The sequence below is a fragment of the Syzygium oleosum genome, unplaced genomic scaffold, assembly GCF_021117445.2.
Source record: "Syzygium oleosum isolate NSW1041296 unplaced genomic scaffold, Sole_v2.1 Sole_v2.06, whole genome shotgun sequence".
Lineage (NCBI taxonomy): Eukaryota > Viridiplantae > Streptophyta > Magnoliopsida > Myrtales > Myrtaceae > Syzygium > Syzygium oleosum.
In genome coordinates this window covers 2,149,891-2,294,069 of record NW_026607490.1, presented here as the reverse complement: position 1 = coordinate 2,294,069, position 144,179 = coordinate 2,149,891, and the positions used below count along the sequence as shown (strand labels likewise).

General features: G+C 41.3%; 7 protein-coding genes and 2 pseudogenes across 14 annotated transcripts; 2 read left to right on the top strand and 7 right to left on the bottom strand.

Annotated features, from left to right (window-relative positions):
* Window positions 1-11,062: 11,062 nt before the first annotated feature.
* On the bottom strand, window positions 11,063-12,398 carry LOC115688794 (G-type lectin S-receptor-like serine/threonine-protein kinase RLK1). The gene has a single exon (XM_030614716.2). The coding sequence runs from the start codon at window positions 12,077-12,079 to the stop codon at window positions 11,258-11,260; it is 822 nt and encodes a 273-aa protein (XP_030470576.2). The 5' UTR covers window positions 12,080-12,398; the 3' UTR covers window positions 11,063-11,257.
* LOC130138407 (uncharacterized) lies at window positions 12,336-25,669 on the bottom strand (annotated as a pseudogene).
* A 5,189-nt stretch (window positions 25,670-30,858) lies between these two features.
* Window positions 30,859-33,272, bottom strand: LOC115688792 (G-type lectin S-receptor-like serine/threonine-protein kinase LECRK3). The gene has a single exon (XM_056312801.1). It carries the CDS (start codon window positions 33,267-33,269, stop codon window positions 30,882-30,884), a length of 2,388 nt encoding a protein of 795 aa, XP_056168776.1. The 5' UTR covers window positions 33,270-33,272; the 3' UTR covers window positions 30,859-30,881.
* Window positions 33,273-41,724: 8,452 nt separating this feature from the next.
* Window positions 41,725-44,163, bottom strand: LOC115688791 (G-type lectin S-receptor-like serine/threonine-protein kinase LECRK3; annotated as a pseudogene).
* A 14,340-nt stretch (window positions 44,164-58,503) lies between these two features.
* LOC115688775 (G-type lectin S-receptor-like serine/threonine-protein kinase LECRK1) lies at window positions 58,504-61,128 on the bottom strand. Its single transcript, XM_030614701.2, has one exon. It carries the CDS (start codon window positions 61,061-61,063, stop codon window positions 58,727-58,729), a length of 2,337 nt encoding a protein of 778 aa, XP_030470561.2. The 5' UTR covers window positions 61,064-61,128; the 3' UTR covers window positions 58,504-58,726.
* A 9,805-nt stretch (window positions 61,129-70,933) lies between these two features.
* LOC115688788 (uncharacterized) lies at window positions 70,934-75,059 on the bottom strand. The gene is made up of 3 exons (XM_030614713.2): window positions 74,973-75,059; window positions 72,156-74,066; window positions 70,934-71,173 (listed from the first exon to the last, which is right to left on the bottom strand). The coding sequence occupies exons 1-3, from the start codon at window positions 75,057-75,059 to the stop codon at window positions 70,934-70,936; spliced, it is 2,238 nt and encodes a 745-aa protein (XP_030470573.2).
* Window positions 75,060-80,411: 5,352 nt separating this feature from the next.
* Window positions 80,412-84,501, top strand: LOC115688776 (probable serine/threonine-protein kinase WNK7). 5 transcript variants are annotated; one of them, XM_056312576.1, is made up of 8 exons: window positions 80,412-80,607; window positions 80,991-81,216; window positions 81,484-81,521; window positions 81,927-82,154; window positions 82,251-82,471; window positions 82,712-82,869; window positions 82,964-83,396; window positions 83,488-84,501. In XM_056312576.1, the coding sequence occupies exons 2-8, from the start codon at window positions 81,121-81,123 to the stop codon at window positions 84,144-84,146; spliced, it is 1,833 nt and encodes a 610-aa protein (XP_056168551.1). In that variant the 5' UTR covers window positions 80,412-80,607; window positions 80,991-81,120; the 3' UTR covers window positions 84,147-84,501. The 5 variants fall into 5 exon arrangements, with proteins under 5 accessions (XP_056168551.1, XP_030470563.1, XP_056168552.1 ...); XM_030614703.2 differs by having other exon boundaries at window positions 80,413-80,607; window positions 81,092-81,216; XM_056312577.1 differs by lacking the exons at window positions 80,412-80,607; window positions 80,991-81,216; window positions 81,484-81,521 and having other exon boundaries at window positions 82,003-82,141.
* A 1,297-nt stretch (window positions 84,502-85,798) lies between these two features.
* On the top strand, window positions 85,799-96,392 carry LOC115688827 (protein TONSOKU). Of its 4 annotated transcripts, none has more exons than XM_030614747.2 (20): window positions 85,799-86,145; window positions 86,380-87,177; window positions 88,306-88,482; window positions 89,507-89,598; window positions 90,110-90,208; window positions 90,380-90,852; window positions 90,934-90,971; window positions 91,071-91,328; window positions 91,644-91,791; window positions 92,029-92,145; window positions 92,568-92,668; window positions 92,781-92,904; window positions 93,048-93,160; window positions 93,423-93,534; window positions 93,711-93,815; window positions 93,896-93,962; window positions 94,061-94,181; window positions 94,278-94,448; window positions 95,174-95,291; window positions 95,377-96,392. In XM_030614747.2, exons 1-20 carry the CDS (start codon window positions 85,873-85,875, stop codon window positions 95,886-95,888), a joined length of 4,017 nt encoding a protein of 1,338 aa, XP_030470607.2. In that variant the 5' UTR covers window positions 85,799-85,872; the 3' UTR covers window positions 95,889-96,392. The 4 variants fall into 4 exon arrangements, with proteins under 4 accessions (XP_030470607.2, XP_056168051.1, XP_056168053.1 ...); XM_056312076.1 differs by having other exon boundaries at window positions 90,931-90,971; XM_056312078.1 differs by lacking the exon at window positions 91,071-91,328.
* Window positions 96,393-121,677: 25,285 nt separating this feature from the next.
* LOC115688824 (laccase-14-like) lies at window positions 121,678-126,358 on the bottom strand. Its single transcript, XM_030614745.2, has 7 exons — window positions 126,151-126,358; window positions 125,812-125,963; window positions 123,826-124,070; window positions 123,620-123,745; window positions 122,868-123,453; window positions 122,332-122,693; window positions 121,678-122,148 (listed from the first exon to the last, which is right to left on the bottom strand). The coding sequence occupies exons 1-7, from the start codon at window positions 126,262-126,264 to the stop codon at window positions 121,949-121,951; spliced, it is 1,785 nt and encodes a 594-aa protein (XP_030470605.2). The 5' UTR covers window positions 126,265-126,358; the 3' UTR covers window positions 121,678-121,948.
* Between the last annotated feature and the right edge of the window lie 17,821 nt (window positions 126,359-144,179).

Sequence of the window (144,179 nt, the reverse complement as noted above, 5' to 3'; positions counted from 1 at the left end):
TATATAGGCAGACTTTACATCATGGATCGTCTATCTCCCCCTACAACGAGTCACAGATATTGCCGCCATCATATCAGCCAAACCTAGCACTCATAGTGTCTAAGAAAACCAGCAATCATTAGCGGTAAATTGTCCATTCCTACACGTCCAAAAAATAAAAGAATGAACTGATGTCTACTAAATGAAATCTCTAGTTTTAAGTTAGAAAAATCATCTTACCATTTCACCTAGCATCAACAAACAACATGAGTTCAAGACAAATACAAAGTACTCATATAAGACAATGCGGGAGTAATTATTTTATCTTTTCATATCGCTGGAAATCAATGACAGAGCTTTAGATCATCCACTCAAGGACAAGCAAATGAGATATTCTCTCATGACGTACACATGATATCATAGTGACTCACCACTATACACAGGGATATTTATGCCCTACTAGTCATGAAGCTTAACCATAAACATAGATTAGTTCATATTTATCATGAAAATCACCAACACACACAAGTGACTTCATACCGGTAATGAAGCTCACTGATAGATATAGATGAGTTCATACTGGTCATGAAGGTTACCAACTTCATACGAGTTATGAATCTAACCAATATACACAGGTAGCTTCATATGGGTCATGAAGCTCATTGATATACACAAATGAGTTCATACTTATCATAAAGATCATCAATACGCACAGGTGACTTCACACTAGTCATGAAGCTTACCAACACACACAGGTAACTTCATACGGGTCATGAAGATCATTGATAAACCCAAACGAGTTCATATTTATCATGAAAATCATCAACACACATATGTGACTTCATACTGATCATGACAATAAGTAATCACAAGTATTTTAATACATATACTCACCTTCTTGATCCAAAACGTATTCCTCAAAGAAATAATATCTTAGTTAAACAAACAAGTAAGAAGTAATATGTGATAAGACTCATTAGATAAATACATTTAGAAACTCGATATATTTCAAAAGTGGTTCCGAGCAACCCAATGGTTATATTCTGAACGTAAATCTGGACATCCAAATGAGTATTTCTGGGTTTGGATAATCAAATGAGTATTTTTTAAGACAAGTGAATATTTTCAGATTCAGAAAATAAATATTATCAAGTAAAATCTACTCAGGTTTAGATTCAGATAGTAATATCTGCTTGAGTTTAAATTCAGAGAGTAAAATCTAATCGGGTTCAAAAGTGAACAGATTTAGATTCAGAGAGTAAAATCTATTCAAGTTCAGAAATAAATATGTCCAGATTCTGAGAGTAAAATATATTCGATTATAACTATAAATATGTCCGGATTCTGAGAGTAAAATCTGTTCATGTTTAGAAATAAATATATCCAGTTTATGAGAGTAAAATGTGTTCGGTTCCAGCAATAAATATGTCTTGATGTTGCGAGTAAGATCTGTTCGGGTTCAGAAATAAATATGTCCAGTTTCTGAGAGTAAAATCTGTTCGGATTTAAAAATAGATATATACATATTTTGAGAGTAAAATCTACTCAGTTCAGAAAATATACATATCTAGATTTTGAGAGTAAAGTATACTTGGTTCAGAAAATACATATCTCCATATTTAAAGAGTAAAGTTTACTCGAGTTTAGAATTACACATATCCAAATTTAAAGAGTAAAGTCTACTCGAGTTCAGAAATTCATATATCCAGATTTAAAAATAAAGTCTACTCAGTTCAGAAATACATTGATTTTACGAACGACAGTTAAGTCTGAACTTACAAATATGACTTTTCCAAGTTCAAATTCATTAATTTCACTCACCAAATGTACTCCACTTTAAGTAAAATGATTAACTACCCTATAAACATTCATAAGACCAGCAAGACGAATTCAACAATCACCTTAAGGATAATATTTTGAAGTTCAGATTTAACAATTTCACTTGCCAATAATACCACACTTTAAGAAAACAATTCACACATATTTTGAACATATACAGAGCCAGCAAAACAAATCTACAACCACCAAATCCATAATATTACAGCACATTAAGATAGCATATCACAACCATCCAAGTTAAAGTGTCAAGTAGATTAAACTAACTTAACATCTAGAGTATTCACATACCTTGTGCAAAATCTGAACACCCAAAGTTACAACCACCTTGTAGATCATGGATTGGGTAGCGGTGAAAGTAGATTATCTTTAAGAGTTCAAGGTGCAGAAGGGAGTTACAACCAAGATGAAAAACTCTCTTCTATGTTATCAAGATGAAAATAAAACGTAGGAGTAGATTTTAGGTGTAAGAATGCATGAAGTTACAAGTGGCAAATCTCCACTTAATCTACGGCCAAGTGTGAGAAGTCAAGACTTATTAGGGATGATTAATAGCCAAAGTAATGTTGGCTTATGGCTATGTGTCAAGTTAGTGCAAGAGGCTTAGCTCAAGAAAGGCATGTGGTCATGCATTTAGTCTCCAAATGTGGCATGTGGCCATCCATGAATTCCCCAATTACCACGTGAGTTCTTGGTGTCATAAGAGGAGTTTTAGTGAGGAATTAAAAATAAAAACAGAATTTCCTCCCTTTATAACACCAATTAGAAACTAATTAACTAAAGTTTAAACTAATAATATCACTCATCACTACTAATACGATGGTAAATTAATTAACACCACTCTACTATTAACATAGACATCAACGTTTAGAAATTTATCAATGGAACTCGGAATGATTATGTTTCCAAAAATCATCATCAACGTTTAGAAATTTATAAATTTTCAATACGTCGAACTCGGAACGATTATGTTCCCAAAAATCATCCTCCGCGCCTCACAAATTTACAGTCTAACAAAGATTTCTACGCGTCTCCACGAATATTAAACTAAATAATACTTAGCTTTATAATCTAAGTATCAATATTGAATAAGGAAAATTACCAATGTCATCTACATATTATATATGAAGTTTTCAGATGTCACATTATTTGTACGGTAAAGGAGTACTCAAAGTGTAATCGCACTTGGTGGGACATTTTATTTATGAATAACTCAAGAAAGTGTCTCTCATTTGATGTGGTACTTGAAGTGTTACAAGTAGACTTAATATATGCAATAATTGTTTCCAATGTCACGACATCAATTCGGTGCTCGTGGTAAAATTTCAACCAAATTTTCACCACCGGCAATGGATACACATAGTATAACTTTTAGCATCATTTCCCTATTGTTCATGGGAAAGAGAAACAAAATAAACATATGCAATGATACACAGGACTTCTTACCCACAATTTATTTTAGAGCATATATCATCGGTCTAATGAAGATTTTCTATAGGCTGCCCGATTAACTGTTGATTTGAGGATTTTAATCGCCCACTCTCCCAATAATCATCAAAGTTAGGGTGAATAAGATCGCTTATCAATAAGGACGTACTACTTTTTATCGGATTGGTTTATATGTCTATCATTTTCATTCGTCGATGATATTTAATTTTCATACCAAGTCGTCCCTTTTTTTTCTCTTCTTTTTCACAAGTCCCTCCAATGCTTTTATCAATAGGCGAGGGTGCTTCTTCTACGGTTGGCCCGTTCAACGAGTGTGGGGAAGCACTAGAAGTTTTTATGTCCTTGGTTATCTTCTGCACGAAGCATGAGAAAGTCATGGTCTTTTTGCGAGAACTTCTTGCCGAAATTTCATGCTCCAACGCCTCTTATTTTCCAATTTCCCACAAGTTTAACTATCCACAATTTTATTTATCAATGAAAATAACGCGAATTGTTAGTCATCATTATTATCTTTAACTATACTAAAGCGGTGTATGTGTGACTTACTATCATTGTTACTTTTATCTTTAACTACATCAAAGTAGCGTATTGGGCCTTTATTGGGCAACACATGTCACTCCACAAAAAGCTCCCGTACAGGACTTTTACTAATCCCCATTTCTAAATCTTTTACTACTTCTTTAATTTCTATCTTATTGTTTTATTTTTCTATTCTCATTATATACTTTCCTATGTTATACTTGTCCTATTAAGGTTACCTAAATTTCTTCTTTTACATTGTTAAAGCTGAATTCAAATTTAGAAGTACATTAATGATGAGCTAAGATTGTCAATTTTTTAGGATAGTAAAACAATGTAATGACAGCACGATTAACAAAGACAATTATAAAGCATATTACAATATTAATTCTTTTTTTATCTATTAAAAGGGTGAGGAGGGAGACCAATTCTAGCTAGAAAACCTCTCTACACGAGGGATGTCGCAATTAGGCAATGCAGCATGAGCCATTTAGAGATTCACTCCCGAGGTGAATCGAACTCGTGACCTATAAAAAAAGGGTGAACCCTTTATTACTAATCCAATCACCATGTCATGATTAGAATACTAATACAACAAGTGATAACCGTTCCTCTTTTCCCCTTGAATTAAAGATATGATCACATAAGTGTTCCACATGATTTTGTTAGGGCATCATAACATTAAATAGTGTTCTGCCGCAACATTCGGGCACTTCACTGGTACTTATAATTATTACATACTACTTCTCTTCCCAATATGTTAATTTGCCTCTCAAGTTTGAATTCGATATACGACAATGTAGTTGGGGCTTGATATTCCTGTTTATCTTTGTTCGTATTGATCAACAATAGTGCATGTTCTCATTTTGTGTAAATGGGGAAATCAATATTTGATGTCATGTTATCTTTTATGATCTATGTAGAAAACTATATAGATAAAGTCTGTCGAAAAGTGTCGACAAAGCACCTTACGAAATGTGGATCAATATAAAAATCGACAAAGGATGTGAAGGGTCCTTTGTTAATTCTTGGACAGGAAATGTGGATTGAAGAGGAAATTAAAGGTACGAAAAATGGAGACAATTACGGCCTGCCATGTAAAAGGATATTAAAATGTAAAGATAACATAAAGATTAAACTAAACAACTGGTGTTCATTGATTGATTGATGGTCCTTTACTCGAATGACAATACTAATATTTATAGCTACTAGCGGCGGTTAACAACAATTATAAAGAAAGAAAATAACATTTTATGTGAATGGTTACCAAAAGTCCCACTACTCGACGATCATGGCCTCATCACTTGCCCCATGTCAATTGTTTTTTTTACAGCTTGCAACCCCTCTTCTTGAAGGTTATACCTGATGAGCAGAGATGTTTTTCTCTCTTCAAAATATTTTTTGAATGAATACAAAAACATATATAGTTGTGCAGAGATAAAACTACAAAAAAAAAAAAACTATTCTAGGCTATGCACTATCTTAGGTGAAGAATCTAGTTGATCCTCAAAATAAGGACATTATACAATACAAATTAATCAACCAATCAGCCCTACAATTTCTCCAATAAGTCTTAATTGACAACTCATGCCGACAATAACAACCCATATTTCTTGGCCATTATCATTAATGGCTTTGGAGATTCACGACTCTAAAAATTGGTGATCGTGCTAGCTGAAATTGTTGGCCTCATGCCTTGAACACTTATCTCGCTCTTAATTCGTCGATCTTCACTTCAACTTCGGTTTCTTCCTCGACTGAACCAAATTTCACTTACTGATATTTCCTGGCTCAACACTTAGTAAGAAGATCAATCTGGTATAAAAAAAATTAGAGCCCCACCCACTGCAAGAACTTGAAAAATCTTAGACAAGGAATGGTAGAGTTTCTAATGAGAATTTTGAGTTGAAGAAAGATCTAATTTCTCTATATAAAGTACATATGTGGATTATTCTTCGTCTGGTTTCCATGCAAGAAGAAATTTTTTAGCGCGGGTCAATGTCCACATTCCAAATATATCAGATAATTCATGCAAACAGGTGGATCAATTAAGCCCACAAAATGGTCGGCTAGTAATTTTCTAATGTAGTTGGTAATTTCCCAATTGTATAACATAGTTAGAGATGTCAAAATGGGTCTTAAACCCATATATGACCCATTTAAAAATAAATGGGTCATATATGGGTCACTTTAATTTTAAAGAGTCAACCTTAAATGGGTTTTATATTTTAAAGCTTAAAGATAAATGGGTCTAAATGGGTTGAGTTTGGAACCCATGTCCCACCCACCCACTAGACTCATCCACACACTCTCTCCCTCTTTATAAAAATGTTTTAAAAAAATTGAAATTTAATTATTTTTATTTTTTCTCTTTTTCTTTTATTTTTTCTTTTTTCTTTTCTCTTCTTTCTTTTTCTTTTTTTTTTTTATTTCAGCCAGTGGTTGGCCACGGCGACCGGCCACCGGGGCAGGACAACCCCGCCGGAGGCCAGCGAAGCTCGAGCTTGCCGGCCTCAAGCGAGACTCAAGCCTCGCCGATCTGGCCGGATTCCGGCGACCTCGAGGCTCGCCCGATCCCCGACGAGGCCGAGGCCTCGCCAATCTGGTGAGACTCGAGCTCGCCGGCCCTAGGCGAGCTCGACCTCGCCTGATCTGGCGAGGTAGAGCCTCGCCCGAGGCTGGCAATGCTCGGCTCGCCGAAATCGGGCAAGCTGGAGCCTCACCTGAGGCTGGCGAGGCCTCGGCCTCGCCAGATCGGCGAGAATGAGCTTCGCCGGCCTCTGGCGAGCTCGTCTTCGCCTGTGGTCGATCGCCGACCACGGCGGCCGGCGATTGGCCAAAAATAAAGGAAAAAGAAAAAAATAAAAATAATTAAAAATTCGATTTAAAAAATAAAAATATATTAATATTATTAAATGAATGCACAAAGTAAAATCAAATCAAATTTTATATACCAAATATCGAAAAAAAATTTTTTGTTTATTTTCAGGTTTCAGCAAAACGTCCAAAAAAATTTTATTTTCTCGGATAATGACTTTATGGAAAATATTTTTTAGAAATGTCACATTTTTCGCAAAACAAACATAATCTCAATTTTAAAAAAATTATAAAATTTTTTCACTAGCTTTGTATTGCATAAAATGTTTTAGCAGTATAATTTTAAAAAAAATCATAAGAAACAAGTATTCCTAGATTAGGTTAAATATAAAAGTGTTTTAGCAATATGGGTCGGATCGGGTCGTGTAACATCCCGAATTTCGACCCATTTCCGGGATCAATAAAGTGATTATTGTTTATCATTTCATTTTGAAAAGTCTCGCCCGGAATTGATCACTCTCGGGATACTAACCAAAAGGGAATGGCTAATTAGGAAACAGTACGTGGACCAGGGACCCGACCGTGAATAGGGCACCGATTTCGAGAAGCGGCGAGGAAATATTTTGGGCCAATATGGGCCGATCCTAGGAAAGTGAAGGATATGATTTGGCCAACAATGTACAATCAGATCGCGGGTGATTTCGCACAACCGAAAGTACACGTGGCGATCAAATCCCGAACTTAAACCGACCAATCACGACCTCCGGCACTAGTGATAAACTCTCGCGTTTTCCCGGTAATTGAGGCCGTCACGACTCGAGTACCCCTAGGTCGATACGCAGAACCCTTAAACAGCCGCCCGTTAGTTAGAGACTTTAAAATTTGAAAGTGAGCGATTTTGATCGCGGAAAATTGACCCTAACTTGGGCGTCGATTTTCGAGATCGTATGCGACTATTTTTCGTAGCCAATGTTGTTTTGGAGTGGCCACATTTATTTGGGGCTGGTACAGCCGAAAATTGGAATTTTGGCCGAAATTGGAAAAATTACGATTTTACCCTCTGGACTCCAACGTTGATTTTCGAGGCCGTATGAGGTTATTTTTCGTGGCCGATGCCTTTTTAGGGTGGCCACGCATATTTGGAGTGTGTACGGTCGAAAAATGGAAATTCGATCCGGAAGTGAAAAATTACCATTTTGTCCCTCAAGACTTTGAAGCCGATTTTCGAGGGAGTAAGTGACTATTTTGCGTGGCCGACACCATTTCTGAGTGGCCGCGTATATTTGGGATTGGTATGGACAAAAATTGAAATTTCAACCCGGGACCGGAAAATTACCAAAATGCCCTTGGACCCATTTTGAGTAATTCCGAATTTTGGTTGAATTTTGGAGTTTTAATTAAGGAAAATATTAAAGAATGATATCAGCCCAATAATTAAGGGCTAATGACCAAAAAGCCCTTGTATTATTGGTGGGAAATGTACATGAGCCCTTGGATGAGGGGTATTATGGTCCCAACCCCTTAAATGTTTGACACTTGGACTCCACTTACTTGTTTTGACCAACATTTGACCCTTCTCTCTCTCCCTCCTTCCCTCATTCGGCCGAGCCCTCATTTTCCTCTCCCTTCATCGCCGACTTCCCTTGTGCGACCAGCCACCGCCGGAGCTCCGCCCGTCGCCGCCGTGCGCCACCGTCGGTGCCACCGTCCCCGCCTCACCTCACCGTCATCATCCTCAGTCGACCGTCCCGTTCGCTCTCTTCTTTTGGGCTGTACTGATGTCCCCGTCGCCATACACCGCCGGGAGGCCGAGTGCGCCGGAGCGCCGCCGCACGCCGTCCCGCCGTGCCGCCGCGCCAGACCACCCCAGCTCGTCACCCTCACCCGACCGATCTCTCTCTCTCTCCTCCTTTTTCCCTTTTCTTTCACCGCCTTGGCCGCCGTCCGCCGGTTGAAGACCGCCGCCGGACCGCCGTCCCGTCGGAACGCCGCCGTCGATCCTACCGTCCATCGGCGATTGACCGCTCGTTCCCGTCGACTCGATTTGGATTAGGCGAGAATTAAATTCCTAAACCCTAATTAGTCTAAATTGCATTTTGATAGGTGTATTAGAGTTTAATTAGATTAGATTATAATCTAATTATGGGTGGATGTGTATTAGATGATTGTGAGGCATAATTGGGACTTAATAGGCTCAATTGGATGTGGTTCAATGCCCAAATGTGGGCTGTTTGGGTACTGTTCACCCTAGATCTGAATTTGGAATAATTTGCCTAAGTAAGAATTATTTGGATTTTTGCCTTAGTTGTCTAGATTGGGTGATTTACTGGTTGATCGGGACTTAATCCTACTCAATTGTGTGATGCCTTGTTGTTGGTTTAGTGGCCGAGATTGATTGGTTAATGGCGGATTTTAAGCATATGAAATGGTATCGTGTTTAACGTGTTTAAACCATGAATTGGATGCCGGGTCTAGATGGGCTAAAAAGGAATGATTTGGACGTGCTAGTATAATATTGGATTGGTCCAGTTGTGACAAATTTTACTTGGGCACATATTGGCATCGTTGACTCGTACGTTCGTGATTGGTTTGGGTGCCTATTACGCACGAATTCGCATACTGCATTTTTTTGATGTGAGTCGGATTTGTGAGTACGAAAATACATATACCTGAGGTGAATAATTGTTGGCCTTCAGGTCGTGGCCTTCGGGTCGGTTTAACATTGTTGCCCTTCGGGTCGGAATAATTGTTGGCCTTCGGGTCGTGGCCTTCGGGTCGGATTAACATTGTTGGCCTTCGGGTCGGAATAATTGTTGGCCTTCGGGTCGTGGCCTTCGGGTCGATTTAATATTGTTGGCCTTCGGGTCGTGGCCTTCGGGTCGGATTAACATTGTTGGCCTTCGGGTCGGAATAATTATTGGCCTTCGGGTCGATTTAATATTGTTGGCCTTCGGGTCGTGGCCTTCGGGTCAATTTAATATTGTTGGACTTCGGGTCGTGGCCTTCGGGTCGATTTATCTGTGGGCTTACGGGTCGGTTTATACTTGTAAACGAACCGCATGCCGGAGTGCATTGCTTGAGACGATTCATGAGCATGGCAATTATTTGCCGGAGTGTGTTAGCCGTGGTGCGCATTCGGTGAATTGCATGACAGTCTGACATTAATGAGCATGAACGTGCGTATGGCGTACGCGTGACGAGTGTGTGTGCGTATGTGCCATGAACCTTATTATGAAATGTCTAACCTGCAGGGTCATTATATGAGTGATCTAGGCCATGGACCTAGGTCAATTATTGTGATGTTTCGGTACACAGTTATGTGTGTTTTATTCGCCTGTCAGGAGGTGCATGTTAGTCTAGTTTAGGTTTAGGTGTTATTACTTGCTGAGATTCGTCTCACAGTTGTTGGAAACCGACTTTTCAGATCCCCGGCAGTGAGGATGGCAGAGGCGCCAATCCGTTTTGGGATTTCCCAGTTCATCGAGAAGACTATGTCTATACATGTCGCACCTTTTTTACCAAGCCCCGCCTTAGTTTAGTATCCCCGGGCCACCATCCTTTTTGTTCGATGGCCGCTGCTCAGTTTGTCTTCTAGTTGCTTTTCTTATAATAGATATTGTATAAGATTCTGCAGTAATGTAAAATGTTTTTTTTATTCATGCTAAATTCCAGTGCTGTGCTATCCTTGGTTGTCTTGTTTATTGTACGGGTGTATATATATATATACGTTGCTTCCGCATGTGCAATGTTCTCTGTGAGTTGGATGCTGGGTCGGTGACGTAACCTGGGGACGTCGCACCAATTCGACCTGTGGTGGGATGCTCGCGCTTCGTGGGGTACGGGGCGTGACAGGTAGGGTCGGGTATGGGTTGGGTATGGGTCGGGATATTTACACTACGAATAAATTGGTCATAAACAGGTTAATGGGTCAATTTGGGTTGGACTATTTATGACCCGACCCAAACCCGACCCGAACCACCCGTTTAACAGGTCTAAATGTAGTTGGTAAAAGTCGTCTATTCATTAACGTTCCCTAACAAGCATTCCGTGCCCTTGATAACTCAGGTGATTATGTGTTTAAACCCTAAAGAAGTTCACCAACTTTGTTTGCTTTCCTAAATTATATGCAAAAGAGACTGAGAGCTGAAAATCTATTTGGTACACTCTCAACGTGTATTGGGAAGGTGGATCCAACCTCTGCTACGCGTAGCCAACATTGACCGTCCTGCTAAAATGAGCCTGCTAATACTTTATTATAATTCCATTAAGCAACTGGAATTGCATCAAGCAACCTGCAATTAAAGCATCAAGAAAACGAAAACAGACCAAGCACAGTTGCATGCTTCAGCTCAAGTCACTCACATTATTGACAAATTTCAGCAGGGAGGGAAGTGGAAGACATGAAGAAGAAAGTCACATGGAACTGAGGAAGGAAGTCCGAGAAGGCGGTATGGGGATGTCACATGGAACTGAGGAAGGAAGTCCGAGAAGGCGGTATGGGGATGTCCACGGTGCCTTCGAGCATCAGCAACACCTTCCTCATGGACGGACGAAGCGATGGCCCTTCCAGGACGCACCACAGTCCTACTTTAACCACCCTCCCCAGTTGCTTTGTTTCGACCTCCTCGGAGTCCACTAGCTTTGCCAGCCCACCGGCCTAAAAGCATCCATAAACCCATTCTTCGAGAATCGCTTCATCCTCAGAGCGGTGCCAATCCAGGCTCCTCCAGTTGCAAATTATCTCCAGTAACACAATCCTGAAGCTGTAGATGTCGGCTTTCACTGTCAATTGTAATTTCTTGTGCCACTCCAGCGCAATGTACCCTCTGGTTACCCGCATTCCAGTCATGGTCTTGGTCTGATACGGCTTCAACATCTTCGACAGTCCGAAATCAGATATTTTCACCCTTCCATTCTCGTCGAGTAGTATGTTGTGAAGCTTTATATTGCAGTGGATGATTTGCGTCTCACACTCCTTGTGGAGGTAAAGGAGGCCTCCGGCTATATAGCGAGCAATGCCCATTTTTTCTTCCCAATGAAGCTGTCTTTCGGGCGTAAAGAGCAGATCCGCGAGTGAGCCATTGGTCATATATTCATACACCAAAAGCCTGTTGTATCCATCCTCACAATAACCAAGCAGGCAGAACAAATTCCGGTGATGACTCCTCCCGATGATTTTCACCTCGGTTCGGAATTCAATGTTCCCATCAGAAGAGATGTTCTCAAGCCTCTTGATGGCTGCCGCTTTTCGACGATTCAGCAGCGTGCCTTTGTAAACTGTTCCAAATGCCCCGTTACCGATCTCGTCCTTGAAATCCTTGGTCACTTCCTTGAGCTCCTCATAAGTGAAGCGTCTCGGTCCAACATCCTCTATCCATCCAATGCTTACTCCATGCTCTGGATACATTTGATGTCCCGGGAGCCTGTTCCGGTAAACGAGGACCCGAAGAGTGACTAGAATTATCAACGCCAAAGCCATCAACGAGACACTCACAACCAAAATGTCAATCCTGATCAGTTTTTTAATTCACTTCGGTGCATTTGCATCCGACGTAGCTGTACTCAGCTTGATGGAAACTATGTTCGAATTGGCGAGGTCTCTCCTGCCGAATCTCAGAGGGAGGCCTTGCTTTTTGCACTCGCCGATGTTGTATATCACTTCAACGCAATTGCAGTCGAGCAAACATGTGGCTCGACATTCCTCGATGGTTGGTAATTACTGGACAGAGTACGAATCATCTTCCCACACAGTGTTTGCGACCGGCTAGATGGTGTAGTCTGCATTTTTGCTCGTTCTTTTGCAACTCTCTTGTGTGAAGTTCCTTTCGCAACCTGATGTCCAATTTCCCTCTTGAACCGTTGCAAATCCCGGAAGGCACACGCAGTACATGTTGAGCCCGCATATCCCTTCAAGCTGCGTAGGTCATTCGAGGACGACCATATAATAGACCAATTTGCTTTCTTAATCGTGTCGTATGAGTATAATCTGAAATACCATCCGCATCGATCCTCGCGAGATACATTGTGTTGTTCTTTGGGAGTCCTTTCCAGGTGATATTGCTCACATATTGACCGGTAGGGCCCATGAGGTAGAGAAAGCCATCATCGTCCATATGGAGCGTGATTGATATGAATCTGTGCGGAAGATGATCGTTTTACGAAAATCCGTGAGTTACGAATTGCTGACCTCGACCCTCAATCGAACCTGTGATTGGTAATCTCGATATGAACGCGACCTGTTGACGAACCTGTGTCAACCAATCCACGCTACAACGCCACGAACAAGAGAATTTGCGATCTTGCTCGATAAGTTGAATTCGATCGCCACAAGGGGAGCCTTAATTAGATCTAGTCCTCAAGAGAACTCAAGAAGAAAACTTCTCTATATAAAATTCTGCCTCTTCCAATTAGAAATCTATAAGCAACCTTATATAGGGTACTAACCCTAATCCTAACCCTACTAGGATTAAAATTACAAAAATAACCTTAATTACTAAAAATTCGTCCAAAAATGGAAAAAGGCCTAAAAATTTATCTAAACGACTCCAAATCGCTAAAAAACATCATCATTCACTACTAAAGTAGTGTGTATTGATCAGAGGCCCGTTTCCAAGTGTCCATCCAAATTTGAGCCAATTCGGAGTTCGTCGATTCTAAGTTCCTTCGGAATTCGCTGGACTAAGAGTAATCATGTTACGCCAAGGAGCTTTAAAATCTTCAAGTCTCGAATCCAGATTGTCTCCATTCCAAATATCTTGAACCATGATGCCGACAGCTTGTTTGAATTCCTTCGCTCTCGCTCGAGTGATCGGGCCTAGCAGATAGAACAACGGGTCCCTAGCACCTCCTCCTCGATAGGGTTCGATGTCCACATCATTCCCTCCCCCGTGTAAAGGATTTGCCCTCAAATCAGCATCTGCATCAAAAAGAGTCAAATCAGAAACATTGAAAGTAGCACTAATACCATACTCACTTGGAAGGTCAAGCTTGTAAGCATTATTGTTGACTCTCTCCAATACCATAAATGGTCCATCCTCTTGCGGTAGCAATTTAGAGTGTCGCAGTTTGGGGAAACGCTTTGTGCGCATATGAACCCAAACCCAATCGCCGGGTTCAAACACTACTTTCTTGCGCCCTTTGTTAGCTTGCTTTGCATACTGCTCTGTCTTAAGCTCAATATTCAGCCGCGTCTTTTCATGTAAAGTCTTCACGAATTCAGCTTTCTTAGCACCATCTAAATCCACACACTCAGCAACAGACAAAGGGGTTAAATCTAATAGAGTTAAGGGATTAAAACCATAGACGACCTCAAACAGTGTGAATTTAGTAGCAAAATGCACGCTCCTATTATAAGCAAACTCAACATGCGATAAACAATCTTCTCAAGATTTAATGTTCTTTTTAATGATAGCACGCAATAATGTCCCTAAAGTCCTGTTAACTACTTCAATTTGACCATCAGTTTGTGGATGACAAGTAGTAGAGAATAAAAGTTGTGTACCTAACTTCTTCCACAATGTCTTCCAAAAGTAGCTCAGAAATTTAGTATCTCGATCAGAAACAATGGACCTAGGCATGCCATGCAAACGCACAACCTCACGAAAGAACAATTCAGCAACATTCGATGCATCATCAGATTTATGACAAGGTATAAAATGAGCCATCTTGGAAAATCGATCAACAATCACAAAAATAGAATCATTGCCATGCTTAGACCTAGGCAATCCTAACACAAAATCCATAGAGATATCAACCCAAGGATGCGTCGGGATAGGCAAAGGTGTATACAAACCATGTGATTTAATCATAGACTTAGCCTGCTTACATGCGATACATCTCTCGCAAACTCGTGTGACATCTTGTTTCATATGTGACAAAAAAAAATGTTCATGCAGCACTTCATAAGTCTTATTGATTCCAAAATGCCCCATTAAACCACTACTATGTGCCTCTCGCACTAACAACTCGCGCAAAGAGCATCTAGGCAAACACAACTTATTTTCACGAAAGAGATATCCATCATGCCTATAAAACTTTTCAAATGCAGCATGCTCACAAGCTTCAAATACTCTTCCAAAATCATTATCGTCAGCGTATAAACCTTTGATATGCTCAAAACCTAGACACTTTGCTCCTAGAGTAGTTAGAATTGCGTACCTTCGAGAAAGTGCATCGGCTACCACATTTTCCTTACCTTTTTTGTACTTGATTACATATGGAAAAGTCTCAATGAACTCCATCTATTTGGCATGTCTTTTGTTCAACTTTTGCTGCCCCCTCAAGTACTTTAAGGTCTCGTGGTCGGTGTAGATCACAAACTCCTTTGGCCACAAGTAATGTTGCCAAGTCTCCAAAGCGCGCACCAAAGTATACATCTCCTTATCGTAAGTCGAATAATTCAATGTCGTTCCGCTTAACTTCTCACTGAAATACGCTATGGGACGTCCTCCTTGCATCAACACAGCTCCAATTCATGTACCAGAAGCATCGCATTCTATCTCAAAAATAGTATTGAAATTCGGTAAAGATAACAAAGGAGCATCAGCCAACTTATCCTTTAACAGATTGAATGCTCTCTCTTGCTCTTCTCCCCATGTGAAACCCACGTGCTTCTTGATAACCTCGATTAAAAGGTACGGCGATGGTGCTAAAATCTTTTACAAATCTACAATAGAAACTGGCTAAACCATGAAAGCTGCGCAGCTCTCCTACTGTCTTAGGTGTCGGCCATTCACGGATTGCTTTCACCTTTTCTTCATCAACCTATATTCCATCAGCACCAACAACAAAGCCTAGAAATACTAACTTGTCAATTACAAAACAACACTTCTTTAGGTTAGCATATAATTGCTCAGCCCTTAAAACCTGCAAAACAGCTCGCACATGCTCAATATGATCATCAAGGCTTCGACTATATATCAGGATATCATCAAAATAGACAACTATAAATCGATCAATAAAAGCACGCAGAACATGATTCATAAGTCGCATGAAAGTACTAGGTACATTAGTTAAACCGAATGGCATGATTAACCACTCATATAACCCGTACTTGGTCTTAAATGCAGTTTTCCATTTATCCCCCTCTTTCATCCTAATTTAATGATAACCACTTTTCAGATCAATTTTAGTAAATATGCAAGCTCCATGCAATTTATCCAACATGTTATCTAGCCTAGGAATAGGATGTCGATACTTTACCGTTATGTTATTGATTGCTCGACAATCAACACACATTCGCCAAGACCCATCCTTCTTTGGTACCAACAAAACAGGAACAACACATGGGCTAAGAAACTCTCTCACATATCCTTGCTTTAGTAATTCGCTAACTTGCTGCTGAAGTTCCTTTGTCTCTTCAGGATTGCTTTGATATGCGGGTCGATTAGGCAATGGTGCACCGAGAATCAAATCGATTTGATGCTCTATGCCTCAAATCGGTGGTAAACCTCCGGGAATCTCATCAGGAAAGACATCTTCAAATTCCTACAACAGAGACACGACAGAACTTGACAAATTCGGGTCAAGTTCGTTAGTAGTAAACAGTGCCTCCTTGTACAAAAGTACAAGTATTGGTCTGTCCAGAATCAAAGCTCTCCTCACTTCGCTCGATTTTACATAGAAATTATCTTCTCTCTTTTCTTTTCGCTTTCCTTTTCTCTCGATTTTTACCACTCTACTTTTATCTTCCTCTCCTTTTACTTGCGTCTCAGAGTTTCCACGCAGGCCCTCGGTTTTATCACTTTTTTCTCTCTCTCTCAGTTTCACATTGTAGTTTCAATTGATCTTCATACACCTCAGTAGGTGTTATTGGCACCAATGCGTATGTCTTCTGATTCATCACCAATGAATATCGGTTAGTGTACCCGTCATGATGTACCTTTCGATCATACTGCCATGGTCTACCAAGTAAAAGATGCCCTGCTGGCATAGGTATAACATCACACATCACCTCATCCTCATATCGCCCTATCTCAAATGGAACTCGGACTTGCTTCGATACTTTTACTTCACCACTATCATTCAACCACTGCAATCTATATGGTCTTGGATACTTTGCAGTCTTCAATCCCAACTTCTCCACCATGGTACAACTTGCTACATTTGTACAACTAGCTCCATCAACAATCAAGCTACAAATCTTACCATTCACCAAGCATCTTGTATGGAACAAGTTATCGCGTTGCTAGTGATGCTCCTCCTCTTTGACTTGAACACTAAGAGAACGCCTAACCACCATCAATTCACCATTTGTTAGTATCTCAACATCACTACAATCCTCCAATGGTAGCATATCATCATCATCTTCCTTCCTCTCACTTTTCGATTCAACATCATTATATCCAGTCATGATCATCACCCTCCTATTAGGGCACTGATTTGCCATATGACCCCTGCCCAAACACTTGAAACATTTAATATCACAAGTTTTAGTGTTAGGGTTTTCAGTTTTACCTGAAGTCGGATTCGAACCAACTTTGCCATCCTTCTCTTTTTCCTTCAAAGTTTAGGCCTTGGGATTGTTTCCCTTCCAATTCGGCTTCTCATCTCTCTTCCAATGGGACTTCCAATTCGAGCTTGAACCTCCACTACTCTTGTAATTTCGGTCCAACTTCAATTGCCTCTCAACTTTGATGGCCTTATCCACCAATTCCTCCAACTCAACATAATGTTGCAGCTCTACCACCCTTGCTATATCTCAGCTCAAACCACACAAAAATCGTGACATTATAGCCTCACGGTCTTCCACCACATTAGCACGAATCATAGCAATCTTCATCTCTTTATGGTATTCATCCACACTCTTATTGCCTTGTGTGAGATTTTGCAGCTTATGGAACAAGTCTCTGTGGTAATGATTAGGTATAAAGCACCTCCTCATCACTGCTTTCATCTCATCCCACGTTTCTAGTGGTCTTTCACCATTGCGTCTCCTGCTAGTCACAAGTTGATCCCACCAAATTATAGCGTAATCAGTGAATTCAACAGCTGAAATTTTTACCTTTTTGAGCTCAGAATATCGCTGGCAATCAAATACCATCTCCAACCGTTTCTCCCATTCTAGATACGCATCAAGATCATTCTTTCCTTGAAAAGATGGAATCTTCATCTTGATGTTGCCAAGCTCATCATCTTCTCGATGTCTAAATCCTCGGCATCCGTTTCACCTCTCAAACCTGCCATCTCGATCATCTTCTATATCGGACACATATGCATCATCAAATTGCCGCTGCCATCTAGGTTGTGCCCTAGGCTCCTCTCGCTAATTTTGTGGCCTCCCTCGTGGTGGCTCTCGATCATCTTCAAGTCTCGTCTCACATCTTGCAACTCGGTTGCTAAGTGCTTCAATTTGTAAACTCAATTGCTGGATGCCTGCTAGAATCGCATCATCCCTTGGATGAGTGCGATCCTTCCTTTGATTCACACTTCCCTGGCCTAAGCTTGACATTTTTTTTTAAACCTGCAAGAAAATGTTAGAGATAAAAGAAATCTCACTAGTCACTCCCTCACGCTTTCCGCTCGAAGTGTTTGTCACTCCTCTCGTGTTTAACTCATTTCGGCTTTTTCTTCTCTCAATTAAACTCACACACTCTTGCCTTTTACCTCTCGTTTCCTTCTAGCAAGCTCTTTTTTTTCAGACTTGAATCCAATTTCACAAGCTCCTCACAATAATCGATAAACCACCAAGCAAGATCAAATTCAGCAATATACCGCTCAACTCAGCAATTCAGCAAATTTTTCCTAGATTCGGATTTATATTCAATTTCTGCTACTGAAAAAAAAAAATTTATTCGGTCCAACTATCAATGATAAAAAAAATGAGTCGTCCTCTTGAATTTTTTTTTCTTTGCTTTTTTTTGGCTTTTTTTTTTTACGAACTCAAGTACAATATTAAAAAAAACAACTAGGACCGAAAACCCTAAATCAAAATTGAAATCACAGCAAGAACAAATTCAGAACCCTAATTCGATTAATAAGGAAACCCTAATTCTGTAAACCCTAGTTTTTGTAAACCCTAGTTTCTATAAACCCTAGATTGATGAATGAAAAGCAGTAAAAGTAGGATAACTAGACCTTGTAGATACAGCTCTGATACCAGATGATATGAATCTGTGTAGAAGATGATCGTTCTACGAAGATCTGTGAGTTACGAATTGCTGACCTCGACCCCCAATCGAACCTGTGATTAGTAATCTCGGTATGAATGCGACCTATTGACGAACCTGTGTCAACCAATCCACGCTATAACACCACGAACAAGAGAATTCACGATCTTGCTCGATAAGTTGAATTCGATCGTCACAAAGGAAGCCTTGATAAGATCTAGTCCTCAAGAGAACTCAAGAAGAAAACTTCTCTATATAAAATTCTGCCTCTTCCAATTAGAAATCTATAAGCAACCTTATATAGGGTACTAACCCTAATCCTAACCCTACTAGGATTAAAATTACAAAAATAACCTTAATTACTAAAAATTCGTCCAAAAATGGAAAAAGGCCTAAAAGTTCATCTAAACGACTCCAAATCGCTAAAAAAACGTCATATTATTGATCAACGGCCCGTTTCCAAGCGTCCATCCAAATTTGAGCCAATTCGGAGTTCATCAATTCTAAGTTCCTTCGGAATTTGCTGGACCAAGAGTAATCATGTTGCGCCAAGGAGCTTCAGAATCTACAAGTCTCGAATCCAGATTGTCTCCATTCCAAATATCTTGAATCATGATGCCGACAGCTTGTTTGAATTCATTCGCTTTCGCTCGAGTGATTGGGCCTAGCGGATAGAACAACGGGTCACTAGCACCTCCTCCTCGATAGGGTTCGATGTCCACATCAGTGATGTTGTCTCCTATACCGCCGGTCTGAATCGCCCAGTATGCGTAGGCTGGTCCATCTATCGAGTTCACCGGGTAGTGCACGAGATTACCGTCATGTTGCATCTTGATACGGAACACACCTGATGACTGATCGGTCTCCGAAGTGCTCGAAACCAACCAATTGCCCGCAGGGAGATTCTGGCCTGGCAAGAGGCTATCAGTGGGGGAGTCAAAGGTTTGCCAGATTATGCCCTGTTTCGAATTATAAAGAACGAAATTGCCTGAGTCGAGTATCGAAGCCGAAATGACGGGTTCGTTGGGAACAGCAACTTCGGCGAATTGTCCCGGCATCCATGACTCTAGTATCAGCCTTCCGTCAGTGGTGAATTGCAGGGTGGCATTGCCCGGCAATGGAAGGTTGTCTCGGTCGATAGTCTAGACCACGGTCTGCGGTGGGATTCTGGCTAGGAAAACTCCCAGGCCATAGCCATTGCCTCTCTGATAGAAACCAAAAGCATAGAGACCTGAAGCCGAGAGCCAGGACAAGTCGGCTTTGGGCGTCAGAGAGGAGCCTCGGCTTATGTTCATCTGTTGCTGCGAAGCTGAAGATGCGAACATCAACACAAGGACGAGGAAAAACAAGGGAAGAGCCATAAATGAGCAGGGGATGGCTATGTGACTGATGTTCCTGATCTCAGTCGCTCTTATCAGTACTCAAACTGATGATTTAGATTAGAACTCTTCCCTGTGTTTTATAGGCCGGATATTCGAACTGAATCTGACTCGAGGTTACTAAGTCCAAATTTGACTAAGGACCGGGATGATCTATATACAATGACCAGTGTAAAATTAATTATACGGAGAATCTTAGTTTGGTCTGACTTGGGCAGAGTATCGATGTAATGTACAATGAATATGTTTTGTTGCTGGTCATCTCTAGATTTAAATTATAGTCCAAGTTGCGAATTCAGTAAGGCCACTAGGTCAGTAGATATTTCACTTTCATGACTGGACATAGGTTCTCTCTCTCTCTCTCTCTCTCTCTCTCTCTCTCTCTCTCTCTCTCTCTCTCTCTCTCTGGTCATTCGTTAGGTTGAAATAATCGCCAAATCGCTAATTCAATCAGGCCTCTAGTTCAGTAGTTGGGCTGGCTCTCAAGTATGAATAGAGGAATACCTCCGTTTTATTTTCAAAGTTTAAGATTCAAGCACTAGGAATGGGGGGCAAAAGCAAAATAAGTCTCGTAATCGGTAATTCAATTTATTGCAATTAGCGGCTGTCATATTCATTTCATCTTAATTGAATAATATTGGATATTAAGACTTGTTTTTTTATAAAATGAATACATTAAGAAAATAGCAATCTCTCGCTAGCTGTCAAATATGACGGCCCGATTTATTTAAATGTCAAGCCTGGAAAGTCATTTACTTTTTTTGTTGTCAGAGTCTATAGCATCATTTAGAACGTTCATTTTGTAAACCGGAGCCCCCCAAATTCATGAAGCTACATCATTAATTTATTTGGTTTAATTATATTACGTGTACTGACATTTGATAGCTAAATCTTGCGATAATAGTGCTTCTAACTACGAAGTATAGATGATTAAGTGAGTAATAGTTTCCCACTTGAGAAATAACATACTTTTGTGCTTATTGAAATGTTATACTTACTAAAAAAAAAGTAAAAGAAATGTTATACTTACTATTCGGACCGTTGTAGTTTTGGCGACATCGAGTAACCTTTAAAAGGTTGCATCTATTGGATTTTCGAAGAAATTTGAGGAAAGAATTCTATTTTTATGGAAAGGATTTTATTGTGTTAATAATCATAAAAAGCCAAGAGCTCTTGTAAAAATCTACTAAAACGGTTAAATATCTTGTACTATTTATTTCATAAAATAAGACATCTTTGGTTATAGCAAAAAAAATTACATCTTTGTTGATAAAAAAAATTTAATCGTAAAAATAAATATATCTTTATTTTTGCGTAAGATTCTCTATCATACATTCACTTAAAAACTACCTAAAAATCAATATTCGATATTGCATAGATCCATTCACTCTAAAAAAAATGGTTAACTAGTCAAATGTACGTGTCGACGTGGCTCTCCCAGCATGCTTATTCTAAATTCGTTCCTGAATACGAGTTCTTCTTTATTGAGTATTACGAGCGGTTACTTTATTCAAAGATCCATGCAAAGTTCTCACGCAAGTCTTCAAGTCAAGTCAAGGTGCGAAAATATTCATGGTTCATGCACGCCACGTCACGTGTCTACGTGGCGTGCATAAACTCACGTGAATTCACTAGTAAGGCGATACGTGGCTCTGATCTGGAATAAAAAGAAAAATTATATTTTCAGACTCTCGCTCCTTGGCACCCTAGGAGGACTGACATCTCTGTTCTGGCGTCTCTGGATGGACTGTGCAAGCAACCTAGCATTGAATGCTCTCATATATTGCTCGGTTCTCTCTCTCCCTCTCTCTCTCTCTCTCTCTTTCTCCTCTTTCACGTATGAATTCCTCTTTTCTTTTCACTTTGGACTCTTTCTTCTTCCCCAGAGAGCATCCCTCTCCCTCTCACTCCTCGTCGGGCTCTACAAACTGCCGGCGAGCTTTGGGGTTCCGGCGAAAAGCGAAAGGCCGGTCGCAGCAGCTGGGTCCCGAGCCTCCGCCGCCTACGCCTCGTCGCCTCCGCATTGGGACTCTCTCTCTCTCTCTCATTGGCATGTTCTTCCTTGGGGTCCGGCAACGGCCGCGAGGGAGGGTCGTCTTCCACCTCCCCTCCTCCTCTTCCTCCCCCCGCGAAAAGAAGAGACTTTGGATGAGCCACCCAAAAATCCAAGCGTAGACATTTCAATTCGTCAGTTTTGGTTTAATCCGGCAAAAGAAAGTTTCGGTTTTGGCCAAGTTTTTCCTTGTTAAAAGCATGTCGCTGTTGTGTAAGAATACCCAGAAGCCAATACGAGCCTTCCACCTCTCTCTCTCTCATGTTTTCTTTGAATTTTGCTGTTCTAACAGAATCGAGACTTCACCATTTGAGAGCTGATTCAGACCTGGAATTAGAGAGAGAGATAGAACAGGCCAATAAACGAGAGCATTAAATGCTAGGTTGCTTGCGCAGTCCATCTAGAGGCGTTCGAAGAGAGATGTCAGTCCTCCTAGGGCGCCAAGGAGAGAGAGTCTGAAAATATAATTTTTCTTCTTATTTCAGCTCAGAGCCACATGCTGACCTATTAGTGAATTCACGTGAGTTTATGCACACCATGTAAGCACGTGATGTGATGTGGCGTGTATAAATCACTGAATATTTTCCCAAATTCAATATATATATATATAAAAGAACTTTGGAGAGGCCAACTTCTGGAAGGTCTATAGTATCATCAAAGGGAATTTGTTCTGGTCAAGTATATAGCTTGGCAATTTATTGACATGTTAAGTTGTACTAAATACAACATTTTAAAAAATGATAAGAACCAAAGTAAACTTCAATTTAGACCTGTCAAAATATATCATAAATCAATTTCTTAACCCATATATGATGGGTTAAGTTATTATATAAATTAATTATATTCAATAAATGAGTCATAAATGGATTTACAACTTACTTAGATCCATCTCATTTCTATGCTCTTTTTTCATTCTCTTTAGCTTTTACTCGATCTCACGCTTACTCACTGCGCACTCTCATCTCGGTTTGAATATGAGTTTTCCTAGATTAGGTTAAATACAAAAGCGTTTTAGCAATATGGGTCGGGCTAAGTATAGGTCGCTAAATTTGCATTACATGAAAATTGGTCTATTTGAGTCAGATCATTTTTCAATTTGACCCAAATCCGACCCGACCCACCCGTTTGACGAGTCTACTTCAGTCTAGTCTTGAACATATATATTAAAAAGTTCTATGAACTAATTGAATCATGGGATGATCGTACCAAGGGTGGTTTGATAGTGTTAATTAACTTGTTTAGTTAATTAATACTATTATAAATATGGAATAAAAAAAAGTCTCCTACTTTTAACAAATTTCAACCATTTTTTCTTACCTTGAGTATTTTCTTAATGACTTATTTTTTACAAATATTATGTCTTGGCACACTAGGTATTATTTTATTTTATCTCTCAAATATTTCAGTATCAAAATTTGGAGATTTCGATCATGCACTAACCTTTCTTTAAAAGATATCGGATCTTGAAAATTATTATCTTTTTGCATGCATTAATAATAACTTCTTTATGTTGTGAATATGTATCAATAATAAGCTTCCATTTTTTTATGATTTAAATATATTGAAGAAAAGTCATTTCGCCTAATATTTCAAATGCCAACTTTTCATATACACACAACGCTTGTGAACATTTGGTAGTGTATATATATATATTTGTCGAGCGATCATGTTGGTCTGAATCAGCTTTCTATTCGACTGGTCCATCTCCTCGAGTGATTTTAAAGGGCGCACTCACCCACATCAACCTGGTGCATTCGGGATCCTATTCCTAAAGTGTGCACAACAAGACTTGAATCTAAGACCATAATTAGAAGACCAAACTCTCCATTTCCATCTAAATGAACATCTTGTTGATAGTATTAGTATATGAGAGCACACATACGCAAGTATGAGTAAGGAAATTAATAGAGATAGAGCTGATTTGAGAAAGAGAGAGTAAAACTAGTCTCTTTCCATTATGAAGCAAATCCAAACATCTTTAAGCCTCAAGTTTTCACATTAAAATTTCATTTATAGCCCAGGTCTATAATAAGATTATGGGTATCGATATATGACTAAACAATGGATTAAATAACAATTTTTAAATGAGATTTCATAAATCTCATAATATTCTTAAATCTCTCATTAATTCTAAGTTAAAATAGATATTTCAAATCATATTATAAGTCAAATTCACGTTGGAAAGAATACACAAATCAAACAAAAAGTTTGCTCTTTGCTAGTGGACTTTTGAGACTAGAGAGAACGGGGAAGTGAGAAGAGAGCGGTGCAATACCATAATAAACTTCACTTATGCTCTTAACTTCTCATGTAGGGACATTATAATTGGGCTGCAGACTGCAGGACGAGTCTCCCACCGCCAGTGAAGAGCAGGGTGGATTTTGCTCGCGTTCGGACGGTTGTCTCGGTTGGCGGTCAGACCACGGTTCCACCTAGAGTACTCGGGAGGAAGACTCCGACCGAGTAACCACGGTCTCTCTTGTAAAATCCGAATGAGAAGAGGCCGGAAGAAGAACGCCACGAGGCGTTGGTGCTAGTGGGGCTGAGAGATGCACCAAAGCTTTTGTTCGTCTGTCTCTGTAAATTTGCATTTGTGAAGATGAAGGCAAAAGAGAAGAAAGAGAAGTGCAACAACCATAAAAGTGAAGCGCCTGCTATGGAGAATTGAATCAGCCATCAGAGCATAGTGAGATGAAGTAGTTCTTGGGCCTGTCTTGATGTTCCAACTTGTTTTTTGGTGTGAAGAATCAGCTCCCTTTTTTGTGCTTTATAGAGCAAAGCATCTATATTCAAAATTAATATGTTTAGGCTCCATTGGTTACACGAAAATTTTGCCGTCGAAAAACATTTTCCTTGTATGCCGGCATTTAATTTGCTTAGGAAAATGAGTCAATAAAAAATCTTTTCATAATTGACGGAAAATCTATATCTAAATTCAGGAAAATGATTTTCGTTTTTGAAAATCAGAAATCATGTTGCACAATTTAACTACACATTGACAATTTCATTAGAGACCTCGACGCTTGAGCACGGAAACCCCAACGCTCGTGCCCGTGCCCGGGTCCTATGAGGCTAGGCACTAGTGCACAAAGGCCTGGACCAAGACCGCGATGCCCCATGGCCAAGTCCTTAGTGACCATGCCTGAAACCCCAGGGCTTGTACCCAAGTCTTTGGCCACCATGCCTGGGTACCCGACTCTCAGGTCTAGGTCCATCAAGAGATGCCCAAGTCCCCCAGCAAGAGTGCCTGGGTACCTAGCTTCTGCGCCCAAGTTACTAACGCCCAGGCCCAAGTCTAAAAACATCGGGCTCGAGACCTCAGTTCGATGCCCGGGCCTAAGTCCATCGAGGCTAGGCCCAAGTCCATAGAGGTCATGCTTCATAGAGGCCATGCTTAGGACCTTGATATTTGTGCCCAGGTATGTAGCTCCCACACCCAATTGACCGATGCCCGAGCCTGAAACCCCCATACTCATGCTCGAGAACCCGTCTCCCATGCAAAATTTTCCAGCACTCCAGCCCAAGTCCATGGAGTCCGGGCCCTAGACCCTATTGCTCGTTCTCGGGTCCCCAACTCCCACACCAAAGTCAGTGGCATCCGGACCCGGGTCCATCAAGGCTGAACCTGGATCCATAAAGGCAGGTTTTAAGACCCCGGTGCCTATGCCTGAGTCTCTAATAGCCATGCTCGGGTACTCGGCCCCCACACCCAAGACAACGACGCTCTAGCTCGGGCCATTGGGGCCAAGCCTAATTCCTAGGTAGCCGGGCTCAAGACCTTGATTCTGGTGCCTAAGTCCTCTATGGCTGTGCCCAGTTACTTGGCTACAGAGCCTAAGTCACCGGCAACCAACGTTAGGTTCATAGAGGGGCTTGGGTCCCCAATGCCCGTGCTAAAGTTCCCAATAGCCATGCTTGGGACCTCGATACCCGTGCTTGGGTCCTCGATGGCTATGCACGGGTAGCGGACTTTCAAGCCCAAATCACTGGCTCCCAGGCCCGGTTTCTCAATGAGCCGACCCAAAAGTCTTAGGTCCCTCAAGATTGGGCCTCAGCCCTAGAGTTCGTGCCCGGGTCCTCGGCTGTCGTGCTCGAGTACCTAGCTCCTGTGCCTAGGCCCGAGTCCATCAAGACCGAGTCTGGGTCTCTGGCGCCCATGGTCAAGTTGCCACTAGTTGGGCCCAAGAAATTCCGGCTCCTGCAACTGGGACCTTGGCGATTGGGTATCTCTTATATGATATGAATAGTGTTATGTCTCTTTAGGAAAATAAAATTCAAATTTTCCTTTTCAAACGACGAAAATAATTTCCAATTCATTTTCACGATTCAATCAACAGCGGAAAATTATGTCATTTTCTTGAAAAATGACTTCTTGAAAAACATTCGAAAGAAATGTCAAGTTTGCAACAAAACAAAAGAAGCCAAGTGTTTTCTCTCTCTCTCTTTTACAGAGACCTTGACCCTAGGAAAGTCTGCTTCAAAGAAAGAATTCGGTTTTTGTCTAAGGTCGTCCCAAGACTTCCCGTGTGTTAAGCACGGTAACGCAAAAATCTAGCGCTTGAAGACTTGGATTTTACCATGAATATGCGGTGGAAAAAAAACCACACTTGTTTATCAAGGAAACTCTTCAACTGTGGCAAAATTACGTGATTTGATTGAGCATCAAGTGGTCAGTCATGGATCCCGGATTTCAAATAAAAGAAATTTTTTTTTGCAGCGACAAGAAGTTGATGATATGAAAAAAGAAACAAATTCAAATAAATGTTAATAACTAATTCAAACAAATATCAAAAACGCAAAATAAATTGGTAACTTAATAAGAGAAAAGTTGATATCACTATGGGAATTTCTATAAAAGAGTTAGTAAATTTGAATAGTTACTAAGGGTGCGCATGACAACGATTCTGTGCCCGGAAACTGATTCTGTTCAGAAATAATTCTTTTTATTCTGTACCCGAGAACTGATTCTGAGCATTTGAAGGCGTTTGGTAATAGCTCAAAATTTCCATTTCTGGAATAGAAAAGCATTTGGTAACGGCACAAAATTTATTTTTATTAATAATATTTTTAAATATTTTAATATTTCTTTCTTTCTTTTTTCTTTTCTTTTTTTCTTCTCCTCCTTCTTGGCCATGGCCTGGTCGCCGACCACAGGCGAGAGTCCCCCTCGCCGGCGAGGGCGAGGGCTAGACCCTCGCGGCCTAGGCGAGGGCCGCCCTCGACGGCCTTTGCCAGCCCTTGCTCGAGCCAACGAGGGCCGCCCTCGAGGCTCGCGACCTGGGCGAGGCCCGCCCTCGCCAGATCTGGCGAGGGTTGGACTTTCACCGCCGCCCTCGCCAGATCCGGGGAGGGCGGCCCTTGCCCAAGCCGCAAGCCTCGAGGGCGACCCTCGCCGGCTCGAGCGAGGGCTGGAAAAGGCCGGCGAGGGCTGCGACACCCTCGCATGTGTTGTCGATCGCTAATCACCGGTGGCCAGCCAGGCAAAAAGAACTGAAGAAGAAGAAGAAGAACAGTAAAGAACAGGAAAGAAGAAGGAAAAAAAATAATTTCTTTTTCAATTCTGATTCTTGTTCCCATAATCAAGAAGCTACTTTTTTTGCTTCTTGATTTTGTTCCAAAACTAATTCTGGAAATAATTTTTTGCAAATTTGTGCCCGGGAACAAAAAATTTACCAAATAGATTTCTGTTCCAAAACTAATTCTGGGAACAAAAGATCAGAAATTTTCACTGTTTGGCAACTTACCAAACAAGCCCTAAGCAAGACAAAAGGAGGAAAAGGTGGCAACTCAATTGAAAAGTTAACCGTTGGGATGTTTGCCCCAGTGGCCAACCTTCCTACTTGGGAAGGGGGAGGTGAGGAGTTCGAATCTCTACCTTATCATGGGGGCTAGGGGTGGGGACATGTAGTTTCAGATGTGGGTTTCGATTCCTGCGCTTTGCAAGAGACAGGGCAAAAGTCTGAGAGTGAGTTAAAAGTTAAAGTAAGACAGACAAAAAAAAATTGAAAAGTTGGTAACTATAAAAATAAATAAATACGTAAATAGTGATAAACAACTCGAATTAAAGTTTGTAACTGAAAACTAATTGATAACTTAATTGGAGAAAAGCTAGCGAGTCACACAAATAAATGGTGGTAATTTCATAAAATATTTGTAAATTTAAATCATTCATGAGAAGTAAATAAAATTTACTATTGATACGAGAAGTTTTTTTTTCGGTTAGACATGTCAATAGTTTAAACCCAAAAAAAAAAAGAAACATTCTTATCTAGCTTAAGTAAGTGTGAGTAAGACTAATTAGTAACTTAATCGGAAACCCGATAGAAGCCCAACGCTACTATAACTTCCATCACAGTTACCAACTAGTAACGTAATCACTCTAATTGAACATGGTAATTTTTTAAATAGAGTTGGTCAATTTAAATAGTTGGTAACCTAGGAAAATAATTATTAACATCGATAAGCAATTCAAATAAGAGTTGGAAACACAAAACTAATTGGTAAATTAATTACAAAAAATTGATAAGTCACTCAAATTAAGGTAGGTAATTTCATATAGTAGTTGGTAAATGGTATTGGTAAGAAAGATAAATAAAAATTTGTAGTAAAGAAATTTGTTGTGATAGAAAAGAGAAGTTGATAATTTTAAAAATCAAATAAACATTAGCAACTTGGTTTGCAAAGCTAGTCGGTAGCTTAATCAAAAAAAAATTGCTAATCGCTCTAATGAAAAGACATGGTAAGCTTAACGAGTTGGCAAGTGAGGTAATTAAAAGTGGGAAACTAAATTTAAAAGTTGATAAATTTAAAAAAAACAATCAAATGAGAGTAAAATAAAACTTGTTGGAAATCAACGGAAGAAAAACTGGTACACTTCACACAAAATAAAGGTTGGTAGATGCGTATAAGAATTGATAATTACCGGATATCTGGTCATATTTTTTTTTTTTTACCCGCAACTTTTTTACGCTTATTAACTTTTTTTCCAAGAGGTATTAATGTAGAGCAATACTTGTCAAAATATAAAACACCTTTCCGCATTCAGTTATGTTGAAAATTGTGATCCATTTTCTAGAATTTCCTAGATTTACTAAACTACAATCTAGAATCCGCTAGACGAAGTGTTGGGTAGTTAGAGATTATGGCTAGAAAATGTCCAGCATGTAAGAAGCAAAAATTCTCTGAACAAGTCCGAGACAATTTGGTTGAAGGCGGTGGATAGAGTCGGTTGTAATTGCCCATAGAAAGGCTTGCAATTGTTCATGTTGGATGTGTGAGGAGTGAGCTCAGAAATCCACATCCTTAGCTCTTCCACCAATACTCCTCCATCAACTATATCTGTATAACTATTTTGTTCAACCAATGAAACTATTTTTCCTTTATCCCATTATCTATATCCTTGAAGTTATCCTACCTTGTTCTCTTGTCCATCCTTTACCAAATATGTCCTATACACACTTGCACATTAAACCAAAAACTACCATCGATGCCAAAATCATGCTTCCACACAACATTCTAAATATTCAACATGGTATCAGAGCTCCAAATTCTGCAAGTTGATAGGCAAACTCTCTGTCCCCTCTCCCTCCATGCCATTCTCTGTGTTGAGAATAATAGCCAAGCGAATCGGATAAAATAGTCGGAATGAAAGAAAGGAAATCGAATACTGAATTTACGTGGTTTAGTCTAAATATCGGAACCTACGTCCACGGGTAAAGTAGCATAGAATTCCACTATAGAAACAAGCGATACAATGAAGATTACAATCACTCGAGCACTCAAATACACTCTCGGTATTTCTCAGCCCCCAATTACACCCAATATTTCACTCAGTGTTTAGCCCCTCACAATTCCTAGTGAAATCTCACCCAAGGAATTATACAAATTCTACTCACAAGAATTTAACCGACTAAAATCACTCGGGTATAATTACAACAAACAAAATCCCTCACGAGAAGAACTCTCTGCCTTCTCTCGGCCACCAAGAACTTGGCGCTCTCTTTGTTGGACGTCTCTCTTTCCTTTTATAAGAGGAAGAACGAGACAAAGAATGGATTCATTAAATTCACTAGACAAATCTCTAAAGAGCAACGGCGCCCTCCAATTTTCATGGCATGCATGCACATGTAACGAAGCAGAGAAGAAAAATGGACGTTCATGGACTCTTCTTTCCTCTTTCTTTGACCCATGCAGTGTGAATGCCCATTGCACTTTCTTCATACACGCCAACTCCAATGTTTTCTTTGTCTCTGTCTTCTTTCTTCCTTTCACATGCAGAGCATTTAATATGAGAACTGAAAAGTATGGCCGGCATGCTTAAGAAAATCGTAGACGATCATAAAAGTCCAACTATGGACTTAATTTTCTTGAGACAAACTCACACGCTTTGATTTTTGGTATTTGTTCAACGAGCTCAAACTCGAGACACATTTCAACACTCCGAACTTTAATCATATGCAGTAGAATAGTGCAAAAACGACCAGAGAACTTATGATCATGTCTATATCCACAGGAAAGCAATGAATTTGTTAAAATGAACTCTGCATTATTTTTGCTTCCCAGAAGATGAATAGCACAAAAAGAACATAAAACTTAGTTCTATTCAAATGAGACAAACTAGCAATGCGCCTCGCATCAATAAACCTCTCGAACAGTTTCTCCATATGGAATTGACAATCAAGTACATTTCAGTCTCACGTCGGAGAAGTTTTTCATGGCGATCGGCGCAGTTGTGGCGAAAGTCTAGATAGCACTGAGGACGGAAGTAGGACAAGGAGGTATTGGAATGTCCACTGTGCCTTCCATCATCAGAAGCACCTTCCTCATCGAAGGACGGAGCGATGGCTCTTCAAGGATGCACCAAAGGGCCACTTTAACCATTCTCTCCAACTGTCTTCTGTCGATCAATTCATCATGGACTAGTTTCTCTAGCTCTCGCGCTTGGAAACAGCTGTAGACCCATTCTTCAAGAACCGCTTCCTCATCGGGAAGGCTCCAATCCAAGCTTCTTCGGCAGCAGATGATCTCCTGCAACACGACGCCAAAGCTGTAAACGTCTACTTTCACCGTCACTGGCAAATTCTTGTGCCACTCTGGTGCGACGTACCCCCTTGTTCCTCTAATCCTCGTCATGGTGTTGGTTTGATACGGTCTCAGCAGCTTTGATAATCCGAAATCGGATATTTTCGCTCGCCTATGTTCATCGATTAGTATGTTCTGTGGCTTTATATCGCAGTGAATGATCTGGGTTTCACACTCTTCGTGGAGATACAGGAGGCCTCTGGCTATATGCCGAGCAATTCCCACTCTATCATCCCAGCAAGGTTGTTTTTCGGGCGAGAAGAGTAGATCCGCGAGCGACCCATTGCTCATGTACTCGTACACCAAAAGCCTGTTGTGTCCGTCAAGACAATAACCGAGCAATTGGACGAGATTCCGGTGATGAGTCCTCCCAATAATTTGCACCTCAGTTTGGAATTCGCTTTCACCATCCGATGAGACCTTCTCTAGTTTCTTAACAGCTACAACCTTGGGGCTATTCAACAGCGTGCCTTTATACACTGTTCCGAATGCTCCCTTGCCAATCTCTTCGGCAAAATCTTTGGTCACTGTCTTCAGCTCTTCATAAGTATATGATCTCGGCGAAAGATTCTCTATTATGCTACCATTTGCCTCCTTGGGAAGCATTTCATATAGCCGAACATGATACCTGTAAACAATGAATCCCGACACTGCCAGGGTGACTAATGCGAAAGCAATAGATGATGCAATTGCAAATAGAACATCTCTCGGAAAAGGTCTTTTCTTTCCCTCTGGCATGAAGCCATTCGTTCCATTCTCATTAGATCCAGTTTCGCCTACCTTGATGAAGAGTATGCTCGTGTCGTCAAGGTCTCTCTTGCCATATCTCAGAGGTAGCTTCTGCTTTCTGCAGGATGGGGTTTTGTATATTGCGGCTTCGCAATGGCAATCCTGCAAACATGCCTTTTGACATTCTTCGTTGGTCGAGAATGTAAGAACGTCGTACGCATCATCATCCCAGACAGTGTTAGAGACAGGTTGAATGGTGTGCCTAGTGGCGGAGTCTGTTCTCATGCAGCTCTCTGCCGTGAAGTTCCTCTGGCAACCGGATGTCCAGTTCCCCTGGTTCACAGGTCCGAATCCTGGAAGACACTTGCACTCGGCGTTCTGATCGTTCATCGCACAGAACCCGTTGAGCCCGCATAAGCCCCAAGGGATACATTTGTCGTCAGAAGACGACCATACCACTGACAGATCGGCATTCTGGGTCGCGTTGTACGAGTACAGTCGGAAAATCCCATCCGTGTCAAGTCTCATGAGATAGATTATTCCTTCTTCAGGAGGTCCTCTACTTGTGGTGAAATTCTTTACATATTCACCTGTTGTGTTCAACAGGTAGAGATAACCATCATTATCGAGATATAGTGTCACATTGTTACCGACTCCGTTGGTGTCAGACACCCAGTAAGAGTTCGTGCCGTCTTGAGTATCTACAGGATACTGCACGAGGTTTCCATCCGTTTGCATTTTGAGGCGAAAGATACCGGTTGATTGGTCGCTCGCAGAAGCGCTCGAGAACAACTGCTGGTCTGGTGATAAATGCTGACCTGCCAAGAGGGTATCAGTCGGCCAATCAAAACTCTGCCATATGACATCCCGCCTCGAGTTATACAGAACGAAATTGCCGGTGTCGAGCATAGAAGCTGAGACCGCGGTCTCACTAGGAATAGCGACAAGCTTCTCTTGCGCTTCTGCAGACTGTAGGACTAGTCTCCCGTCACGGGTGAAACGCAGGGTGGAATTGCTTGGGACCGGAGGGTCATCTCGGTTGTAGGTCCAGACCGTGGTTTTATGCAAAGTTCGTGGAAGGAAAACTCCAATTGCATAACCGTTGCCTCGCTGATAGAACCCGAATGCAAAGACACCAGAAGACGAGAGCCAGGAGGCGTTGGTGCTGGTGGTGGTGGTGGGTGTGAGAGAAGCACCGAGGCTTATGTTGATCTGTCTTTGTGCAGTTACAGTTGTGAAGATGTATGCAAGTGAGAGAAGAAAGGGAAGTGTAGCAACCATGCGAATGGAGTGCCTGTAATGAAGGGCTGAATTTGCCATCAAAGCAAAGTGAGATGTAGTTCTAATGCTATAAAATCTGTTTTGTGTTGTGAAGTATCAGCTCTTTTGTTCATGCTTTATAGAGCTGCACAACCTTCTAAATCGGAAATAATATGTTTCGGTTTTCTTCTCTATATTACGGAGATCTTAACTCTAGGAAAGTCTTCTTCAACGCAAAAAATAAGGCTCTGGCTGACAAAAACTTCAATAGGAAGCGTAGTTGATCTCGTGAGACATGGAAATAATACCGTATCACCAGAAAATTTTTTTGTTTTATAATCTAGCCTATGAGTATCGCGATGGACAGAACCAATCATATCGGGTCTCAACATAAGTCTCACATATTAAACTGCAAATAGCTTGATCCAGTAGTTTAACGATCTGATCCATTCTTTGTGAGCCAAGTCTCCAAAAGGAAAATTGCCGGCTCGTCCTGGTGATGAGTCCCCAACACTCCTCAGATCAACTTGAGTCTAATCCATCCTCGAAACACGCAATTTACTAGAAGGGCTCTTGCTTTGAACACTATCCACGTGAACCAAGCCTCAAAAGGAGCATTCAAAGTGTGATCACATGAGGTAAAGGAGTTCACACTGTGTAATCACACTAGGTGGGATCTTTTTTTTTTTCTTTTTGTTTTTGGTAACCGAGGTATCTGGGCCAGCTTGCGCGCACCTAGACTATTCCTCGGGGGAGACTAGCACAGTAACTAGGTGGGATCTTTTACTCATGAATAACTCGAGAAAGTCTCTCCCATTCGATGTAGGATTTGGAGTGTCACAAGTTGACTTAATTTATGCAATAATTACTTATAACATTGTATAACTTTTGAAATCGATTCCATAATTTTCATTATATAAGAGAAATAGAATAAGCATTTGCCATGATACCTAGGACTTTTTATCCACAATATTGTTGGAGAAATATCCCCATGAATTTTGATGATTTCAAAACTACCGTTGATATAATATCTATTATAATAAGTGTATATATTCATGGTGATTTCTAACGGACTATGATGATATCTATGATAGCTGAAGAGCTCAACAAAGACTAACAGAAATGATAAAAATCTCTCTAATTTGTCAAAACAACCTATTCACCCACCTCTAGGTTGTTTGGTACAAATATATTTTAGTAAAATTAGAGCATATATCACCAGTGTAAAGAAAATTTTCCAGCCTCAATTCACTTTTGATTTGAGGGTTTTGGATTTAACCACTCACTCTCTCACTAATCATCAAACTAAGAATGAATAAGGCTGCTCATGGATAAGACCATAATCTCTTACTTTTAATTTGTTTAATATGATCCATGAATTATAACTTAATGTGCAATGTGGTCCTTGAATTTTTAATTTGTTCAATGCAATCTCTGGACTTTTGGTATATGTTCAATGTAGTCCTAAACTATATGAAATTGTCAAATGTTGTGCTTCCATTAATTCAAATTCAAGGACAATGTTGAACATAAATTTAAGCGCAACATTAAATATTTTCATATAGTTCATAGCCCACATTAAATAAATTAAAAATTCAGGGACGACTTTGCACGTTAGGCTAAAGTTTAGAGACTACATCATATATTAGGTCAAAATTCAAGGATCGTTTGTGTCATTTTCTCGACATTTTATTCACGTACCAAGCTGTCCTTTTTTTTCTCTTCTTTATTTGTAGCTTTGATCATGTCGCTCCCTTCCCGTCAACTTTAGCAGCTGGAAATCTACATTTTCTAATGCCTCTTCCTAAAGAAAAGGTGCCCCACTTTCTTGATAGGTCAAAAGAGAATATAATCAATGGATCGGACTTGGTGGTCTCGAAGTCTCCCCGATACATTTTTTTTTATAACGAGAGGGGGCCGGCGCGAAAATTACCAAAAAAGTCCTAAACCTTTTGCAATTGTGCCAATTCAGTCCTAAACCTTTTTTTTTGCCAATTCAGTCCTAAACCTTTTGCAATTATACCAATTCAGTCCATCCGGCCACTTTTGACCGGCCGGCGCTGACGTGGCGCCGGCCGGCGTCCACATGGTAATTTTTAATAATTTTTTTTATTATTTTTCGAATTTTTTTTTTTTTTTTCTCTTTCTTTTTTTTTTTCGCCTATCTTCTTCCCCGGTCGCCGGTCCGGCGACCGGCGAGAGGCTGAGGCCGGCGAGGTCCACCTCGCCGTCGCCGGGCAAGGTCGACCTCGCCATGGCCAGGAGCGCAGGTCGGCCTCGCCGTCGCCGGCGAGGCCTCTCCCAAATCTGGGCGAGGTCGACCTCGCCGTCGCCGGGCTAGGTCGACCTCGCCATGGCCGGGCGAGGTCAACCTCGCCCGGCGACGGCGAGGCCTCGCCCGGGCGACGGGCGAGGCCGACCTCGCCTGGCCATGGCGAGGTCGACCCCGCCGTCGCCGGGCGAGCTCGACCTCGCCCAGCGACGGCGAGCTCTCGCCAGATCTGGGCGGCCTCTCGCCCGGTCATGGCGAGGTAGGCCTCGCCGTCGCCGGGCGAGGCCTCGCCCGGTCATGGCGAGGTCGTCCTCGCCCATGGACCTCGCCGGCCTCAGCCTCTCGCCGGTCGCCGAACCGGCAACCGGAGAAGAAGATAGGCGAAAAAAAAAAAAGAAAGAGAAAAAAAAATTCAAAAAATTATAAAAAAAATTATTTAAAATTGCCACGTGGACGCCGGCCGGCGCCACGTTAGCCGGCCAGCGGCCACGTCAACGCCGACCGGCCAAAAGTGGCCGGATGGACTGAATTGGCACAATTGCAAAAGGTTGTAGGACTGAATTAGCAAAAAAAAAAAAAAGGTTTAGGACGAATCGGTATAATCATAGTGCCAGCAGGACTTTTTGGGTAATTTTCCCGGGCCGGCCTCTTCTACGGTTGACCCGTCCAACGCGAGGGGGGAAAGGCACCAGATGTCTTTCGGGTCTTTTGGGGTCCTTTTTCCTGTCTCTTCTTCTTGTGAGAAAGTCGTTGTCTAGTTGCGACAACTTTTGGGGGAAATTGCATGCGCCAACCGGTACCGGTTTTTATTATTGTGTAATTTTTATTTCAAATGCAGGTAAAGCGAATTGTTATTTTTTTTTATCATTGTTGACTTTGACTATATTAAAGTGGTGTACGTGTGGATTACTCTCGCTGCTAATGTTATCTTTAACTATATTTAAAGTAGTGTACAGGCGGGCGACGCGTATCACTCCATAATAGGGCTTTTTCTTTTTTTTGGTCGAAAAGAACTTTCATATATCACCATTGGAAACTAGCCGGCAGTAGGGGTGTCAAAACAATTTCTGAATTTCGATCTAACGCAAACAGGGACATCACTACGGGTGGGGATGAGAGCCGGTTTTCTTTTTTTTTTGTTCGGTAAGAGCTAGTTAGGTGGAAGACAATGTTTTCTTTGGGCTTTCGCGGCCCAATCGCCACCATTTAATACCACGAAAAATTCTAAATTGGTACACATATGATAATTTTATCCCGAACTAATTTTTTGACCACCAAAAACCCCAAATTGGTACATCCATGATAAATTTACCCCGAACTAATTTTTTTATTATCAAAAACCCAAACTGGTTGTTTTGGGTCGAGTGCCAGGTAGTTTTTTTCCGTGAGACAAAAATTAGTTTGGGTAAATGTATCGCCAAATACTAGTTTGAGATTTTTTAGAAGACGAAAATTAGTTTGAGTTAAACATATCATAATATATAAATTTGAAATTTTTTATGATTTTAACCCTAGTATGATAGGATGAGTTAAAAAGTGATTCCCACCCCCTAGATCCACGTTTTGATTGGCTACGATTCACGTGATGACAATCAATGATTAAGATATAAACCTATGATTTAGGCGCAAGACTGAAAATCAAGAGAAATAAAATAAACATATGCCATGATATATAGCACGTTTTGTTTTAGTAAATTTAGGAATTAATACCACGGAAAACTCCAAACCAGTACACCTGTAATAAATTTACCCTAAATTAATTTTTTGACTTTCAAAAACTCCAAACCGATACATTGATGATAAATTTACCCTCTATTAAATTGGATTAATACCACGAAAAATAAAAAATTAGTACATTTTTAACAAACGGAAGGTAAAACCCCAAAATGGAACACCCATCAATGTGTCATCAAACTCAAAAATTTGATGGTAAAATTTAACGGAAACTAACGGAGGATAAAATTGTCACAAATGTACCAGTTTGGAGTTTTTTTGGATAAAAAAGTTTGGGGTAAAATTGTCATTGATTTACGAGTTTGGGATTTTTCGTGGTATTTATCCTAAATTTAAAGCATGTGTCATCATTATAAAGAAAATTGGCCTAATTCACTCTCTCACTAATCATTAAATTAGGGAGAAATAAGACAGCTCATGGATAGTAACGTAATTATTATTATTATTGTTATTATTATTATACTTTATTTATACAGCTCATTTGCTCAATCTCTGCTTCGTTTTTTCTTATAACGCGTCAGTGATATTGCATAGGCTGACCCGTTCCACGCGTGGGGGGGAAGCACTCCAACAAGTTGTCCAGTCCTTTTGCTTGTTCTTGCTTCTCAGAATCGGTCTTCGTCTTCTTCTTGCGACAACTTTTGCGGAGATCGAATTCTCCAGTGCCTTTCATTTTCCAATTTTCCACAAGTTCTATTAGTCTACAATCTTTTTATAACTGAAAATAATGTTTTCATTGTAATCTATAACTATATTAAAGTGATCTATATGATCGTTAACACAACATGAACTTACGGGTTTTACTTAATCGGGCATTTCGTAAAACCGCATCGTATAAAAATTGATATGCATACGCAACTTACATAACCTTTTTAATTTGATTAAGTTATTAGTCCTGTGATTTTTATGTTGTCAATGCCAATTATAACGATCAACGCTTTTGGATTTTTGTAATTATTCGTGTTTGTGTCAAGATTGATGAGTCACTTGATGTGAAAGCAAGAAGTCATATTCAACTTTATTTCTGGTCCTGTTGACTTGACTAGCGATCTGATTAATATTGAGAGTTTGATCGATGGGAACGAGGCACTTGATTAATTTTTTAACTATAAAAAACCTCAAACTGGTACATCGGTAACAAACTTACCCCGAATTAATTTTTTAACCACCAAAAATCCCAAACCAGTACATCCGTGACAATTTTACCCCGAACTAATTTTTTGACAACCAAAAACTCCCAAACTGGTACACCCGTGACAAATTGACCCTCCATTAAATTGGATTAATATCACAAAAAATCACAAATTCGTAAACTTGTGACAAACAAAGGGGTAAAACCCTAAATTAATACACCCATTAACTACCATGTGTCATCAAACTCAGCAATTTGACAGTAAAATTTAATGGAAACTAACAGAGGGTAAATTTGTCACAGATGTACCAGTTCGGGATTTTTTGTGGTCAAAAAATTAGTTCGGGATAAAATTATCACAAGTGTACCAGTTTGAAGTTTTTCGTGGTAAAAAAATTAGTTCGGGATAAAATTATCACAGGTGTACCAGTTTGGGGTTTTTTGTTATCAAAAAACTAGTTGAGGGTAAATTTGTCACAGACATACCAATTTAATATTTTTTGTGGTATTAACCCTTCTACTAATTGCTAATTTTTAATCTTTTATACCTACTTATTTAATTTCTTTTTTATCCTCTTTTTGTCGGTATATTTGCGGACGTGACCTTTTTATCAGCATTCAATTCATTGCTCTAATGAGTCAAAGGTAACTCGGAAACGCCCATAAGTTATACAATGTCATGTTTGTGGATTGCTATATATGTCAGCACCACAAATATTTATATGTACCGCTTTAACAGTGTACAAAGAAGAAATTAAGGTAAGCGTCTCGTAATGGCTCCTCAACCCTTCTTACAACGGCTTGAGCCTATTCCATCCTCGACCACACAATATATTAAAATGGTTCCTGCTTTGGTATTATTTATAATGAGTTGACCCCACTCACGTAGTCCAAGCCTCAAAAGGAGTATTCAGGCTTAATCGCATGAGGTAAAGGAGTATTCCAAGTGTAATCACACTATGTAGGACTTGGAGATTCACAAATAGATTTAAATTTTGCAATAATCGCTTCCAATGTCACAAGATCAACTGCGTGCTTGTGGAAAACTTTTCGACCAATCTTTCAATAGATTTTTCATTGTTGACGATGGACAAACACCTTCTGACGATTTGTCAATATAGTCCATCCGGTCAATTTTGGCTAGAAATCGCTGACATAAACATCGATTGTCCTATGTGGCATAACCGGCGCTAACGTGGATAATTTTTTGATTTTTTAATTTTTCTAAATTTTTTATTATTTTTTTGTATTTTCCTTTTTCTCTTCTTTTGTCTTTTCTTTCCTTCCTTTTTTTTTCCCAACTGTGCGCCGGCGAGGTCACTGGCCGACCATCGTCGGCCACTGGCGAGGCCTATTGACCCTCGCTTGGTCTAGGCAAGGCTGTCATGGCCCTCGTCGGCCATGTACAAGGGTCTTCGCGCACTCGCCGGCCACAGGCGAGGGCGTTGGGCCCTTGCCCAAATCCAGGCAAGGACTAACACCCTTGCCTGTTGGTTGGCGAGGCCGTGACGCCCTCACCTAGTTTGTGCGAGTCAATAGTCAAAGACTTGGGCAATTTTGCATGTCGCCATAGTTCGCTGCTAAAACTAAATATAGTCATTTGTTGAGTGTCTTATATGATCCCAGTTTATTTAGTGCTCATGTCTATATATTCGCATCTTCACATCGTCAAACAAAATTACTCTTTTTACAATGCATTTGCATGTGGTTACGCCGTACCATTGTCTTGGCCTCGGGGTTGCAGCAATTAAGAAGATCAATCCGTTATAAAAAAAAATTGGAGATAAAAAAAATTGTTGCCCCACACACTGCAAGAACGTGATTAATCTTAGACAAGGAATGGTAGAGTTTCTAATGATATATCTGGAGTGAAGAGAGTTTTAATTTCTCTACGGAAAGTGTGTATATGGATTACTTTTCTTCCTCTGGTTTTCATGCAAGAGGAACATTTTATAAGCGGGGGTCAATGTCCACCCTCCATGATTATCAATGAATTCATGCAAACAGTTGTATCAATTAAGCCCACAAAATGATGGGAAAATAACATAAATAGTCCATGAATTTAGCCTAATATATAAGGGTGAGGGGTTCCAGATTCCATACATGTTCCACCTAGAACTTGGAACCTACCCATTGAAACAAGTTCCTCATTTTTTGAAATCTAGAACCTACTATGCATACATTGGAACCTAAAACCTACCCCGTTATAGGTTCCAAGATCGGTTCTAGGGTCTACCCAGATTCCACATGTATTATTAATTGAATAATAGAAGTGAATCATCACATTTAATGATCATCACTTGCTGCTATAACCACTGACTACAACTTATATTTAGACACACGAAGAATATGAAACATTAACAAGTAAAAGTCTCAGTCATAAAATGAAAATTCAGAATAGTAGTTCGCGATTATACACTCATCATCGGACTCCATGGAATATCGCAAAATCATGCGAAGACATTAACAAGAAAAACACAAAAACTTGTTCCAAGTTAAGTTCCAAGTTTCACCTACTTAGAACCTAGAACCTACCTGTCGAAACAAATTCTCCAATTTTTAGGAACCTGGAACTTACCCTTTAGACATTAAAACCTGAAACCGGACAAGTTCCCACCAGTCCAGTTCTTCGGTTCCAAGTTCTGCCCTGGGATTATGTTCACCCCAACTAATGTATAATGTGGTCCCTAAACTTTTCATTTGTTCAATGTGAATCCTGAACTTTAGCTCGATGTGCATTGTCGCCCCTGAACCTTTAATTTGTTCAATGTGGTCCACGGACTTTTGGTACATGTTCAATTTAGTCCCTGAACCACATGAAAATATTTAATGTTGTCCCTGAACTTCAATTAATAGAATGACAACTTTCAACATTTTCATATCGTTTAAGGGCTAAATTGAACAAATACAAGAAATCTAGGGATCATATTGAACAAATAATAAGTTTAGGGACGACATTGCATATTGGATTAAAGTTCAGAGATTACATTGAACAAATTAAAAGTTTAGGGACCACATTGTATATTAGGTCTAAGTTTAGGGACCATTTGTATCATTATTCCCAAAATGATCGGCTAGCAATTTAGTGACGTAGTGGGTAGTTTCCCAATTTGTATAAAGTAGTTGGTAAAAGTTGTCTATTCATTAACGTTCCCAACTGACAAGTATGTCGTGCCCTTGATAACTTAAGATGATTATGTGTTTAAACCCTAAAGAACATTACCAACTTGGTCTACTTTCCTAAATTCTATGTAGAAAAGAATGACCTGTGAAATCTGTTCAATCTCATGGTTGATTTGTGGCCAATTCTCACTGTTTAATGGGAAAGTGGATCCAACCTCTGCTGCCCGTAACCAACATCAACCATCTTGCTAAAGTGAGCAAATTTGCCAATACTTCATTATAATTACATTAAGCAACTGGAATTGTATCAAGCAACAGTACTTAAAGCATCAAGAAAACGAAAATAGACCGAGCATAGTCGCATGCTTCAGCTCAAGTCACTCACATTATTGACAAATTTCAGCAAGGAGGGAAGTGGGAGAGATGAAGAAGACAGTCAAGTGGAACTGAGGAAGGAAGTCGTAGAAGGCGGTACGGGGATATCCACGGTGTCTTCGAGCATCAGCAACACCTTCCTCATGGAGGGACGAAGCGATGGCTCTTCCAAGACGCACCACAAGCCTACTTTAACCACCCTCTCCAGTTGCTTTGTTTCGACCTCCTCGAAGTCCACTAGCTTTGCCAGCTCACTGGCCTGAAAGCATCCATAAACCCATTCTTCGAGAAACGCTTCGTCCTCAGAGCGGCAGAAATCCAGGCTCCTCCGGTTGCAAATTATCTCCAGTAACGCAATCCCGAAGCTGTAGATGTCGGCTTTCACTGTCAAGGGTAGTTTCTTGTGCCACTCCGGCACGACATACCCTCTGGTTCCCTGGATTCTAGTCATGGTCTTGGTCTGATCTGGCTTCAACATCTTCGACGGTCCGAAATCAGATATTTTCGCCCTCCCATTCTCGTTGATCAGTATGTTGTGAGGCTTTATATTGCCATGGATGATCTGCGTCTCACACTCCTCGTGGAGGTAAAGGAGGCCTCTGGCTATATCGTGAGTGATGCCCATTTTTTCATCCCAATGAGGCTGTCTTTCGGGCGTAAAGATCAGATCCACGAGTGAGCCATTGGTCATATATTCATACACCAAAAGCCTGTTGAGTCCATCCTGACAATAACCGAGCAGGCAGACCATATTCCGGTGATGAGTCCTCCCGATGATTTTCACCTCGGTTTGGAATTCGATGTCCCCATCGGATGAGATTTCTCAAGCCTCTTGACGGCTACCACTTTTCGACGATTCAGCAGCGTGCCTTTGTAAACTGTTCCAAACGCCCCCTTACCGATCTCGTCCTTGAAATCCTTGGTCACTTCCTTTAGCTCCTCATAAGTGAAGCGTCTCGGTCCAACATCCTCTATCGATCCGATGCTTACTCCATGCTCTTAATACGTTTGATGTCCCGAGAGCCTGTTTCGGTAAACGAGGACCCCGAGAGAGACTAGAATTATCAACGCCAAAGCGATCAACGAGACACTCACGACCAAAATGTCAATCCTGATCTGCTTTTTGATTCGCTTGGGTGCATTAGCATCCGATGTAGCTGTACTCAGCTTGATGGAAACTGTGTTCGAATTGGCAAGGTCTCTCCTGCCGAACCTCAGAGGGAGGCCTTGCTTTTTGCACTCGCCGTTGTTGTATATCACGGCAGCACAATTGCAGTCGGGCAAACATGTGGCTCGACATTCCTCAATGGTTAGTAATTGCTGGATGGAGTAGGAATCGTCTTCCCACACGGTGTTCGCAACTGGCTGGATGGTGTAGTCATCGTTTTCGCCCCTTCTTTTGCAGCTATCTTGGGTGAAGTTGCTTTCGCAACCTGACGTCCAGTTTCCCTCTTGAACTAGTGCAAATCCCGGAAGGTACACGCAGTCGACTTTCGGGTCGATCGTCACGCAGTACAAGTTGAGCCCGCATATCCCCTTCGATCTGCATAGGTCATCCGAGGACAGCCATCTAATAAACCAATTCTCTGTCTTAAACGTGTCGTAAGAGTATAATCTGAAAAAATCGTCCGCATCGACCGGCGGGACGCAAGAGGTAGAGAAAGCCGTCACCGTCCATATGGGGTGTGATGTTGTCTCCTATACCACCCGTCTTAGTCGACCAGTGCGTAGGCAAGTGCGTCTATCGAGTTCACCGGGTACTGCACGGGATTACAGTCACGTTGCATCTTGATACGGAACAGACCCGGAGACTGATCGAACTCCGAAGCGCTCGAAACCAACTGATTGCCCGCAGAGAGATTCTGGCCTGGCAAGAGGCAGTACGTGGGAGAGTCGAAGGTTTGCCAGATTATGCCCCGGTTGGAATTATAAAGAACGAAATTGCCGGAGTCGAGCATCAAAGCCGAAATGACGGGTACTTCGGGAACAACGACGTTCGTGAATTGTCCCAGCAACCATGACTGTAGGATCAGCCTTCTGTCAGTGGTGAATTGCAGGGTGGCGTTGCTCGCAAATGGAAGGCTGTCTTGGTTGAAAGTCCAGACCACGGTCAGCGGTGGGATTCCGGCTAGGAAAACTCCTAGGCCATAGCCATTGCCTCTCTGGTAGAAACCAAATACGTAGAGACCTGAAGCCGAGAGCCAGGGCGAGTCGTTTTTGGGCGTCAGAGACAAGCCTCGGCTTACGTTCATCTGTTTCTGCGAAGCTGAAGTTGCGAACATCGACGCGAGGACGAGGAAGAACAAGGCAAGAGCCATGAATGAGGAGGGAATGGCTATGTGACTGATGTTCCTGATCTCAGTCGCTCTTATCAGTACTCAAACTGATGATTTAGATTAGAACTGTTCTCTGTGTTTTAAGGCCGGATATTCGAACTAAATCTAGCTCGAGGTTACTAAGTCCAAGTCAACTGAGTAAGGACCGGGATGGTTGTTTTCTGAAGGAAGAGGAGGATCTATATACGATGACCACTGCAAAATTAATTATAGAATCTTTGTTTGGTCTGACTTGGGCAGAGTATTGATGTAATGTCCAATGAATTATCTCCTGTCATCTGTAGGTTCAAATTATAGCCCAAGTTGCTAATTCCGTAAGGCCTCCGGGTTTATAGGATTATTTAGAACGTTCATTTTGTAAACCGAAGCCCCCAAAATTCATGGAGCTATATCATTAGTTTACTTGGTTTAATTATATTAGGTATACTGACGTTTGATAGCTAAATCTTGCGATAATAGTGGTTCTAATTACGAAATGTGAGAAAATTAAGTGAGTAATAATAGTTTCCAAACTTGAGAAATAACATACTTTTGTGCTTATTGAATAATTTAGTTACATTTCTCCTCACGTGATCCAGGTTCGGACATGTACCAAAGTTTTTTTTTTTTTTTTTTTTTAAAGTGTTCTTCTTCTTCTCTTCTTTTTCTAGCTTTGACCAACAAGTTGTTCACTACTATCAGTAACGAGACAGAGAACTTCTCCGGTCGATCCGTTCCACACGGGCGGGAAAGCACTCTCCATTTGTTTCAGAGAAAATCAATGACCGGCGCAACGAGTCTTTCTTGATTAAGTTTGCGAGTGAAGAAGATAATGACTGTGTGCTCTCTGATGGTCCTTGCTCCTTGGATGGGTAGCTCATCAGTACGTTACGGTGAGGCAATGGCAATGGGCAACCAATTTCGACCCTAAGGAAGCTTCTCTTGAGACGGTGGTGGTTTTATTGCAGTTGAAGTCGAAACATGTTTTCATATTCATTTCGTTGTATCTTGAAAAATGGTGGATAATAGGACTAGATTTTTATAGAAATCGGTATATCGAGGAAAGTCGTGTATTTATTTTGTTTTGTCATAGTCTATCGTGTCATTTAGAACATTAGTTTTGTAACCCGATATCATCTAGTATATGCCTCATTTTTGTTTGATTTTGTTTTTGGATAGCTAGCTCCTTCAAATGTGAATGATGTTGCATAATACAGAATTCATTTATGTAAATGTGAACAGAAGCCCCTCTAAATTATTCATGAAGCTACATAATCAGTTTACTTGGTTGAATAATATTACGTATCCTGACATTCGAATCACAGAGTTGATTGATATAGTAATATGGTATCATGCTTTGGCCCCTATAGTTTTTAACAAAGGTTGCATCTATTTGCCTTATCAAAAGGCCAAGTACTCTTGGAGTACTTAAATATTACGGGTAAAAGATATATTAAAAATGGTTAAACATCTTTTGCTAATTGCTTTATTAAATAGGGTTAATATCACGAAAAGCCATAAACTGGTACACATATGACAAATTTACCCCAAACTAATTTTTTTACTACCAAAAACCCTAAACTGATATACTTGTGACAAATTTACGCTCCGTTAAATTTTACTGTTGAATTGCTTTGTTAAATAACACGATGTACTAGTTTTGGGTTTTATTCTCCATTTGTCACAAGTGTACCAATTTGTGATTTTTTTACAAAAATTAAGAGTCGGTAAATTTATCACAGGTATTCAAGTTTGGTGTTTCTAGAGGTCAAAAAATTAGTTTTCGGTAAATTCATCACAGATTTACTAGTTTAGGATTTTTCGTGATATTAACCCTATTAAAAAAGACATCTTTTGATTACAAAAAAAGAAATGCATCTTTGTGGATATATACACTCTTTCAATCATAAAAATAACTAAATTTTGTTTCAATTTTATTTAGAATTCTCTATCATTCATTCACTAAAAACTGCGAAGCTAGTGACAGGATCTTGCAATTTACTAATCAAGTGCGTTGTAAAATTAATGCAGAAACTGACAGGATCTTGCAATTTAAATCTACGTGAAATCACCAGAGAAATAAATCATAAATAATAAGGACACCAGAGACTTACGTGGTTCGGTCCAAGTGTCGATACCAACTTCACGGGGAAAACCAACAGCAAATAATCTATTATAATCGAAAAATCGGAGTTACAATTGCTTACACGCTCGAGTATTACCTACACCTAAATTACACCAAAGCCTAAAGTGTTTATAAATAAACAACTCAATTTAGATATAAAATTCACAATATAAATCACGGGATGTTCAAGCTCAAAGGAAAAAGCTTCCGTACGACTGAACCAAGAACGTCCCATTGATCCTTTCCTTTTGTTCTTCGTGCGGCGCTTTTGCTCTTTCGTGAAAGCTTGTGCGGTCGTGTCCAGAAGAAACCCCAACAAGCAAAACCTTCTTTTTACTTATCATTTCTTCCTCTGATTACTCCCTAAGCCCACAAGTAAATATATATTTTGAGAATATATATGTGAGCCTCTTTCTTTTGTACTTTCTTGGTGCTGCAAAAGGAGTCCACTTTCTTGATGGGTCAAACTATTCAAACCTTGAAATTTTCTTGTTCTCCAACATATAACAAATCTTCAATATTATCAAGTTCCACTGCCCTCTAAATCCGACTTTAATTCTAATTAAAGGCCACACCAAGTTTTGAACAAAATAAAAAAATTCTCCAAATGGGTTGGGATTCGTATACGGCTCAAATTCGAGACATAATTTAACAATTCTCCACCTTAACTAGACGTTTGAAGCCAAGTCATAATGCTTATCAATTCTGCTGCCCTCCCAGCATCTCGACGGGCGCTCACTCTTTGCAAACGTCAATTGAGCTCGAGCAAAGCTTGAGTTTCGCCAAAGGAACAAGCTTCTTCGTTATGTGGGGTTCTCCACTAAAGTAATATTTTTCACAACAACATTATTATTCACTAAGACATCTCGGATAAAGTGGTACTTGATGTCAATATGCTTCGCTCGCTCGTAATAAACCGGACTATATGCTAGATATATCCCACAGTGATTAATACAGTGTATATATTAACACTTTTCTTACATAACTCAAAGTCCGAAAGCAAACCATTTAGCCATATCACCTCCTTCACTATAAAAATTAATGCCATGTACTCTGTCTCAGTCAAAGACAAGGCAACGTGAGCCCATAAGGACGCCTTCCAACTCACCGCACCACTTGCTAGCGTAAATACGCACCCTAGAGTAAATACGCACCCTATTAAAGACTTGCACTCATCCAAGTCACCGGCGTGATCTATATACCCTATGGTCTCATTACAATTGCCGTCTCTCTGATACACTATACCAATATCCTAAGTAGCACCGACACGCGACACGCGATACGACACGACACGCGACACGTTATTTCTCAAAAAATACAAAATTCCGACACGTTCGGACTCGTTGTATATTAAAAGTATATTTTTATATATACATGATAAATTAATTTGATTCAAATCCACAAATAAATAAATAATAAGACAAGACCATGATGTAGTAGGCTAAGAGGCATTGTGCCAATCCTTGTCAAAGGCTGAAACAAGGGTCAGTGGTCGAATCGAAGGCCGAACAAGTGTTGAATCATTTGCTCATGACAAAGTTCCATACATTGGCACAGTTAGCTTCCACAGCAGAAAGTAACAAGTCATTTCCAAAGAACAAATATCCACCCTAGATTCATGAATTCACAAAGTTAAGAAGCAGCAACAAAGTCTTACAAAGTGAAAGCATCCATACCACCGAACCCAATCTTTCTGCATCAGCACCTTCCCCAGGACACTTCACTGACCCAACCAACAAGGCAAATGAAAAAGAAGTCAAAAACAAAAAAAAACAATCCACATTTCATCATCAAATATAACAAGAAGTTATTGATCCACATCATCCACTTCTTCTAAAAGTACATTGGACTCCATCTCCGACTCATCAAGTGAAAGACTCGCAACTTCAAGCACTCCAACATCTTCAAACATGTCAAATGCATCTCCACCAATATCCCACATCTTGGTCTCTCCTTGTGCATATTGTGAGAGAAGACGGAGATTACTGTGAATGAAAGCCAAATCTTCTGCACGTTTTGGGGTCATCTTATTTCTCCTCACCGACTGCAGAAAGGAGTAAGTACTCCAATTTCTCTCAGCACATGATGAAGAAGAAGGTTGTGCAAGAAGCTTTAAGGCTATGCTTTGAAGCATAAGTGCACTTCCACCATGAATAACCCACCAAGCTTTAGGATCCATAGAATACCAACTTTGAATGGAATCAAATTCTCTAAACTCCCCATTTTTGTACGCAAAATCTACATACTCCAAATTCACTTTGGTTCGCTCATCCAAGTTAGGAAAGTATTTCCTAAAGCATTTTTCCTTCTCTTGGATGAACTTGTTATCCTTCTATGGAGAAACTCGAGAAGGATCTTCATTGAGCCATTGATCACTATAGTACCTTATTTAAAATAAAAATAGAAAACCATAATAAGTAAGAGGAGTATTATATTATCATGTCAAAGAAAGAATAACTAAAAAAGTAATAATTTCATACAGTTGTAGAACTTACCTAGGATTCAAGGCCTGTGCCAAGCAATGAGGTGGAATGTTATTTCTAGTCCAACGATCCACAAGAATTGTATGAACCACCTCATAAAATGTAGACTCTTCATCTAGCCTTTTCACTTCATGCTCATATATAGCTTTCTTCACTTTTTTAATCATTGAATCTCACATGTCATAAACTAAGTGAAGACAAGGCTTGTCGGTGTCACAAATTCTAAGCATGTCATAAATAGGAGCCGTAAACGAAAGTATATAATCAATTGAATCCCACCAAAAATCATCCAATACCTTCTCCTTGACAAACTTAGCCCTCTCTTGATTATCATCTCGATAGATATTCCATTTGTCATAAATGACCATGCTTTGAAGACCACTTTTTATCAACTTAAAGCTCTTAAGCATCACAATCATCGGAGTAAAACGTGTATCCGCTACGGAAAGCAACTTCAAGTTAACAAACTCATTGTATATTGTTAATCTCATGGAATGGTTCATGATGAAATGTTTGATTTTCATAACTTCATCAACAATCTCTGAAATCCAACTACATTCATCATAAATTACTTGATTGCTCTTCACATTCTTTGCGGCACAAATGTTCTTCAAAGCTAGATTAAGGGTGTGCACCACACAAGGCGTCCAAACAATGGATGGAAATTCTTGCTCAATGAGTTGTCCCGCACCCTTACAATTTGACGCATTATCCGTAATTACTTGAACTACATTCTCATGGCCAATCTCATTGATTACTTCTTTCAACAAGTTAAAAATGAAATGCATATCCTCTCTTTCTCCCGAACAATCAACTGATTTTATAAACATAGGTTCTCCATCCGACACCGCCATAAAATTAATAAGTGGTCTCCTTTGTGAGTCACTCCATCCATCACTTACAATACTTACACCCTTCTCTCTCCACATGTCTCTAATAGGTGCACACAACCTATCAATATTTGCCTTCTCTTTTTACAACAAAATGGTCCTTAACAAATTATATTTCGGTGGTACATACCCGGCAATATTATGATTAACGGTATAAGTAAAAGCGGATTGAAAGTAAGGGTTCCTTAGTACGTTAAACGGCAATCCCGCCGAATAAAACATCTTAGCAATCTCATAATCTAAATGTTCCCGTTGAGTCATGTTGAATGCCTTCTCAAGCAACCCTCCACTATCACTACTACTTCCAATCTTCCTTTTTTTGGGGTCAAAGGATGAATCCATCTCACCACCACCACCACTAATTGATAAACTCGAAGAGGGCAAAGGTACATTTTTAGGTGCAAGATTCGCTATTCTAATATTGACCTCCTCATCTAATCTTTCCATCTCCAAAAGATCTTTTTTTTCTACTTTTCCACATCTTTCAATTTCTTTTCCACTTATCATCAACAAATGGGCCCTCACTCTCGTGTATGAACTCCTAAAATCCTTTTTGCAATAATTGCATTTCCAAGGCAAATTTCCCCCCGCATTGCTATGTGTAGCTAACTTAGTAACATACCTCCATAGTGGTTTATTGGAATCTTCGTTGGTGAATGTAGCCGTAGGCCCTTGTGTATTAGAAGTGCTACTATTCATGCTTGAAATCACTCTGCAAAAAATACAATTACAAGAACCATAAATTTAATATATACTACAAATAAACACATATTGATATAATAATTGTTCTGTCAAATTTGCAAGTGATGGGCCAACATTTCAACAAAGGGCAAGAGAAAGCAAGATAGAGAAGTTCGAGCATGTCCATAGACTGAAAAAACTATATCAAATTCTTAAATAAAAGATATTGCAATGCAAATCACAACTAGTCATTCATCAAAACACAGGACATTAGGCATATTGTTCAAATTAGGTCAATAAACAAGTACAATCATCGCAAACTAAAAGTAATTTCGAACTCCCAAGATGAATATAAACACGAAACCAGCAGATATCAAAGCTAAAGTCAGACAGCGAGCCGCCTCGGCAAAGCAATTAACAGACAACATGCTGTGAAAAGTGACAACTGAAAAGCCCAAATAGCGGCCCAAAAACCGATTGTGCGATTCGACAAAGATAGCGGCGCCAGCAAACAAATCGACTCTCGCCATACACAGCTCTCGACAAGAAATTCAACATTCACAAAGCGAAAAGCCTTCCAAGAAAACTCCCAGTGGTCTCAGTCTCTAAGATAAATGCTTCCACAACCTACTTTTAGTGTTATTCTTGCTGTGTTGCATCTGAATGATAACATAGATAAATGGGCACCATCATCTCTCTCTCTACAATCTCACCAAATATCCTCTCCTCACCAAGAAATCCCATTAAAACCCAGATCCCATTAAAACCCAAAGATCCCAGCAAAAGTGAGGCGACTCACCAACTTCTTGAAGGACTTCGGCGACTTTGAGCGTCCGGCTGACTTGCGATTCTTGAAGGAGTCGCTGAAGCGAGTGACGGCCGGAACGACCTTGCCTCAAAATCGTGCCGCGTAGACGTCGTTCTCCGTGCTGAACCATTCTCGCACTCCTGCACCAGTTGTGTGAAATTTGAGAGATGGAGAATCGGAGATGCAGAGCTGAGAAGGTTAGGGCACGATAGAACTAAGTAAGCTTTCTCCCTTGTCTTTTCTATTTTTTATTTTTTCTATAAATTTACATTTTGACCCCTAAATTTTTAGAAATTTATAAAATTAACCCCGCGCGTGTCGAAATCGCTTGTCGAAATTCCCAACTCGCGTGTTGCCGGCGTGTCGGCAGCGTTGACCGCGTGTCGGATCTCCGACACTCATTGACCGCGTGTCCGAGCGTGTCGGCCGCATGTCGAAGCGTGTCAGACACCAACACGAACGCCTACCAAGCGTGTCGATGCTACTTAGCCAATATCCGTTGTCCCTTTCAAATTTCTGAGGATCCACTTCACAGCTTCCTAATGAGCTTTATCAAGACGCTTCATATAATGACTAACTATGCTCACAGCCTGTGAAATGTCAAACCTAGTACATACCATAACATACATAATACTACCCATTGCACTAGAATAAGGAACACGAGACATATGTTCTCTTCCTTCTCAGTCTATGGTGATAACTTATCAAAAAGTTTTAAGTCATTCACTAAAGGTGTATTCACATATTTCATTGACTGCATATTAAAACGTGCCACAATTTTCTCAATATATTTCTTTGGAGACAGACATAAAACTGATACAACCTTATCCTGCAAAATCTCCATACCCAATATCTTCTTTATAGCACATAAGTCTTTCATCTCAAACTGAGCACTCAATTACATCTTCAGCATGTCAATATCAAACTATTCTAAGCTGCTATCAACATGTCATCAATGTATAATAACATATATATCAAAAACCTATCCTTCAATCTCCGAAAGTAAACACAGCTATCCATCTGACTTTTCGAATAGAGCATCAAAATGCTTATAGCACTACCTAGGAGATTGTTTTAGCCCATATAAAGATTACTTTAACAAACAAACATCATCTTCCTTGCCCAAAATAGAAAATCCCTCTGGCTGCCTCTTATAAATCCACTCCTCCAACTCACTGTTAAAAAACGTCGTTTCACATCTAGCTGCTTTAGTTCGAGATCCTGTGTAGCAACTAGGCAAGTAATACACAAATAAAAGTATTTCTTATCACGGGAGAGAACAGCTCGTTGTGGTCAATGCCCTCCCGTTATTTATTCCCCTTCGCAACAAGTCCCGCCTTATACCTCAGCCTCTACACTGGGAATACCCTCTTTCCGTTTGTAGACCCATTTGCTTCCAATAATCTTTTGGCTCTTTGGTACTTTAACCAGCTTCATATATGATTCCGATTGAGTGATTTCATCTCTTCAATCATAACCCCCAGCCACTATAATGACTCATAACTAGCCATTGCCTCAATGTAAGACGAAGACTCATTTGTCTCCACCTATAAGCAACATCTATATAACCATAGCATATTGGTAGTTTAATTTGCATTCTCTGTCTACTCGTGGCTATAGTGTGTTGCGGCTATACTAGTTGTTCAATATCACCGACTTCAAGAACTACAGCCTCATTTGCAGTCTTGAGTTTTATTACATCTGAAGTCTCCGGAGTATCCCTCTAAAGCTCCACCTCACAACTCGATCCATCCATTTTGCTGGTTGTGTACATTGTAATCTTGTCGAAGATCATGTCTCTACTAATTAGAAAACCAGGTAATATGGTATTAGCGCACCATAGCAGGTAGCCTTTCACCTTATGTACATAATCAAGAAATATGCACTTCTTTGCCCTTGGCTCATGATTACCATCACTCTCGTGAGCATACGCAGGACATCCGAATACTCATAATCTGGAGTAATCAACAGGTTTCTCTAATCATTGAATACTCGTAATCTGGAGTAATTAACAGGTTTCCCTAATCATATTTCCTCAAGAGTCTTCCACTCTATAACAGATGATGGAGATTGATTAACCAAGTGACACGCTATATTCACTGCTTCGGGCCGAAATTCCTTGCCTAGCATGCACGGAGCTCGCTCAAGTAAAGTTTGTTCTTCCGATCGGCTATGCCACTCTATTGTAGTGTCCGAGATATTATGCAGTGTCTCGCAATCCATTCTTTCTAGCAAAACTCAATAAAATCTCTACCATAGCCGTTATCGGTTCTCAGGAACTTGATGTGTTTATCTTACTACTTCTCAATTAATGCCTTAATTTCTTAAACAGATCGAACACATCAAATTTGTGTTTCAAAAAGTATACCTATACCTTCCTCAAACAATCATCGATAAATGTCAACATAAAACGGGCACCTCCTTTCAAAGGAACCGGAGATGTGCCCCAAAACGTCCGAATGAATGTATTCTATTGGTTACTTGGTCGAATGAATAGCTGTAGTAAACTTAATCATTCCCAAAGATGTCGTGCTGACATAAGTCTAACTTCCCTGTCTTCTAACCCTTCAACAAGCCCCTCTCACTCAGCATCGTCATACATGCCTCAATCATGTGTCAAAACTGCATATGCCATAATTGAGTAATTAAGTCGAGTCAAAGTCTGACTCACCTGATGAAACTACGCGGCTCTTATCACGGTCTCTTTCTTCCTCTTCATCATTGTCATGGCACCTTGAGAGATCTTCAGTACACCACCTTTAGTATTGTACTTAGACCCGATATCATCGGGTGTCCCTAGAGAAATAGGGTTCTTATTGAGCTTTGATACATGCTTCACGTTTGTCACTGTACGCAACCCCCAGTCGTACATCCGAATCCGAACTATCCCCATTATCACAACCTTGCAGGCTACCTTATTCCCCATCAAACCTCTACCACCATATGCAGTCTGGTAAGTAGTAAACCAGTTCAAATGAAGTGTCATATGATAAGAATACACAGAATTTAGCACCCATTTGTCTCCTAACGAACTGCTAGTTACACACAAGATAACTTTTGCATCACCGGTGCTCTCCTCGGCGACATTTGCCACATTACTTCTGTATCTCAGCTTTGAACAATCTCTCCTTATGGGCGCCTCTTTGTAACACTCAAAGCACTTCACGTATCCCTTAAACTTTTTATGGCGTAACTTCGACCTTTATTTACCTCTGCTGCTATTGGACCTTTAGTGTTGGTCACTACCTCGAATCACTAGTCACAACGTTATATTATATGGTAGAATGTCATCTCGCAACTTTCTCTGCCACTCCTTAGAGAACAAAGCGAATTTTACCTTTTTCAAAATAATCATAGTACACCCCTGTAGCAGTGAATCGGTAAAGTCCTCCCATGACTCTGGTGAAGAAGCAAACAACATCATGTCATGTTTTTCATCATCCACGATCTTACCAACGTCCTTTAAATCCATCATGAGTTTATTAAACTCATATAAGTGGGATATGATAGAAGTACCTTCAATATATCTAAATTGAAACATCCTCTTCAACAATGTATAAATGATTGTTCAAACTCTCCGTTACATACAGTGCCTGCAAGTTTTGCCCACAATGCTGCTGCATCCTTCTCCACAATTACCTTTATTAACACATCTTCCAAATAAGTTCGACAAGATTATACTTTTTGCTTTCTTCATTAGAACGTCCTTTTTGGCATCTTTCCATTTCGGGCAACTTATCATTGCCCTCCAATGTTTCAACCAAACCTTGAGTTGTTAATAGTGTCTCTATCTTGACGCTCCATAACCCAAAGTTGTTCCTCCCATTAAACTTCTCAATTTCGTCTTTTGCTTAATATATAATTGCAACAACAGAGTTTTCAAATAATAATTAGATAAGTAAAAGCCACAAATCAAAATCTAGAATATCCTATCCTCAAGCTTTGATACCATTGTTGCAAAGTTAACTCGGAAACTAATAAGATCTTACAATTTAAATCAACGTGAAATCACTAGATAAATCAACAAAAAAACAATAAGGATACTAGAGATTTACGTGGGTTTGATCCGAGTGTCGGTACCTACTCCACGAAAAGAGCCAATAGGAAATAATCCTAAAGTATTTACAAATAAATAACTCAAGTGAATGTAAAACTCACAACACAAATCACCAGATGTTCAAGACAAAAGCAAAAACTTTTTCGCACGACTGAATGAAGAACGTCTTGTTCATTAGGGGTGTCAAAACTAAACAATATACCTGAACCGGAACACGAACCGACCCGAAGTTTTGGGTATTTTCGGGCCGGGTTAACTTCATGTTCGGTTATTAGCTAAGCAAATGGGTATCTTGATGATTTCGGTTCGGTTCGTGTTATGAACACGAACCGAAACACATATATTTTTATTTTTAGAACTGAAACACATTTCACTTTGTAACACTGTCGTTCAACTTCGTCCTCCTCCAGAACGTGAAATTGCCCGCCGTCGTCAACTTCGTCCTCCTCGGCAACTCTACCTCCGTCATCCAATTGTAAGTCATTCTTTCACCTGCAATTTTCCCAGACAGAAGCGGTTGTTCGCGTCTGGTAAGAGAACTCTCATGGGAGAATATTCAGCGAAACTCTCAAGCAACACCAAAGGGTGACTACATTTGGACATATAGCTAAATACGCATATCTAGTATTTCGGGTCGGGTCGCGTATCATGAAAACCCGACCCATTGACACCCTTACTGTTCATCCTTTCCTTTTGTTCTTCGTGCTAAAACTTAAGTGAATGAGTTATAGGCCAATTTGGATATATTAACTGCTCTACAATACACCAATTCTCCAATATGCGAATTCTTCAATACAACTCATACGTGCATCTCCACAGAGTATTTCACAGCCCTATAATTATACCAAAACTCACAGTGCTTAGCTTCATGTAATTGCTCAATATATAATGAGAATTAGCTCACTGCTAAAAACAATCAAGAATTTTCTGCACAAAACATCACGTGTTCAAAAGAGATCCTTCTTTTAATTGAAGAAATGCTCTGCTTGTTCTTGCTTGCAGACAAAGAAGAGCCCGCTCTCATTTATAACACATGAAGAAGTCTTCCCTTCTTGGAAGGGAATCGATGAAAGGAACAGAAATAGTCCACACCTAATATAATATTGTCAAAGGTAGGGCCTCCATTTATGTGTGCATGGAAGAATTCATCTTCTCGGTCGTCTTCGTGCAACTTCTGTTAATGCCAAAGGAGGAATCATCTTTCTTCAATAAGTAGGTGTAGCCTGTAGAAGTTTTCTCTTGCGGACACATAAGAAAACGAAAGTTACTCCAAAAAAGACACGTGCAGCCTATATATCCAGCTGTCACGCATGCACAAAATTACTGCCGGAAGAGACAAAACAGAAATGACCAGTTGGATTTTATTTGTCCAGCCATACTCGCTTGCTCTAATTTTGGACGGTGCTTATTTAAGGAGCTCAAATTCAAGACGTAATTTAATAATTTGATTTTTGCCCTGACTTAGACATACAAATCTATAACGAAAGAACTTTGGGGGGTTCACGTAAAGAGATCTCCTACTTTTAAAAGATTGCAATTGTCTTTTCTACTCTCGATTTTGTAAAAATATAATTTCCATGGACCCTAAAATGTTTTCATATCAAAATTTGGAAATTTTCTATCAAGCAATAACCTTCCTTAAAAAGATTCCAAATCTTGAGATCGTTTCTCTTTTAACGTATATTGATACAATTTCTTTATGATGTGTATAATCGTCAATAATAAGTTTAATTTTTTAATGCTTCGAATATTTCAAAACAAAGTCATTTTCCTTGATCTTTCAGATGTCCATTTTCTATACACATAACGCGTATGCATATTTAGTAGTATTAATATATATTTTTGAGTTTAGCGGCCATGCGGGTCCAAGTTAGTTTTCGTCCATTTCAACTAGTCCACCTCCCCAGGCCATCCCAAGCACGCATTCTCGCACATCGACCTTGTGCATTTATGATTTTATTTTCAGAGTACTCCCCACAAAGCAAACTCTCCTTTTTCATCTAAAGCAACACCTCGTTGATATTATTAGTATATAAGAGCACACATAAGCCAGTGTGTAAGGAAATTAATACAGATAGAAAAGGAGTGAGTAAAAATAGTCTCTCCCCATTACAAAGCAAATCCAAACATCTTGAAGACTCAAGTTTTTACATTAGCCTAGGTCTATAATAAGATCAATGGTACAGATATATGACTAAACGACGGATAAAATAGTAATCTAAATGAGTTTACATAAATCTCATAATATCGGTAAATCTCCAATAAGATCTAAATTAATATAGATATTTCAAATCTTCAAAAAAGTTAAATTCGTTGTCACACAATAGTTTATTCCTTGGTAGTAGGCTTTTGAGGCTAGAGATGTTGAAGTTTGACCATTTTTTCTAGAGAATCCTATGGCTACAAGACTCTAGACAGCTTGAGCAAGCAAGCAGCCAGAATAACTAAGTGACTTTGCTTCATCAACTACAGCTGGCAAAGAGAAATTTGAGTCGCAAGAAGTGAAGACAAAGTCAAAGAATACACTAATAATTGTGGACGTGAGGAGCAAGTTTTGTAACCTAATCACAGTCGTGGGATGACTTTCCCTTCTCAAAATTGGTAAACAAGCCTTTGTATAAGGCTTGGATGCACGACCAGCAAAAGGAGAGAGAACCAAAACTAAAAACTAGATTAACTAGAGAAGAAAAAAGCAGAGAAAATACGAGAGAGAGAGAGAGACCAACTCGGAGAAGAAGCTCGGGGGAGTGAGAAGAGAGTGTGCTACATCATAATAAACTTCAATTATACTAATAGTTTCTTCATGTAAGGATAGTATAATTTCGTGTGTAAATCTTACCATACTTAATAGAAAGCTGCCCCGCATGAACAGCTAAAAGGAATGAGAAGTCCACTCTCTTGAATCATTCTTCTTGAGTTTGCTTCTCAGCGCACTTATCATACTTGAGACGTCTGATATCCTCTCTAAGTATACAAATTTCTTACTAATTTAAATCTCAGATTCTTAACACATAAATAGGTGCAAATCCTGTTTAGGAGCGCAAAAAAAGCAATTAAGGAAAAATTTTCACGTCTCTGAGCTGGTTTGAGGCTGAAAGATGGGAGGTTCTGTCGACCTTTCGCGTGAGGTCAGCTGATCTAGCAGAACAGCATCGAACATTTACATGGACAATTTGTCCATAGGCGAAATATTGCTGTCCCCTCTCCCTCAAGACCCATTCTATGCTCTTTTAAATTCATGGGCAGTTAACAGGACGCATACTGATACACTAAATCTGCCACCACAGGAAAGTAAGGAATTGTTGAAATGAACTCATGGTTATTTTACTTCCTATAAGAACGAAGAATTACATGGGGCAGAACAGGGAACTTATGTCTGTTGAAATGACAGACAGATAATGCACGTTTGCACGGATAAACTTAGAAACATGTCTGCTGCAGAAATGCCTATAGTATAAACAACTTAATTTATCTCTAACCCGAGCAGGTTTTGGTGGAGATTAGTGCAGTTGCGAAGATGATTCAGATGACACTGAGGAAGGAAGTAGGACAAGGGGGGATGGGAACGTCAACCGTGCCTTCAAGCATCAGCAGCACCTTTCTCATCGAAGGACGAAGAGATGGCTCTTCTAGGATACACCAAAGTGCAACTTTAACCATCCTCTCCAATTGTTTTTTGTCAATACTTTGATAATCCACCAGTTTATCCAGCTCGCCAGCCTGGAAGCAGTGGTAAACCAAATCCTCAAGAACAGCTTCCTCCTCAGGGAGGCTCCAATCCACACTCTTTCGGTCAAAGATGATCTCCAGCAGCACGACTCCGAAGCTGTAAATGTCCGCTTTCACAGTCACCGGCAGTTTCTTGTGCCACTCCGGCGCAACATACCCCCTTGTACCCCTTATTCCTGTTGTGGTATTGGTCTGATCTGGCTTCAGCAGCTTGGACAGCCCAAAATCAGAGATCTTCGCTTGCATGTTGTCATCTATCAATATGTTCTGAGGCTTTATGTCACAATGAATGATCTGCGTCTCGCACTCTTCATGTAGATAAAGAAGGCCTCTGGCAACATTCCGAGCTATTCCCATTTTCACATCCCAACTGGCTTGGTTTTCGGCTTTAAAGAGTACATCCGCAAGTGACCCATTGCTCATGTACTCATACACCAAGAGCCTGTTCTCTTTATCATGACAATAACCTAGCAGTCGGACCAAATTCCGGTGATGAGTCTTTCCAATAGTTTTCACCTCAGCTTGGAACTCACTCTCCCCATCGGATGAGATCTTCTCTAGCTTCTTAACAGCTACGGCTTTGCTGCTGTCCAGATCCTTCATCAGCGTGCCTTTGTAGACTGTTCCGAATGCTCCCCTGCCAATCTCTTCCGAAAAATTTCCAGTCACTTTCTTCAGGTCTTCAAAAGTATACGCGGTCGGAGCAACATCTTCAATTGTTCTGAGAAATCCCTCCTTTGGAAGCATTTCGTAAACCCAGACACGATTCTTGTGAACAATGAGTCCAGACACTGCCAGCATTACGATTGCAAAAGCAATAGATGACGCAACTGCAATCAGAATGTCTCTCCGAGTATACTTTTGCTCAAAGCCATTTCTTCCGTCTTCTCCAGATCCAGCATTACCTACCTTGACGTAAAGTAGTGAGTTTGAGTTCCCGCTAACGAGTCTCCTCCCGAATCTTAGAGGAAGCTTCTGCTTGTTGCAGGACTGACTGGAATTGTATGCAACAGCCTCGCAATTGCAATCCTGCCGACACGCCTCTACACATTCGTCCTGGGTCAACGATGTAAGAGCGGAATACGTGGCGTCCTCCCATATGGTGTTAGAAACAGATTGCATGTCGTAGCTGGCAGTGGGGTTCTTGCAGCTTTCTGCGGTGAAGTTCCTCTCACACCCTGCTGTCCCGTTGCCGTCCTTCACAGATGCGAATCCTGGAAGACACGGGCACGCATAATCCTGATCAATATTCGTACAAAACCCATTAAGCCCGCATATGCCCTTGGGGCTGCATCTGTCGGTTGGGACATCCATTTGAACGGACCAATCGTCCTTCCTGGTTATGTTGTATGAGTATAGCCGGAAAAGCCCATCTGGGTCAATCCTCGCAAGATAGATCATATCTTCTGTAGAAAGTCCCTGGCTCGTGAAATTGTATAGGTATATGCCTGGGGGTTTCGATAGGTAGAGAAACCCATCATCGTCAAGACGTAGCGTCACATTGTCACCATTATCAGGTGTCCCGGAATCCCAGTAACCGTATTCAGCAGTAAATGGAGTGCCGTCGGGATATAACGCAAGCACTCCATTTAACTGCATGATTGCTAGAAAGAGACCCGTGGATGGATCAGAGATTGAAGCACTTGAATGCAACTCTTGTGATGCCGATAGAGTTTGACCGCCTAAAATGGTATCCGTTGGCGTGTCGAAGCTCTTCCATACGACACCCTGGCTAGAGTTGTAAAGAACGAAGTTCCCCGAATCGAGCATTGAAGCCGAAGCGGTCGTACCGATAGGAGTGGCGACGTATGCATCCTGTGCTTGTGCTGACCGAAGAACGAGCCTTCCACTGCTGTCAAAACGCAGAGTGGAATTGCTAGGAAGCGGAGGGTTATCTCGGCCGTAAGTCCAGACCGCGGTCTTATTCGAAGTCCCCGGAAGGAAGACCCCCACGTAATAATCGTCGCCTCTCTGGTAGAATCCGAACGCAAAGAGGCCGGAAGGCGAGAGCCACGAGGATTTGGATGTGGGCGTGAGAGTGTCGGCGAGGCTGATGTTCTTCTGTCCCTGGGAAGCTGCTGTTGTGAAGAGGATTGCCAATGGGAGGAGAATGAAAATTGGAGCAGCCATGACAAGAGAGGGAGACTGCCTGTGCTATGAAATGGAGGTTCTGTGTACACAGGCTAGTGGTGTGAAGAATAAGCTCTTGCGTGCACGCTTTATATTGACTTTGGGTGTAACCCGTTCAAACAAGCTTCTTTGGGTCAAAGTCTATCTTTTTTGTTGGTCAAGCACCAAAATGTTTCCCTAAAAAAAATCATATTCATCTGGAAGTCCTTGTTATTTTATTTATGCAACTCTTTAATTGGTTGTGGTATTGGTTTCATGCCGAGTCACATTCCTTGAAAGTGACACCAATAACATGGGCTATAATTAGAATTATTATCTGTAGACCATTCCCATTAATACCATTAAAAATCTGGAATCAGTATCCTAATAATCTAATCATTCCAAATTAATTTTTATCTCGCGATATCCATAATGCATTTATCCCAAACTCATCTGTATATTACAAAGAATCAATCCTAAACCAGCACCTCTAACCCAAATCTATCTTTCTTTAAAAACACATACGTATCAACGTGTGTGGATTTTCAATTGGATATTTCGTTCTCCACATTAGATATGTTCTACAGTTATCTACCACGTGTGTTGATACCGAGGTTTTTTTTGGGTTGTTTTGGGTCGGGTGCCAGGTAGGTTTTTTCCGTGAGACAAAACTTAGTTTGGGTAAATATATCACGAGATACTAGTTTGAGATTTTTTAGAAGACGAAAATTAGTTTGAGTTAAACATGTCATGATATATAAATTTAAAATTTTTAATGATTTCAATCCTCTTATGATAGGATAAGTTAAAAGTGATTCCCTCCCCTAGATCCACGTTTTGATTGGCTACGATTCACGTGACGACAATCAATGATATTGTCCGTCAATGATATTGGATAGGCTGACCCGTTCCACGCGTGGGGGGGAAGCACCCCAACAAGTTGTCGAGTCCTTTTTTTTTTTTTTGGTAACCCAGGAAACCCTCGCACGGTCGACAGCCGGGAGGTAAACCCTGGGGGCGACACGTGTTAGCCACCACACACGTGCACCGGTTAAGTCACCCTGCGGCGCCCGAAATTCGAACACTCAACCTTTTGCGAGAGGAAGAGTGCCCTTTCCAGCAGCGCCACCCAGACGGGTGGTGTTGTCGAGTCCTTTTACTTGTTCTTCCTTCTGAGAATAGGTCTTCGTCTTCTTCTTGCGACAACTTTTGCGGAGATTAAATGCTCCAGCGCCTTTCATTTTCCAATTTTCCACAAGTTCTATTAGTCTACAATCTTTTTATAACTGAAATAATGTTTTCATTGTAATTTATAACTATATTAAAGTTATCTATATGGTCGTGAACACAACATGAACTTACGGGTTTTACTTAATCGAGCTTTTCCTAAAACCGCGCCGTATAAAAATCGATGTGCATGCCCAACTTACATAGCCTTTTTAATTTAATTAATTTATTAGTGCTGCGATTTTTATGTTGCCAATGCCTATTATATAACGATCAATGCTCGTGGATTTTTGTTATTATTTGTGTTTGTGTCAAGATTGATGAGTCACTTGATGTGAAAGCAAGAAGTCATATTCAACTTTATCTCTGGTCCGGTTGACTTGACTAGCGATCTGATTAATATTGTGAGTTTGATTTGAATTAGTCAAACTTCATTATAAACTATAATTTACTAGAATGTAAATAAGGGTTTTACTAATTAATAGTGAGCTTAAATTTGACGTAATTTTTTTTTGAATTCGGTGTAAATTGGGCAAGTGAAGAGATCTACTTTGTGTAGTGTGGACTTCATTATCCTTGTGAGGAGCAAGCACGTCGTTGTTCGTTAAAGATATAACACCATTTGATTGATTGCGGTATCTCTCGCATGATACTTTTCATTATTTTTCTGCCTTGTGATAGAAGTAGACGAATGATCAGCTGAGATGGTCAATTATCTGGGGTAGTAAAACAATGGAATGACCATACTATTAATCATTGAGGTATGTTACGACTAGGCAATACAGCACGAGAAGTTCACTCACGACATGATTACATAAAAGACAGGTACACCTTTTCTCATTAGGTAAGCCAGATTGGTGGTTATGAGAGTACTAATGCAATAGATGTTAATAGATGTTAAACGCTTCTCCTTTTTCCCTTGAATCGAAAATGTGATCACGTAATTTTGTTAGGGTATCGTAATCGTAAATAGTGTTGTACCTCAGCATTCAGGCACTTCACTAGTAGTTATATAATCTCTTCCCCAAAAAGTTAATTCGCCTCTCACGTTTGAGTTCTATATACAACCTAATTAGGGCTTGACGTTCCTATTTATCATTGCTCGCATTGATCAACAATAGTCCTTGTCCTAGATTTTGTGTAGAATAGGGTTATCTTTTATAATATGCAAGCAAGATTATTTAGATGTAGTCATATTTGTGTATTCACATCTTCTCTTACCTTTGATATGCAGAAAATCAGGGCACGAATGATAACATTTCTGTTCCAAAAATCAATTTCTGGCCAGAAATAGATTTTTCTATTTCTATTCCCTAGATGAGTTTTTGAGCAAAAATGTGCCTTTAATAACAACACAAAATTTCTATTTTCGAAATAGAAATTCGTTTGACAACAACACAAAATTTTTCCCTTCTGAGCTGCCGGCGGAGAATGTCGAGTGGCGGCGGGGGCGAAGGATGGTGGCCGGCAGCGGGAGTCGGCCGACGACAGTCGGCGGCGGTAGGCGGTCGGTGCCGAGCGGTGGCCGGCAGCCAGTGGCGGAGTACAGCGGCAGGCGGCAGATCACGGCGGCGGGGGACGCCGATCTACTGTGGAGGATAGCGATGGTGGTGGGTGGCCATCGGCAGAGGGCGACCAGAGGCGGCCGGGGTCGGGAGGTGGAGCACGGCGGCCGACGGTGGAGGACAATGGTCGGTGGTGGTTGGCGGCCAGCGTCGAGCAGCGGAGGACGGTGGTCGACGGCAAGAGGCAGTGGGCGGTGGACGGCAGCTAGCGGGCGGTGGCTGACGGCTTTCAAGCGGCCGGCAAGTGGCAGCAAAGGACGGTGGGAGGCGGTGGTGGGCGAATTGCGACCGGCGTTGGGCGGCGGCGAATGGCGGAGGATGGCGGTGGGAGGAGGCGACCGGCCATCGACGGTGGGAGGCAGCTGATGGTGGCGGGAGGCGGCCGGCGGAAAGGGGGTGGCCGGCTAGTAGCGAGGGCGAGCGATGAGAAGAGTTTTTATTTCTCATTTTTGTTCCAGAAATAGAAAAGTAGATTTTTTTTACTTCTGATTTCTGTTCCAAACCTATTTCTAGAATAGAAATTTGTTCCAAAAATAGAAAAATGAAATTATGTTACCAAACGGATTTCTGTTCCAAACCTGTTCCTAAAAATAGAAAAATAGAGAAACATAAATGATTTCATGCGCACCCTCAGTTTCCACCCTCAATTAACTTATATTTTGTAGCTATGGCTTTTTTATTTTTTTAGGGAAAATTACCAAAAAAAAGTCATAAATCTATTGTATTTTTGCCAATTCGATCATAAGCCTTTTAATTGTACCAAATAAACATTTTCACATTTTGCTAATTGAGTCCATCCAATCAATTTTGGCCAGAAATTGCTAACGTAAACGCCGGGTGACTTACATGGTATAGTCGGTGCTAACGTGAACATTTTTTTATAATATTTTGAATTATCTTTATATCTTTTTGGTTTTTTTTTTCTTTTGTCTTTCATTTCTTTAATTTTTATTATTTTTTGGAGTGAGGGCTAGCAACCCTCGCCGCCAAGCCCTCACTTGGCCAAGATATGGGCGAGAGTTCGCGCGCCCTTGCTTTAATAAGGAAAATGCCCCCCATGTTTAAAAGTTGCTAACTAATTTCAGGTAATTACTTTTAACTTTGTAAAATCACTTATAAACGGCGATAACATTGTCGAAATTATGATTTATACATATCTAAATCTTTGGATAAATCATTTGGATACGGTTGGGCATAAACATGATGTGAATCAGCAGTTTGGGCGCCACGGTTCCCCCCACCTGCAACTGTACTGCCCGGAAAAAATATTATATACTACTCTGATGTCAACTCAGTAAAAAATGTGTCCATTCACCTTACAACATGTGTCACTCAAGAGCCACCTATCAGAAAAATTTTGAACTCTTGTGAGCGATTCTCTCAACTCCGCGATAGATCTCTCTTTTGCTCTTCGCGCTCTATGCTCTCTCTTAGTTTTTCTCCCTCCCTACTCACGATCGGGCTCTCATCCAATGAACTACGCCGCTAGCTGTAGCTTTGGCTCATTCGTTGCCTCCGCCGTTGTCAAATCACTCGACTTCTCTCCTTCTCCATCTTCCTCTCTAAAACCTTCTTCAAGGACGTTCTGGTTCTCTCTCTCTCTCTCTCTCTTCTCTCTCTCTCTCTCTCTCTCTCTCTCTCTCTCTCTTCCCCTCCTGACTCGCGCGTTGATGCTCTGCTCTCTACCACGCTGCCTCCTTCGCCTCAAAAGGTACATATTTTCATGTTTGTAGTTTTTGGGACATATAAATTTGGAGAAAATCTAGAAATCTCAAATCAATAGTATAATTTGTGCGCACGTGCATTTTCTTTTGGGATCGGAATTGTTTTTAGTGATTTATGCTGCTAATTGAGTGAATAATTGGCACGATTAGGGTAATTTGTTCGATAGACATATGTTTTTGCTGACTCTATCATAAACTGCATATCCGTTCTAATAATAAGTTGCAATTTCTTCTTATATGGAATGAAAACCGTTTTTGACTTTGGTTTGATGATAATAGCTTGTTCTTATGGGATCATCATTATGAGATAGAGAAGTAGGGAGGGAAAGTGATAAAATGGGATAAGGACACTAGGAGTGTCATAATTTTTGTACGGCACTCACTTAAGTATCATAACTTTTTTTCGCTCACTTAAATGCCATAAATTTGAAAAATTGATCACTTGAGTGCTATCGGCGATTTGCCTTGCTGGAAAATCCAACGTGGAAGCCGATCATCCTACGTGGCTTCGTCGGAGCTAACGTAGATAATTTTTTAATATTTTTTTTGAATTTTTGAATTTTTTTCTTTTTTCTTTTTTTTTTTTGCAAAATTTTTTTTCAATGCCGGCGAGGGTCACCGGTGACCCTCGCCGGTTGTGAAGGCCTTGCCCAGATTGGGTGAGAGCCACCTTGCCCTTGGCCACGAAGGCTGTCGCCAGATCTAGGCGACCGTGGGCAAGGCGGCTTCGCCAAATTTGGTAAGAGCTTTCGCCGCCGTGGGCGAGGCAGCCTCGGCAAATTTGGCGAGAGCCTTCGCCGCCTCACCCGCGACCGACGAGGCCGCGATGGCCTCGTGAAGGGCTTTCACGATCGCGAACAAGGCAACCTTACCAAATCTGGTGAGAGCCTTCACCGCCTCACTCACGACCGGCAAAACCCATCTAGGGCTTTTGCAGCCGCAAACAATACAGCCTCGTTAGATCTGGCGAGAGCCTTCGCAGCCTCGCTCACGGCCAGCAAGGCCGCAATGGCCTCGCCAGGGGCCCTCACGGCCATACCGGTCGATGGTGAGGCGGCCCTTGCCCAGTTTGGTAGAGCGTGAGGCCTTCGGCGAGGGTCACCGGTGTAACGCCCCCATCTCGGGGTTATTCATGTGACGTCCCGTTTATTGTTATCTTTCTTTATACACAAGCGGAAGCATAATTTCGGGACAATCACAATCAATACACACAGCGGAATAAGACAAGAAGTATCATGAGCAAACCTTATGTTTACAACGTATGCAAACATATTAAATACAAGCCAACTAAGGATAGCAAAACTTGACTTGGGTTATCCTATACCCACTATGGCTTCTCGCTCCTCGCTTCTTCATCTCCACCCCGGTCTCGTCCGCTTGGCCATCTCACATCCCACCCGTGGCCTTGTCCCGGAGCCGGCCCGCCCGCACCGCCAAAGCACCGTTGAACCCACATAGGGATCAACCCATTCTCCGTTCGCGTAGTGATACCACGCCACGTAAGGATGAGGCACCAAGTCCGTTAGGCCCTCATCGAACATCACAAGCGTCGTGATTCGGCGGTAGGCGCGGTCTTCTCTGACATTTATCACGGTGAGCACTTCGACTCTCATCTCCACGGGATTGCCAACGCGAGCTGGGGGAGATGCCATCCTACGGACCTGAAAAAGGGAGACAACGGGGAATGAGTCGGGGAGACTCAGCAAGTAAAAACTCTAATATCAAGCGAGGACGAGACAATCGTCGTTCACACAAGTCGATTCTTACCGTACCGGCATCGATGGCAATTCAAATAGCAAAGTCATGCTACGAAACCAACAAAACAAACATCACACGTGAACATCGTTAGTTGAGAAAGAACGAACAACCATGAGACCAAGAAAATGGGCCAAGTAAATCAACCACGAAACCAAGAAACGAGCCAAACAACCCATGTTACAACGTATCACAACTTCCTTTCCCGATATTAGGGAATTCACTTACACAACAACTAACAACACTAGAGAACGGGCTAGAAATGGGTGAGCTCGGGAAATTTCGGGCTTCCTCCTTGCTTCCTTCTTGCGTGACCAAGTAAACCTAGGCCTACAAAGGCCAAACCGTGGGCTCTAGGGTAGGAAACGAGATGAAACACAGGCCGGTTCAGGGTTGGTTTGGGCGTGAGCTTCTCGGGCCGAAAGTGAGAAAACAAGAAACAAAGGAAGAAGAAGAAGAAGATGGTGAGGTTGGCGTGAGATGAGGGGTCTTCATGTGGGGTTCCCTTTCCCTATATGTAATGGCCTTTGCTTGGGTCATGGTTTAGGTCATCAAAGGATTAGGTCATGGCTTATGTCACTAAGAGATAATGTCATATATACTCATTTATGGACTATGGCCAAAGGAAATGATGGATGGCCAAAGCTTATCTCTTCCTCATTGGCTCCCTCTCTCTCTCTCTCCCTCTCGGCTACACACACTCTCTCTCTCTCTCTCTTTCCTCTTAGCCGAATGGCCCTCTTATTCGGCTCCCTTGGCTTGGCCAATTATTGGCCATGCCTTGGGCTCTATTATTGGTGATCAATTAGTCACCAAGGGGCCTTAATGAGCCATAATTGGAGGGGGCACAGCTCAGCTTGGAGACAATAATGGAGGGGGACACCTCATGGGAGTCCAATAATGGAAGCTTAAATGGTAATAATTGCACATTTGACCAAGTCAACTATTTTTATCTCTTTTCTTCAGCCAAAACCCGAACCGTGGGAGGCCTACAAGCTAGTTGGTTCCACTCAAAACCTCTCGGGCCAACCGGTTTACCCGAAATTGGCCAAACGGCGCTAAAATCGCAACCCAGCATCATATTAAGTCTCATAATTTTCCGAGGGTTTTCTCATGATAAATAATTCTAATAATTCCATTTAAAATGAGGTTTAATGTGGAAAAGCCCCCACAAGTGACCAAACATAGCCCTACAAAAATCTAAGCCAAACTAGGCCAAATTGGGCTTCTCGGGTGGCCTGGGCGCGTGGCCGAGTCAACGGGCAAATGGCCTGGCCACACGGGCACTTGGTCGGGCACGAGGCCAGGCCGCACGAGCAACGTGCCAAGCGGCTTGCCTGGCCGCAAGGGCGACGTGCCTAGTGCCTTGCCGGCCGTATGGGTACCGTACCGAGCACCATGCCGGGTCATACGAGCGAGGGGTCGGTTCACGGCCAAACACGCACAACGGCCCGTGAATGGCACGTTGCACGACTCATGGCCATATTTTTTGGGCACGGGACGAGACCAGAACCCGATCTTATGGGCACAACTCGTGGCACAAGGGTCAGGCACAATGGCTGGGGCACGACCGGGCACGTCGCCGGTCCGTAGCCTGGCTGACGGGCACGATGGCCGGTCATGACCGGGCACAGGCCTTGGCCATCGCGATCGGCAATTTTGCCCGGGTCGGGACTAAGCCACTAGACACATGGCCTGGTACATGTCTCGTCCATGGCCTACCCGACTCATCGCAACGATCCGTGGCCGATTCGTGATCGAGCCACGTTCGAGTATCAACGACCCGTGGTTAACCCTCGGTTGTCATGTAGCCTTGTGGAATCTAGTACCGTGGAATTAACTCATGGTCACCCATGACTAATGCATGGCCGTGCGGTATCACCCGCGATCGACACATGCCGACACCGGATTGATCCACAGTTATCCCGGACCGTTCCACTAACGGCCCTTATGGTCGAAGGGTCACTCCACGGTCATATTATTCTAATCATTTGCGTAGTTAGGGAGGTCATTCCACTGTCGATCCCTAGGCCAATTCATGGACAATCTTTTGATCGAACCACGACCAACCCTCAGTACACTCGTTCCGATCATGCTGTCCATTCCATTACCGACCCTCGACTCAACTTACCCGTTCATCCATGTCTTACTAGCCCTCGGCTTCCTAAGCCCGAAATCGGGGATGTCACAATTCTCCCCCTCTAATAAAATTTCGTCCTCGAAATTTAAACACGTACCTGGTTCCTCGAACACATGCGGATACTGCTGCTTCATGACTTCCTCACCTTCCCAGGTAGCTTCCTCTATGCCATGGTGTCGCCATAGGACCTTTACTACGGGAATAGTTTTATTTCTCAACACTTGCTCTTTACGATCCACGATCCACACCGGCTCCTCAACATAGGACACTCTGCTGTCCAATTCGACCTCGTCGAAATTCAGCACATGTGCCGAATCGGGTTCATACTTTCTCAACATGGATACATGGAACACGTCATGCACCTGAGCAAGTTTCGGTGGCAGCGCCAACCGATAAGCCAAATTCCATATTCTTTCTAGAATTTCAAAAGTCCTACGTACCTGGGGCTTAACTTACCTTTCTTCCCAAAACGCGACACACCCCTCATGGGTGACATTTTAAGAAACATGTGGTCGCCTACCTGAAACTCTAGAGGCTTCCTACGTTTGTCAGCATAACTTTTCTGTCGGCTTTGGGCAGTTCTCAACTTATCTCTAACCACTTGCATGACCTCATTGGTGAGTTGTACTAGCTCTGGACCCGTGACCTTCTTTTCCCCGACCTCATCCCAACAGACTGAAGTTCTGCAAGCTCGACCGTATAATGCCTCGAATGGTGCCATCCCGATACTTTGCTGGTAACTGTTGTTATATGCAAATTCAATGAGATGCAAATGTTCATCCCAACTCCCCTTGAAATCCACGACGCATGATCGCAACATATCCTCAAGGGTCTGGATAGTTCTTTCTGTTTGGCCATCCGTCTACGGATGATAGGTTGTACTGTATTGTAACTTCGTTCCCATAGCGGTTTGGAGACTCTGCCAGAAAGTTGCAGTAAACTTTGGATCTCGATCATATGTGATCGTTACTGGGACTCCGTGTAGTCATACAATATGACGAACATATAACTCGGCATAATCCTCCAATGGAAGATCCTTTCTCACTGGAAGGAAATGGGCTGATTTTGTCAGTCGGTCAACAATCACCCATATCGAATCATGTCCTCGCTAACTTCTCGGTAATCCCATTACAAAGTCCATTGTAATGTGTTCCCACTTCCATTCAGGAATTTTCAATGGTTGCAATAATCCGCCAGGCTTGCAATGTTGAGCCTTGATTTGTTGACACGTCAAGCATTTAGCCACATGCTTGGCTATGTCCATCTTCATGCCGTTCCACCAGAAATGTTGTCGTAAATTCTGGTACATTTTGGTACTGCCTGGATGAATACTGTAATTGCTCTTGTGAGCTTCTGTCAAGATTTCTTCCTTGAGTTGTTCATCCTTTGGCACGCATAGGCGTCCATGAAACTTCAAGATTCCGCCATCAGTCACATAAAAATTGGATTTCTTCTTTTCTACTAACTCCTTCGGGACTTTCTAAATCTCTGGGTCTGTTTGTTGTAACGCTTTGATTTTCAATATGATGTCCGGCTCGATTCTGAGAGCAGCTAGTAAATTCTGATGATGCCCAACTTCCAGCTTGAAGTCCAAGTCCCGAGCTTCCTCAAGTAAGGTCCATTCCTTGACCATCAAGTGGGCGATGGCCGATTTTCGACTAAGAGCATCGACAACTTTGTTTGCTTTGCCAGGATGATACAATATCTCGCAGTCGTAGTCCTTGAGAAGTTCCATCCAACGTCGTTGCCTCATATTCAGCTCCTTATGGGAAAACAAATATTTCAAGCTTTGATGATCCGTATAGATAACAAATTGCTCCCCATATAAGTAGTGTCGCCAAAATTTTAAGGCAAACACGATTGCAGCAAGTTTCAGATCATGAGTTGGATAATTCAATTCGTATGGCCTCAATTGTCTCGAGGCATAAGCCACCACTTTGCTATCCTGCATCAATACACAGCCTAGCCCTTTATGAGAGGCGTCGATGTATATTTCAAATCCTCCTGGTCCTTTAGGTATAGTCAGAACAGGAGCCGTCATCAGTCTTCATTTCAATTCTTGAAAGCTTCGCTCACATTTGTCAGTCCATTCAAACTTCGTTTCCTTCTTTAGCAATCGCGTTAAGGGGATAGCGATGCTAGAGAATCGTTCCACGAACCTTCTGTAATATCCCGCCAAATCCAAGAAACTTCAAACTTCGGTGACAGTCGTTGGTCTTGGCCAGTTAATTACCGCTTCAATTTTGGATGGATCTACTGATATGCCGTCTCCCGAGATCACGTGGCCGAGAAACACTACGCGGGATAGCCAGAACTCGCACTTGCTAAATTTTGCATAAAGTGCGTGTTCCCTGAGCGTCTGAAGCACGAATTTCAAATGTTGTTCATGTTGAGCCGAATTCTTCGAGTATACCAGGATGTCGTCAATAAAGACTATGACGAAACGATCCAAGTATGGCTTGAACACTCAATTCATCAGGTCCATAAAAGGATGCTAGAGCATTCGTCAAACCGAATGGCATAACGGTGAATTCATAATGGCCATATCGGGTTCGGAATGCCGTCTTTGGAATATCCTCCTTCTTGATTCTTAGCTGAAGATATCCCGACCTTAGATCGATCTTAGAAAACACGGATGCTCCTTGGAGTTGATCAAATAAGTCATCGATTCTCGGCAGTGGGTACTTATTTTTTATAGTAACCCGATTTAACTGTCGATAGTCGATACAAAGTCGCAATGATCCGTCTTTCTTTTTCACGAACAATATGGGTGCACCCCAGGGAGATGCACTTGGACGGATGAAGCCCTTATCAAGTAATTCCTGCAGTTGCACCTTGAGCTCTTTCAACTCGGTTAAAGACATCCTGTAGGGAGCTTTGGAAATAGGCTCTATTCCAAGAACTACTTCGATAGCAAATTCTACTTCTCGTTTCGAAGGTAGACCTGGTAATTCTTTTGTAAAAACATCCGGAAATTCTCGTACCACCAGGATATCTTCTAACTTTGGTTCGTCTTCCTTTGTTGTATTTTCTATTGTTGCCAGAAATCCTTGACAACCTTTCTGCAATAGTCGGGTTGCTTCTAAAGCAGAAATCAGAGAAGTAGAAGGTCCTCCTCCATTACCCACAAATGTATAGCAGGGGCGATCAGGGGGATGAAACTGAATCACCTTGCTATAACAGTCTATATTGGCTTGCTGTTTACTAAGCCAATTCATACCAATGATAACATCAAAATCATACATGGCCAGTACCGCTAGATTTATAATATCCGCCAGTCCGCCTATAATTATCTTACACCCTTGACATCCTAGGGTAGTCTGCACTTCATTTTTCATCGGAGTAGAAACACTAAGTGCATTTTTTAACGGTTTCATCTCAAGTTTGGCCAAACGTACAAATTGACTAGATACGAATGAGTGTGTAGCTCCAGTATCAATTAACGCATATGCAGCACGGTTATTGAGGAAAATCGTACTTGTAATCACTGCGTTGGAGTTCTCATCATCCTCTTGAGTAAGTGCATATATTCGTCCTTGTGCCAGAGGACGATCGCCGTTGTTAGCACGAGGTTGAACTCCAGTTGATGCTGTCACCTGTCTTTGCTGTGAAGGTATATTCTGTCGCCGTTGTGGACAGTCGCCGACCATGTGACCTTGTTGGCCACACCCGAAGCATGCTCCCGTACGAATGGGGCACGGGGCATCGCCATGCTGTCTTCCACAAACAGAACAAGTATTACCAGAAACATTAGCTGTCTGCTGAAAATTCCGCTTCTTGTTGGAAATAAAGGGACGTTTTCCCCTTGTTACTGGCCTATTGCCCAAACGTTGATCCATTCGGGGAGTAGAATAATGAGGTCTTGCCGAAGGGACCCTCTCCAGCAAATCTTTCTCGATCAGTTGAGCTCGTTCATATAATTTGTTATAATCTTTCAGGTTCAGAGGTACTAACTGACTCCGGATGTCAGGTTTGAGACCATCACGGAATCGTTTTGCCCTGTCGACTGGATTTTCAATAAGTCTCGGGGCGTACCTTGACAACTGAGCGAACCTTGCTTCATACTGGTCCACCGTCATATTTCCCTGTTGGAGTTGCAGAAATTCTTTCATCTTCCGATCACGAGCACACTCGGAAAAATACTTCCCGTTGAATGCCTCAACGAAAGCATTCCAATTCACTGCAGCATTTCCTGGGAATACGATTTCCTTAGTCGCCTTCCACCAATAGCTGGCGTTCCCTTGTAGTTGATAGGCTGCTAAGGTGACTTTATCTTCCTCGGAACATCGCAGAAGTTCAAATGCTTTCTGTAACTCATCGATCCAGGATTCCGCCTCTTCAGGATCTCCAGTTCCAGCAAATTTCGGGGGTCGCAGCTTCAGGAACTGCTCGACCAATCCATGCATCGTACGGTCACCATTCCCATTTCCATTTGTCGCCGCTACATTCTCAGCAATAGGTAGTCGTTGCTGTGCTTGTTGCTGTACTTGTTGTCCCAGCAATTCTCCTACGGTCGCCAGAGCCTGCAGAATTCCGTCTATTCGGGGATCTTGCTTTGACTTTCCTTTCGAGGTGGAGGCCGGGTCCTGAGCACTCACATTGCCGTTGGTAATCTACTAAGGCTTTCTACAACGCAAGAGCATGTCAGCAATCAAAAACTTAACAATCAAATGCCTACTTACCAATCAATCAGGTACACATACACACAGTCACATGCACGGGGTGTTTCCTGGCTAACTACCCCAATTTCAGCGCACCTTATCACTCCAGGCCTTTATTTTCGCTTGGTTTTCATAACCGTTTTCCACATTTCGGTGCACAGTTCGGAAATTCTCGTTCTTTAGTCGTCCTAGAAGCCTGCCAAAAACCGCTCAATGATCAGGCCCTTCACCCCGGCGCCACTTCCTTTCAAAAGCCGCACAATGATCAGGTGGTATATATATGTACCTCGGCGCCACTTCTTTTCAGAGGTCGCACAATGATCAGGCTACCCGCCCCGGCGCCACCTCGGTCAGAAGCCGCACAATGATCAGGTATTATTGCCCCGGCGCCACCTCCGTAGAGGCCGCACAATGTTCAGGCATTCATGACCCCTGTGCCACCTCGTAAGAGGTCGCTCAATGTTCAGGTCGTATGGCCCCGGCGCCACTCCCCGCCCTAGTCGGATCATCCATTCGCAAGTTACCATAAACTGCACCTACTGGAGGGAAAACCTGTTTTGATACCAAATTAGACTGTAACGCCCCCACCTCGGGGTTATTCATGTGACGTCCCGTTTATTGTTATTTTTTTTATACACAAGCGGAAGCATAATTTCGGGACAATCACAACCAATACACACAGCGGTATAAGATAAGAAGTATCATGAGCAAACCTTATGTTTACAACGCATGCAAACATACTAAATACAGGCCAACTAAGGATAGCAAAACTTGACTTGGGTTATCCTATACCCATTATGGCTTCTCGCTCCTCGCTTCTTCATCTCCACCTCGGTCTCGTCCGCCTGGCCATCTCACATCCCACCCGTGGCCTTGGCCCGGAGCCTGCCCGCCCGCACCGCCAAAGCACCGTTGAACCCACATAGGGATCAACCCATTCTCCATTCGCGTAATGATACCACGTCACGTACGGATGAGACACCAAGTCCGTTAGGCCCTCATCGAACATCACAAGCGTCGTGATTCGGCAGTAGGCGCGGTCTTCTCTGACATTTATCACGGTGAGCAATTCGGCTCTTATCTCCACGGGATTGCCAACGCGGGCTGGGGGAGATACCATCCTACGGACCTGAAAAAAGGAGACAACGGGGGATGAGTCGGGGAGACTCAGCAAGTAAAAACTCTAATACCAAGCGAGGACGAGACAATCGTCGTTCGCACAAGTCGATTCTTACCGTACCGGCATCGATGGCAATTCAAATAGCAAAGTCATGCTACGAAACCAACAAAACAAACATCACACGTGAACATACTTAGTTGAGAAAGAACGAACAACCATGAGACCAAGAAAACGGGCCAAGTGAATCAACCACGAAACCAAGAAACGGGCAAAACAACCCATGTTACAACGTATCATAACTTCCTTTCCCGATATTAGGGAATTCACTTACACAACAACTAACAACACTAGAGAACGGGCTAGAGAACGGGCTAGAAATGGGTGAGCTCGGGAAATTTCGGGCTTCCTCCTTGCTTCCTTCTTGCGTGACCAAGCAAACCTAGGCTTACAAAGGCCAAACCGTGGGCTCTAGGGTAGGAAACGAGATGAAACACAGGCCGGTTCAGGGTTGGTTTGGGCATGAGCTTCTCGGGCCGAAAGTGAGAAAACAAGAAACAAAGGAAGAAGAAGAAGATGGTGAGGTTGGCGTGAGATGAGGGATCTTCACGTGGGGTTCCCTTTCCCTATATGTAATGGCCTTTGCTTGGGTCATGGCTTAGGTCATCAAGGGATTAGGTCATGACTTATGTTACTAAGAGATAAGGTCATTTATGCTCATTTATGGACTATGGCCAAAGGAAATGATAAATGGCCAAAGCTTATCTCTTCCTCATTGGCTCTCTCTCTCTCTCTCTCTCTCTCTCTCTCTCTCTCTCCTCTTGGCCGAATGGCCCTCTTATTCGGCTCCCTTGGCTTGGCCAATTATTGCTTGGCCAATTATTGGCCATGCCTTAGGCTCTATTATTGGTGACCAATGAGTCACCAAGGGGCCTTAATGAGCCATAATTGGAGGGAGCACAGCTCAGCTTGGAGACAATAATGGAGGGGGACACCTCATGGGGGTCCAATAATGGAAGCTTAAATGGCAATAATTGCACCTTTGACCAAGTCAACTATTTTTATCTCTTTTCTTCAGCCAAAACCCGAACCATGGGAGGCTTACAAGCTAGTTGGTTTCACTCAAAAACCTCTCGGGCCAATCGGTTTACCCGAAATTGGCCAAACGGCGCTAAAATCGCAACCCAGCATCATATTAAGTCTCATAATTTTCTGAGGGTTTTCTCGCGATAAATAATTCTAATAATTCCATTTAAAATGAGGTTTAATGTGGAAAAGCCTCCACAAGTGACCAAACATAGCCCTACAAAAATCTAAGCCAAACTAGGCCAAATTGGGCTTCTCGGGTGGCCTGGGCGCGTGGCCGGGTCACCGGGCAAATGGCCGGGCCACACGGGCACATGGCCGGGCCGCACGGGCAACGTGCCGAGCGGCTTGCCTAGCCGCACGGGCGACGTGCCTAGTGCTTTGCCGGCCGTATGGGTACCGTGCCGAGCATCATGCCGGGTCATATGAGCGAGGGGTCGGTTCACTGCCAAACACGCACAACGGCCCTGAATGGCACGTTGCACGACTCATGGCCATATTTCTTGGGCACGGGATGTGACCGGAACCGGATCTTATGGGCACAACTCGTGGCACAAGGGTCGGGCACAATAGTCGGCGCACGACCGGGTACGTAGCCGGTCGTGGCTTGGCTGACGGGCACGATGGCCGGTCATGACCGGGCACATGGCCTTGGCCGTCGCGACTGGTAATTTTGCCCGAGCCGGGACTAAGCCACTGGGCACATGGCCTGGCACATGTCTCGTCCATGCCCTACCCGACTCATCGCAATGATCCGTGGCCGATTCGTGACCGAGCCACGTTCAAGTATCAACGACCCGTGGTCGACCCTCGGTTGTCATGTAGCCTCGTAGAATTCAGTACCCCGGAATTAACTTATGGTCACCCGGGACTAATGCATGGCCGTGCAGTATCACCCGCGACCGACACATGCCGACACCGGACTAATCCACAGTTATCCCGGACCGTTCCACTAACGACCCTTATGGTCGAAGGGTCACTCCATGGTCATATTACTCTAATCATTTGCGTAGTCAGGGGGGTCATTCCACTGTCGATCTCTAGGCCAATTCATGGACAATCTTTCGATCGAACCACGACCAACCCTCAGTACACTCGTTCCGATCATGCTGTCCATTCCATTACCGACCCTCGACTCGACTTGCCCGTTCATCCATGTCTTACTAGCCCTCGGCTTCCTAAGCCCGAAATCGAGGATGTCACAACCGGCGACCCTCGCCAACCTTGAAAAGAAAAAAGGAAAAATAAGAAAGAAAAAAAATTCAAATAAAATCAATAAAATAAAATAAAATAACATCGAAAAATCCATGTCGGATGGAAAATTAATTAAAAAATCCACGTAGGATGGTTTGCCGGAAATGGCACTCAAATGATCCATTTTACTTCGATGTAGCACTCAAGTGAGAAAAAAAAGTTACGGCCTTCATGTGAGCGCCATATAAAAGTTATGACACTCCTAGTATTCTTATCCCTAATAAAACCAACGTCTGTTTTGGATGTTGATTTGAAAGTTTTAGATGTTGATTTGAAATTTCTGGATTGATAAGGTTAGGAAACTCAAGTTATTATTATTTTAGAGTGTGTGCCCCAGCATAAACGATGATGTGCATTCAAAAAAACCATTTTAATGGCTTTTGTTATGGCTTGGTATTGATAAGTGAACATGATTTTCGAAGCCTTATTTCCCATAAACTTCAAAAATGTCTCAAATAATGAAATAAATTATTTGTAGTCTCATCCAACAAAAATGTATAGCCAAACAAAATATTATTCCAATGGTGATTAACCTCAACAAAAGGTATACATATCATGTTATATTTGTTGATACAATACATGGTATCAAACACTAACAATCATCGAAAAATTCGTAATCAAATTTGGACAAGCTATCACTTTAAAATAAATCTGTCAATCTACCATCTTGATCTACTTGTACAGCGTAGGAAAACATTGCATTTTGCATTGGCATGCAATGAAAATGATAGAAGACTTTGACAATCTCTTCCACTTATACAATCAGATCTTTTTGTTTGCAAATAATTTTGACAATCACACAGGTTGAAATCCAAGTTTTTGTTTCCTTCTGCTTCATTTGTTAAAAAATCATGTGCCGTAGTCCTCTCAATGCCAGCTTTAAGCATGTCAATTAAAATACCCTAGCAAGTATTAGATAATGGACATGATTCTTCCACATCTAATCAAATGTTCTTGGTATGTTATTATAGTTTTGTGAGCATATGTATGAGTATGGGCATCCACAATAATTTATATACATCTATTTCTCGTCAAGTAAGGTCATTACTGAACTTAAACTTGCTGGAATTAACTTTGAAGCTTGTTGGTTGGGACTGTTTTAGTGTCATTTAAATCCAATTTGGTATCAAATTGGATTTAAAATGAATAAAACGTAATTAACATAGCACGCATTACGTGTGCAAGATGGGAAGTTTCATGCTGCAACTAAAAGAATAAAACGTAATTAACATAGTGCTTTTACAAGTAAAATAACATCTCATTCGTTACTTAAGAAAGCAAAATGTTTTTCACATAGCATGAATGACGAATTACCTCTGATTCAGCCATTCGATAAATTTGTACCCAAATTGATACCAAATTGGATTTAAATGACACTAAAACAGTCCCAACCAGCAAGCTTTAAAGTTAATTACAGTAAGTTTAAGTTCAGTAATGACCTTACTTGACGAGAAATAGATGTATATAAATTATTATGGATGTCCATACTCATATATATGCTCACAAAACTATAATAACAGACCAATTAAAACCAAAACAGCCTTGGTTTCATACAAAAACTAATCTTACCGGTTTGAGTTAACAATATTGAAATGATTTCCTAAGCATTATGTTGATGAGGAGGCTTTTCTTATTAAAAGAATCAACCACGAGACCTAAAGTACATATAAGCTCAAACGACTCTCAACAAATCATCTGAAGTACTTTACCCAAATTGCGAAAGACAGGATTTCGGCACATTCATCCACATAAAAGACATAATGTGAAGTTCATTATCAGAAAAGATATTCAAGACAGACTTTGGTTTATCACTTTCCCTCCCCCGCTTCTCTATCTCATAATCAAGATCCCATGAGAACAAACTATTGTCATCAAACCAACGTAAAAAATGGTTTTCGCTCCGGATAAGAAGAAATTGCCATGTATTATTAGAACGGACATGTAGTCCATGATAGCGCTAGCAGAAACATATGTTTATCGAATAAATAAACCCACATCGTATTCACTTAATTAGAAGCATAAACCACTAAAAATGATCCAAATCCAAATAGAAAACACATGTACACACAAATTGTACTATTGATTCGGAATTTTTGGATTTTCCCCAAATTTAAATGTCCCAAAAACTACCCACATGAAAATCTGTACCTTTCGAGGCCGAGGCGGCGGCGTGGTAGAGAGCAAAGCATCATCGCGTGAGTCAGGAAGGGAAGAGAGAGAGAGTGACCAGAATGTCATCGCAGAAGGTTTTAGAGAGAAAGATGGAGAAGGAGAGAAGCCAGGCAATTTGGCGACGACAGAGGCAACGGAGGAGCCGGAGTCGTAGGCGGCAGCGTGGTTCTTCAGACAAGAGTTCGGTCGTGACTGGGGTAGGGAGAGAGAGAGAGTTGAGGAGTCACGTGAGCCGGAGGGAGAGAGAGAAAAAAGCGAGAAGAGTGAGAAAGATCTATCGTGGAGTAGAGAGAGACTCCCGCAAGAGTTCAAACTTTTTTTGACAGGCAGGAGTGAATGGGGACTCGTTTTTTTTCTGAGTTGGCATCAGAGTAGAGCCTAATATTTTCTCGTACTACCTACCTTCCCGGTCACCAATGCCCCGACACCTGCCACTAACACATCGCCACGTGGCTCGTACGCGTCCCGTCCGAGTCCCGACCATGTGTTCGGCACACGCCCGGGCATGTGCCGGAAAATCCCGGTATTAATTAGGGGATTTACTTTTATATTCTTTAAAAGGGATTAGAGCCTAAACGCAATCGTGAATTAACTTGGTAAATAATCCTTCTTAATTACGAGAGATTACTGTAGGGGTAAAAGGAGAAAAGAATCCGCCCAAGTTGCTCTCTTGGCTGTTGCTGGTTCGCGGGATTCGATCGAAATCGACCCGCCTTGTTCTTCCGAATCTTTTGATTAGGGTTCCGTGATTCGATTTCGCCCCCACCCTTTCCTCTTTTGTGGCGCTTCGTCCGGGGCCATTTCACACGGCGAGCAGCCTCCGAGAAGCATTCAGCTATTGCTTCTTTCCCATTCCTTCTCCTGGTAAACTCCCTCGCGTCTCTCGCCCCACTCGCCGTTGTGTGTTGCGCGCGTGATCGTTTGATCGCGGTTTCTAGGAGAGAATTGGTGCGATGATGCGAAGTTGTGGGGTTGGATTTGCGTTTTTTTTTCCGATAAAGGTGCGATCTTTAGCTGATTGGGTGCTACCAGGGATGGTTTGAGAACCCAATTCGCATGAACTTGCATTTGGGTGTTTTCAGTTTGTGGGTAGGCGGAATGGGTGGCTTTTTTCAACCCAGGTGATTGTGGCAGAATGAAAATGTGTTGTGGTGATTACCGTTTTATCTGGTTATGTGGATCCTGTTTCTTGGGCAATTGTCAGCTGTTTCTGCTGAATTCCGTAGATTTGCTTCGTTTTGTTATAGGATTATTGAGTAGTAAGGCGAATGTTAACTTCTGAAATCGAAGTTAAGGCTCGGTTTGATTCGATTCTTTTGGGTTTCGATATTCGCTCGTCGTGAGATAGAGCGGGGCTCTGGAAGTGCGGTTGCGAGCATGGTCGGTGCGGAAAGTGGAGATGAGGGTGCAGCACTTGCGGAGCCCCCCGATCCTGATGTTGTCGAGACTGATCCAACTTGTCGTTACATTCGGGTAATTGGTGACATGGTTTTTTCTTTATTGAGTTGCTTTCTTTCATTGGTTACAAACATAGTTTAGGTTAATCCTATTGTTGATTCATTGTGGTGCTTGCATGATATCTGGTTCTTGAGAAACCGTGCAAATGCAACAGCAATGAAGCTCTTAAGTTCTGTCCTTCATCTGTCGCTTGATTTCCCTAGTAAAGTCTATTATCTATTTTTTCATTCAGGCAAATTTGACTTTTATTATTGACTTGTAACTCGTTGTGCCTTTGTACAGTATAGGGATGTGCTTGGAAAAGGTGCTTTCAAGACAGTGTATCCATTGCCATGATGTATTTATAGCACAACCTCTGTTTTTTACTTGTTGTGTTGATGGACTATCTGCATTTGTACATGCCATATTTTCAGGTAGAGATTAGTTTTCTGATTAGGAGATGAATTTAACATCAACCAAGTGTGAATTCATTTATTTCATCAAGATTGTAATTTGTCCCTCGTAAATGCTTTGTGACGGACTTGGCGAGAGGAGTTCACTAGTGTTATTATCACTTGAAAGGTTAAACTGATGGAATGCATTGCATAAGATGATTGTTTTTATCAAGATTCTTCTTTATAGAAGTATCAATTGTAGACCTTGTTATTGGATAGGAGTGGCTGCATGCAACATTTCTTTACTACAATAGTTGGTTCTGTGGCATTCCTTAATCATATATGAAATAGTTACAAGGCATTCGATGAAGTAGATGGAATTGAAGTGGCATGGAACCAAGTTCGAATTGACGATGTGCTACAATCTCCTGATGACTTGGAACGGCTGTACTCTGAAGTGCATCTCCTGAAATCATTGAGGCATAACAATATTATTAAGTTTTATAATTCATGGATTGATGAGAAAAATAAGACAGTCAATATTATCACTGAGTTGTTCACATCAGGTAGCCTCAGACAGTAAGTTCCTTTCCTGATTTAATCTGTGTCTGAAGTTTATTTTTCCAGTTATAATGAGATTAACCATATTGTTAGTGGATGGATTTTATGATCTAGGTATCGTAAGAAACACAAGAAAGTTGACATGAAGGCTGTGAAGGGATGGGCTAGGCAGATATTAATGGGTTTGAGCTACCTTCATAGTCAGAATCCACCAGTTATCCATCGGGATCTTAAGTGTGACAACATATTCATTAATGGACACCTAGGAGAAGTTAAAATTGGAGACCTTGGTTTGGCAACTGTCATGCAGCAGACCTTTGCCAAAAGTGTAATTGGTATTTTTCTATTCTGTGTGTTTGTTTCTGTACTATAACTTCTCTGTTGTTAACTTAAATTGGTGCTTTACATCTTACTCATCACTATGTTTTAGTTCTGTTATATCTTTTCTTCCTAAGAAAGAGATCCACTGGTTATGACGAGTGGAACTCTTCAAAATCTCGTGTTCTTGCGATAGCCTTTAGTTTCTGTCTTGAAATACACAAGGGCACTGATCTGTCAGAATGCGGTGTCTACAGGAACTCCTGAATTTATGGCACCCGAGATGTATGATGAGATATATAACGAGTTAGCAGATATATACTCTTTTGGGATGTGCATGCTTGAGATGGTGACTTTCGAATATCCCTACTGTGAATGTAGGAATTCTGCTCAGATATATAAGAAGGTTTCATGTGTAAGTTATCTAATGATTTATTGAACGGTGTTTGTTTCTCTTAAGAGTCACATATAGTTATCTAGAGACCTCGCTTATATTCTTGTCTTTATAGGGTATCAAGCCTGCTAGCCTTTCTAAGGTGAAAGATCCTGAAGTAAAATTATTTATTGAGAAATGTCTACTTCCAGCATCTCAAAGATTGTCTGCAAATGAACTATTGATGGAGCCCTTCTTTCAAATGAATGGATCCGTGAAAAATCACCCTCTGTTGCTTCCTGATATAGTCATGCCTAAAATAGGAGCATTTGGGGACCGTTGTCTGGTTTCGGAAGGACCCGTGACTGCACAAAGCAGACCCTTTCCAATGGATGTTGATGATGGTGAGCTACCCATAATCAATTCTTTTGATCACTCTGGGAGCAATGGGTCATGTTCGTTGTCTGTGGAGGTACAAAGGACAAGAAGAGGCAGTTCTTTCTTGTTAAAAGGAGAAGTGAATGATGAAGACTCTGTGTCTTTAATACTCCGCATAGCTGATCAGAATGGTTGGTCTACCACTTTAGATTGCCGATATTTATCCCTGTTGCTTTAGTTGCCATTTTCTTATCGGTGATTCATATGTTCTTTGATGTGCAGGTCGTGCGAGGAATATCCATTTCTTGTTCTACCTCGACGCTGATACGGCTTGTTCAGTCTCAAGTGAAATGGTTGAGCAACTGGAGTTGGAAGATCAGAATGTCATATTTATAGCAGAGTTGATTGATTTACTTTTGATAAACTTGGTGAAGAACTGGGAACCTTGTGTACCCATCAGTCATTTGTTAAGAGTTTCTCATCAGAACGACCCCCATTTGTCAGAATGTGGACAAAGTTCCGTTGGATCTCTGGTAGATGCTCGCGAGGCAATCAATTCCCTGAGATGTAAGCCATCTGCAGTGACATCACATGCTGTTGGCCTCGAGAACCCGACTGTTTTAGAAGATCGGGGTTCTGAAATGTCTTATGTCTCTGCTACCTCTAATGAGTGGAATGATAAGTGCTCAGTGGATTCAAGTGCCGATTTGCATGCCTGTAGCAGTGGCAATAGCAAGGTTTCGAATAGTGTGGTGACCGGTTCTTATCCGACCAACGTTTCTTTTCTAATTGGTGAAGATGATGCCGAAGAGATGAGAATAGAGCTCGAGATGATCGAGCGGAAGTTCCAGGAGGCAATTAGGGAGATCACGAAAAGAAGGGACGAAGCTATCATCGAGTCAAGGAGAAGACAGTTGCAGAAGAAAGTGGAACCTCACTAACCCTCCGGGCCATCTTTCGTCCTTTGGTAGAATTCGCATTATGCAGCTTATTTACTTTCTTTCTTCTCTTCGATTGCTTTATTCTTTTCATTTCCATGTCTCAACTGTACAAAGTTTGGTTAGTAAAGAGATCCTAGGCAAGTGAGTCTGTTTCACCCTGCTGCAGCTGTTTGACTACATCTGAAGTTTTAATCAGATGAGCAGCAGCAAAAGGGTTTGGATGATTCAGTCTCTGTAGCTAAGCAAGTCCTTAGCTTGACATTGTCTCCATGTCCGAATTGTTGTTACCTTGAAAGACAAGTTCGCTAAGAATCAGTTGAAAAACCATAATCACCAGCTAATACTTGTTTGACAATAGGACTTTGTTTGTTACACGGATTGTGAATGATTTCGAAAAATGAGCACTGAAAAATGAATAAATGAATAATATTTTCATCGTCTAGACATAAAATGTTGATTTTTTATTAATTAATTATTTTAAACAATAAAAACGATCATTTTTAAGTAAATTTTTTTCAAAACAAACTAAACTTTCATACTTGTAACTTTGTTGCTTTTTTCCAGTGGCTTTTTATTTTTATTTGGGTCTTAGATTTTCCTAGTCTCTTGCTCAATAATCTTTTTTGAGAGAATCGACAATTACATCACAGTTTCTTCTTTTTTCTATTTTGCAATTCTGGGCAGGGGAAATTATTGGCTGACCCTTGCCCAGATCAAGGTGAGGGCCCAAAACCCTCGCCGGTCACGACGGCTTCACTCGGACTAGGCAAGGGTGTCACGGCCCTCGTTGGCCAACAGGCAAGAGTTGGTCGGTGACCTCGTTGACCTAGAGTAGGAAAAAAAAAAAAGAAAAGAAAATACAAAAGAATAAAAAAATACAAAAAAAACTCAAGAACTTTACAAAAATTATTTACGTTAGTGCTAGCCAATTTGCGTAGGACGATTGGCATTGACTAAATCACGACGTCAGCCATTTTCGATCAAAATTGACTGGAATGACTAAATTGGTTTATCGTTAAAAGGTTTATGACTAAATTGGCAAATCATCTAAATGTTTAGAATTAAATTGATACAATTAAAATGCTTAAGGCTAAATTGGCAAGCTCTCAAAATGTTTAGGACTAAATTTGCACAATTAAAAAGTTTAAGATTGAATTGGCCGCCGTACATTAAATTTAAATCCATATCTTCTTCATATAAGACTAGATATATGACCTCTAAGTAGTTTTCTATTACTTAAAAAAAAAATTGATACTAATTTCTTTAAGAAAAGTACATTAAAATTGATTTTGCACAATCGACACGTGAAGTGATATAGCGCATTACCATTCGGTTCTGGACGTAACCTACTTGTTTAAGTGTATACTTGTAATTACCAGCTCGGAACGCTCGTTAGCAAAATTCATTTTGTAAATTTTAACTTTATATTCTCGACATATGACTTAATTTTATTTTGGCACGCGACACCTTTTATCTCCCTATTATTTATTTATTCTATTTTGACAATATTTTTTTTGCTCTATTTTATTTCGAAAACATTTCCGCCATAAATTGGCGGCACCAGCAGGAGATTTTGGCGGGCAAAGGCCGCAGTTTTCAAACGGAATCAAACTTTGCTCTCTCTCTCTCTCTCTCTCTCTCTCTCTCTCTCTCTCTCTCTCTCCACAAAAATCAGCAGGCCAAAACCCTAGGCCGATCGCCGATCGCCGGCCGGAGCTCGCCGGAGATGGCCAGAGACGAGGCGCAGTTCAAAGCGGCGAAGCGGGCGTACCAGAGCGCGCGGGACGAGGGGAACCGCCAGGAGGAGGCGAGGTGGGCGAACGTGATCGGGGACATGCTCAAGAACCGGGGGGAGTACGTCGAGGCCCTCAAGTGGCTGCGGATCGACTACGATGTCACGACCAAGCACTTGCCGGAGAAGCACCTCCTGCCGACGTGCCAGTCCCTCGGGGAGATGTACCTGCGGCTCGAGTTCTTCGAGGACGCGCTTCTGTATCAGGTACCTTACCTCGCGACCCTCTGGTTTTTTTTTTCCCCTCGGAATCGGGATGCGGGGTTCGATTCCGGCGGCGATCGTCGGGATTTCTTTCGTGTAATTTCGGTTTGATCGCTTCGGTTTAGGTGCGGATTCTTTCGATTGCTTCTTTTTGTGAATTCGGTTTAGTTGTGTTTAGGCGAGTAGAGGGATGGTGATTGAGTCTTGGTTTTACGTATGCTTTATCGACTATTCCAGAAGAAGCATTTGGAGCTTGCTAGGGACGCTGATGATCTTGTCGAGCAGCAGAGAGCGAGTACGCAGCTTGGTCGTACGTACCATGAAATGTTTCTGAGATCTGCGGATGACCACTACTCAATTCGGAATGCTAAGAAGTATTTCAAATCTGCCATGAAGCTTGCCAAAGAACTGAAGGAGAACCCGCCAACTAATAAGAGTTCTTTCTTGAAGGAATATATTGATGCGCACAATAATATCGGTATGCTTGAAATAGATCTTGACAATTTGGTAGAGGCCCAGAAAATATTGTCTAAAGGATTAGACATATGTGACGAAGAAGAGGTTATTGAAGATGACGATGGACGTAGTAGGCTACATCATAATCTTGGAAACGTTTACACGGAATTAAGGATGTGGAATGAGGCTCGGGAGCATATTGAGAAGGACATAATAATCTGTAAGAGGATTGGGCATTGCCAAGGTGAGGCAAAGGGGTACATAAACCTTGGTGAACTGCATTACAGGGTACAAAAGTATGATGAGGCAATTCTTTGCTATCAAAAGGCGCTTGACCTGGCGGAATCTATGGAGGACGAGGATGCTTTGGTGGATCAAATTAAACAAAATATCAATACAGTGAAAGAAGCTATTAAGGTGATGGATGAGCTGAGGCTAGAAGAACAGAACTTTAAAAAGCTGTCAAGAAAGTCGGTCAGTGCTAGAGGCACCGGAAGTGAAAGGAAATGTCTTCTGCAACAGAATAAGTCCCTTGACTGTCTTATTGAGAAATCAAGTATGATCGCTGCATGGTTAAAAGTAGGTCTCCTTCTCTGTTAAGTTTTAGATGGCTTGGCTTCTCCAGCAAGTTTCAGACGTCAAATCATGCTTTATTTAATAATTATGATTATTGCTTCCCTTTTCAATTCAAAGATTGCTAATTTTTAAAACTTTCTTACTTCCTGAGATCATTCATCGTGAAATTGTATTCTTTCCTTATGTACATTACATTGGACTTTCTTTCTGTGTTGGAGACTAAGAACATTTGGCTCGAGTGTGAAGCAGCTTTATAATATTCTTTCTTGCGAAATACCGGAAAATAACCACTTCAAACATTTTTTAGCAAGCGTTTGATCATAGTTTTGCATTGTAAGGGACTTTGTCTTCTCAATAGATAACTTGAAACAGGTTGGCCATAATGCAAGGTCTATAGCCGGATACTATTGTACTGTTAATTCTTTAGAATAGAATGCATCATAACAATAACAGGGAGAGTTGTAGGTACATTTAATCCACTAATGGAACTTAATCATGATATTTGTTGTAGTCATCATAGTCGCTGAAGTTGCATCTTAGATTAAAGTTCTAGAGTTTCAGGGACGAAAATGGTCACCGGTACAATAATTGAATTAGTTTGTTGATGGCTTGTAAGTTGCACAAGTAGTTGCATATAAAAAAAGATACGAGAGGAGATCTAGGCCATCCAAGACAAAAACTGAACTCCAAGAATGGCCACCATGGATCTACTAAAGGCCACCTTTGAAAAAGAAACCTCACATTCTCTCTTTGCAGATTTTTGGACACATCCCACCCCAACCAATAAAAGAAAAAAAAATGAAACTATCACTGATACTGATATAGAATGATGATACTTGTAACTAAACTTGCCACTTGCAAACTTCCGGTTTCAGATGTCCATAACACAATCATTATTGATGTATAAAAGTAGTGACAAAGGAGTGATTCTTCTATAAGCTTCTCTGAATGATCAATATGAATCTTCTTGAAAGTTTAAAGCTGCATATGGAGATATTTCATTCTAGATGATTAAGTGGTGTCCTTAGATTGATTGAGTCATTTCCAGATTCTCTAGAATAATTAAACTATTTCCAAATACTTTATTTTGGTGTAGTCTTATGTTGGTTTGTTTTCTGTGATTTATTTCAGCATCTTGAGTTTGCTAAACGCAAGAAAAGAATTGCAAGTGAACTTTGCGACAAGGAAAAGCTGAGTGATTCATACCTTGTTATCGGAGAATCATACCAGAAGCTCCGAAAATTCAATGAAGCCCTGAAATGGTACAACAAGAGTTGGGAGATTTATAAGTCCATTGGCAACATGGAGGTTAGTTAGGTTGTTCTTCTCTGAATTTTAATCCTTTAATAATTTTCTTTTCTAATTATGCTCCATAAGTATTAGAAATGAGGATTCGCTATTCAAGGTCATAACTTGATTCAAGGTTCGAAAAGTCAAGCTATTGGAAGATTATGCAAGTACTAAATTGTTGTGATAAATTTGTGTAAGTTCAAGATTAATTAAATTGTTACTCATAAAAATATTTTTGGCATCATCTTCACTTGAGTTATGATGTTTCGTAATAATGTCAACTGAATAATTTGTAACAAAATGGCTCATTTCCTTTCTGTTTGTGTGTTTAACGGACAAATGTAGCAATTTTATGTCCAGAATCGTAGGATGTAGTTGAACTTATCTTTATAATTGCTCAAGAAACTACTTAAATTGTACTATTATAAAAAAACGAAAGCAGTCTTGTTTGATGAATTTTTTGAGTGAAATTCTGTGTTATGTTCTGTCAATAACTCTACAAAGCGGTTTGTCTTAATCAAACCAATTGATAAAATTTAAGAATTTCCAATTGGAACCCACTAATCTATATTTAGTAGCCTTATCTTTCAATCTTTTACGAACTCACTAAATCATATTGGGACAATTTCTTTCCACCTTAACTTCCGAAAACCAATAACAGTTCCTCTTGGAAAAACCATCTTTTAGCCACTTTTTTAACCAACTCCTCCAAATGAACTGTATACATGGCTATAGCATGAAATTTTAACTTTGGTACTTTACCAAATCGTCATTTCACTATTCATAGTTTTGAAAACTTTATTCATGATTTTTATTCCGATTTGATAACCACGCAGCTACTTTAACATTTATTTCCATGTAGGAGTTCGTAACTCTATCCGAGAATCTTCTATAGCTAATCTAAAGATTCTAAGGTTGATAATCTTTCATTGTCCTAAGGCTTATACATTGGTCAAATTCTTGATATTTATGGTGAGAGCATTTTAGGATATGTTTCATTTAATGGTTTATTGACGCTTACTCAAGGTCTGTGTCATTCCAGGGGCAAGCTCTAGTTAAAATTAATATTGGTGATGTTTTGGACTGTGACGGAAATTGGGCAGGTGCATTGGATTCTTTTGAAGAGGGGTACAGGTGATTGCCCTTCTTTATGTTAAATCTTTTCAGTCGTTTCTTCTATTAAGGGTAGCATGAGAGGCTACTCCAGTATCAGATATAATATATGTATTTGAGTTGTCAACTATTAGGAATTTTCTACGACATTACTTTGATATGTTCAAACTATCTAGAACTAATTTGACATGCGTTTGATGTATGACTGCATGCGCATAGCAAAACTGGTCCCGTGTGTGGTAGGAGTATGCAAACGATTATTGCTCCAACAACAATTACTGCTAGGAAGATCAAAAGGTGCATGAACCTGCCTGTATGTCGAATGAATGTCTGTGCTTCACGTGCATTATGCATCCATTATTAATCTTCATTGCTATCTTTGAAATGCTTTGCTTTAAGTTGAACTCATGCGTTTACAAACCTGATATTTCTCAAATCCTTGAAGATTGAGTATTGTCACCCTCTACCCAGAGTTATCCTCGTTACTTTTAACATAAATGCTTGTAATTTTTTTTCCAAATATGTGTTGCAGAATTGCTGTGGAAGCTAACCTCCTCTCAGTACAGCTTTCTGCCCTAGAGAACATGCACTATAGCCACATGATCAGATTTGACAATGTTGAAGAGGCAAGGTGAATGTTCTGTTTTAGAAAGTGGAACAGTAGAGTAATTTATGGAACCAAAAAGTGAACTCCAGGAATTACAGTCTAATAAGTGAAACTCCAATATCCCGGATTAACTAGGTTGCACCACAATTGAATCCACCTGATTGTACGTAAATGAGGACTCATTCTTCTGTGCAGGAGGTTGCAGCTTCTAATTGACAAGTTGAAGCAATCAGAAAGCAAAGAGCTTGAAGCACAAAAAATGGCAGGAGATTGCTGCCCTGAAACAGACACAGAAGGCGATGATTATTTGTCAAATAGTAGGTCCAGCACTTGCAGTTCTCCACTTACATCTAATTCTTATAAGAGAAAACTTCACAACACTGTGGAAGAGCTAAATGATGATGCCCCTTTGATATCCCTCCTCCATTCAAAGAAAGTTTCACCAAAGTTCAGAACAGCTGCTCCTGTAGAGAAGTGTGGTAATCCCGTGAAGCACATGATGGCAACATCCAAAAGTTCATCAAAATCATCTGGCGAGGTGCGGAAAGCTGTTGGTCGTAAACGCATTCGGTTAGTCCTTTCTGATGATGAAGGAGAAATGCACACTCAGGCAGGGGCCTCAATGGCTGGGCCACATTCTATGGATAGGGCAGCTACTTCTGGTGGAAGTGAGTATTACTTTGCTTGATTTTAGCTCCCCCACCTGTGATATCTTTATTGTATCTGAACTGTATACCTGAATGGAGTAGGGAATGAAGCAACAGCAGCAGCAGCTCAGGGATGTCGTGTAAGTTTGTCTTTGGACCAAACATGGAATATTTGTCTCTCTAAGCCCATGATGGGTTTTCTCTATTTCTTTATTCAAGTTTTGTTTTTCCTTTGCCAGGATGCACCCGCAGTTAGTTCGGAATGTACTAACAGTTTTCGGAATCTCGTTAATGTAGAAGAGAGCACATGTTCTTATAAAACCAGGAGTTCTATTATAGTAACATCTGAAAATGGAAAAGAAGACAGATCCTTGAGCATTAAGGATGTTTTTCCAGACTATTTTGTGGCAGAGAGCTCAAAATGTGACTTTGATGTCTCCAATAACCTATCACACACTGTTCATTTGGATTTCCCTGCTTGCACTGACAAATCCAAAGTAAGAGTCAGTTTGCTTCAAGTGCATTTAGATTTTATGTTACTATAATGTGGCCATGGTCATTTTAACTTCATTTCGGATTTCAATATAGCTGTTCTTTTTCGATTGTTAAAACTGTCCTTCATTCTGTGCTGCTGATGCTAACTCAAACCAAATGTATCTGCATTTAGATCAAATCAAAAAATCAATTGGAATCTAGTGAAAATTGTGTCATCTGCTGGTATCGAAATTCTTGATTAAGACTGAAAAGAGATTATCCTTTCGGAATTTAATTATCTTTTTTGGCCAACCTGTTATACATTGTGATTATTGCAGCAATTCGTATCGTTCAAAATCGACAATGAACTTATCCATGTAGAGGCTGAGAGCTTTGGGTCTGATGATGAATTCGACATCGACTCTGTGAAGGCTGAATTGGCATGCCTGTACTACTTTCATCTTTCTAAAGAAAAGAGATCAAAGGGTTAGTCAATTAAACATCTACTGCTTATGGTCTTGCAATCAATCTATCGGACAAGAACCCACTTTCAAATTCTTTCTGATGCATCATTTCAGCTTCGATTAGTTGCAATGTTTTGGCATCTCTCTCTCTCTCTCTCTCTCTCTCTCTCTCTCTCTCTCTCTCTCTCTCTCAGACACACACATGCAGAGGCAAGCACACTTCACGATTGCAATTTTCTGATGCTCGTGTCTAATACAGGTCTCTTGCCAATCATCCAACAAATGATTATTGAGGGAAAAGCCCTCCCATGCTTAGAAACTGTTAGCAGCTTGAGGGATCATTTGGGAAAGGGAGTAGTTGAAGTACTTGTTAATGGTATGTGCCAGAACATTTTATATACGCATGATGTAAAAATTTGTCTTTTGTGTCATGGATATTGTCATCCCGGGCTACCTCATAATAAGAAAACATCCTGTGGTTTATGAGTACATGAATCATCAACATGAACTGCAGCACCTGTGGACACTTAAAGAATTTTTTAATCAGAAACACTTTTTTGGTAGCCACATCAGCATTGCCTGAAATGAATCACGTCATTTTCTCACACAAGTTTCCATATTCAAATGCAAAAGTTGGTTGAAATGCATTTCCCTTGTGAATTGTGATTGGTCGGTTACGCTGCACTAGCCATGTGAGTGACACATCAAATGCTTTTCATTGGATCAGAGTATATGTTGGTGTTGTTATAAAAGTCAATTTTACAAATTTGTATTTAATACTAAAATGTCACCTTACAGGTTGGGTACAGAAGCCCTTGATGAAGCTGTATGTTGAATGCTGTGAGGACTTATCCGAACAACCAAATATGAAGTTGCTCAAAAGGTTATACGACTTGGAGGTAGGTTACCTTTCTGTTGTTTTGCTACTACTTTCATCCTTTTGGAGTATCTTAACTTTTTCTGAATTCGTGAGTTTATTGACGAAAAGCTACGATACTTCCTGTTTAATAGGTCTCAGAAGATGAAGTTATCGTGTCAGAATGTGAACTTCAAGATGTATCTGTGACTCCACTTTTGAATGCATTGCGCGTGCACGGAACAATTGCAATGCTTAACCTTTCTCATAATCTCCTAGGTAATCATCTGGTATCTAGTTTCAACCAGAGCTTTTCCTCGACTCTTGTGGTTTGTAGCTGCTATCAATTCTCCTTAATAATTTTTCCAAATAAAAGACAGCATATAGATTTATAAAAGCTGCCACAACTTTGATTTTTCCAGGAAATGGAACCATGGAGAAACTTCAACAAGTACTCCAATCTTCGGGTCAGAGCTATGGAGACTTGAGTCTGGATCTTCATTGCAACCGGTTTGGTCCAACGGCATTGTTTCAGGTTCATATTGTATAATAACAGTCCAGCAAACATTTACTTCCCCCGTTTACCTTTTCGTTTCACCTTGTATTTGGGAGAAATTAAAAGTACTTTGATGTGGGAATTTAGATGTTTAACTACTATTGAGAAAGATGTTGAACTCAAAAAATGGCTAGTGGAATGGCTGGTGGATCTAAAGTATTGTGACAACGTTTCATTGGTGTCTATAAACTGCGTGCCTATTTGATAGCCTTGAATGAGCTTATTCAGTTTACATGTGCAGATCTGTGAATGTCCTGTGCTGTTTGAACGACTGGTGGTACTTAATATATCCGGCAATCGCCTCACTGATGCCTGTGGATCTTACATTTCCACAATTCTGAAAAATTGTAGGGGTAAGGCCTGTCTGCTGTAGCGTTTAAACAAAGACACACGGCATGCCCAAGCACACAAACGTCAACGCCTACATGAGAATGTGTGTGCACACTGAGCCACCCACCCACACGCACATGCGTCTATTTAATTAACTGAACATTAATTACTTTCTTTTCATGGATTGTTCATTCTGTAGCGCTGTATAGCTTGAATGTAGAGCGCTGTTCAATTACATCTAGAACAATTAATAAGGTCGCTGAAGCACTGGAAGCTGGATCTATGCTTGCACAACTTTATATAGGTACTTAAGAGTTTTTTTTTTAAACCATTATTGAGCATTATGTATGTAATGGAACATTAACTCCTTTTTCAAATCAATAGGACATAATGACTTGATATCAGGAAATGCTATTATCTGTCTGCTTTCCAAGCTTGCCACACTGGAAAGGTACTTTAAGACTATAAACCTTACCATCCTTTCTTCTCACAGGTTGGAAATGATATTCAACTTTTCATCTGATTTTAGCGACTTTATTTTTTGGATAGATTTTCTGAACTAAGTCTGAGTGGCTTGAAGCTTAGCAAAACTGTAGTCGACAGCCTATGTCAGATATCTAAAAGGTTGTCTCTCTCGGGAATAATGCTTGGAGGTACCAATATTGGAACTGTGAGTACTTTCTTCAAGTTATCAGTGCATCATTCACACGTATGGCTCTTTGGCATTTTGTGCATCTTTATATTGACGTGCTTGTTTGGGTTCCAGGATGGAGCACTACAGTTGAGTGAATCACTTCCCTTTGAGAATCAAGAGCTTGTGAAGTTGGACTTGTCATTTTGCGGATTGACATCCAAGTACTTTTCAAGACAAACCATTGATACTCTGGTTTGTGGAATTGTGGAGCTGAACCTTGGAGGGAATTTGATCAAGCAGGAGGTATATTGTTTACTTCCCGATTATTGTAAATGGCACTATGATATGACCATTCTCCATTATATGAAAATCTTGAAAGCAGTTTGTTCGAAATTCTGTCTGCTTACTATAATGAAGCTTCCATGTCAGCAACGTGTAGATGCTCCAACCCACACTACTGAAGATTTTATTGTCTTCACCAATTATAATTTTGAGTGCCATAACTATACAAGTTAACAAGAGATGTTTGTATCTACCAAACGATAGGATATTTCGGAATGTTAGCTATGTATTTCTAATTTAATCTATTGGCATTGTTGATGAGCTTATTGTGTATGTGAAAGCTTGTCTAATATTTTATATGAGCCACTAGTTGAAGCAGCTTAACAAAATCTTTTAGTGATTTGGTGACATGCTCTTATATGCTTCGTTTCTGGTTCAGTATCACTGTTGTTCTTATATTTCAGGTGGGAGTTGGCTTAGATTGTGGCTAAGCTAATAAATTGATCGTCTTGCCACTTCTTTAAGTTATCTGCGTATGTTATTGATGTGTGCATTTTCAACAAGATAAGACTACAGGTTCGCTGTATGAGCTCTCTCAGTATACATTCCTGAAAATAATGGACTTGAAATTAGATTATACTCTGTTGGTATTTCCTTTGCCCATTTTAATTAAATTTGTTTCTCTCTAAAACATTACCTTTTAATGCACCTGAAATGAGCTTATGCTGGAGTGCTCATGAAAACAGGGAATTAGTGCATTAGCGTCAGTACTTGTGCATCCTCAATGCGGCATTAAAGTTTTGATCTTAAATAAGTGTCAGCTTGAGCTTTCCGGGGTTGTCGAAATAATACAGGCACTAGCAGGTTGGATAGCCAAAACCCTCTCTTACAATATTAGTTTCTTACAAAAATTTTAGCTGATGCATCTGCCATTTGAGTCTGATAACAGAAAACGACTCCCTGAAGGAACTCAATCTTGCTGGTAATGCCAATGAGGAGGAAATAAAATCAAATTCGCAAATGGGGCCAAGTCTTATTCATCCTGCATCTTCTCTCGAGTGCTCTGCTGCAAAGGAAATAGATCCAGCACAGAATGGGCCATGTACCCTGAACCGTGAGTGCAATCAGCTTGAAGTTGCTGACAGTGAAGATGGTCAGACTGGGATAGAACCTGATGCATCTGGGGTCAATCAAAGCTGTGCTAGTTCGTGGGAGAGAATCGGTGCAGCAGAGAGCCCGTTTGTTGAAAAGCTTTCCATGGCCATTGGGATGGCAAAGCAGCTGGAGTCATTGGATCTGAGCAATAACAGATTCAGCATGAATGCTGCCGAATCGTTTTATGCTGCTTGGTTGAGTTCCAGAGGTTCCTTGGCCCATAGGCATATTAATAAATGGACGGTCCATCTCTCTTGTCAGGCGAACAAATGCTGTCGATGGAGACCTTGCTGCAAGAGGGAATAAAGTTCATAGCAATGGAACTTACGATTCCCAAAGTAAGTACCGGATTCCTAGCTGACCACACAATCATGACCTCAGTACTTGGAAGCCGCAATGCTGATATTTGAGCTTTTTCCAAACCCGTTGATAGTGAGGGGACTCACTAGTTAGCTTATTTGGTTCACATTCAAGCAGTGGAATAGGTATATAAGCATCTAATTGTGTTCTAAATTCAGTATCTCTAAAAATCGAATTTGTATATTTGGCTGTCATCATTGTTCTTGCGTCAAAGGATGAACAGATTAGCACCGGACAAGCAGTGCTGCCCGCGAGTTGAATCTTGCTAGCAAATGGAAACAGAGAAAAAGAAAAGGAAAAAAAAAAGCCAACAAGAACGAGCGAAGTTGAAGTTGTCGAGTCTATTTGTTGAGATACTAATTCCGAATCAGGATGTTTGTACTGTGTATATATACACAACTGGAGATAAACAAAATTTGCTAATGCTAAATTATTGTGTTATATCAGGTCTTATTTTGCTCTATTACCTTCCTCTGTTACATTGCCCAAGCCTGATAGGCCCTTCATGGAGTACTATCATCATTATAAGTTGAGCACTGACTTCTTACTGACCCAAATTGGCCATTTCATCTGAAGCTATTATGTATAGTAAGATCAAATACTAACTGCAGTTGCAAAATTTTGAGATGACAAGACCAGGGTAACTCCAATGCACCGAAATTTTATATGGGAAAATGACCTTTTCGTCCAAGGATGGGTGCATTTGGTTCAGCTTTGCCAAATTGCTTTGGGGGCTTAAAGGCACTTGGGCAAATGCAAATGGAGTTTGTCAAGATTTTTGGAGAGTTTTGGGGAAATGCAATTGCATTTAAGCCTTTGGTCCAAGGCAAGTCCGAAAGTGCTTTGATCTTTGAGCATTTCCATAATGCAAATGGAATGCAAATGGAGTTTTTTTTTCTTCCAATTTTGCCCTTGCTATACTTTCATAATTACGGAAATGTCATTGAAAACCTTAACATTGCCGGCGAGGTCTTAGCCACTGGTGAGTTGCTACCAACCTCGCCTGAGGTTGCTAGACCCCAGGCAACGCCAACTAAGGTTGTGCAACCTTAGGCGAGGCTGGCTGGCGATTGAGTTTCGCCAAAAAGGTTTGTGATTTTTTTTTTGTAAAAGAACTAGAAAGATTCTTTATATATTGTAGTTTTTCTTAATGACATTTGAGTTAAAGTTGCTGTTAGGATTCGAGTACAATTACAATGAAATAGAGAGTAAAAGTGAGAATAAGAAATCGAGACACAAAGTTTTTATTCTGATTTACCCTTAAATTAAGGTTACATCCAACAAAGGATTCCACTATAATTAACACATCGTACCTCTCGTTCACATCCATCAATTACAAGAGAAAAAAATTATACATATACAATAGCAATTCATGGGCCCAAGTCCAAATTACTAATAAAATAGGAACGAGACCCCGTGCTTTCCTGTCAATAGAAAGTATGAACCGTACCCCAACAAATAAACATACTTTACAAACACTATTTACATTTTGGAAAACCCTTATACTTAAAGTACTTTGCATTTTCTCAAAGGTTTTTTTTTCCAAAATTGAACCAAACGCACTCGAAACATCTGTCGTTTTGTTCTTCTCTGGAGTCCTTTTATGAAGAAATTTCCATTTTCCTCTTCTTCGTTTAGAAGATTTGAATTGGATCTTCTTGAAGTACGGTTTCTTCTAGCTAGAACAAGAACAAGAAGGATATTTGCCGAAACACTTGGGATGCGCATGATAATTATTCTATTTTTCTATTTTTTTGTTATTCAGTTCTCGAAACAGGTTTGGAATAGAAATTCGTTTGGTAACGCAATTTCATTTTTTTTTATTTCTTGAACAAATTTTGATTTCAGAAATAGATTTGGAACACAAATGTGAAGTAAAAATTTTATACTATTTTATTTCTGGAACAGAAATGATAAAATGAAAACTCTTTTCATTGTTCGCCCAAGCTACTAGTCGGTTTCCCACTTGCTGCCCGCCTCCCACTGTCAGCCGCATTCCATTGCCGTCCACCCCCGCTTGCTATTCGCCTCCCACCGCCTACCATTTGCCTCTCGGCATTGTCTACCATCCTTCGCCGCTCATCGTTTGCGGTTTGCGATCCATCGCCGTTGCTCATCGTCTGCCCGCCGCCCTCTGATGTCCTTCGTCGCCCGCCATTGGTCACCCTCGACGCCGAGCGCCTCTTGCTGCAACCCATCGCTCACACACTGGCTGCCCAAGAGAGAGAAATTTTGTGTCGTTATCAAATGAATTTCTACTTCGAGAACAGAAATTTGTGTCTTTATCAAATGCATATTTTTGCTCAAAAACTCGTATAGAGAATAGAAATAGAAATAGCCAGAAATTGATTTCTGAAATAAATTGGTTATCATTTACGCCCTTAATTTCTAGGCCGGGCTTTTTGAGAGCTTTATCAAATTCTCTGTTGTCGTATAAGTAACTCTTGTTTACCTTTCTTCTCAAGCAAGTTTCTTCTATGGCAATATGGAATGCTTACTAGATTTCTCGCCAAAAATGTACTATCGGCCTTGAATTAGTACATTAACATATCATGTTTGATTAGATCTACTGTAAGACAATTGACCACGTTTAATCAATCGACTTCTCATTACACTGGATTACTGATGCCTCATCCGTCATTTCTAATGCAAGCTCAAATGTCACCTCCAGCTTTTCATACTAATTGGGTTGATATCCTTTATCTTTGACGTAATGAAGGTGTCAAAAGTAATTATAAATGTCTTAGGTCTTTGAAAGCTCATGATTGACATCTTATAATAAAAAACAATTTCATTTAATTTAAATGGGGTTTGCTCATTATGTTTACAATCAAAATTGGTTGGCCCACCACAACAAATTGCGTGAGAAAATCAATGATTGTACTTTCTGTAGCTTTAATAACATGGAGATTTAAGTGGTTCCTAAGTACCTGCTTTCAACTTTCAAGGATCGAATGAGTGCTCTTCCTTTTGCATGGTCTGAAAAATCATCACCAGTAATTTTCTTCATAGACCCGTTTTGCATTAGGGTCTTTTTGTTTGAATAAAATCTATTTTTGAAAAATTATTATTTAATTTTAGATGACAGAAAACTAATCGATTTATGGAGATCTTTTTCATATACCGAAAACAAGAAATTTAGATCGGAGAAAAACGACTTTTCCTTTTGATAAATAAAACATCATTTTCCTTAAATCGCTAAACAAGTAAAATGGAAAATGTAATTGATTAAATCTTGACGCAAGACCATAGTAGCTTGTCCGTACACACAATAATTTTTCGTCCTTGTCTTTGCTGCAAACTTCTTCTTGTTTTTTTATAAAATTTTGAAAACAAATTGACTTATGCTTCGTAAAGTTTGGATAAAAATGAGGGGTAACGACGAAAGCTCCTTTTGTGGCTGACAGCTTGAGCTCAATTGACAATACAAAAAGTTCACATTCTATACAGGCTATACAGCAGGAAGTCAACTTTTTTGTCTTTCCTGATATATAATATCACAGCTGTTGAACACGGATGCTTCAGAGGCGTTCATCGGTCACTACAATAAATATAGAGTACAAAGTATGATATAATGCGATTAATGTTGGAAAAATACTCTAAAAATACCTATTTCCCTTTGAATAATGCTAGTGAAACAATAAGTGGTTTACAAAATGAGGCCATAAACTTATTATTGGCTCTCGTAAATTCAACCCCAAGTGTTTAAAGTTTCGTTTTTTTTTCCGCAAAAATAAATGATTTAGAAAATATCTTTCTAAAAATGTTTGCTTAATAAAATCAATAGACGAATAATATTTTTATCATCTACGAAAAACATTTAAATATAAATTGTTAGCAAGATTGAAAATACGTATCATCGACTAATCATTTCAATTGATACAAACGATCGCTTTTAGAAAAAGAATTTCCAAATCATCTACTAAATATTTGCTTAAAATGCAACTTTTTTTTTCTATGCAACTTCCAATATAAATCTTTATATCTTTAACGTTGATTTTCATATCGCGAACATGTCTGTACATAACTAGGGTTGCCATCAGGGTTTTGGAAGATTGATCAGCAAGTGACAGATTTTGATGAAGTTGTCCTGTCGTCACCGAGTCGACATGGATTTCAGCAACCTACGACACAGTTGACAGTCCCTCCTCACTCTGCACTGTCTCTCTAGGTGGCCCTTTCTATGCGTGGTTAGCCTCAAGGCCTTCCAGCGAATTTGACAGTGATATCAATCCATTCGCATCACCCTTTCAAATGTCAACATTCTTTAATGTACCGAATAATAATATTTCTCACGCAAAATATCGACAGCGTGTTAGATTTTCCGATGCACAGAGGAATCCGGGACTGTTGGATTTCTTGATTGAACCTTCTTAAAAAGTTTGAGAGTTAACTGCTGAAAAAAAATAATTCAGAACCTAGGAATTGCAATTAAAAGTTCGTGATTTTGAGGACTTTCGCATATGATGCGCACCCCGTTCGAAAATCTCATAAGAGCTTCCCCGTAAACTCGACACCACATTGTCATGTGACGGTACATAAGTTAAATTTGCGATACATAGATTAAATTTAAGTTATTTGCGATACCTTTATAAGTTAAAATTGTTTTTGAAAATGAAACCTTGTGATTGTTGAACTAAATTGATATTGGAAAAGGCAAGAATAGTATTTGCCCGCGTAATGAGCGGCCACATATGGCTTTTTCTCAATTGATACAAAAGTAGCACGCTTTTTGTTTAATTTCCGAACTCTAATTATAGGCTTCGTTTGTTTCGCGAAAGATGAACGATTTTAAAAAATATTTTCTTGAAAATAATCGTTTGTATCGCTTAAAAAATAAACAAATAAAAAATATTTTATATTGTTCACGAAAATTTTTAAACAAATATTGATTCGATAATGCTTTTTTTTTTTCATTAACTCACTATTTCAAGCGATTATTTTTAAATCATTCATTTTGGCGAAACAAGCGGATCCTAAGGCCTTTTCAAAGTCGCAGGGACCTAATTGAAAGTCTTGAAACCATAGTGACCTGACTGAAAATACTGTTTTAGTTAAATGGCTGTTCACAAATTTTGATCTTGTAGGTGAGATTTGAGATAACCCATCGTCGATGCATCACCTAGCAAATTTTAGGCTATTTGATTATAGCTAAGCTCACTTATATCTCTCTATTTTGGAGCTTAATATATCCACACATCACATACAAGTAAAAGGCAATTACAATGCTGTGGAGCCAACAATCATGAAGCTCCTTTTCTTTTGTACATGTATATATAATCAAATCTCAAAACCTCAGTTTCAACATATTTCGAATCCAATGCAAGCTTCAATCATGTCCTGAGACTTTGGATCCACTAAATCGTGTTGATGCGAAATCATTTGGAAATTGTTCACCTTTTTTAAACTTTAATTCTACAAAGAAATGGATTTTCAATTCTATTAAACTTTATCCATCATCTTTATGGTTGTGGATAACAAGAACAAGGAACCGTGTCTGCATGGAGACAGCAAGAAATGTCCAGAAAGCGAAGAAACCCAAACGCAGAAGCTAAGGCTTAAGAAGATTTTGGACATCTAAATCTTTTCATCTTTGATTTTCTTCTTCAAACGAAGCAAGAGAACAAGCAGCTGAATCTTCATGTATAAAGTAAGCGATCGTAAAGTACATGAATCAACATATCCCCCTAACCCATGTTCTTCAATCTCCAAAAAGATTTTGCCCAACCACTCCATGTACATAGTAACAACCCAACCTTTAGCAAAATGGCAAAAGAGGAAAAAAAAGGTCCAAAAGAGGAAAGACTAAGAGGCACAACTTTGATAATATGATCCATCACCTTCTTGTCAAAACTTTCTCTCTGACGAAATCTTCATGGTGATGATGATGAAGTCCAGCTTTGCGAGCCAATGTCATTGTGCTTCCTTGAAGGACCAGAGGCTGGTATTGGGAAGTGTCTGGGCAAGAACCCCGAGAAGTGGCCGAGCCCATTATCATGAGACTGCTTTGGCTTGACCTTGAACACATGGTGGGTGCTTCTTGATCCATGACAATGCGCAACAAAGAGAATGAACAAGTACAGAGACAACCAAAGCAGTAACTTTAGAGCTCGTCTAAACACACCCATGTTTCACTTCTGTGTACTTTGTGCTGGCTTGGCTTTGTCTGGGTAGATTGGAGGGCACGAGGTGGTGAGAAAACCAGAGAGAAGCATGGGGCAGATTTGATCAAATACAGAGGACTATTGGTTCATGAGATTTTGTCAAATGTGCATGTGTGAACCAGCTCTGTCTAGTGCCTAACTAGATAAGCTACCAAAGTCAGGATTGAGGGAAGAGGGGGGAGGGGTACCAAATGGGGTAGAAGCAAAAAAGTAGAAAAAGGAAGAAGCTTTTGGATGGGTCTAATTGGTTGAAGAGTGATCTCGCGAGAGAAGGGACGTACACCAAAAGAAATTTTTTTCTCTGTCGAAATGACAGAAAAAGGCCAGAAAGTCTATGATACAATGCTTGCGTGACTTGATGCGTCATTGCGATCTGTCTCGTCGACTAATCTTACCTTTTTGTGTGCTCCAAAATACAATACATTAAATCTTCTTATGGATACTAGACACATCGAAATATATACACAATGATATAAAAGTTTCGCGATAGTTTCTTTTAGCGACATCATATATATTATGTTATTGAGTACGGCGTACACACTAGAGGTGATCGGTTCCCGGTCCGGTCCGGGTCCAAGGTGGAACCGGGAACCGCGGACCAGACCGGTTGGTTCTAGGACCGAGAACCGGTCACTTAGAGTTTTTTTTTTTTGGTTAAACATTTAAGGTTTTGTTCACATTTTACTAATTTTTGTCAATGAATTTATGTCAATGAAGTTCACTTAGGGTTTAATTCACATTTTACTAATTTTTATTAATGAATTTATGATAATGAAGTTCATTTAGAATTTAGTTCACATTTTATTAATTTTTTTAAAGAAAAAAAAACAAAAATATATATTAAATAGTCGGTCCGGTCCGGTACGGTTCCCCCTTGGAACCGGACCGCCCGGAAACCGGTTTCGCTTTTAGGAACTTGGAACCGGACTGATAGTCCCGAGAACCGGACTAAACTTGTCGGTCCGGTCCGGTCCGGTTCCGGTTTGGGCGGTCCAAGTTGCTCACCCTTAGTACACACGGATAATATAAGATATACTATAACTAACATACAGAAGCAACATGTACGAAATTATGCGTAGACTATAAGTGAAATTTTAGATAAGTGAATCATATCAATAACTAACAGAATCTACCTCATCAGTAAGCATACTGATTTCATAGACACAAAAAGTATTCGGCAATATTCTTTTTTCTCGATAAGTAACGTAAGAAGACTTCTTCTTTTCCCTGGAAAGGGGAGATAGAAAGAAAGATCACGTGGGCAAAGCCAGTGAAGGAAAAGAGAGAAAAGGAAAGGAGGTTGACGTTGTGTCATATCTTTATTTTGTGTAGGGTTAGGTGAGTGCTTGGTCCCACTTCACATTGATGGCACGGGAAGACTTGAGGAACTGGGAAAAACTGTAGTTTCCGACCCCCCTCGGTACAGGAAAACGCCTGTCCCAGGATTGATTTGATCACTTCTTGTTTTCTCCCACTTGCTTTTCTTTTTCTGGTCAGCCATAAACCAAATTAAAGGTCACTGCAACTCATCCATTCTCTCTCTCTCTCTCTGGTAATGTGTTGACGTGACCACTTTGAGGATTCACATATTTTCTGCCTTTTAAGTCTTGCATTTTCAAGTCGGTAACTTTTTAGTGGGGCCTTGATTGTAGCATTTGACTTTTTTTACTTTCTTTAACTTGGTCAAAACATTAAAAAAAAATCTCACAGTTTTTCTTCTTTTGTTTTTCGTTTGGTTTGTCAGATGAGTAAATATTAATGTTTGATCTTAACCTTCATTATTTTAGAACGATTTCATTTTCAATCATTGAATAGGATATTTGAAAATTGAATTTTGTCGATCATTCATTTATTTGCAAGAGCAATTTTATGTTCGACATGCGGGGGTGAGACAAAGACTACTTCTAGGGACCTGAGCAATTTATAAACGTGCATGTGACATCTATTAATAGAACCTGACATGATTTTCCATTTCACGTGTCAGAAGATTAAAACTTGGAGGACATTGATCGCAAACGATTTTTCTCATTGGCAAATTTAGAAATTGTGACATTTTTTTAAAATATTTGAAAAACCAATTTGCTTTCTAAACAAATAAAAATTGCTAATTATTATGCTACGAGCTTAGTAATTAGTAATTTTTTATCTTATGGACGTGAGGAATTAGCATGTCAATAAGCTAATCGGTAAGATTAAGATTGAATGAAAATTACTAATGTGAACATCCGCAAAAAGAAGCCTGCTATACATAATGTACGTCTACTACTTGATTTTTATATACAGTGATTTCGTAATATCTCTTCATATCCCAATTATATGTTGTTATTTTAAGTTCCTTTTGTTTTTCTTTTGGTAAATAAGCAAAAATGGTTGAGTTTTGCTGAAGACTAACCTGACTTGAAAATTCTTATGACTTCCTCTCCTTTTTAAGTTTTTAAGGGTTCTCAAAATGATGAAGGCTATACGCGTCTTTTTCTTCATTTATTTATTTCCTCAACTGCTTGTGGGAGTACTTTAAACCTCCATCCTTTTTATGTTGCTAAAAATTTCAACTTGAATTGTACAGTTGAAACACAATCAACCAAATGTCTCTATTAATTTGTTTTTCCCCTAAAAAAATTCGTTATCTCAATTTAGGTTTGAAATTTTAAGTTTTTTTGCAAAGCATCGATTAAACAATTGGGTTATGCTACCTTAAACTATAACAGATAGAAATAGGGATATAGAAAATAGATAATAGAGAAGATATAAGAATTGCATATTTTAATTCTCGAATTGTATGTTTATTACAACTAGTGATGACTTATACACACACCTAGAAATAATTTCAAATAATAAATATTGACAACCGAATTGGTAACCCACCGATGGAGATAATGTTTGAATCAATTTTAGATTGCTTATCATGCGGATATTTTGATTGTGCTCCGATTTTGGAGCGAGCTAAAAATAACGTTTGAATCAATCTCGGATTGCTTATCATGCTAATATTTTGATTGTGCTCTAGTTCTGGTGCGAGCTAGAGATAATGTCTGATTTTAGTGGGAGCTGGAGTAGCTGATAGTGGACTAGGCCAACATCCCCCTGCAAGCTGACGGGGCATAACAAACTGTCAGCTTGGATTTTAAGAGATGAAACTGAGTAGATGACAAGCCTTTAGTAAGAATTTCTATAGGCTGATCAGTGGAAGAGATAAATTGAAGAGAGAGTTGTCCTTGAGTGAGATGCTCACTAATGAAGTGATAATCAATCTCCACGTGTGTTTGTACAAGCATGAAAAATTGGATTTGTCGTAAGGTAATTGGCAAAAAGGTTGTCACACTAGAGCGTGGGTGAATGAGGTGGTAGAGCATGGAGATTACGAAGAAAACACTCAATCCACATAACTTTAACAGTTGTGTTGGCAAGGCATTTGTATTCAGCCTCAATAATGGAGCATGCCATAATTTATTGTTTGTGTGAACACCAAGAGATAAGATAATGTCCAAGAAAAACATAATATCCACCAACATAGCGACGATCATCCCGATCACTAAGTATTGGCCAGATATTGAAGATTGTATTTCATACCCAACCAATGCGTAGTGGTAGGAGCATGAAGAAACTAACAAGTAGTATTCACTAAGTATGCAATGTCAGGCTTAGTTAGAGTTAAGCATTGGAGGGCACCCATAGGAGAGGATCGGGTAAGGGCTCCCCTTGATGAATGGACACCGGTTCATCGATGGTACATGAAGTGGAAACATCATGAGCATCATACATCTTTGCACAATCCAGAATCTCATGAGTGAACTTGGCTTGATATAGATGAAATCCGTGGGAGGTAGATTATACCTCAACACCCAAAAAATAGTAAATAGGTCCGAGATCCTTGATGGAAAATTCACCATGTAGAGAATGCAAAAGAGCTAGAAGTGGAGCATTTTGAGAGCCAGTAAGGATTATGTTGTCCGCATAAACTAATAAGAAGATGCTATAGGATGTTGAATGATGATTGAACAAGAACGAGTCAGCAATTGAGATAAAAAAACCAATATTGGTGAGATAAGAGCTAAGTTGTTGATACCAACCACAAGGAGCTTGCTTCAGACCATAAAGAGAGCGTCAGAGATGGCAGATATGATGAGGCCGTCGGCTTTCAATAAAGCCCTCAGTTTGGACCATAGACATCTCCTCATATAAATATCCATGGAGAAAGGCATCGAAGACATGAAGCTATCAAATAGACCATCCTCAAGAGTAAGCGAGTGCAAAAATAGTACGGATGGCAACTGGTTTAGCCAATGGGTTAAATGTCTCGCTATAGTCAATGCTAGCTTGCTAATGAAATCCCTTATAACAAGTCGGGCTCTGTAGCGTCGTAGGTTGGAACGAAGTTTAACCTTGAAAACTCATTTATATCCAATTGGGAGAGCATGAGACGGCAGTGGAACCAGTTCTCAAGTTTTATTCTAGATAAGTGTAGTGTACTCAATGATCATGGAAGCCTATCATTTCGGATCTCGTTATACTTGAGATAAACAAGTAGGCTCATTATGAGAATGAGCAATGGCTGTAAGAGCAAAAATGTGATTTTCGATTAATGATTCTGCGAGAAATGGTGCCATCACGGAGACGAATAACCATATGGTGAGTAGATGCCTATGAAGATGTCACCGATGATGGTCGAGACAATACATCAAGGACTTGACCTAGAGATGTTGATGATTATGTCGGCGACAGTGGAGCTCTAGTAAAGCGGAGTCCAGTAAATGTGAAGGGCGGTAGCAGTGGTAACTGGATTGGCAACCCAGCAAGTGGTGATAGTGGAAACGCACATGTATTTTGTTGAAATGGGATCACGGTCTCATCAAAGATATCATCAGCATTGATTTAGGCACGCTAGGTTGAAGGACAGTAGTAGTAGTAGCCTCGGCAACCCGAAGGATAACCAAGAAAGATATAGGCTCGGGAGTGAGGAGCCAGCTTGTGTGGGGCATACGGTCATAAATATGGAAATGTTACACAATCAAACACTCGTCAGGGAGATATATCATGAGTGGTATGGAAAAGAACTTGTTAAGGAGACAAGTTGCTTAGAATAGGAGTTGGGAGCCGATTGTTCATGTGAACTGCAATTTCAAAGGCAAATTCCCAAAAATGAGAAGGAACAACAACTTGGGTCATGAGAGCAAGCTAGCCTCCACTATATGTCGATGCTTGCATTTAGCAATCCCATTTTGGACAGGAGAGTACGGACAAGAGATGTGTTGATAGATACCATGACTGAGAAGGTGAGAACGTATGGTAGAGGATAAGAACTTGAGTGCTCCATCACACCATCTAAAGCTTGCATTGAAGTTGAGTCTCAACATGTGCATGAAAGGCTTTAAAAATGTTGAAAAATTGATCACGAGATATGAAGGGATAGAGCCAAGTGAATCAAGAAAAATCATTAATGAAATAGACGTAATATTTATAATCAGAAAGGGAAGGTACAAGGGATGGACCCTAAACATCAAAATGAACAAGCTGAAGAGGGGTAGTAGCCCTAGAATGGATAGGAGAGTGGGGATGGCAATGGCTTTTACTAAGAGCGCATGCCATACATATGAAAGAGGCGAATGTGAAAAGCTAGTTTTTATTGAATTTAAATGACGAATTACAATATCCAATGAGGCATGTCCCAAACGGCGATGCCAGGTAGTGAGTGAAATTGCGCGGGAAAACACAAAAGCAAATGGAGAAGTTGCCGAGCCGAAGGGCGAGACATAATAGAGGTTGGAATCTAGGCTACCTTGAAGAAGGATTTGACCCGTACGTAAGCACACCACAAGAAAATATGTAGGGTAAAATAAAAAAAACAATATTATTATTGAAGGAAAATCGAGAAATAGATAATAACTTCTTGGTGATATTAGGAACAACTAAACTTTCTTAAGGATAAAGGAAGGAAACGTGAAATACATAAAAGCACTTGTGCAAGTGATGGGAAGAGAGATGCCATCATCCACAATAAATTGTTGCGAGTCTATATAATGAGTGACATTGGTAAGGCCAGTGGTACTATCAATGACATGATGTGTAGCATCGAAGTCAGGGAACCGAGTGGAAGCAGTATGGGCAAAGGGAGGTTAAGGCGGAGGAACTGAGGGGTATTGGGTTATAGATAGTGGTAAGGAGTTGTAATATGCTTGTGTAGGTGGAGAAAGGACACGATACTGAGGTGGGTAATTATTAGTAAGATAACGGATTTGTGGGGCATGTACATTACAATGAGCTTGAGGAAGAGGTGTGGTCACAAGTTGAGAATTATGTCGTTTACGGCAGGTTGTAGCATAGTGAAAATGACAACGACAAATCTAACATAAGGGAGCTCCCAGGCGAGTACATGACCGGTGACGGCGAGGTGGGTAGAAGATGAGTAGATGGCGAGTCATAGGCAGGTTCTAGTGGCGCAATTGTGAGCCCAAAAAAAGTTGGTTTGGCCTGGAATGTGCAAAAGTCGGTGATGTACCATGGAAAGCAAGTGCAACTGGAGGTGTCTAACTAGCGTCCAAAGTTGAAAGCTCTAAACGGCCCTCGTGAGACAACAACAAATTGTGTAGCTCATTTTGGAGAGAGTGGAGGACTGGGTATGAGCTAAAATGGCTGAAAAAGCAGTGACCAAAGTGGAGTATTCTAAACTTAAAACTCGGAAGAGGTAGGTTTGGCATTCTCCAACAGAGATAGTTACCCCAATAGCTACCAATTGATCAACAATCTGAGTTGCCTCCCATATATATTTAGTCATACTCCTATTGCCTTTTCTCATGGATTGGAGTTTCATCCAGAGGGAAGAGGAGCAAACGCTAAACTAAGAAGCATATGCGTTGGCCAAGTAGGCCAAACTGATGTAGAAGTTGTGTGGCTGGTAAGTTGTGCTATTATGTAGGGGTGTCAACAAAACCAGGCTGACCCGGCCCGGACTGCCTCGGCCCGACTCAGCCCTAAAATTTGGGGTATTTTGGGATTGGGTCTCAATTTGACCCTAAAACTTGTGGTACCATTAAGGTTGGGGTATAATCGGGCCCACCCATTGACACTCTGGGCCGACCCATTGACTCTCCCTCTCTTAGTCTCTCTCCCATTCTCTCTCCCCTCTCTGTGCGCATAGCACTGCAGGATGAAAAAACCCTAGGTCTGACGTCGTCGTCGTCGTCCTCTTCGTCGCCCTCGATCTCCAAATCGTCCTCGTCCTGGAACACCCAGCGGGACTCCGTCGAGTCCATGGACCCCATGTCGACCACCGCCTCTCCCCTCTCCGATTCGTCGTCCTCCGCCATACACTAATCAGGTGGGAGAAGAAGTTCGAAGCTAAGTACCCTATCGTCGGTCGCGTCGTCTCTATCTCCCTCTGCGTGTGCGGATGTCGATGGCTTCGATTGGATTGCTAGGGCTTGAAGCGCGAGCTTTGCTTGTTTGTTGGGTCTTCGGTAATTTGTTTTGTGCGCGAGGATTTGTTTTCGAATCTAGTGATTTGAGTCGGTGCATCGATGGGGGGTTTTGATGGGATATTGGTTTTTTTTTGGTTTGTGGTGACAGGAGGAGCTGCAGAGGACGAATCTGGAGCTGGAGTCGTATAAGGAGAAGATATAGGAGAACCAAGAGAAGATTAAGCTCAACAAGCACTCCCTTACCTGGTCGGCAACATTGTGGAGGTAACTTTTCGGAATTGGTTTGACTGTAAAACGGGTCTGATTGAAGGGCTCTTGTTGTGCTCGTGATTTGGGGACTGTCCCTGACAAATCTCTGTTGAAAATTCGGGGTGTGGCAAGTTGCGTCTTACATGATGTCTTTGTAATTTGGGCTAACTGAGGTCTTTTCTTCGAGAGTTTATAGCTGTAGTGTGTTTTCTTGGCTGATGAGTGATGATAATGTGTTCCTCGTATAATATGCTCGTTGTCTCCCTTCTTGCTTTGAGTTATCCTCTGATTGGAATTTATTGTGCTTAAAGATTCTTGAGATGAACCCTGAGGATGAGGCTAAGGAAGATGGTGCCAATATTGATCTGGACTCGCAAAGGAAGGGCAAGTGTGTTGTCCTGAAGACATTGACACGGCAGGTATGGCTTTTGGGAAGAACACAAAGCCTTGTTGGGTTCACTTGCGGCACCAGCAGTTTTAATGGGGTCGATGATGAACCCTGAATTACCCACCCAAGGTGACGCATGAACAGCAACTCCATGGACATTGCTTTGTCCAAGGTCACCAGTAGTTTTAATGGGGTCTTTTCAATTCCCTTTATCTCATGGCCTATTGCTTCTTGCTGAAATGAGCTTAGCTGGTAACCTAACCACAGGGGATTACACTGCAGCGGCAGTAAAAATTGCAAACAAACTTAGTACAAGAATGTCTCGTTTTCACTTATTTCTATTTATGCTTTTTTAATTCGGAAGCCAGATGGATGAACGCCTTAGAGTTGGTTGCTTGCTTGCAGACAAACTTCAAGCATATCAAACTTAGAGAAGGAAGTTATGCGAAGCCCAAAAAAAAAAAAAACCCGAAACCTGACCCGGCCCAACCTGGGCTTATGGCGTACGCTGAAAAGGGTCTTGGGCCGGGTCTGGGCGGGTCAAGCGCGACCCTATTGGTTTCGGGTCGGGTCGGGTATCATGAAAGCCCGACTCGACCCGACCTATTGACACCTCTACTATTATGGGACTTGTTGTATTTACAATCCAACCAAGGGCTGTTTGATCTTGATTGCGCCAGACTTTGCAAGGAGTTGAGAGTGAGTATAATTTGGCCAAGATTTTATGGGTGTGGTTGAGAAAGATGTACAGGTGGTGCTGGTTCGGTGCCATCTACCACAGAAATTAGCTTAGATGCCTGAAAATATGGTAGTATTTGTGTGCACCAAATCACATAATTTGTTCCATTTGTGCGTTCTCCGAATGATGGAGAAGAGAGAAGACGAGAAATAACAGTTGCAAGAGTTTTGGGTGTGGTGGTATTTGTAGTGGGAGGCAGGTGTTATTGATCGGTAATTTGTTTGAAAGAGGAGGGATTTGAGTTACTTATATTTGGATCAATGGGCTTTCGTCTTTTTCTACTCTGATACCATAATAGAAATAGGGATGCGGAAAGTAGAGAACATACAAGATATAAGAATTGTATATTTTGATTTTTGAATTGTATGTTTATTACAATTAGTGATGACTTCTATATATGTATATATATACACACAGTTAGAAAGAATCTCGAGTAATAAATATCGACAACAAAATTAGGCTGCGAATGACAACCATTCTGTTTCAGAAATCAATTTCTGGCCAGAAATTGATTTTTCTATTTCTGTTCCTAGAGGAGTTTCTGAACAAAAAAACACGTTTGATAACGATACAAAATTTCTATTCCAGAAATAGAAATTTGTTTGATAACGGCACAAAATTTCTTCCTTTCAAGTGGCCGGTGAGTGAACGATGGGCGGTGAACGGCGGGAGGAGGCGACGGCGGGAGGAGGGCGGCCGGTGGCAGGAGAAGGCGACCGGTGGTAAGAGGTGGGCGACGGCTGGAGGAGGGCGGCCGAAGGCGGGAGCGGTGGCCGGTTGGACAGTGGCCAGTGGCCTACGGTAGCCGGCGGTGGGAGGTGGGCGACGGCGGGAGGAGGGGGGTCGGGAGACGGTGGCCGGTAGTGGGAGACGGGTGGCAGATGACGGAGGGAGGAGGGCGGTCGGCGGCGGGAGACGATGGCCGGTGGACGGTAGGTGGCGACCCACGATGACTGACAGTGGGAGGTGGGCAGCGGCTGGAGGAGGGCGACCGGAGGCGAGAGCGGTGGCCGGTTGGACGGCGGCCGGTGGCCCACGGTAGCCAACGGTGGGAGGTGAGCGGCGGTCGAAGGCGGGCAGCGACGGGAGGAGGGAATCCGGCGGCGGGAGACGGTAGCCAGCAGTGGGAGGCGGGTGGCGGAGGGAGGAGGGCAGCTGGCGGTGGGAGACAGTGGCCAGTGGATGGCGGGTGGCGTCCCACGGTGGCCGGCGGTGGGATGCAGGCGACGGGAGACGATGGCCGGCGGTGGGAGGCAAGCGGTGGGGGGATTCGGGCGGCGGTGGGAGGAGGGTGGCCGGCGGCAGGAGACAGTGGCCGATGGACGGCGGGCGTCGGTGGGTGGCGGCCAGAGGCCGGTGTCCGCGGGCGGCAGTCACCGGCAAGTGGGTGCGGATAGGCGACCGATTAGTAGTGAGGGCGAGCAATGAGAAGAATTTTAACTTCTCATTTCTATTCCAGAAATAGAGAAGCAAAAAATTTTAACTTCTGATTTCTATTCCAAATCTATTTTTGGAACAAATTTTTGTTCCAGAAATAGAAATTAAAATTGCTTTACCAAACGGATTTCTGTTCCAAACCTATTTCTGGAACAGAAATAAAGAAACAGAACGGTTATCATTCGCAGCCTTAGTAACCACTAGTGGAGATAACATTTGAATCAATCTCGGATTGCTTAACATGGGGATATTCTGATTGTGCTTTGATTCTGGTGCTAGCTAGAGATTACGTTTGATTTTGGTAGGGGTGAGCATGATGGACGGCCCAAACCGGGACCAGACCGGATTGGACGGGATCGGCCGGTTTGATCCGGTTCTCGGGAATATCGGTCCGGTTCCCTGTTCCTAAAAGTGGAACCGGTTTCCGGGCGGTCCGGTTCCCAGTTATAGGGTGGGAACCGGATCAGATTGGACCGGACCGGACCGATAATTTTTTTTTTCTCAGAAAATATATTTATTTATTTACTTTTTTAAAATTTATGAAAAAAATAGAAATCATTTTTATCTGTTTACCTATGGCCACTGTGGGCCTCTGCGGCAAAATGCTCCCATGTCTCGCATCCGTTTTCTGGTCTGATTGAGTGTGGGGGAGATTTGCCTGTTTTAAGTCCGGTCTAGATGTGGAATTTCTGTTCTCGTGTGAGTCGATTCCTTCACTTTTCCGCGACAGCTTGCGAGGCAAGATTACTTGGAGCTGAGGTAGGAGGCGAGCGAGCTACAGGAGTATTCCAACGCAAAGCTCGATCGAGTCACGCGGTACCTGGGCGTTCTCGCCGACAAGATGTAGAAACTAGGTGAGGGCGCGGCCTCTGTTGTTGTATCTTGGCGTGTGTTTGCTTTCCCTTTTGTTGGGTTTTTGACTGGTTCTGTGCTTTCTATCAGATCAAGCTGCCCTTGAAGGTGAGATAGACATTCCGGGCTTTGGTTGAATAAAGTTGGTTTCATTGGAACCGGATCGGATCGATGGTCCGGTCTGGTCCACGGTCCCAGGACTAGCCGGTCCGGTCCTCGGTCCTAGAAACTGGGAACCGATTTTCTCGGTCCGGTTCTCGATTCTTGGGTGGGATCGGATCGGACCGGGAACCGCTCACCCCTAGATTCTGGTGCGAGCTAGAATAGCTAACAATAGACTGGATCAACATATAAATCCCATTTCTACACGTGCTTTGAAAATTTTGTTTCTAATTTATCATAGAAAAAAGTCGTAATAAATGTAATCACATGTATATTCCCTTATTACAAATTTAACTCATAGGCACTTTCTTATATAGTCCGGCTTTTTGTTGTCTAATCTACTATTAGTTAAGTCACCATGAAATCTTTTGTTGCAGAAGTCAAGCGATCGAACAATAAATTTGACAGAATAAGAAAATAAATCGGACACCGGATTTACGTGGTTCGATCGTAGTGACCTACGTCCACGAGGAGAGGAGCACGAAATTCCACTATAGATCAAGCGATACAACGGAGATTACAACCACACTTGAGTCACTCAAACACTCTAAGTGTTTCCCAAGCCCCAATTACATCCAATAACTCACGCAGTATTTAGTTCCATAATTTCTCACGAAATAATTTCTCAATCTCGCGAAAGAATTATACACAAATCTTACCACAAGATTTAATCGCTACGAACACTTGAACTCTTGGTGTAATTTCACGAACAAAATCACAGAGATAATCCACAAGCACTCGACGAAACGGCGCTTCAATATTTCTCCGTCTCTATCAATAGTCGCGGAACAACAAGCACTCACGAATGCGGCGCTTCAATAATACCCCAAAGGTCTGCACCAATCTTGCGACTATTTATGTAGCATATTTGGAGAAGGAAACCAAATATAAGTCTGATCCATCCGTGAAAAGGAATATCACGCGAAAAGAAATCCTCGCATAGCATCCACTAAAATTCGGTCAATTCGGTCAACAAAGGCCATGGTCAACTTTCCGTTTCTATTTGCCTTGGCCGACTCCACAAACTGAAACAAATATGCGCCCGTCCTTTTTTTTATATTTTATTTCCTCTTCTTTCACCCAGACTTTCCCTTTCTTGTTTTGTTTGGAATCCTTGACCAACAAAACTTTTACACCGAAAAGAAAACTCTTGATTTCCATGACTTATATTTGGACGTCTGCAAATACTAATTCATCACAGATCGGGTTTTGTTCACGTGCTCAAACTCGATACATATTTTAATATCTTTGATATAAAGTTTTCTTCTATTAGAGTAAATTCTAAGACGCATATATATATGTTGATGTGTAAACTTCAATTGATCCCGTGCATCTACTGGATTAAATTCTAGTTCGGCAAGTATTTCAATGAGTATATTGCATACACTAAAATTCATCTCTATCGTTTGATCTTATGATTTTCACGAAAGTCTTAGATGGACAGTGAGTTTCATCAAATTTATCCAAATATATTTTAATACATGTTCTGCCATCCTTATCAAGAAATTTCTCCCTAAATAATTCTTGTGATTGGCCCAACAACTTTAGGTAGGGAACCAAGGAAAGACAATTAGACCTAGCACCGTATTTTTTTTAGGATGTTTTATGTGAAACATATAAAAACAGTTATGTGACTTATAATTCTGATTTCCTAATTCTAAAATTGGCCCTTTCAAGATTCACTTCCACACCTGTTTAATGAGCATATGGGTTTCAAGTCACCTCTGATAAATAATTAGGGCTTTGTTTTTTGTCAAGAAAATCTATGAGCGAAGAAAAGCTTCCCCGCAAGTGTTCATCGCCATCGATGCGTTGGCTGTAACAAGGCACTGCATCGCTAACTAACGCATCAATCAATAGAATTATAATTGCATGTGTTTGGTTTCTGTAAAATGAATGAAGAAAGTAGATGGTGACTGCAAATCTGCAGCCGCAGTTTGTCAATTTTGCTGCAACAGTAAGTGAACAAATCTCGTACTATTTGCAGACTGAATTTTTAAGAAATCTATGTCCCATTCCTTGTACTGTTTCGACTTGGGTACTTTGCACCGAAAAGGTAAAGATTGAAAGGGACGTTTTATTGGCTTTATGAAATGATGGAGTTGGAAAAAGGAGCGGAATTCTATTTTCCAATTATCTGTTCCTTTATTTCCAAATTTTATCCAAGTGAGAAGACAAATATATCAGTAACTAGATACACAATGCCCTCTTTTTGGCAAGTAACAGATGTAATACCTCGTTGCTCAAGTGATAAGAAAAGACAACCCGTCTTTTGTATAATCGCAATCTCGATTCACGTCGTAGGTGAACAACAAAACAGCTCGCGCTATATTGTCTAACTGTCCCAGATTCGCCAATCTCGAGACATCGGATCATATAGTGATGTGAAGTTGTTATGACTCAAATTAGACATTTCGTAATTGAACTTTAGGATAAAACACCCAAATCGGATTGCATGCAGGTGCTAGTCGCCCCTTCCTGCCCTTTTGTTAAAGAAAAAGATAGCAACTCAGATATATCTCCCACTCTTTCGATTCTATTGTTCGTTTTTTAGATAAATGGATTAGAAATCCTAAAATTTATTGCTATATTAAGTCCTAAAAGTTTAGATAGTACAATTAGATCCTAAATTTTTTTTATAAAAAATGTGCAATAAAGTATTTCTGTTAAATCCATCAGTTTTGATTAATCGAAAAATTTGATGTGGCTCCAAGTTGACTCCACATCAGAAAAAAGACAAAAATAAAAAAAAAACAAACGAAAAGGGAAAAATAAAAAAACCAAATTTGCTTAAAAGAAAGCAAAAAAAAATTAAAAAAGAAGTTGGCAAATCACACAGAAAATCTTGTTAGGGGCGGCACCGCAACCCGTTGTCGCCGGGGCCTCAGCAAGGGCCTCTTGCAATGGTGGTGCCATTGCCACCGCACAAGTTCCAAATGCACTAAACGATGTACAAAGCTTCTTCAAAGGTGGAGACTTGAGAGATAGATAAGGTGTTGGCGAACATGTGTTATGTAGAGATCTGATCATGTTACGAAAACAGATTGAATGTTTATATTGACTGTTATGAGATTTTGTGAAAGTATTGCCTATTGTTTTAAAAACTTAAGCCGTTATATGAATGTATGGTTTAACTTATAAATATTCTATTAACTGTGTCAAGATTTGATCGTGTTAGATTTGCGACGAAACCGTCATCATAAGCACCATCGACCTTCACGTGATGGTGGCGAGCGGTCGTACCTCCTCCTCACGAGGGCTATTGACCCTCATCGGGGAAGACGGGGTGGTAGCAACATCTCTTATCTGTCTGTCTCTCTTCGCAGTTGTAGTTTCTGTTTTTATTTATTTATTTTATTTTAGCTTTTTAGGCTTTTTTTTCCTTTCATTTCTTGTCTATTTTTCCTCTTGTGAGGCTTAGGCAGCACATCAGCGCCACATGCGCTAAAACATTAGAAAAAAAATGTTGTGTTGTTGTTTTCTGTCATTCAAATTGAATATAGTTAACGGAATGACATTGATCGACAATTTGGATAAATTTTAGAAGTCGATTGCACTATGTAAAAGCTTTGGAACTATAATGTACCATCAAGACAAGTTTCGGGATTTATTTTTATGCACATATTCCCTATTTTGTCAAAGAAAAGTGCTCTCACTTCCCTCATGAAGGACTGAACCGTTGAGTATGTAAGAATTTCTTTGAGGTGAATTTTGATTTTAACCGTAAGTTTACGTTCTTTTAACTTTCAAAAAATTTGAGATGTAATTTTTCGATTTAACTTATAAATACCATTCCTTAATTCATCGGGAAAGGCGTAAATAATTATCAAAAGTCACTTCAACATATGATTTGAAAATCAGAGACTATAAAAAAGCTTAAAATTCTTTGGTCATGCATGGGAAATAATGAATAGGGGTGATCGGTTCCCGGTCCGATCCGGTCCAACCCAAGAATCAGGAACCGGACCGGGAGGATCGGTTCCTAGTTTATAGGATGTCGCGACCTCCCTAAACCGGCCTCGCCACCTAGGGGGTTTGACTAATAGATTACTAAGTTAAACTTAGCTCGAGCTCTCCCAAGACCGTACCAATTCGCGACTTAGATTTAAGTTATTAACATGAGAATCAATTTCGTTTAGGAGTCGCCACTAATCAGTTTTTGGTAGGTCGATTAGACACCCAAGTAAAGCACGGGAGAAATGCTTCACTTCTACGAACCAGAGATTCAATGGGTACGAGGACTTGATTACACTAATTGACCAACTAGTGCCCTTTCGGTACCTAACCTTGTTCAATCACCGCCTGACATGTTCACACTAATTGGGAGTCTCAAAATTCCATCCCTAGCCAAGCTAAGGGAAGCAACAATCAATACATAGAAAATGCGTAATCGAGTCATAATTAAAATTGAGATGCGCAAACAACGGACTAGCACTATTTCTAGGAAAGAAAAAGCAATCAAAAGCCCTAAAGGCTTATTCGATTTTTCGGATAAAATTTTCAAAGCTTTTTCCTAATTTAAAAAAAGGTTTTCAAAAAAAAAAGTTTTTTCTTGAAAATATTTTTTTTATATTGAAATAAAAATGATTTTTTTTTTTGAAACTAAAATCCAGGACCTGGGCCGGATCCCGGGACCTAGTCCCGAAATATGATTGAAGAAGACCTTCTGGTTTGGGTCACAAAAACAGGAAAAAGCTAAGAAATGAAGTGGACTCATTGACTTGAACCCAACCCGCTTTTAACAGGAGACAAGGCCCAAAAATCACCACCGCAATCAGCCCAAAGCCGATTCGAACCCCAAAAAAAAAAAAGCAAAAAAAAAGACACCAATGCAGGTCAAAATTCAATTAACTAGACTGAGTCCAAGACCACTAAACCCCACTTAAGCCCACTTAACCATTTACTTTTCTTGCCCTTCACCCTTCACGGATCTGATTCGCTCAAGCTCAAGGTTCCTCTTGCAAACCGAGAACAACACTTTGACGGATAAACTAAAATTCTGGAGGCTCGGGCGAATCAACCGAGAATCATTGATTAAGAATTTTAAACCACAGAATAACCTATGCCCCCACCATACTCTCAAGCTATCTATCCCCGAACCCACCCAATACCATCCTTCTCTCGGGATTGTCCATCACTGCCGTCCGCCACCTCCATTCGTCACAGCGACCATCCAGCCACAACATACAAACAGAGAGCCAAGGAGCACAAACGCGGAACAATGAAAGCGTTTATCACACTTCAGAAAATTACGCAAACCCAACATCATCTTCGGGCATCACAAACCAACGTGCATTTTGATAGTCCAACAAACCGAATCCATGTGTTCTCCATTATCGGCCATTAACAACTATAATGATAGGCAACAAAGAGCGAAGAGGATGCGGCAAGAGAATGAATGCGGTATGGACGAAGCGAAGACTAACGTTGCGATTTAAGTAATGAAATGCGCGACCAAGTGTTTTGGTTCAAAAGCTTTTCCTTAAACAAAAACATAGCTTCATTCAGACATTATTACAAACACCCGGTGGTCAGTTCGTATATATGGTACAGAGACGAGCTTGTGTGAGTCTGGTTCAAACGTTTGGTCGAGCCTGCGGTGTGCGCATGTTAAGGGTGAGAATGGTAACCATTCTGCTCCAGAAATCAAATTCTTACCAGAAATTGATTTCTGGAATTCTTGCCAGAAATTGATTTCTTGAGGAGAAATCTGTTTGGTAAAACATGACTAATTCTGCTCCAGAAATTGATTTCTGGAACAGAAATCTGCTTTTGATTTGTTGATTTTTTTTGCACCTAAAAAAATTTAAATTTTACTTAAAGTGGGTGGCCACATGTATTATAAGCCATTCTGTAAAGTTTTGAAATTTTTGATTTTTTGATTTTTTTTGGGCACCTAAAAAAATTTAAATTTCACTTAAAGTGGGTGGCCACAGGTATTCTAAGCCATTTTGTGAAGTTTTGAATTTTTTTTTATTTTTTTGGGCACCTAAAAAAATTTAAATTTTACTCAAAGTGGGTGCCTACATGTATTCTAAGTGAAGTTTTGAAGTTTTGAAATTTATTTATTTATTTTTATTTTTTTGGGCACCTCAAAAAATTTAAATTTCACTCAAAGTCGGTGGCCACAGGTATTTTAAGCCATTTTGTGAAGTTTTGAAATTTGAAATTTTATTATTATTTTTCTTTTTTTTGGGCACCGCAAAAATTTTTTAATTTCACTCAAAGTAGGTGGCCACATGTATTTTAAGTCATTTTGTGAAGTTTTGAAATTTTTGATTTTTCTTTTGGGCACCTCAAAAAATTTAAATTTCACTCAAAATGGGTGGCCACATGTGTTTTAAGCTATTCCGTGAAGTTTTGAAATTTTTTATTTTTGATTTTATTTTTTAAAAAAAAATTCACCAAATTTTATATTTTCCCGAAATCTGACTTTTTTTTATTTTCTGGAAATTTTTATGAATTTTTCTAGAATTTTTCAATTTTTATGCATTTTCTGAAAAAAAAAAAATTTGTGAGAAAATAGGGAAAATGCATTCCGGAATCAAGAAACTACAAAAAGTAGCTTCTCTTTTTCTTGCCAAAAACTCATTCTGGAATAAAAAATGCATTCTGGAATCAAGAATGCATTCTGGAATCAAATATTTTTAACAAATGTATTTTTATTTCAGAATGGAAAAATCGCTCCAGAATGCATTCCGGAAATTTTTTAACAAACGCCATTCTGTTCCGGAATGCATTCCGGAACAGAATTTTAATTCGGGAATGCATTCCATGCGCACCCTAAGGAGACGGAATTTAACATTTTCTGAGCTCAGACTCAGATCTAGACCCAGAGAAAGTCATACCGCGACAAGCAAAAGCAACCACATCAACAGATCCAAACTCAGTACGCCTATGAATCCCAAGACAAAGAATGAGCCTTGGTTTCACGGTCCGGCCAAGACACGGCAAGTTGAAAAAAAGAAATAAATAAATAAATAAATATTTGCGGAGCGAGCGTTTGAACGCAGAAGTCCCTGCCCGGCTCGACGACGGCGAATGGGCGAGCTCGATAATTCGGAGTACGTCCGGTCGCCTCGCGCGCCTCTGAGAAATCAAAACAAAAAGGAAAACCAAAACCTACCGTAGGTTTTGGGCGTGGAGAAAAGGGAGCGTCGGCGGACATCGTTGGCCGGGGCTCAGGCACGGCCTTCTCACTCGCGGCCTCACTCTCGGTCCCCCCCTTCTCACTCTCAACTCAACCTGTTCTGGACGTGTGTTTGACCAAAGGGAGAAAAGAGAGCTCTTCCCTATTTTATCTCTCTTCTGATAAGCTTTTTACTTTGTCTCTTCTTCGCGAAAACACGCCGTGCCCTTTCTTCTGTGTCCTTTCCCCCTTTTCTTCTTTTTTTTTTTTGTGAGCGCGTCCAGAGGGAAAGCAAAAGCTCCTCTTTTGTCTTCTCTCTCTCTCTTCTTTTTTTTTTTTTTTTATGATGATTTTTCTAATAAAATAAAAATAAAAATAAAATAGAATAAAAAGGAAGAACCTGTTTCGCTAAATTATATTAATGCAAAGGCACCTAATATCTATGTGCCATGTAATTTAATGAAAATATTTTTGTTTAGGGACTAAAAATTAATCCCTAATTTTCGTGCAATTAAACCTTAAACGGATAGGCAAAAATTAGGTGTCAACATAGGACCGGGGACTCGACCGGCTAGTCTTGGGACCGTAGACCGGTCCGATCCGGTTCCAATAGGACCAATCACTTATTGGTAAAGGCGAGAGGGAATTAGGAAAATTAAATTAAGCTTTCTATTTTTTTCAAAAATTTAAAATTTAAATATATGTATATTTAAAAAAATTAGAAAACTATATATTTATCAGTCCGGTCCGGTTGGTCCGGTTCTTACCCTAGAACCGGGAACCGGACCGATACTCCCGAGAACTGGACCAAACCGGTCAGTCCGGTTCCAGTTTGCGCGATCCATCTTGCTCGTCCCTAATAATGAATGCGAACAAGGTGCAAGTTTCATTGTCCCTGGTTTGAACCAAGGGCCTTGCGTCTAGGCCAACTGCACATAAAAATGGGCTCCACATAAACAGGCCCGACCCAACTATAGTCCATGAATAAAAATGATCACAACAACATCAACAACAATCACAACAACAATAACATTTCCTCAAGAAATAATGTGGGTAGCTTTGTCTTTTTAATAAAATTGAACAAAAAGAAAATGTAGAAAGAAGGTACGAATAATCCTAAATCGAAAGTGGGACTCACAAAAAATAATGTAGTCAATTCAACGTGATGAGAGAGTGTTAGGAGCCAATAAGGGGTGGAACAGAACAGACCTAATAATATGATAAAAATCAGAGAATACACAGAAGAACCAAAAATCATCTCAAGTTCGTTATAAGACAGACCAAGGGCTTCCATAGCCATGAACCTTCGATTATGCCGATAAGTGGACTAAATCGAGTTATTAACTTATATAATGGCACAATCAAACTGTTTTCAATGACCGACGTCTGATGCAACTATTTACCAGAAATGCTTACGGCAGCAAAGGAAGAGAGTTCTTGCGCATATGCCTCAAAGAGGTATCAAGTCTGATCACATTGAAGTCGAGTATAACTTCTTGTCCGAATCGGAGTACTCCTCGAGCCAAAGTTTGTTGTCGGGATAGCACGGGGGCATATAAGCCGGGGGATCGCGGATGCTCGTGTCCTCAGTGCCACCGTTTTTCACGATGAACACAGCGTTCATGCCCCAGGTGAAGTGTTTATCTAAGTGACAGTGCCATAGCCACACTCCTGAGAGAAACACAAAAGCATTAACCTTTGGGCTTAGATTGATTTATAACCCTAAAAAGATATTACTCGACGCTAGGAATGGAAATTAAGATTCGATTAGCATAAGTTTTGTCCCTGCCATCAAGGTAAAAGATGCTGAAGAGGAGTGGAAAAGGTGACCAAGTGTTATTGTATTGTACTCACCGGGATTGTTTGCCCTAAATCTAATGGCAAGCCATCCGTCCTTGGGTACTGAAGCAGTGTTTTGATAAGGAGGATCGACCAAATTGAACGTTCGAGGGTCGGTCTCGTTGTTATAGATGCCAAAACCCGTACCAAGCACATAGAAGCTATGGCCATGGAGATGCATCGGATGATTAATGGACGAGTTCATCACGTCGGTGCCCTGAAACACTATTTCCACCTCCTCGTTGTACTCGAGGACCTTCACCTTGGTCCCTCTCTCCGGTTCAACCGTAGTGTTCATAGGCAAATTATGTTGGGTGAAGTTGAAGAAAGTTGGTGGATCGTCTGGAAAATCCGTCGTGTAGAAGCCACTGACGTTCCTGCAATTGATATATAGCACGATTGAAAGAAACATTACTCGAAATGAGATCACATTTAGCGAACTTTGCATTCGCTAATTAATTTAAACATCTACATTCGTCCCTTTAACCTATATTTGCATTTTGAGCATTGAGGAATGACAATCATAATAATGACGATCTAGTACAGCTAACCTGTAATATGCTTGTAGTACGTCGGTCCAAGGATTATACCAGCTGATGTTGTTTACGCTCGCAGATGGGTAAGTTTCTTCAGTCGTATCATTGATTTTGAGCATGAATTGGTTGAGCGACACGGTGATGAACATGCGAGTGGTTATATTCATAGGAATATCAACGGGATGGATTAAGTTCCTCATGCTTTTCACGAAGCTTGTGGCGGCTTCATAGTCCGTGTACGGTGGAAGACCGGACGGGAAGACGGGAGTTGACGGGGAAGTGTAGTTCCCACTGTACTCGAGAATCGCAGTTGCATTGGTGTGATCGTACCCGCTGTATTTGAACATGCTGCTATAGTACTGCCTGGCGGCGATGTAATACCTGCCCAGAGGCTGATTGGCCGTGAGCAGGACGTCTATGGTTTGTCCCGGACTAATCAAGACAAATTCCGAGGAAAAAGGTTTGAGGTACGCCGCGTCAGATCCAACGATGGTGACTTTGTGGTCCGCGATTGCGAAGAAGAGCTCAGCATTCATGTCGGCGTTAAGTAAGCGAAGGAGATAGGTCTTGCCATACTCGACCGCCCACCTGTACGTAGTTTCTACAGAACGAGGAAAAGAAACAAAGAAACTGAGTGAATCCGCAGCCTTAGTGGTAACACATATCATGCAAACGAAGCATCAACTTGAGATCAAGAGTTATCATGAAACTAGCAATCTCTTGACAATGGCATGACGATCATCAATCAAAGCAATGTGAGTATGTACCATTGGAGCAATCGCAGAAGTCGCCAGGTTCGCCGTTGATGGTGTAAGCCTCAGACGCCAGTAAGTCCCTCCCTTCGGCAATGCTCTCCGCAATGGACGCATAAACATCCTCCGTATACCAGGACGCTACAAAAGTATCCAGTAACATTGCCACATTAAAGAGATAAAACTGCTTGAAAACTATAGGGTGAGGTCGCGGTACATACCAAGCACTATCACTTTCTCGCCGTCAGGCTGCGGAAATGGATAGGACGTTCCGTCGGCAGGTTGGATGACAATGACGCCATGAATACTATACCTTGCCCACTCGCTGTGGGCGTGCCACCACAGCGACCCCTCCTCTTCCGAAAACAAAACTTGATACGTGAAATTCGTCCCCGGCGAAATTCTACATTGCGTCACGTACTCGGTCCCATCGAACCATGGATTTCTCGGCTGCTTCACTCCATGCCTAGCAAGAATGATAAATAGCGAGATTGATATAAAATATTTAGCATAGGTTTATGGTTTAAGGCGAATTTGATGTGAAATTATTTGATGGTGGGTTCATATATTAGCACCGGTTCTTTAAAGTGCTGGGGGAACAAAATAGCGAGATTGATATGGTGGACCAGATGGGCTATCGCAATACTTTTACCACAATCATTGTCTTTTACTGTGTACCTAACTTTTCGTGCTAATATCACAATGATTGAATCCAGCCTTTCACGTACTATTATCACAATGATTAAATCCAGCTTTATTTATTTAAACTGTTAGATAAATGGATAATTTTATATTTACATATTCTAATGCTACCTCTCACGTGCGCGTACTGGATTTTGGCCTAAATTTAAAGTGTGGAAATATATACTTAGAGAGACAAATGAGAGCCAAGAAAGATTTGAATTCAAGAGTTCGTTCTTCGATATCATGTGAGATTTTGTGAGATCGCTACCAACTGTTCTGAAAATCTAAACCGTTATATGAATGTATGATTTTAATATTCTAATATTGCACAAGCACCATATCAACCTAAAAATACGAAGCTCGTGGAATAAATCAACAGATGTACAAATACATGCTTCTATTTTTTCTCAATCATCTCTCGTATCCTCGTTATCTTCGAATCCATCCCAGGCGTGGAATTTTTTGGTGAAATGTCATGGTTGGTATCTTTATTTTTGTCCGAAAATCAATATCGTCTCTCTATTTTCTTTGGTTCAAAACCGTTTCTATACTTCTTAAAAGTGTCATAAAAAAGTGTCGTCGGTAAATCTCTGGAATTTTCCGATGGTATAATTGCCGACGCAGCGTTAACGTCGTTAGATGTTCGTTGACGTGGCTTAATGCCATTAAAAATTTGTTGAGTGGGATTTTTATTCCTATCTCCAATACTCTCTCTCTCTCTCTCTCTCTCTCTCTCTCTCTCTCTCTCTCTCTCTGTAACTATCATCATCATCATCATCATCTTCTTCTTCTTTTTCTTCTCCTCCTCCTTGTTCTCCTTCAACTTAAAACCCACATGATCAGAACAAATACCCATAATTTCTAACATCCTCACCACTGCAAAACCTCAAGCGGCCATGGCGAAACTTGATGAAGCTCGAGCAACCATAGCGGCCATGGCCACAAGCTCAAACAAGTCCTAGCCGCCTGCAAGCTCAACGAAGCTCAAGCGTCCATGGTCACAAGCTTGAAGAAGTTCCCACTGCCATGACCAAGGTGGACGAAGTTCGAGCAGTCATGGCCGCGAGCTCTCTCTCTCTCTCTTCAAATAAAAGAATTTTGTGAATCATCAAAGACACGCGTAGTCCGACGTCCAACTTAGCAATCCGGTTGTCCACGTCAGCGAAAATTGATCAGCAATAAAAAAGAAGTATAAAAAAGGGCCAACGGTATCACAATTCAAACAAGTACATGGACATTTTGAACCAAAGAAAAATAGTAGAGGGGCGATTTTGATTTTCAGGTAAAAGTAGAGGGATCAACCGTCATTTCGCCGATTCTTTTTTTAATCTAAAACTTGGTATACTAAGATCGATTCATGGAATCAATACCAAAAACTGACACACGGGACAAACTTTCATGCTGGATAGCACACCTAGGACGAGAATGAGAATGAGATTGAGGCTCCATGTTTCGTGGAGAACATTCTGCTGTAAAAATGAAAGTTCTTAAACTGACATGAGAGAGAGAGAGAGAGAGATTACCAGTGTATAGTGATGCCGTAGCTACCTTGGTTATATACGTTCACGTACAGAGTGTCCCCTTTCTTCACATAAATGGTCGGTCCTGGAAAACTTTCGTTAACGACCAGCATGCTCTTTGTACTGCACAGCCTCGTGTAGTTTTTCTCCTTCAGCTGTGTCACAACCGCGTCACGTATATCAACAAACATGTATACATAACTTATTGCTTTTCAATCTACTAGCCAGAGAATAGCCACCCTTAATGAGACATCAACCAACGAGAAAGCTTCAAAAATTTAAAGGAAGTGAAACGATGTCAAGTTAAACTCGCTTTCTTTTAGGAAGAAGGGAAGCACGCACGACGAAATCATGGTAATGAACTTCGCCGTGCACGACGCTTGCGGCGAGAAGAAGTAGCCAGACAGCAAAAGCAGAGATCGAGAGCTTCGTCGCGCAGACCGCCATTGCCGTCATCTTCGTTCCTCTTCCTCAAGGTGGGTTCTTGTGGACGATGAACGAAAGAGCAATGCCGCAAGAGTTCTCACTTTTGGCCTCATTTAAATGACATCTTGGTTGGCGAATAGTTACTTCCTTTTGCGCTTTGCTTTCTCTTCGACTATCTTAGGTTATGTGGCCTGGGTCTCGTCTCGTGGGTTTGACTTGTCGGCATTGAGATTTACGTAGCCATATTAATTCCTTTTCCTCAGGATGGTTCTTGTGGATGATGAATTAAAGACCATTGATAGAAGAGGTTTTCACTTTTGGCTTCACTTAAACTTAGATCTTGATTAATTAATAGTTACTTCCTTTTGCACTATCCTAGGTCATATTGTCGTGGTCCCATTACTTGCCACGTCCGGTGGGTTTGACTTTTAGGCATTGGGATTTAGGTGGAGGGAGGAGACTGACTTGTCGGTATGAAACAATTGGGGGGAAGAACATCATTGGCGCCAAAAGTTCCGTACGGAGCTCACTTTGGTATCAAAAGTTTCATTTTGATCATTTAAGTGCCAAAAATTTTGAAAAACGATCACTTAAGTATCAACTCAGGTTAGTTTGGCCGGAAATCCGACGTGTCATTTTTTTATTAATTTTTGAAGCCGATGTGGCTCGCCGGAGATACAGTCAGCACATATAGTCAGCATTTTTATTTTAAATATATTTTTTTCTTTTTTCCTTTTTTTTTCTTTTCTTTCTTTTTTCCTTCTTTTGTTTTTTTCTTTTCTTTCTTCTCCCTTTGGTCACCGCCGGTGACCGGAGGCCGGCCACCGGCCGCCTGGCCTCGCCCGGACGAGGCCGCTGCCGCCACCACGAGGCGAGGCCGCCAACCCTCGCACGGGCGACGGCGGGCAAGCCCCGGCGAGGTCGGCCTCGGGCCACGGCCGGCCTCGCCGGGCTCACCCTCGTCCATGCGAGGCGAGGCCGACCTCGCCGGGGCTTGCCCGTCGTCGCCCGGGCGATGGTCGGCGGGCCTCGCCTATGGCGGGCGGCGGCGGCCTCGTCCGGGCGAGGCCAGGCGGCCGGTGGCTGGCCTCCGGTCACCGGCGGTGACCAAAGGGAGAAGAAAGAAAAGAAAAGAAGAAAAAAAAGAAAAAAAATTCAAAAAAGTATTTAAAAAATCGAAATATATACGTGGAAATGCCACGTAGACTAATTTTTTTTAAAAAAAATCCAACTAAGATTAAAAATTTAATTATAAATGCCACGTATTAATTTTGCCGAAATTTCTCGCCGTTGGCACCAAAGTGATCATTTTTCCTCCGATTTGGCACTTAAGTGATCCAAATGAAACTTTTGACACCAAAGTGAGCTCCGTACACAACTTTTGGCACCAATGCTGTTCTTCCCCCGAAACAATTATGTCCACAAACTATGATTTACCCATCAACGAATATTCCGAGACACTTGCTAAGTATATTCACACAATTAATCCATTGAAGATTATTATATTTCTCTTTTCGCTTACTTTTACTTATTTTTCTCACATGCATGTGCATATATCATTTTTTCAATAAATCTTCTTTTCGATTAGTTTTATCATCGAGTCTTTATACCTCATGAGCAAAGAAATTTCAAGATACCCGGCCACCAAACGGAAGTGAACAGTCCCGAGCAAATAACAAGATTCCAAAGTTATAATGGTCCTTTGAGGATTAGTTTCCTGAATGTTAGACAGGAATTGAAAGTTAGGCAACGGATCTCATACTTGGACCAACTTTTCAAATACTTCCTACGAACTTCGACCGTTTGTGCGCAACCACGACCCAGTTGACAAGGATGATACTCGTGAAGCAGTTTGTCATTGGATCCGGGCGTCCAGGTTTTGTATTCGGATTGGTCCTCCATTGCTTAAGTCAGTGAAGATGAGGAGCGAGAGAGAGAAAGTGTATGAGCTTTAAGGTTGAGAAGAGAGGTGTATCCCTAGAGAATAAGTGGGAGAGAAAGAGTACCAAGGGTGCGTTTGTTTCGCGAAAAATGAATTATTTGGAAAAATGATCGCTTATGGAAAATGTTTTCTTAAAAATGATCGCTTATATCGCTTACAAAACGAATGAATGAAAAATATTTTCCATGTTTGTGAAAATATTTACACATAAATTATTGTCGATAATGAAATCATTTTCCATTAGCTAATTATTTCAGAGAAAAATACCAAAAAAGTCCTAAACCTATTGCACTTGTGTCCATTCAGTCATAAACCTTTTAATCGTGCCAATTGAGTCCATCTAATCAATTTTAGTCGGAAATCACTGACGTGGATGCCAGCTCCCTACGTGGCACAACCGACACTAATGCAGACAATTTTTATAATCTTTTCTTCATTTTATTTTCCTTCTTTCTATTCCTTTTTTTTTTCTTCCATGAGGGCCAGCCAACCTTAAGCCTTCACCGATCGCGAGTGAAGGTCACGACCTTCACCCAGACCTGGCGAGGGCCGCAAAGCCCTTGTCGGCCGCTGGTGAGGGTTGCGGCCCTTGCCGATGGTCTGCGAGAGTTGGTTGGCCCTCGTCGTACTTGGTATAAAAAAAAGGAAAAGAAAAAAAAATACAAAAAATTGATAAAAAAAATTCAATTGTTTTTCAAAATTAAGAAATTAAAAAAAATTATCCACATTAGCGTCAACCGTATTACGTGGCATTACAAACGTTCACGTCAGCAATTTTTAATTAAAATTGACCTGTAGGACTATATTGGGAAATCATCAAAAGGTTTAAGACTAAATTGTTAAATTAAAAGGTTTAGGATTGAATTGTCACAAGTGCAATAAATGGACTTTTTTGGTAATTTTCTCATTTATTTCAAGTGATACAAGCTACCATTCTCAGAAAAATATTTTTCAAATCATCCATTTTCCACTAAACAAACAGAGCCTAAGTGCTCATATTACTATTTATATGTTATTGTTGATGGGTCGCCATATTGTGTTGGACATGTGGCGGTCTATGGATGGCAAGTGACTAAAGGGGCGCAACAAATGTCATCCAAACTGTTTTAGAGATCAATGCAGCCTTTTAGATAGCGGTAGCACTAGTGTATACTCCAATGAATAATAGTAAACCGATATCTTATCAAGATCATCATGTCAGGTAATTAGGTGTCTCCGCTACATTGAATACTCGGAACTCGTCTATTGATGTCATATGTACCCGTCAGCGTGATAATGACATGTGTCGAGGGTTGATTGGTTGGTAAAAATCACCCTCATCAACAACATTTTATATTCTCTCTCATTACATGACCAATTTTTATCGCACTACCCTAAAAGACTTAAACCAATCGAAATTAACATATGTGGGCACCTTATTAAGGTTAACCTAAGAAGCTAAAAGCACAAAATTCGACCTTTAGTTGGGTTGACCAATAACGGGGCAATTAGATGCATCGTTTCGAAAATTTTTACCTATGGCACTCGATCTGCCTTTATCCAGTCATGAACATCCCATCTACCGAGAAGATAGAAGTAAGTGACTGAGAAAATATTAAGTGAGTTGAATATGCCACGTGGGATGATATAACACTCCATCCAATAAAATGCCACGTGGTAAGGTGGGTCCCGCTATAACACCTTTACTCTCTCTCATCTGTCTGTCTGTCTCTCTCTCTCTCACCGTTACTTCTCTCCCTGAATATTATCTCCTCGCCGTTAACCTCTTCCTCTCACTCGCTTTTCACCATCTTCTTCTGGTACACATACCAGAAGCACACCACCGCCATTATGGACCCACAATGCAGAAGCAGAGCTTCATTTCTGTTTCTTCTTTTATTTTTGGGGCCATAATCTCTGCGTTGTCGCTCGCGGCCATGGCTCCAGATCTGGCCAAACTTCCAGATCGAGCCGTCCCTTCCGGCGTTGCTCGATGCCAACGACGACCATGGACATGGCTTAGCGTCGTCCATGGCTGGCCGCGAGGGTCGTCCATGGCTGGCGTCCATGGTGGATGGGAAAGATGGATACCCAAGGGGATCAATGGCATGCCCAAACGACGCCGACGACGGCCATGGATGAGCATCGGCGTGCTCGTGAGCGGTCGTCAATGGTTGGCTGGTGACGCTGCAATCTAGACGCGAGCATCGTCCATGGTCTCGAAAGGCAAAACGAAAAGGACGAAAACGGTGAAAGAAGCAAGAGAGTAACGAAGGAGAGAGAAGATCTGAAAGTGGAGTAATGGAGGATTGCAAAATCTGACCGGTGGGCCCGATTCGCCACATGTCATCAACTGAATAGTATGCTGCATAACCTACGTAGAGTATTCTAAGGCACCTTTGGTAATTTCGTCCTAGAAGGTCGAAAATTTGGTCAAACGTTCCTTACTTAAAATAGTGAACAAACGCTTTCTAAAAACTTTTGTTCTTTAGCCTTTTTCCCAATTATTTTTAAATTGTTTTTATTTCATAAAAATCAAAAATCAAATTTGCTTAACTTTTCGTCTAATTTTTAATATTATTTTTTTTTTTTGTTTTTCTTTTATTTTCTTTTTCTTTTTTGTGGTGTTGTTCTTTCACCTTCTGGCCGGTCGCCGCCGTCCGGCGACCGGCCACGCCGAGGGCCGGCGAGGCTCGGCGGCCATCGCCGGCCGAGCGAGGCGAGCCTCGGCCCCGTCGGCCGCTGGCGAGGCTCGGCCTCGCCGCGTTGGGCGAGGCCGACCTCGCCAATGGGTCGCGACGAGCTGCTCCCGGGCCGCTGATCGGGCGAGGCCGAGCCTCGCCGTCACAACCGAGCCGACCTCGCCATGGGTCGCGACGGCGAGGCTCGGCCTCGCCCGTAGCCTGGCGAGGCCGAGCCTCGCCGTCGCGACCCACGATGAGGTTGGCTTCGCCGTAGGTCGCGACGGCGAGGCTCGGCTCCTGGCCCAGGGCGAGGGTCCGCCTCGCCCTCGCCGGCGAGGGCGACCTTCGCCTCCGCCGCGGCGCCGACGAGGGCCGTGACGCCCTCGCCGGCCCGGGTCGTGGGCCGGCGCCGATCGCCGTGACCGGCCATGGCCAAAGAAGAAAATGGATAAAAAAAAATTAAATAATTTAAAATATTATTTGGGAACGTAAATTTTGTGTAGCTTACCAAACGCATTTACGTTGTTTTCTACTCTAGGAATAGAAATTTTGGATAGTTTATCAAACGCCTTCAAATACTCGAAATTGTTTCCCACGTATAAAAAAATTATTTCTGTTCGTAAATACCCTGCACATGCATCTGTATTCACATGCGCACCCTAACTCACCTAATATTTTCTCCCACCTAGAGGGTCAAGCCGGTTGGTCAAACCGGAGTTCCTTACTTAAAAGAGTGGCTGCTTATCTCTTTTCGGAATCATATAATACAGATTTGTTGTGGGGGACAGGCAGGACTCCTGGGGGAAGCAACCCTCGATCTGAATCTTTTCCAACGAAGTACTCTCATGTTTGCTTCTCGTCTCAGGGACACGGACGCAGAGACCTCTACGTACGCGCTCCACAAAGTTTTGCCGCCATTACTCGTTAATCTAAAGAGCAAACACTTTGCTCGATGCATGCCTCGTCTACTTCGCGACAAATCGATCGACATGACCTAATTGTCGAGTCAGAGCAAGAGATGACTGCCGATTTGGGAGACCTAAAAAAAAACAAGAAAAAAAACACGATAGGTTTCGCAATTTGTTCACAATTTTAATCCTATGTGCTCTAACCCTCCAAAGACTTCTACCTTCGTACTTCCAAAGAAAGAGCAGGGTGACGATGAAAAAACAATATAAAAGAAAACGAGAGAAAGAATAAGAAGATTTTTTTTTATTTGGTCGAAAAATAAAAAGATTGATTGGCTGTCCTCTTGATAAGAAAAAGAATGCATATACGGTTTGGACAGAGTATCATGGGCACCACGTGATTGTGTTTTTTCAGTTGACACCTAACTTCTCATTTGTGATGTCTATTCACTGGCGGACCCAATATTGATAATGACAAACGAGAGGTTGACCCAAAGAAAATAAAATAGCCAATGAGAGTCATGCTTTGTAAGGAGTGGCTAATAAGCACTGGTCCACGTGTAATTTATTTATTACTTGCTCTCTCTCTCTCTCTCAAGGGAATGTGATTAGACATTCTATTAGCGTAACATGGCGTTAATTCATCGGAGCGCTCAACGGTGTTAGCACTATTTGAAAGGTGAGACGTGCATTGGCATTTAAAACAGTATGGATACCATTTGTCACGCCCCTTTAGTCATTTGTCATCTATAGACCACCACTTGTTCATGGTTCCTGTTTCCAGCTTCATCGGTTGTCATATTCTTACTTATTTCCTCGAGAAGTATTTTCCGCATCCACTCGTTTGTGGTCACACACCGAAGATCCAAGTACATAGGAAGTGTCAAATAAGTTGTCACAAGTATGAGATTCCTTACTAAACTTTCAATTCCCATCTAACATTCAAGAAGTTAAATTTCAGTGGACCATCATAACTTTGGAATCTTCTCATCTAATAATGATTCCAATTCGTGCCTGCCCACAACCAAAATGTAGCAAAAACCACAGTTTTGTGACAGAACTTTCGCAATCGAGTCAAGCTCGAGTAGCAGACTAGGCTTCCTTGGCGGACTATTTAAAGCTCGTGCTATTTTATTACCATGTATCATGATAGTTGTCGCGACCGACCTCCCCGGATTTTTTTTAAAACATGCAAAAAGAAGGGGGGCTCGCCTGGTACGTGCTAAGTCTAGGTTCGGAACTTAACTCGGGCTCTCTCAAGCCCATATCATATCGCGACTTAGGGTTTAGTTTTTTAACATGCAAATGGTTTATACCAAGGAGTCGCCACTAATCGATTTTGGGTGGGTCGATTAGAAACCCAAATAAGGTGATGGGAGGATCACCCTATTCCTACGATTCCTACGAACTAGAGATTAACTGAGTTCGGGGACTTGGTTACACTAGTTGAATAACTAATGCCCTTTAGGTAACTTTTTACCCTGTTCATTTTATGAAAACATTTGTCAGGCAATTTATATTGATTTTAGGACCTTTCTCCTAACATATGAGGTGATCAAGTGAGTGCATAATCAGAAACGATTAGCAGTCAAAAACACAACAATTCATGCAGCCTAAGGTTCTAACCTTAACTGAGTCAGATGACATTCAAAAACACAACAGCTCATGCAATTGTATTAAAAACATGTATAATAATACAACGGTAATAAAAATAACATGCAAAATACTACCGCGCAATCCCAGGCTTGTCTAATTTAAACAAGACAAAAATATGCATAATAATACTACAATAAATTAAACATTTAGAATATATCACACAATAATTTTTAAAAAAAAAGATCTTTTCTTTTTTTATTTTGAAAAAATAATAATTTTTTTAAAATTTTTTTAAAAAAAAATAAAAAAATGATAATAATACAGAAAAAGAAGAAAAGAAAAGAAATTTAAATTTTTTTTGAAATTTTTTAAATAATTTTTTATTTTTAAAATAAAATAATAATAATAATAATATAATATTAAACCGGGTCGGGTCGGATCCGATCCGACCGTCAACGGATCCGACCCGGGCGTTGACTGGGCCTGGTCGGCACGAACCGGCCGACCGAACCCGTGGGAGCAGCCGCCGGCGAAGTCGAAAATCGGCCTCTCGCCGGCGGACCCAGACCGGCGCCGCCCCCAAATCGGCCCCTGGGACTAAAACCAAACCTCTCCACCCATTAGGGTCACCGTCCGACCGCCGTTCGCCGGCCGGCGATCAAAACGAAAACTCGGTTTCATTGAGGACTTTTGTCGAGCGGGTGGTGCGCGCTACCAAAAACAAAGAATTCGACTGCTCCGCGAACCGGAGGATTCAGGCGACCCAACCTACCTTCGGTGAGGACACACGGACGACGGGGGACGACGGTATGGGCCGGGATTCGCGCGAAACGGCCGACGCGAGTCCCGGCCAAACCGAGCAGAAAAACAGAGCAGAACAGAGGCAGTTCGGGCTGGGGGAGAGCTCACCGTCAACGGCACGTCTGGGGCTTTCCGGTTGATCGGGGGGCGACGGCGACGCGGCTGGGAACCTGCAAGAACCAACTCTCCTCTCTTTCTCTCTCTGTTTTTCTCTCTCTGTTTCTCTTTGAAATTGGCCGACCGACTCCTCTCCTCTCTTTCTCTGGTCTTTTATGGTCGCGGTACGAGCACGGCGGTCGTCGGAAGAGCTCTCAGTCTCTCTGTCTCGCTCAATCTCTCTCTTTCTCTCCCGGCTTCTCTCTGTTCTGTTTCTTTCGTAAAACGGCCGACCCGGGCCTCTCTCTCTCTCTCCAGCTTTTATAGGCAGCGACGACGCGTCTCACCTGCTCTCGCGTCTGCATGACGACGGCCTGCACCGACCTACGCCACCCCACGACTTTCGTGGCCATGGCAAGCCGGTGCAGAGCAGAGCAGAGCAGGGGGGCCGATTCAAAACAAACGCAGAGAGGAAGGAGGAGAGGATAAGGGAGCCGGGGGAACGGGGAGGACGGGACTGGCAATTAATGCCAGTCCCGTCAGCGTGCTCACCCGGCCCTGCTCTGGCCGGATAGCGACGCCGCCGCCGTGCGTCGGCGTGACGTCTCGAACAGGGGAGAACAGGGGCGAGAGAGCGACCGGCGAGGGGGAAGAAGAAAGGAAGGGGCTGGGCCGGGCCAGGCCCAGTCCGCGCGGGGAGAGAAAAAAAAGAAAAGGAAGTGGGCTGGGCCCGCGTGGGGGAGAAAAGAGAAACGGGCCGAGTCGGATCGGCCCCGACCCGGCCCGACTCGATTTCTTTGTTTTTTTACTCTAACAGACCCTATTAATACAAATGTGTCTAAATTCTATATGCAATGCATTTAAATAGAAATATTTTTTTGTTTTAGGAATTAAAGAAAATTAACTCCTAAATTTTGTGTAATTAATTTTGGTCAAATTAAAAATAGGTGTCAACAGCTGCCCCTCTTTGAAGGTGAGCTCGCAGAGGTTGCGCTCGTAGAGGTTACGTTCAAAGATAAAAATGACACCTAAATTTGGCCCATGCATGCTCAATGAATGCTATTTTTGGCGAGACTGGTGTCCCATTTTTATGATGCGATATAAGATGATGCATGTTAAAGCAAATAAAAACATACCTGGGGCTACTTACCTTGCCGAAGGGTAGAGTAATTCCAGATAATTGATATTGTGTGTCGAGGACCCGAACCTGTCTTCGGTCGCCTTGACGGGGGGAAATGGTTTGTCTAGGACCCGAACCTTTCTTCGGTCGCCTTGACGGGGATTGTTTTTGTCTAGGACCCGGACCTTTCTTCGGTCGCCTCGACTGGATTTTGTTTGTCTAGGACTCGAATCTTTCTTCGGTCGCCTTGACTGGGGATTGCTTTGACAAAGTACCTGGGGGTCCTCGCCCGAGGATTTGATGGTTTGCCTGGTGGGTCCTCGCCAGTAGGTCTTGAAAAGGCTTAAACGATGAGCACCTGGGGGTCCTCGCCCGAGGATTTGATGGTTTGCCTGGTGGGTCCTCGCCAGCAGGTCTTGAAAAGGCTCAAACGATGAGCACCTGGGGGTCCTCACCCGAGGATTTGTTGGTTTGCCTGGTGGGTCCTCGCCAGCAAGTCTTGAAAAGGCTCAAACGATGAGCGCCTGGGGGTCCTCGCCCGAGGATTTGATGGGAACATGGGGGTCAGTCCCATGCTCAGGAGGGTGAACAAAGGGGTCAGTCCAATGTTCAGTTGGTGAACAACGGGGTCACTCCGATGTTCAGAGGGTGAACAACGGGATCAATCCGATGTTCAGAGGGTGAATAAAGGGGTCAATCCAATATTCAGAGGGTGAACAACGGGGTCAATCCGATGTTCAGAGGGTAAACAACGGGGTCAATCCGATGTTCAGAGGGTGAACAAAGGGGTCAATCCAATGTTCAGTTGGTGAACAACGGGGTCACTCCGATGTTCAGAGAGTGAACAACGGGGTCAATCCGATATTTAGAGGGTACCATAACAATCGTAGGTACATGGATTTTTGGAATCAGGCATGGATAAAATGTACTTACCTGGGCACGTTCCTGCCTCTTAAGGGCGTGTCTCTTGTCAGACAAGTTTTTTTTGTGCAAAGACATACATATTCATCGGAGAAATAGACAACTGAGGCTATTCTTGAATATCGTATGAAATATCTTGACCAGTTAGTCAAGATGCTTTTCTTTTTCAAAGAAACACCCCGTTTACCTTCTGGGTAGTTTGAAAAGAAATCTGATGGAATACCTGGGATTTCTTTCCCGGAGGTTTGATGTATCATCTGCTGAATACCCGACCTTTTTCAGGGCATCTCTTTTGTGATGATAATGAGGGCTTGTCCAGCGCCCGAATTTTCGTGTTCTATCACTGGGGATTAGAACTTTGAACAGCAAAAGCATGCTGTGTCAATTCCACTTGGGAAGCGGAAGAAATTTTTTGTGACATCTTTGGAGACACTCCAAAGGTCATATGTTCTTTGAGTCTTTGAGGATATTTTACCTGTCAAAGAGGGTTAGCGTAAACATGCATGCATTCATCAAGGATAGACAAGCTAGGCTATCCCAGAATGTGTATTTGAAAGTTCATGCATGATGATTTTGCCATGTTTGCATCACCAAACATCCACCGAGGGTCAATCAAGACAATTTTCGCTTGGGAGGTGGACTTCTCGAGATGCTGAACGAGGGATCCTCAGTCAGAAAGGACTTTCTACTCGCTCTCATTGAAAAGGGCTATTTGTCTCGTCCATTAATGTTGGAACATCGAAAACACGCAATCTGACCGTTATCACATCCGCAAGGGTCTGAGTTTTCTCGCAAGCGGTACGACGCTGCCAATCTGAGAGGTCTTCTTCAGGGTCGTAATATAGGCTTGGTCAATGGCTTAACGAAGGAGACTGTCCGAGTCAAGGCCATGAAAGAAAATATTCTACAATCATCTCCGGGTTTACAAGTCAAGAACCCTGCAAAACGAGATAGAAATAGTCTTGCTCGCACTTCCTCGAGCGTTGTTTATAAACATTTGAAATTCCACGTTAATTCAAGTGCCCTAATCAGAAGAGACTTCATGAGGGATGTAACGTGGGCTCAATTCACAGGTTGAGAAACGAAAGGATCGTTAGGCTCAAAAATGTGTGTAAGGGTGAAAATTGGTGATCATCTTAGCGTTGTCACCAGCCTTCTTCTCCACCGTCGGGACTCTTTTGGAAAACTCCATGGGTAATCTCGTGTTTTAGCTTCTTTGACAACTTTTTCTTGAGGAGCTTCTGCGTCAAGCATTTTCCTGGATACCATTCTATCTCTATTCCAATTGCTTTCTCAAGAATAGGTTCGTCTTCATCTATCATGTGACAGATCTTTGTCAAGACAGAGTTCCTAAAGTAGGAATTTGTATTGAAGAAGAACTCAAGTTTAACCCTTTGGGGTCGTCTTTTTCATCGTTTTTCTTCTTCTCCTTTTTCTTTTTCTTTGTTTTTTTATTCATGGGCATTGGCCTTGCTTTTACCAGGCACACTGCTTTTTCATGCCCCTAGTTTTCAGCATTTTTTTGCTGCTCTTTTGGTGTTGTCAGGACTAGCCTAAACAAGTTTGAGCAGAACAATGTTATTAGGCTCTTGAAGTCTTCATCTTGATTCGGTACTTTGGACCCTGATGCTCAAGCTGTGATGACTTTTGCCTTGCCCCAGTGTGGGGGATGATCACCAACTGGGTTCATACGAAATGGAATCACCGGCTCAATTGGGCTAGCAAGGGATATAAGTGTATGGGATAGAAGAAGAACTGCTCTTCATCATCCTAGGGCACTTAAATTATCGTGAAAGTTCACCTGCAATAGTAACACTCAAAGATTAATGCAAGTAAGAGCAAGAAAATTTCTATTCATCTTTTTCACCTTGTGAGAGCTGTTGCAACTGATGATCATAGAAAATTTTAGATATTACAAACTCCTCATCCTTCTTGTCTTGCTCAATTCCTAGGTGAAAACATCACTGTTATCAATAAGATGTTGGCATTTTGAACAGGCTTTAGTTTGCTGCTTCTCTCTTAACAAAGCCCTCTTAGCCTCGACGTCCGGCCATCGATGGTGTGTTTGTCTCGGAGGACTCTGTCGAGGACCGCCGGATCCGTAAAGACGACGAGGCCGAAACCACGGGAGTGGTGATCGAAAGGGAGGGACGCTCCTCTTGCTCCCTCTGAATTTGAATTCTCCCTGTGATGCTGGTTTACCTCAAGCTGCCCCAATGTGGGGTGGTTCTTGACAGGGATGATTTGAAAGAAACCTCCAAGTGTATGGGCTCAAAAATGGTCAAGCAAAGGATCAAAGATAGTGTATGGGGCAGAGAAATGAACTGCCTCTCATCATTTTGGCTACCGTACCTTATGCGAGAAATCCCTTTACCTTATAGAAATGAAACATTTTCGCTCATCTTGCAAGAGTTTGGTATGTGAGAATGTGTATAGACTAAGGATTGTCTCTCATCATCCTGACACACCTCGTTCAATACATCGGAGCAGTTCGACACCATTCGTCGAATTGTCAAAATTTTCACAGAGGATTGGTGAATTAAACAGGTAAAATTACCATGCAAAATTCCTTTCCAAAAGATATGCGATGCACTTGGAGGAGGGTTAAGCATTCATTTGCTTTAACATGTTTCCTCTTTCTTTTGATTCTTTCAACTCTTATGAGAAGAGTTTAGGGAAAGAGATACTTACCTGTGCTGCAATGGCGGCGAGACAAACCTGCCAGGTAATAAGAAAGACTATGTTAATGAATGGCTCTTTGGGGGACAGAAATTGGGAACGATACAACATTACTTTTCGTGATTCCCTTCATTTGAGATCAAACTGACAACTCCTTGAGTTTTCTCGGATGTTGATAATTCCCTTCTGATAAAAACAGGAGCTTATGTTAGAAATTAGAGGCTTTAGGGTAAATTGAGAACGATACAAATTACCCTTCTTCCATTTTGCCTTCAAAGCTAGCAGAGTCTTTTCTCCTCTTTACTTTGTTCAGCCTTCTCTGTCTCAGTCTGCTCCTCCCTACTCTTGGTCTCGAAGCTCGAATGAAATCCTCTATAATCAGGGGTGCTTCTAAATAGAGGGTTTTACTGTCAGCGCACGCTATGTCAATGCGATTCCAGCATGTTGAGGAGTTTCTCGTGGATGCTCCGATTCCTGACTGCACAAGCATGTGCAATTGCTTACATGGGGAACTTCGCAACAAAGCTAATCTCTGCTTTAAAGGTCTTTGACGAACGTGGGCGTGATTGCCATCGAGACTTCCATGGTTGTCAGGATTGGCCTTGACGTCATTTTGTCATGTGGGAAGTCCTTTCTAACTGCTTGCACCATGAGTGTTCTTTATTCAATTTTGTCCTATGTAAAAGGAAAAGATATGTCATTTCTATGCTAAAGTGGATGAACTTTAGGAACGAAATACACCATTTTTGATGGACTGGGAGATTGCATGCCCCCTAGTCTACTCTTCCAATTAAGCATTCCTTCGTTGTGTTTCATTTGAGAGGTCCCAACATTGGTGCTCTATCCGGCTTACTAGCACGTCAGAGTCTAGCATGTTCCCCAGTTCATTATCTGCAAAAGAAAAGGGATGGAATGTCATTTCCATAATTTGTTAAGGAATAAGACATACATTTTTTCTTTCAAAAGGGATAATCTTTTCTTGATCTGCCCCCGGCTTTTGTACGAAATGATGTTTCGCTCATCATGGTGTCAAGGAATGCTCAGCATTCTCTTTGACTCTCTGGAGTTGATATCACCCACTGGTAGTAATGAGATTTCCCTCATGTTTCATTTGAAGATTGGATGATCTTCGCTCGGACTGCCCCTATCAGATGAGTTGGTCCGCTATCATCACCAGGGTCTGATGTGCTCTTTAGTTTGTGTCATTTTCAAATGTCCCTTTCATAATAATAAATTAAAAGGGAGTATGCTCTGAGACACGAAGTGAGCGAGTTAGAAAGACAAACAGGGCTATGAGCATGCATGTTTTTTTACCACCGTTCTTTTTCGGTCCTTTTGAAAAATGATAAAACGTTTGTTTTATTTTCAAAAGCTTAGAAACAATGAAGCATGAGGAAGCCCGGGCCTCACAACACTTTCCTTTTCGTGGCTGGATATCATCAACGGGCCGGTTTGGTATACTACCTCATGCCCTAAAAACGTTATTTATTTACAATACATGGATTTACAATCTCAAAAGAGGGAGAGTTCAAAAAGACATTTCCTCCAGCAGAAATGACGACAAAAAATAAAACACAAGGATAGCCCATTTTCCAGGGATTCATGCAGAAGAGAGGAGTTCTACTCAAGTGGGCTTGCACTCATTCCCTTCACCAGTCAGAATGAGAAAGTTTTGGTGTCCAGCAGGTTTTGAATTCGGTGCTTAAGAGTATAGCACCCATCAGTTGAATGCCCCACCTCGCCCATGTGAGAATCACATTTTTTAGACGGATTGTAGTTTGAAAAGCTCTCAGGATTAGGTCGCTTTGGTTTTGTGGAGAGCAGCCCTTTCTCCCGGAGTATTGCCAGCATCTGAGACGGAGGTCCTGGGAGGGGAGTGAACTGTCTCTGGTTGTTTCGCTTTTGTGATGGAGGGATACCGGGCTTGTATTGTTCACGTTGCATGAACTTTGGGCATAGGGTGCTCAATTCATTAGGATCAGAGGACTCGTGGACATTGTCAACTATGACATCTTTACCCTTTTGGTTGACACTGGAGGGCTCCATTTGAATCATCACCCCTGGTCTTGGATAGCAAAACGGAGTCATGGTGAGTTGGTCTAAGCGGACTGACAAATGTTCCACTTGTTTCGAGAGTTGTTGAAGAAAGGCGAAGACTTGCTTCATTTCAGTCTCCATGTCCGCCACACGAGTTGTCATATCTTTTTCAACCATTTTTACTTGGCGGGTTAGTATAATTCGTAATTACCTGTGAAAAAAAAATGGCAACGAATGAGTATAAAATCTCATCAATGATCAGTCCATGACTTAGCCTAGTATTGCATCTGTCTATCACGCATTTTTTTATTTGCAAAAAATATCAGAAGCAAAAAAAAGTTTTTATTTATATATTCATTACAAACGGCGTCCCCGAGGTTCGAACCCCGGTCGCCTCGGACCACCTTCACTCCCGGGTACCACTAGGCCGAAGCACTGGTAGTGTTACCGGGGTGCCTTTTTTTTTATTTATACACAAATTTTCCTTTTTTGAAAGCGACAAGAAATCGTATGGGAAAACAATGATTTGTAATGTGTTTATAAAAATAAAGGTACAAATTGGAAGTAAGTATTTTGAAAAAGTTTTAGTAACTATTTCTTCCAAAATGATTATGGTATTAAATCCACAACTAACCTAGACTAATCATGGACCGACCGGGATATACAAAAATAAATAAATTGCAAAGTGCATGAATAGAAAACTTACTTTACCAGGAACCATGGCAATCACAGAGACATGCGCATGAGGAGTGAGGTTCGATTTCTATTTAGACTGGTTCAGCAAAATGAAATTAAAAGGGTGCCTGACCGTCGCAGCCTCGCGTTGGTGTCAAGTCCTTTTAACCTCGGCCAAATTGAAAGGAATATCTTATAGTCACGCGAATAGCGGCTAAAGATATTTCTTTACGATTTTTTAGAAATAAATTTCGGGGAAAAGAAAGGCAACCTCTACATCGCGGGCTCGCGTTCGAGGTCGTATCTTTCTTAACACCATCCTAAAATGCCCTATCGCGGCCTAGGTCCGGCAGCGTGATTGTGTGTGCAATGGTGTAGTGCTAAATTATTAAAGCATGCACAACAATTCATAAACAATCAATTTGAACCTGCAAAAACAAATAACACCTTAATGTCAGGGTCATATCTGGAATCCTCGCTGCCAATAAAAAATCATTTTGAACAGGATAAAAATTTTTTGCCTAAGTCCACTTTAAAAAATGCAAGTCCCCAGCGGAGTCGCCAGTCTGTCGCGACCGACCTCCCCGGATTTTTTTTTAAAAGATGCAAAAAGAAGGGGGGGCTCGCCTAGTACGTGCTAAGTCTAGGTTCGGAACTTAACTCGGGCTCTCCCAAGCCCATACCATATCGCAACTTAGGGTTTAGTTTTTTAACATGTAAATGGTTTATACCAAGGAGTCGCCACTAATCGATTTGGGGTGGACCGATTAGAAACCCAAATAAGGTGATGGGAGGATCACCCTATTCCTACGAACCAGAGATTAACTGAGTTCGGGGACTTGGTTATACTAGTTGGATAACTAATGCCCTTTCGGTACCTTTTTACCCTGTTCATTTTATGAAAACATTTGTCAGACAATTTATATTGATTTTAGGATATTTCTCCTAACATTTGAGGTGATCAAGCGAGTGCATAATCAGAAACGATTAGCAGTCAAAAACACAACAATTCATCCAGCCTAAGGTTCTAACCTTAACTGAGTCAGATGACATTCAAAAACACAACAGCTCATGAAATTGTATTAAAAATATGCATAACAATACAACGGTAATAAAAATAACATGCAAAATACTACCGCGCAATCCCAGGCTTGTCTAATTTAAACAAGACAAAAATATGCATAATAATACTACAATAAATTAAAAATTTAGAATATATCACGCAATAATCTTTAAAACAAAGATCTTTTCTTTTTTTATTTTGAAAAAAAAATAATATTTTTTTAATTTTTTTTCGAGAAAAAAAATAAAAATAAAATTGATAATAATACAGAAAAAGAAGAAAAGAAAAAAAATTTAAATTTTTTTTGAAATTTTTTAATAATTTTTTATTTTTAAAATAAAATAATAATAATAATAATATAATATTAAACCGGGTCGGGTCGAATCCGACCCAGGGCGTTGACCCGGGTCGGGTCGGCTGAACCGGGTCGGTCCGAACTCGTGGGAGCAGCCGCCGGCGAAGCCGAAAATAGGCCTCCCGCCGGCGGACCTAGACCGGCGCCGCCCCCAAATCGGCCCTTGGGACTAAAACCAAACCTCTCTACCCACCGGGGTCACCGTCCGACCGCCGTTCGCCGGCCGGCGATCAAAACGAAAACTGGTTTCATTGAGGACTTTTGTCAAGCAGGTGGGTGTGCGCTACCAAAAACAGTAAATTCTGACCTGTTCCGGCGAACCGGAGGATTCAGGCGACCCAACCTACCTTCGGTGAAGACACACGGACGGCGGGGGACGATGGTATGGGCCGGGATTCGCGCGAAACGGCCGGCGCGAGTCCCGGCCAAACCGAGCAGAAAAACAGAGCAGAACAGAGGCGGTTCGAGCTGGGGGAGAGCTTACCGTCGACGACACGTCTGGGGCTTTCCGGTTGATCGGGGGGCGACGGCAACGCAGCTGGGAACCTGCAAGAACCAACTCTCCTCTCTTTCTCTCTCTATTTTCTCTCTTTCTCTCTCTGTTTTTCTCTCTCTGTTTCTCTTTGAAATTGGCCGACCGACTCCTCTCCTCTCTTTCTCTGGTCTTTTATGGTCACGGTACGAGCACGGCGGTCGCCGGAAGAGCTCTCAGTCTCTCTGTCTCGCTCAATCTCTCTCTTTCTCTCCCGGCTTCTCTCTGTTCTGTTTCTTTCGTAAAACGGCCGACCCGGGCCTCTCTCTCTCTCTCCGGCTTTTATAGGCGGCGACAACGCGTCTCACCTGCTCTCGCGTCTGCATGACGACGGCCTGCACCGGTCTACGCCACCCCACGACTTTCATGGCCATGGCCATGGCAGGCCAGTGCAGAACAGAGCAGAGCAGGGGGGCCGGTTCAAAACAAACGCAGAGAGGAAGGAGGAGAGGATAAGGGAGTCGGGGGAACGGGGAGGACGGGACTGGCAATTAATGACAGTCCCGTCGGCGTGCTCACCCGGCCCTGCTCTGGCCGGATAGCGACGCCGAGGAGAG

Bases quoted from the DNA above. Each gene is read 5' to 3' on its own strand.
- LOC115688824 (XM_030614745.2), bottom strand. From the start codon at position 126,264: ATGACGGCAATGGCGGTCTGCGCGACGAAGCTCTCGATCTCTGCTTTT. The intron at 123,454-123,619 runs GTACATACTCAC...CTCGTTCTGTAG, and splicing joins CTTCTGCGATTGCTCCAATG to AAACTACGTACAGGTGGGCG. The intron at 122,149-122,331 runs GTGAGTACAATA...TGTTTCTCTCAG, and splicing joins ATTTAGGGCAAACAATCCCG to GAGTGTGGCTATGGCACTGT.
- LOC115688776 (XM_056312576.1), top strand. From the start codon at position 81,121: ATGGTCGGTGCGGAAAGTGGAGATGAGGGTGCAGCACTTGCGGAGCCC. The intron at 82,472-82,711 runs GTATTTTTCTAT...CGGTGTCTACAG, and splicing joins CTTTGCCAAAAGTGTAATTG to GAACTCCTGAATTTATGGCA. The intron at 83,397-83,487 runs GTTGGTCTACCA...TTTGATGTGCAG, and splicing joins CCGCATAGCTGATCAGAATG to GTCGTGCGAGGAATATCCAT.
- LOC115688788 (XM_030614713.2), bottom strand. From the start codon at position 75,059: ATGGAGAATGGGTTGATCCCTATGTGGGTTCAACGGTGCTTTGGCGGT. The intron at 74,067-74,972 runs GTGAGATGGCCA...AAGCCTTAGTAG, and splicing joins GCCAAGGCCACGGGTGGGAT to ATTACCAACGGCAATGTGAG. The intron at 71,174-72,155 runs GTTACTATAAAA...GAACTTCTCAAG, and splicing joins ACTATCGACAGTTAAATCGG to GACTACGACTGCGAGATATT.
- LOC115688827 (XM_056312076.1), top strand. From the start codon at position 85,873: ATGGCCAGAGACGAGGCGCAGTTCAAAGCGGCGAAGCGGGCGTACCAG. The intron at 87,178-88,305 runs GTAGGTCTCCTT...GATTTATTTCAG, and splicing joins TGATCGCTGCATGGTTAAAA to CATCTTGAGTTTGCTAAACG. The intron at 93,161-93,422 runs GTTCATATTGTA...TTACATGTGCAG, and splicing joins GTCCAACGGCATTGTTTCAG to ATCTGTGAATGTCCTGTGCT.
- LOC115688775 (XM_030614701.2), bottom strand. From the start codon at position 61,063: ATGGCTGCTCCAATTTTCATTCTCCTCCCATTGGCAATCCTCTTCACA.
- LOC115688794 (XM_030614716.2), bottom strand. From the start codon at position 12,079: ATGGCTTTGGCGTTGATAATTCTAGTCACTCTTCGGGTCCTCGTTTAC.
- LOC115688792 (XM_056312801.1), bottom strand. From the start codon at position 33,269: ATGGCAAATTCAGCCCTTCATTACAGGCACTCCATTCGCATGGTTGCT.